At 39.1% G+C, this 136,521-nt stretch overlaps 2 protein-coding genes across 3 annotated transcripts; one reads left to right on the top strand and one right to left on the bottom strand.

Annotated features, from left to right (window-relative positions):
* Window positions 1-28,386: 28,386 nt before the first annotated feature.
* On the top strand, window positions 28,387-48,485 carry kpnb3 (karyopherin (importin) beta 3). The gene is made up of 26 exons (XM_072656765.1): window positions 28,387-28,533; window positions 31,738-31,818; window positions 35,489-35,681; window positions 35,913-36,015; window positions 36,126-36,222; window positions 37,981-38,085; window positions 38,278-38,400; window positions 38,560-38,680; window positions 39,561-39,648; window positions 39,829-39,935; window positions 40,049-40,173; window positions 41,523-41,612; window positions 41,727-41,900; window positions 41,986-42,204; window positions 42,302-42,385; window positions 44,665-44,797; window positions 44,936-45,057; window positions 45,274-45,370; window positions 45,869-46,041; window positions 46,154-46,265; window positions 46,335-46,390; window positions 46,474-46,596; window positions 46,730-46,949; window positions 47,241-47,469; window positions 47,571-47,712; window positions 47,816-48,485. The coding sequence occupies exons 1-26, from the start codon at window positions 28,456-28,458 to the stop codon at window positions 47,900-47,902; spliced, it is 3,282 nt and encodes a 1,093-aa protein (XP_072512866.1). The 5' UTR covers window positions 28,387-28,455; the 3' UTR covers window positions 47,903-48,485.
* A 9,172-nt stretch (window positions 48,486-57,657) lies between these two features.
* On the bottom strand, window positions 57,658-93,559 carry brat1 (BRCA1-associated ATM activator 1). 2 transcript variants are annotated; one of them, XM_072658021.1, is made up of 14 exons: window positions 93,383-93,559; window positions 87,982-88,145; window positions 76,935-77,089; window positions 73,973-74,120; window positions 71,048-71,456; window positions 70,005-70,124; window positions 69,646-69,734; window positions 64,095-64,195; window positions 63,733-63,919; window positions 60,627-60,700; window positions 60,096-60,180; window positions 59,466-59,564; window positions 59,227-59,378; window positions 57,658-58,560 (listed from the first exon to the last, which is right to left on the bottom strand). In XM_072658021.1, the coding sequence occupies exons 2-14, from the start codon at window positions 88,103-88,105 to the stop codon at window positions 57,868-57,870; spliced, it is 2,436 nt and encodes an 811-aa protein (XP_072514122.1). In that variant the 5' UTR covers window positions 88,106-88,145; window positions 93,383-93,559; the 3' UTR covers window positions 57,658-57,867. The 2 variants fall into 2 exon arrangements, with proteins under 2 accessions (XP_072514122.1, XP_072514124.1); XM_072658023.1 differs by lacking the exons at window positions 63,733-63,919; window positions 64,095-64,195.
* Window positions 93,560-136,521: the final 42,962 nt, after the last annotated feature.

The raw sequence follows: 136,521 nt of genomic DNA, 5'->3' as shown, positions 1-136,521 counted from the left end.
GCCTGAGGTCCTTCAATATCTGCCAGACTATGCTCAGGACCTGAGTCTGTGGTGGCAAGTGGTGCTATCCTCTATGCTGTTGAATGCTGGGCATAAGAAAAACAATACCGCTCCTTCACATACTTAGGGTGAAGCAATCCGTCACTAAAGGACCTGCCCAGTGCTGCCAGAGTCTCATGCATGGGGTGGGAGCTGTTCTCTCTTCTGTCCCCCACCACCTGCACTGGGTCTACAAAGCTTCCCAGGACAGAGCCAGCCCTCTTTATGAGTTTGTTCAGTCTCTTCTTGTCTGCTGTGGAGATGCTACTGCCCCAGCAGATCACTCCATAAAAGATGGCAGATGCCACCATTGTGTCAAAGAAGGTCCTTATGAGTGCTCCCTCTACTCCAAAGGACCTCAGTCTCCTCAGTGATAGAGTCTGCTCTGGCTTTTCTTGTAGAGTGCAGCAGTGTTAACTGATCAGCCCAGTTTGTTGTTTAGATGAACACCCAAGTATTTATAAGTCCACTCTCTTGATGTCCATACCCTGGATGTTCACTGATGGAGGGGGGTGTCTGCACCTGTGGAAATCCACCACCAGTTCTTTGGTCTCTATAACTCCTCTCTCAGTGTGTGACAGTAATAAAATAAATTGAGAAAAATATGAAATGTAAATATAAATTATATGAATTTAGTAAAGTGGCATAGTGGTAATAACTGTGATAATAACATTAAATTGAATTACAGTACTAGTATAACTTGAGTATTACACAGATGAAGATCCTCCCCTCTTTTACTACATTTGTGCAATACTCAAGTTATACTGTTCATATGTGCAATAATATTAGTACTGTAATTCAATTAAATGTGTGCAATAACATTGTGCAACCATTTTCCATATTTATTATCACAGTTATTACCACTATGAAACTTTACTAAATTCATATGTTATATATATTTACAAGTTTATCGTAAATTGTATTGTTTATTTATTTACAAATTTCAAGTTTTTCCTCAAATTTCTTCTCTCTTTGTTCTAAATTTATTTTATTTATTTTATAAATAAATAGTGTTTATTTATAGAGTGTTTATGATATTTCATAGTGTGTTTATTCTTACACAAACAGTTGCAGTTGTAACAACTGTTATTTCCCTCCTGGGATAAATAAAGTATTTCTAATTCTGATTCCAGGAACGGCTTAGGGATAATGTGAGAATTGAGACAGGGCCTGTGGTGAATCAGCATTTAGAGGATAAAACATACTTGAGAGTGCAAAGTTGAGTAAATGGTCTTATGAGTGTTTTCAAGTGTTTTCAGGCACATTTGATATCCAGGTTTGCTTGATTTTCCCTTTCAAATTAACTCAACTCACAATTACGGTGGGCTTGTTTTTCCCCCCACCTGTTGTAATGCCATCCTCATTTTGAGGTACAGTCAACATGTTTATAATGTACACAGGATTACTGTTATACCGCCCAACTCTACTTCACTGTATGCTCACACACATCACCATAGCCACATCGAGGATGCAGTTTTTAAGGATCTACCATCAATGGAAGACCCCACAGGGGTGCTCGAAGAGGACAAGAAACTAGTCAAGGCTGCCACATAAAGGGATTTTCCCACGTCCACCTACCGACTTACAAGGCTCAAGTAGACAGAGCATGTGCATTCAAAATTGTATACTGAACTGGTCAGTGGCACCTGGGAAAGTGAAATGTAGAACCCTTTGGTGCTCTAGGATAATGGGAACATGAAAGTAAGTGTCTGTCAGGGGAACCGTCCACTCGCCCTCGGAAATACTGTAAAGAACAGTCACCATGTGCAACATTTGGAATGGCAACACTTTTCACAAATACTTTTTCCAGACTGTGTAGGTCTAGATTAGTTCATAGGTCATAAAAAATGTTTATCCTCTAAATGAGTGTGATTTGAGCCTCAGCTGGTTAGACGTTCCTAGCTACACATCACTGCCCATTGATCATTGGTTCTTTAATAATTTGGATGGACTGCTGTCGAGTCCAACTGTCTTAAATTTGAGTGAATAATCGCTTCACTCCGTCTCAATTTCCATTTTGGGAATGCATGCTTGTTGGGCACAAACTGGTTGTGCACAGACAACAAATTGTTGCCTCTGCCTAATTGGCCAGCGTTGCATGGCTGTTGCATGTATTTGCATGAAGTTGAATCCAGATCAACTTTTCTTGCCTTGCCAGGAGTCATGTTTGCGCATCCCACAAACCTACACTCTCTTGTGCATTTTCCACTACTAGCAGTTGAAAATGAATAACATTTTGGATGATGAATTTGCGTGCAGATGACATGTACCATAATGATAGCAAGGCTCACATACACAATGCAGATGCACACACACAAAGTATATGCAATACAAGCACATCTGGCTAGTTTACAACTACAGTTCAGAGCTGTTCACATGTAGCCCAATATTTTAAAAAATAATAATAGTATGTTTTTCATCTACACAACACACAAACATGACTCTAGCTAGCATGAGCATGTCAACCTAGCAGGGGAAGCGTGATATTGTAAAGCATAAAAAAAAGTCCACAAAGATGCCAAATAGCTTCCAGGTGAAGCTAGAAGCATCTCCAAACATAAAGCACACTTTAACAACAAAGATCTTCTCCTTATGTTGTTCATACAGGCGGTATCCATAACTCATCACACAAAGACTCAGAACGCAAACTTATTAAGCTAGCTCATAAACACACAGTTGTGTGTATGTGTTAGTCAGTTTAACACTCCAAGAATGCACAATGAGGTGCTTATGAATATATCTAAGCTGATATATCTAAGCTAGGCGTCGTGGTCTCCAAATGAGACGTGTTTATGTACATTTCTGGCGTATCCTTATCTTGGCGACGGAAAACACTGGTGCATCACTGACTGAAAACAACCCCGCTTGTTACGCACACATGGACACACAACAGTGCACAAACCCAAAACTTGTGCTAACTTTTACATCAACAATAAACAAAATAGAAAAATAAAATAACATTATATATATATATATTTATATATTCAAGATGTTATTAAATATAATATGCCATTAAAATAGCAGTCGGCCAAAGTCAGACGACACCTGGCTCTTAAAGGAAAGGCACGCTGATTGGTTTATTGCCAGTTACGCCCAAAACACACCCATTAATAATTAAGAGACTTACTACATGCGCTTCGAGCCACGCATGGCGTACTTTTCCCGTCGTTACGATAGCAAGTCACACTGGCATGCCCTAAATCAAGCTGCGCTGTGTGCGGTTGATGCCTAAACATGGCTAAAGTTCACCCGGTGAACAAAATGGTGTCTCTTAATCTCTGGTTTATGGTTCGTATACTTGACTGTTTCCGATTGTAGTAGTCGTGAGGAGAATTGAGGGAAGACATGGATAGTGACATGAGTGTTTTTAAGATAAAGGAGAAACGATAAACATATCTACGTCAAGAGAAATGCACATCTCTACATGGTTGTGTGCCTCTGTGTGCTTCTGTGTTATTCTTCAAGATACAATTCGGCTTTCATAGGTTGCCAGTGGAGCCTGAGGTGCAGACTTAGTGGCTAACAAAGATTGTATTGGGGATACATTTATGAAAGTATCCAATCAGGCAATCATGTGACAAAATCTAACAGCTACAGTTAGGTCAAGAGCTTCAGTTCTCATGAACAAGGTGTTTCTGCCTGCTGCCCCTCCACACACAGGATTCTAAAACGTTTAAACCAGCCCCCCTGACATTTAAGTAACAAAAATCACATATTGCCCCCCATTCTGATGTAAACATGGTCAAAGCTTATGATCTGCATGACTTGGCAGTGCAACACAAGAGTCAGGCAGATGCAAGTCAAGAGATTAAGAGAAAAGAACAGAGTTAAAGGGGACAAACAATGCACAAATGTAGAAACAAGTTGTACCTATAAAGTGTCCACTGAGTATGTATGTTTCTTATTTATTTTTAAAGAAATGATGCAACTGTCTGCGGGCCTGCCTCTTTGGGGTCTTGCCAACTGTTTTGTTATTCACCACACCACAGCCAGTAGAATTATTACAAGATAGACACATGTTCTGTACCACCGACTTGGTTTCATATGCTTGTGGACACCCAAAGAAAAAGTAAAACCTTGAGTTTTCATCATTCCCTGACATACAAGTGGCGCTTGACTGTACAGAACTTTATTGCCAAACTCCCTCCTCTCTCGTATTGCAGAGTGAAGTATTTTCATCAAATAAATCAGACACCACATTCAAAGCCATGATTGGTATTACACCCTATGACCCCATTACCTTTGCATCTGCCTTGTATGCATGTTCTATGAGTGACTGAGAATTTTTAAAGATATCTGGTATTACCAAACTCCTCCATGCAGATATGGCTATAATGGTATACCCTGCAAAGTATACCAACCTGCCTTTCTTTCAAAGAGGAGCCAAATGTGTAGGGAGATGTTCTGCAGACACAGTCCATTGCCTAATTAAAAATCCATGACGAGAGATGTATGCGAAGGGTTAAAGCAAATACGCTCTTAGACAAAGTCAGTCAGTGTGTGGAAGCATTGGTCAGCTGTTGTGTGTGGCTTGTGTCCTGTTAAACTACCAAAATGGACCACTGATTGGTAAGGCAAACAATTGCTTGGGAAGGCAAACAATTCTAATTACATTATTGTATAGGACGTTACCACCTATACAGCAACAGAATAATTGCACTTTCAGACTATAGTGGTCCATAGTCATCGCTATATTTTCTTTGTTAAAAGTGGTGACACTGTTACTGTAACATTTCTGTTATGTTTCGTTTGTTATAAATTAAATTAATGTAAACAATTTTTACTTGGCACATTCAAATGAATCTTCAATAAACACAACTGAACTCCTAGATGAATGTAGCCTTCCACCTAACCCTGCCATTAGGTTTTAGGGTTTAGGGTTATGGAATGTGATGTAGTTTCAGGACATCACATTCCATAGACATCTATTTACATTCAACTTGGAGTTTAGTTGCATTTAAAGCATATTCAGTTGAATGCCAAGTCATCTACAGTGGACCACCCATGTAAAGTAAGGACTTAAGGAAAGAGGATAGACACTGAAACCTGTAAAACAACTCTATTATTCTGATTAGTCTAATTAAAATACTGCGTTTCATGTCTTTAATTACACTAGAAGGCGACAATGGGGCTGAATTACTTTGTTTTTATTCAATTTATTACCACTGGCCACATGAATAAATTAGCAGATTTACATGCTTAGAAAAATAATTAAATAACTAAGAAACAAATTAAAATAAAATAAATAATCTATACATTTTTCATTACCCATCTCTGTTCAAGCCTTCAAACAAACTGTCATGTTAAAAAAAAAAAAAAAAAAAACTTCACCCTTCTCCCTAACAACTGCAGCAACTTTTACATCTTTGTAGATCCTCTGGATTACCATGTTCTCTTCTGCAAACACGACAAAGTCACACCACACCATTCCAGTAATCAGTAGCTGACCTTGGACGTGCCAGTAGTAGCTGTGTTGCTGTTTCAATTTCATGGTGTCACTTGGCATCTTCAGGTATTTCCAGTCAACATAACTTTTGACATTTGGGCATTTGATCTTCAGCAGGCCAAATGGTGGCTTTTCCGTTGGGAGCATCTGGATGGATCACAAAGACACAAGGACAGTAATTGGTGTTCTTCACCCAGCAATATTCCTGAATATACTCATGCTCTGATGCCAGATGCCTCCTCATTATTTTCTCAGCAAGATGTTCTGCTGAACTCCAACTGCAGACATGGCAAAGACAGAGTTAAGTGGGAAGACGTGACTTGATGCCACTCTACAAAGATACTCTGCTCCCTTTAAGCAACCTCTATTGCTGCTGGAGACTGCACACGGGCAGCTCCCCCTGTACAGCTTTGTAAAGTGTGATCCTGGTTTATCAGGAACACCTGATAAAAAAAAAAGCTGTCACAGGGGGCTGAGAGCAGAATAAGTCTATATGCATAGCACCGCAGAAACATTGCAATGGGGGCAATTGCCTTCACTTTGGCACGCCCATCATATGTCTGTGTCACACGTTTATCCCTAAAATTGTAGCCCTGCTTGTTTTCATTTAATATTTCAAAAACAGACTGAGCATTATGCCCCTTTAAAACAAAAAGTGCTCCTGAATTTTACCTGCACTATCAACATAGCGAACAATGCTAGAAAGTTGGGCACGGCAAGCAATATTAGTTGTTTCATCCACCTGCCATCCAAGAATGAGAAATGAATCAGAAACAGTGGCTGTTTCATTATATTTTGCTACTTGAATGCGAGCGCCTTCTTTAATTGCATGTTCAACCCTGACCCTGCCCAAACAACCCCCAATGTGGGAGACGTGGCCAAAGCGAGTAATGAGGTTTCTTTGCAAGATTTGCACAATAATTCACACCAATTGTTATCCGGGGCCTGAATCCAGTAAGATACTTGATGTAGATTTGTTATAAATGAAATGAATAGTAAAACATAATAGTAAAACATAAGATTAGGTAGTGCCAAGCCCCTGTTTTGAGTCTTTGAAGAAAGTCCTTTCTAATCCTAGGTATATTTCCGTTCCAAATAAATCTTGAAAGTTATTTGTCAATCTGCTTAAAAAATTATTTTGATTAAAAAAAAAATAGGAAAATCTTGGAAGAACATTGATTTTAATGCTGTTTACCCTGCCAGCTAAGGTTAAATGTAGAATACCCCTAACTGCTAAGATCAGATTTAAATTTGTTTAAAAGTCCAAAATTCTTCGCATAGAGATCCTTGAAAGCATGAGTATATTGATACCTGGATATCTGAACCCGGATTTTGTAATATGAAATGGAGACACAACAGAGATAGAGAAACTTCATCTGACAGATTTTCAGATAACAAGAGGTTTTACAAAATGTTTTATCTAACAGCAGAATAGTTAAGGCGACACAGGGTTTGTTCAGGTGGGACAGAGATTGTAAGTAGCAAAGGAGCGTGGTCTGACGCAACAGTGGCAGAGTAATCTATACACTGCACCAAGTTTAAGAGGTTTTTGTCAATAAAAAAGTAATCAGTCATAGAATAACATTGATGGACATGTGAAAAGAAAACTTTACTACTGGGATTTTGAAAGATCCAAGGGTCAAGACATCATATTTGATCCATAAATGGTGACAGCTCTGTATTACAGCATAGTTTGTTCCAAACGTACCAGTGCAAGAAAGCAAAGAAAGTTATAAACCAAGATTGCTTTTCCGTCTGGCAATCCGTTGGATGAGGTACAATGTGTGTCCGACGGGGCAGTGGTGGCTCAGCGGTTAGAGCGCCGGGATATCGATAACAGGGTTGTGGGTTCGATTCCCGGGCTCGGCAAGCTGCCACTGTTGGGCCCTTGAGCAAGGCCCTTTACCCTCTCTGCTCCCCGGGCGCTGGAGTTGGCTGCCCACCGCTCTGGGTGTGTGTGTGTGTGTGTACTCACTGCCCCTAACACGTGAGTGTGTGTTCACTACCAGATGGGTTAAATGCGGAGGACACATTTCGCTGTACAGTCCACACTGTACAGTGACGAATACGTGCACCTTTATCCTTTTAAGTTCCTTGGCATCCACAAATTTGGAGGATCTCACCTGGTCACTGAACTCCTCCTCCTCCTCCTTTTTTTTTTCAAAAAAACGCAACAGAGTCTATACTATTACAGAGCCTCAAGAAAGCTCACCAGTTTCCCAGGATACTGGTGGACTGCAGTACCATTGAGAGCATACTCACAAACTGCAACTCAGTGTGGTATGGCAGCGGCTCTGTATCTGACGGTAAAGCAGCAGGTTGTGAAAAATACCCAATACATCACAGGTACGCAGTTACCCACCACTAAGACCATTTATCAGAAGCGCTGCCTGAGCAGGGCGAGAAGTACCCTTCTCACCCTAATGACCATATTTTATTTATATTTCCAATTCTGTTTATATTGCACTATTCAAATCTGTAGTTATATGAAAACATGCTGCTCTGTATTTTTTTTGTAAGCAGACCGTTAAAACTGACCTTTTTAACTACAATTCCAACAACATTAGTTGTTTGATTGAGCGAAATCTGTTCAGAATGATGTTAATGAACAGTGTAACACCAAAGAAACAGGGGCCTATTATTAAAACTGTTTATTAAGAACTCCAAATTATTAAAACACGAACAATGCGATCAATGATCCACAGTCCCAAACATGGGCAAAATAGACTACAAAAATGAGGTCTGAATGAATTTCCTCTATTTTAATGTTCTTTAACAAAGTTTAAATATAAAGACAGAGGACGAACTCACGTGTGTGCGCTGCGCAGGCCAGTGCTGCGTGATTATGACAATAACATTACTAACTTGTGCAACTTATTTATGTTCACAGTGTGATTTGTTATATTATGATTACCACACCAAAACTTTCTATAAAATGAAAGATATATATATATATATATATATAAAAAAGGTTGGCCTGCATCATAGACCATTTTCTTGAGCCAGAGGAATGTGGTGGGAAATACTCACTCTCTCTCTCTCTCTCTCATATTATATATGTGTGTGTACACATTACACACACACACACACACACACACCACACACACACCACACACACACACACACACATATATATATATATATATATATATATATATATATATATATATATATATATATATATATATATATGTATCTCCTATTGTAGCCACATCAAACCCCCAGAATATATATGGAAGAACATAAATAGAAGAGAATTGGCTTGAAACTGATGAACAACTAAACCATCTATGGTGGTGAGGTTTCTCATGCTTCGTCTTAGACCTATGGCAGGTAGCTCGGACGCTCGCTCTCCATGTTCCTGGATGTTTATTTGATACTGGGAACAATATTACATTATCATCAATACACTCAAAACTGGGTCACATTATACAACAGTTAGATAGCAAAGTTAGCTATTAGCAAACGAATACTCTTTAGATGTTTACCAAAGGGAGCTAGCTAGCTACTAAGCTAATGTTACCTTTGTAATTATCAATGTAAGTGGAGACTTACATCTTGAAGCTTTTCTTACGCTTACTCCTGTGCTGTCATCAACGTCTGAATGATGTGCTGAACACCACTGATTTCGAAGACATCTCGCGTGCAATGTCATTTTGCGTGCTGACCGGTGGAAATGCTTGTGCTTACCAAACTTACGTTTGACTGTTGACCTCTGGCCAGGTTCTTTTCAGTGGTGCACCTGTGTTTTCCATTGCCAAAATACCAATATGCCAGAAATGCTTTTCTTCTAAAAAAAAATTAGTTTTTAGGTGTGGACAATAAACTTTGACTGATAAAAATCACCTCAATTACCTTATGCTTGACTTTGATTATCAGATCACAAATTATGACAAATTCATGTAGAACACCATAAAATTCCAGTTCACATACTTTTTCTTGCCACTGTATGTTAGTGACCGCTTCTTTTTTACAAAGACGCATCAGTGTTTAGACTGCCGAACCAAACTGGGCTGTAAGTAGTTAAAATAAAAACAGTGCTTCTAATAGGTTGTCAGAGCGTTTCTAGTTCTGCCGTTTCTAATTCAGACCGCCAAACACCTCTGGCATCCTCTTTACAGATGCCAGAACACAACCCAATTCAAGCCTTTCTCAACCCAATTTATTTATCATTCTTGCTAAATTTAAAACCACAGTACACATTTCTGTGTAAACTGAAATGTATTCACAATGTATCTTTAAATCAATGAGCAAGGAAACAAAGGACGTAGTGAAGAAAAACTTTCTGGATGACTACAGATAGCAAAAAATGTAAAAAAAAAAAACAAACAAAACAAAACAACAAAAAAAAACTTAGCTAGACAGACAAGGTATCCCTCATCACTGGGTAGAGGTGTTTAGGTTAATAAAAATATAAAGGTTAGTGCAAATAAAGGTTAGTGCAAGATACTGTCTAAAAAGAATAGGGGGTACAAAGGGGGTATGTATATCAAGTATATTCTACAAGGTCAAGGGATGACACTGTTGTAGTAAGTCTAAAGGAATCTAAAGCAGGCATCGGAAATTTAAGAACAAGATTAGAAAGAGAATGATAGTTTAATGACTAAAGTCTCTATGCCACTATTTTCAGCTGGAAGTTCAGACTAATTGTTTTAGATCTACCTTCTTGCAGACAGATTTATCTAATTAATGGCTGCTCAAATGAATCGAATGAAAAGTGTTATAGATGCGAGTTCGACATGGAGCATCTAAGAAGGTAGGTCTCTGGGAGATTTGGAATCTATTCTACCTGATCACAATCTTCTGCTGCTTAGTCAATAAGTTGAACACAACTCTCCTGCACTGTTGAAAGGAAAATAAAACCATGTAAATGGTTTATGTACCAGTGTGTAACACTAAAAGTGTTAAACACTGATATAATGAATCCGGTTCTGGTCGGCAACGCATTAACACGCAGCGGCCACTCTTGGTCCGAGAAATGGTGCCACACTGCATAATTTGCACACTACCACCAATTATTTATTGATGTCTCTGTACTGTGTTGTGTTGTCTGTCCGCACTTGTATTGTGTTGCACTTGTGTTTTGTATGCACTGTCTATGTTGCACCATGGTCCTGGAGGAACGTTGTTTCGTTTCACTGTGTACTCTGTATGTAGTTGAAATGACAATAAAACCCACTTGACTTGACTTGACTATAAATTGTATCTGTAAACACGAGGGCACTCCTAGTCTGCTTTAAAGCATTGTGCCAACCACAGGTGTTTTAATGGCCAAAATATTGTTTACCATTGCCAACGAAGTGAAGAAATTGTATGTCATTACATTTCTTCCTTTGCCCAAAAGCATTACAAAATTGTCATATGACCAGGTGACCTTCTGTCATCTTTACTTCAACATGATGTCTATAAATAATGGTAATTATGAGACTCACTTCTGTGGCTGGATCAGCTGCCCGGTTGCAAGAGTCTTTACTAAACTGGAAAATGTTCTTGCAGTCACAAAGCACCAACAAGCTGGAATTAAACGCACACTTTGCCTAGCTATTTTATTTTATGTTTTCATTCATTTAGCTTTACTTTAGTTTCCTTTTTCTTCCTTTTTACTTTAATTACTTTTATATTTTCATTTTATAATTGTAAAGTCCTACTTTTATTTATTTACATTTTCATATAATTTTTCATTCTTTAAAATTTAACTTTTACTGGTTTTGTCATTTTTGTTTATTAATCTGTGATACTTTTTATCTCTTACTAATAAAATCTTAACTTGTTCATGAAAAAAAAGGTTGATTGGTTGAATTATTGTATTTTGTTTCAAGGGCCATCCAAAATGTAATAGCTGATTTGTCAAGTGGCCATGTACAGTATTCAAAGTGCAGATTGCACATTATTTCCCGGAATGTGTCAATTCATTGTCTTTACGAAAACAAATTTAATAAATCAATAATAAGGTTTAATGCTTTGACCGCTTATAAAACATTTAAAAAAACCCACAAATGCTTTTAGTTCCACTGGTGGTTTAAGTTTTGAGCATTGACCCAGTTCGATCTGTAAATGAGAGCTTGTGTTTTTATCTAAAATATTTTAAATCAACATAAACATTTGATAAATGAAAGGCACGCACTCTAATAGAAATGTATAAAGACGCACAAAAAACAACCTGCAGCCAAAAAGCCCATGGATCTTTTTGCAGTGGACCAGCCTGGTCTGTTTCTCTTATTCACAGATTGGCTGAAAAGAGGTTGGTTTTCAGAACCAGCTGGTGAAGCTCATTACCTTATTGCAAGTATACCGTCAAACTTAAACGTTTGTTTCAAGCATTTAATGCTCATTTAAACTCCTCTGTGGCAAGTAACAGGTATGGGCAAAATAGAAATCATACCTGAAACAAGATAAAAAGGAGAGAAGTTGACTCAATAATTGCATTGTGTGTCTGTGTGCCACTTGTGTGGCATGGAGAACAGAAAAAGAAGAGAACTATCTGAGGATTCAGGAACCAAAATTTCTGAAAATTATTAACAATCTCAAGATTACAACATTTGAATGAAATAAAACACTATGGCAGGAGACCCAGGAGGACCTCACTGCTGACACAGAAACATATAAAAGCTAGACTGCAGTTTGCCAAAATGTATGTGAGTAGGCTAAAATTCTTCTGGGAAAACGTCTTGTAGACAGATGAGACCAAGATAGAGCTTTTTGGTAAAACACACCATTCTACTGTCTATGGAGGCCTACAAAGATAAGAACACAGTACCTATAGTCAAATATGGTGGTGATTTGCCAGGTTTGTTGATATGAAACTAGTATGCTTAATGCACATGTTCAGAACATGCAAATTCACAGGCATGTTACCAACGTAGCTTTTACCTGTGGTATTGCCGATTTGTAAAAGAACCTTCCAAAAATGTTCAGCATTTAAAACTCCCACATATCAAATTCATTTACATTTAAGGCATTTAGCAGACGCTCTTATTCATTAGTCTTCTAACAGGTCAGAGCTGGATGAGCAGGTGGCCATTTGGAGGGCAGAGCATGTTGAGCAGTATCGGAGTGTCGGAACTCACAGAAACGTACTCACGGTTTAGCAAATTTAATCTAAAATCAGAGTGCTGATTCTTTCTATTAATGACGGTGTGTAAGGGCTGCACCTTTTTTTTTAATCAATTAATCTAACAATTCTTTTTTTTTTTAGATTATTCGATTAATTTAACAACAATGTATTTTTAGATTACTCTAATGTGAGTGTGTTAGGAATTAAAATAACTTCCTTCCTAAAAAACATCCTACTGTATTGTGGTGCTCACCTAAAGCGGGGTTTGAACCCAGGCCACTGCGTTGGCGGGCCAACGTGCTACTAAGTGAACAACCACGATCACGTGACCAATGGCTCTGAGTGCAGAGCACTTAATCTGAAAGCAGGCAAAATGGAAACGAAAAATAAAGCCACCCAGGACTCAAACCCAGGTTGCCGCATCGTCCAACGCTCTGCCACTTTCCCAAAGCTGCTGCTTTGGGGAAGTGGGTTTAATAACGGGTGGAAAACGCTGGGGAAAAAGGCAGGAAAACAAACAAAGGATGCCAGGGAAGACATTTACATTTACATTTACATTTATGGCATTTAGCAGACGCTCTTATCCAGAGCAACTTACAAAGTGCTTTGCTATTTACCCAAGAAAAAGCCTTAGCTAGTTAGAATAGACTAATAATTCAAAAGAAACCTCTAAGCTTTAGACATTACTAAACACAATACAATAAGGCGACCATAGTACTCTATTCGTCTACTCTCGGTCTTCCATGGATTTTGAGGGATGGCGGGTCGAGCCGAGCCGTACTTGAAGCTCGAAGGGCTCTTGGTGCAGACCGGCTTTTGACCATTGCCATCAAGTACGGAGGGGCTGGTCCGTTCTTGGCTTTGTAGGCCAGCGTCAGGGTTTTGAATCTGATGCGGGCAGCTACAGGAAGCCAGTGGAGAGAACGCAGCAGTGGAGTGACATGGCTGAATTTAGGGACATTGAAGACGACCCGTGCCGCTGCGTTCTGGATGAGTTGCAGGGGCCTGATGGTGCGCAGAGGGAGACCAGCCAGAAGAGAGTTGCATTAATAAAGTCTGGAAGTGACGAGAGACTGAACAAGCACCTGGGTGGCCTCTCTAGAGAGGAAGGGTCGAATTCTCCGGATGTTGTACAGGAGAAATCTGCAGGGCCGAGTTACATTTGCAACATGACTTGAGAACGATAACTGATCATCCATGACTACACCAAGGCTTCGAGCTTCTGTAGAAGGAGTGACCAGTGAGTTCTCAAAGGTGATGGCAAGATCGTTTTTTGGTCCAGCAGTTCCCGGGATGTACAGCAGCTCCGTCTTGCTGGGGTTGAGTTTGAGGTGGTGAGCCGCCATCCAAGAAGAGGCAGACTTGAAGGCAGATGGTACCTGACCTGACAACAAAGAGCTGTTTATGATAGAGGAGATGAAAGGAAGGAGGTTTGGAGTGATTGTTTGGAACAGAGGGGATGGAACAGGGTCTAGTGGACAGGTGGTAGGATTATTGGAGGTGAGAAGATGTAGGAAGAAAGCTGGCTACCTCAAAAAACCTTGAGGAAAAGGAAAACTAAAGGCAAAGGATCTCTCAAAAGAAACAAGAGAACTGAGGAGTTACAGGGAAGGCAGACACTCCTGCCTTCCTCTGTTCAACGAGTGTATGTGTGCTAACACGCACACACACACACTGCACAGACCCCGGGAACTTGAGGGGAAACTTGGGGTTCTGACAGACGGAAACAAACACAGGAGAAATACACGAAGGAGAGTGACACCCACTCAACCTTCTACTCGAGACTATGGCTGATACAAGCACTCCACCAGAGTCAAAGATCCAGCAGCGGGACAACTGGATCTGAGTGCTTATATAGCCTTCTGCCCAGGTGTAGTAAATCGGGCTAAATTACTGGCTGGCGGGACTCGGGCCTTTCCCTGGTGGCAGGAGGAGGCCTTGCCCTAGAGCTACCCCTTACAGGGGTTTCTGTGTGCTTTCTGCCAGGTTCTCCGACAGCGCCTGACCATTTGTTCAGCTGACCTGACCCTCTTTCCTGTCTCCTGTCCAGGAAACATGGGCGGAGCGTACCCGTACTGGCACTCAAACGGTGACATTCCCAGGGACGAGTGCTAGAGGGTGTTATGTGCATACTCCACCCAAATCAGTTGGTCAGAACAGGTAGACGGTGTGGGGAGTCCATGAACCCGGACCACCTGGTTAAGCACTAGATACGCTGTCTCCTTAGCTGATGGCAGCTTTAGGAGAGCCACAAAGCAGCCAGCCTTGGAGAACCTGTCCACAATGACTAGAATCACAGTGTTGCCACGTGACCGGGGCACTCCTGTGATAAAGTCAAGGGACAGGTGGGACCAAGGGACCAAGGTGTAGTCCCTGGGTGTGCTGCCTGGGAGGACGCATGGCACCACTGAAGCACCCGTTTCCTTACAGGCCTGGGTATGTAACGTCGGTCCGGGGGGCCACCACCCGAATCAGGTTCAGTGAGGTGAGCCCTCTAGCCCTCTGCGTCCTCTAGTCCCCATCGGATGGGCGCCACAATCCGCGTTTTGGGGACTATAGTTGTGGGTGTGTTTGATAGAGGAGGGGGTTCCCACTGGCAAGAGAGAGCATCAGGCTTGGTGTTTTTCGAGCCCGGTCGGAACGATAATACGGATAATGGTGGATTAAGACATTTGGCCTGCTGGATGTAGGCCAAATTCTTGTGGTCCGTCCAGACCAAAAGGAATGTTTTGCTCCCTCAAGCCAGTATCTCCACTCCTCTAGCGCAAGCTTGACTGCCAGTAATTCCCGGTCACCCACATCATAATTCCGCTCAGCAGGGATGAGGCGGTGGGAGAAGTAGGCACAGGGGTGCAGATTTTGGCCGGGGCCAGACCGCTGGCAGAGGCGTCCACCTCTACGATGAACGGAAGTTCCGGGTCAGGCAACTGGAGAACCGGTGCTGTGGTCAACAGGCGCCTTAGGGTGTCAAATGCTTCCTGGGTTCCATGGACCAGACGAACCTCTCTGACATCCTTGTCAAAGCGGTCAAAGGGGCTGCCACGGAGCCAAAATTGCTCACAAACCTCCGGAAGAACTTGGCAAAACCTGGGCCTGGGTCACGTTCGTGGACTTATTATAGATGAGAATGTCATCCAAATAGACGAACACGTACCTGTCCAAAGCCTCCCGGAGGACCTCGTTGATGTATCGTTGGAAGACGGCAGGCGCATTCATCAAACCGAACCGCATGACGATGTTCTCGTAGTGCCCAGACGGGGTGACAAATGCCGTCTTCCATTCATCACCCTCTTTTACCCTGACCAGATTGTAGGCACTGCGCAGGTCCAGCTTGGTGAAGATGGAGGCCTGCTGCAGTGCCTCAAAGGCTGAGGTCATGAGGGGTAACGGGTAGCGGTCCTTATATAGTTATAGTTATTTTATTGAGGAATTTATGCAACAGCCAGTTTTATATCCTTTACACAGTCCTCCATTTTCTTTAATCTAAAATTATTGCCATTATTGGTTGATATATAGAGCTGTGTGTCATCTGATACATCTATTGTATCAAAGGCTGCACTGAGCTCAAGTATGGTTAATAGAGATATGTAGCCTTGATCAGAGGCAAGAAGGAGATTGTTTGTAATATTCACTAGGGCTGTCTCCATGCTATGATGTGGTCTGAATCCAGATTGGAATTTCTTATACATGTCATTTTTACTCAGGTATAAGCAGAGTTGTTGGGCCATAGCTTTTTCAAATATCTTGAATATAAATGTTAAGTTCAAGATGGGTCTGTAATTAGACAACACACTAGGATCAAGATTTGGTTTCTTGATTAAAGGTTTTATGAACACTAATTTAAGGGTTTTGGATACTTGCCCTAAGCTAAGGGATAAATTTACTATTGTTAAAAGAGGTCAGATTATAATTGGAAGTATTTCTTTTAGTATTTTAGAGGGAATTGGGTCAAGTGTACAGGATGTACAATTTGCTAAGGAAATATTTTTTTCTAGTTCTGGCTCTGAAAATGGGTAGAAGGCTTCGATTCTGTTCTAGTTTCTAGTTCTGTTCTAGTCTGTTCAAGTTCTGTTCTAAAACAGCTACACCAGGTGACGGCCATGTTTGATTTAATAACGAGGGTTGGATTTGTTGTCAAATGGGGTTGAGTATCTGCCAGGCTTTTAGTAAGTTTAGAAATCTCAAAAAAAGTACTCTGGGATTGTTGTCATTTTACATTTAAGCGGTGCCACTTTAATGCCACTTTAGCGAGCTTTAATGAGTTCCTTTTTATATTGACTAAGAGATAAGAGATAAGAGATAAGATAATCCTTTATTAGTCCAGCAGTGGGGAAATTCTCAGTGTCATAGCAGAAAGGGATAGCAAGACACTCAGTTACAAAAATGTAGATAAATAATTTACACTATACACACAATATAAATAAAAATGTAAAAAGCAATAACAATATTATTTACAGCAAATGACTCTTAATTGCACGTCTGTGTGTGTGTGTGTGGGGGGGGGGTATTGCATTGAGGGATCTCTGTTCCCTAAGCATGTGTGTGTAGTTAAGTGTGTGTGTAGGTGGTCAGTGTGTGTGTAGGGAACAGTGCTGGTTGTGCAGTCTGACGGCAGCAGGAAGGAAGGACCTGCGATACTGCTCCTTCACACACTTGGGGTGAAGCAGCCTGTCACTAAAGGAGCTGCCCAGTGCTGCCAGAGTCTCATGCATGGGGTGGGAGCTGTTCTCCAGCATGGATGCCAGCTTCACTGTCATCCTCCTGTCTCCCACCATCTGCACTCGGTCTAAGAAGCACCCCAGGACAGAGCCAGCCCTCTTTATGAGTTTGTCCTGTCTCTTCTTCACTCCATAAAAGATGGCAGATGCCACCACTGTGTCGAAGAAAGTCCTCAGGAGTGTTCCCTGCACCCCAAAGGACCTCAGTCTCCTCAGTAGGTAGAGTCTGCTCTGGCCTTTCTTAAAGAGTGCAGCAGTGTTGACTGACCAGTCCAGTTTGTTGTTCAGATGAACACCCAGGTATTTATAAGAGTCCACACTCTCGATGTTCATACCCTGGATGTTCACTGATGGAGGGAGGTGTCTGCACCTGCGGAAATCCACCACCAGTTCTTTGGTCATTCCTGCGTTTATCTGGAGGTGGTTCTGCAGACACCAGTCCACAAAGTCCTGAATTAGTTCTCTGTACTTGCTGTCCTTCTCATTGGATATGAAGCCGATGATCGCTGAGTCATCAGAGAACTTCTGGAGGTGACGGGTCGATGAGCTGTACATGAAGTCAGCAGTGTACAGGGTGAAGAGGAACGGTGCCAAGACCGTTCCTTGAGGGGCTCCTGTGCTGCTGACCACCAAGTCAGAGACACAGTCCCGTGCCCTCACATACTGTGGTCGGTTGGTGAGGTAGTCCAGTATCCAGTTTGACAGGTGATTGTCCACTCCACAATGTCCCAGCTTGTCCTTTAGGAGGCCTGGCTGTATGGTGTTAAAAGCACTGGAGAAATCAAAGAAGGTGATCCTCACAGTGCTGCCGGGCTTCTCCAGGTGAGAAAGAGCTCTGTGTAGAAGACCGATGACAGCATCATCCACCCGACACCAGGCTGCTGGGCAAACTGAAGAGGGTCCATGGATGGGATCACCAGAGGGCAGATGTGGTTGAGGACCAGCCTCTCCAGTGACTTCATCAGATGAGAAGTCAGTGCCACCGGCCTGTAGCTATTTAGGTCCTTCAGGTGCTGTGTTTTGGGCACAGGTACCACACGAGATGTTTTCCACAGCTGTGGTACTCTTCCCAGTTTCAGGCTCATGTTGAATATATGCTCAACTACCCTGCACAGCTGATCAGCGCAGGACTTGAGGAGCCTAGCACTGATTCCATCAGGACCTGTAGCTTTCTTAGGTTTGATCTTCCTCAGCTCATTTCTACTACGGTACTGTTAAAATCCTGCTCCCCTCATCTGGAGTCTCTGTTCATAACCTGTAGGCCGTTCTACTCGCCCAGAGAGTTCAGCTCGTTCATCCTAGCCGGCACCTACATTGCGCCGAGCGCGTGCACGAGCGACGCGCTGAAACAGCTGGCGGAACAGATCACGAAGGTGGAGCGGGAGTTCCCGGACTCACTCCTCATCATTCTGGGGGATTTTAACAGTGTGAACCTCACGAAGGAGATGCCCAAATACAGACAACACATCGCGTGTCCAACACGAGAAGGCAACACACTGGACAAGTGCTACACCTGTATCAAGAATGCCTATCGCGCGGTCACGCGCGCAGCTGTCGGGCTCTCCGATCACAGCCTCGTTCACCTCATTCCAACCTACCGGCAGAAACTCAAAACCAACAAGCCGGTCATCACAACAGTGAAGAGGTGGACCAGTGGAGACATTGAGAAGCTGCAGGGCTGCTTCGAATCCACAGACTGGGCTGTGTTTGAGGAGGCGACAGACGGACTGGACGAATACACAGACACTGTGACGTCATACATCAGTTTCTGTGAAGACAGCTGTATCTCAACTAAATCACAGGTGAGATACAGTAACAACAAACCCTGGTTTACTGCTGAACTCAAACAGCTTCGGAGGGAAAAGGAGGAAGCATTCAGGAGTGGAGATAGAACTGTCTTTAAGGAGGCCAAATACAGACTGGAGAAAGGGATTAGAGCTGCGAAGAGCAAGTACTCAGAGCAGCTGAACAGACACATCACTGCTAACGACCCATCTTCAGCCTGGAAAGGCCTACAGCTTCTCACTGGTCACAAGGTGAGAAAGACCCCCCTCCTCCTGAACGACCGACACCTCACCAACGACCTGAATGAGTTCTACTGCAGATTTGAACTCACAAAAGACAATCGGACCGTCTACCACCCATCACCCCCCTCCACCTCCACCCCCACACTGGCCCTCTCACCTCTGCCTCCTGCTCATCTCTGCATCAACCGGCAGGATGTTCACAGGCTCTTCAGCAGACAGAAGGTGAGGAAAGCCCCCGGGCCCGACTCAGTCTCTCCATCCACCCTAAAACACTGCTGTGACCAACTAGCTCCAGTGTTTACAGACATTTTTAACAGATCACTGGAACTCTGCTCTGTTCCAGCCTGCTTCAAAACCTCCACCATCATTCCAGTTCCCAAGAAATCCACCATCACCGGACTGAATGATTACAGGCCTGTCGCCCTGACCTCTGTAGTCATGAAGGTCTTTGAACGCCTGATCCTAGCCCACCTGAAGTCCATCACAGATCCCCTGCTGGACCCCCTGCAGTTTGCGTACCGAGCAAACAGGTCTGTCGATGATGTGGTCAACCTGACCCTGCACTTTATCCTGCAACATCTCGACAGCCATGGAAACTATGCTAGGGTTTTGTTTGTGGACTTTAGCTCGGCCTTTAACACTGTTGTGCCGCAGCTTCTTCAGGCCAAGCTCTCCCAGCTGTCAGTGCCAGACTCCATGTGTCGGTGGATCGTGGATTTTCTGACAGACAGGAGACAGCAGGTGCGGCTGGGGAAGCACAATTCAGACCTCCGGACACTCAGTACTGGAGTCCCTCAGGGTTGTGTTCTTTCACCCCTTCTCTTCAGCCTCTACACTAATGATTGTGTCTCCAAAGATCCAGCTGTAAAGATCCTGAAATTTGCAGATGACTCCACTCTGGTGGGCCTCATAGCCAACGGTGATGAGTCTGCTTACAGAAAGGAAATTGAGCAGCTGGTGTCCTGGTGCAGCAACAACCACCTGCTGCTAAACACAGAAAAGACTGTAGAGATGGTGGTGGACTTCCGACGCAATCCACCCACCCTTCCCCCCCTCCACATCAACAACACTGCAGTATCAATGGTGGAGTCACTCAAGTTCCTGGGCACCACCATTTCCAGAGACTTGAAATGGGAGAAAAACACCATCTCCATCATCAAGAAAGCTCAACAAAGAATGTACTTCTTGAGACAGCTCAAGAAATTCAACCTGCCACAGACCCTGATGATCCAGTTCTACACAGCGATCATCGAGTCCATTATCACAGCCTCCATAACTATCTGGTTTGGTTCCTCCACCTCACAAGAAAGAACCAAACTCCAGCGCATCATCAGGACAGCAGAGAGGATCATAGGATGTAACCTGCCATCACTTCAGCAGATCTACTCCAGCAGGATGAGGAAGCGGGCTGGCAAGATTACATCTGACCCCTCACATCCTGGACACCTCCTCTTCCAGACACTCCCCTCGGGTAGAAGACTGCGGTCCATCAAAACCAGCACAACACGTCATGCTAACAGCTTCTTCCCCAGAGCTGTAGCGCTCCTCAATCACAGTGGTCACCTCCCACTGTAAACCTCTAAACTTACAACTGAACTGTACCAAACCGGACTGAACAGTTATTTGCACTCTGCCTATTTTGCACTATGACTATTTGCACACCTGTACAGATGTCCTTTTCTTTTCTGTAAATATATTTTTCAGCTCTTTATTACCTTTATTACCTTTAGTACTTTCTACTTTTTTTAATTTATCCCCTACCCTATTTATTGTTTAGTGTCATTTTCCTTTAGTTTAAGACTGTGTTCTGTGTTTCTTTGTTACTTGTCATGCGTGTTGCTCTCACCAAGACAAATTCCTTGTATGGGTAACATACTTGGTGAAATAAAGAGATTCTGATTCTGATTCTGATTCTGACCTGGGTTGTTGTGAAGGACAGGTTGGAGCAGGGGGGCTGGGTGCTGGAATGTGTGAATGGGTGGTTGATGCTGCCAGACGATGAGCCATTAGGGGATGATAATGATGATGACTGTGAGCCAAAAGCTGTGAGAGAAGAAGAAGGGGGAGGGCAGCATGATGGTAGTGCTGCTGAGTGGGGATACAGCAGGGGTGTCTGTGCAGGGCTAGGTGATTGATCAAATCTGTTGAAAAATAGATTGAGATCATTCACCCACTTTTGGTCCCCCGCCATCTGGGAGTTGGACTTTGTGTGGCCAGATATGGTTTTAAGGCCTTCCCAAACTCCCCTGACGTTGTTCTGCTGCAACTGTTCCTCCAGCTTCTTCCTGTAGCTGGCTTTCCCCTCCCTGATCTTCCTTCTCAGTTCCCTCTGCACAGCTTTCAGCTCATCCTTGTCACCAGATCTGAAGGCCCTCTTATTCGCTTTTAGGAGAAAAAGAGGCTCTCTTTCCAGGCAGAGTGAAACACCTCTAGTTTGGTCATCTGCCATTTACACTCTAGTTTCCACACTGTTTGTTTTAAGATACGAGTTTGATCACTGTACCACGGTGCGAGCCGTTTTTGCCTGGTCATTTTACATTTAAGCGGTGACACTTTGTCTAAGGTTGATCGATGGGTATTTTGTAGACAGTTTGTTTATATATCTAGCTCTGTTTGGTCTGGGAGGTTTTCAGTAAACTGTACAGCAGTCATGACTTTTAGTAAGTTTTGAAATCTCAATAAAAAGTACTCTGGAATTGTTTTTGTTATTCTCCATCAGCAAGGCCAAATACGCTGAGCGAGCTTTAATGAATTCCTTTCTATATTGACTAAGGCTGTCCTTCCAGGCAGAATGAAACAGTTTATTTATATATCTAGCTCTGTTTGGTCTGGGAGGTTTTCAGTAAACTGTACAGAATTCATTGGGATTATTGTTATTGTTATTATGCCTAGGATGTAGCTCATAGGAGATTAGATAATGGTCTGATATTACCGAGCTTTTAGGTAGAATATTTAGATTATCAATGCTAACACCCAGCGTCAAGACTAAATCTAGGGTATGAATACAGTAATGTGTGGGTATAGTTATGTTTTGTATGATGCAGACAAAATCTAACTTTGTTGCTGCACACTGCCAAGTCTGCAGCAAAATCACTAAATTATTTCAAAAATTCAGAGTAGGGCCCTGGAGGCCTATACATATTAATTAGTGTGAATGCATTCTTATTTGTGGCTGGATTTGATATATTAATGTAGATAATCTCTAAAGAAGTAAAGGTGAATTTATAACCTGCGGGGGTGGCTTCATTTAGTGCTAAATATTGATCAGGTCTAATCCAGGTTTCAGTGAGGCAGAAAACAAAAGCATTTCATTTACAATGACTGCTTTTGAGGTTAATGATCTAATAAGTAGGACGAACTTTAGGTCTGAGGTGGTGCTGTTATCATTTGAATGCGAGAATTCAACATTAATTAAATTATTAAAATGAGCTGATTTAGACATTGTATGTTTGGATTTAATTCAGGGCATAGACACAGTCTCAATAAGGTAAAACCTGGGTGACGCCTCAAAGCAGCTTGCAGACGGTCGGTTTAGCAACAGTGGGGCAGCACCCTTCCATGTGGGGTGGATGCCATCCCTACCTAAAAAAACAGGCTTGCCCTCAAACTTTAACCAATTATCTATGAAACCCACATGATTTTCTAAACACCACTTGGATATCCAGATGACACTCATCGGCTAATCCAGGAGGATGACAAGTCTATATATTGGCAGAAGGTTAAACGGCTAGTACTCTGGTGCAGAACACTGTACCAGAGATGAGAAAACTGTACTGAGATAAGAGAGGACTTTAGGAAAGCCCCAGCCCCCTTCAACAACTCTGTGTCAGCTGCAGATACCTTCAGGTTCCTGGGTACCACCATTTCTCATGACCTGAAGTAGGAGCCCAACATCTCCATCCTCAAAAAGGCCCAGTCGAGGATGTACTTTCTGTGTCAGCTGAGGAACTTGGGTTTGCCTCAGGAGCTGTTGAGCCAACACTGCACTCACTGAATCCATCCTGTGTACATCCATCACTGTCTGCTTTGCAGCAGCCACAAAGCAGACTGCAGCAAACAGTGAGGACAGCTGAGAGAATCATCGGTGCTTCTCTGCCCTCTATTCAGGACTTGTACTGCTCAAGAACCAGAAAACAAGCAGAGAAAAATCATTCTGTGAATAACAATGTAAAGCACACTGTATAGAAATGTCCTCGGAAGTCTATGCATACTGTGTATACTATTGTTCTATGTATGTTGTGTATTGTCTGTAAATTATATGTAGAGTAGCTGTATATTGTTAATACTAGAGAGAAAGCCGGAACAAATTCCGGGCTCAGAAACACGAGGAAAACACATAGTCATCCTACACATAATGTATTAAAAGGTACCTTAAACGCAAATCTGACATTTTATGGACTATATATGTTGGCAAAGAGCCATTTGAGAACCAGCTACGTGTGTTTTAAACCTCCCGCTGTATCGAGAAACGCCAGAGGTATCTACATTGGACAAATAAGAAACAGTTAGCAACGCAACTTTCTGTGTAAAATACTACACTTTAGAGGCACGCAGGCGATTTTTCAGTGAGCGCGACCATCTTCAGGGGGCATCAACGTAATATCGTAATCGATTACGTCGTTTACGTCGACGCGTCGCCCCAGCTTTACACTGTGTTCTCGTTCCTTAAAACAATGGGGCTGGGTGATTAGTCTTGAGGGTCATGTTATTTGCACGGGCATCCTGCCTACATTCCTGACTGGGCTTGCAATGCAATGCACTACGTGTTTAATTACCAGTACCAGGAAAAGGCCTCTCATTCAGAGTTTTTTTTTCTTGTGCTTGTTTTTTTTTCTTTTACAGTTTTTTCTCTTGTGCATGCCTCATTTACTAAATGACTCAGTAACCAGTAGATTGCTATTGTATATTTATTTTTATGTGTATTGAGGCACTTTATTGAGATAAACCCAAGGAGGGGTTCAAAGACTAGCTCTGGCATTATGCACTCACTGGTAGTGTAGCACATGCTGTATTTTGTACAAATTTGGGTTGTTCAAAAAGGTATAGTTGTTTTAGTTTAATTTTACTGGCCTCTCCAATAAAAAAAAGTCCTCCTATATTCCTACTTTTATACCCAAATTGAAAACCACCACTACTATGACTATACACCTGACTATAAGCATCTGTTTAAAAAACTCACTAAGTGCATCTACTCTGAGGTTGTGATTATGTTGCTGTTTTATTTAATAAATTATGTACTTTTTAATGTTTATTTAATTTAGCCTTATTTTAAAAAATCTGATTCGTATTTCAGTGAATTAATATTCAAGATGTCATACTTCCAGTGGGGAGCTGTGATGGCAAACAAAATATTATTTTAGTACAACAATAATAAACTTGCTTGGCAACTATCCTCCTCTGGTCAAAACCACTCATAATTTGTTAATTTGCTGAAGTCCATACCACCACACAAGACTGTTCTTATGCTTATAGTCAGGTGTATAGTCATAGTAGTGATGAAAAGAATAATGATTGATAATGATGGTAATGATAATAACAGCAATTCTAAGATTAGTTAGTGTCCATGTGGGGTGAGCACCTAGTCTGAAGCTGGTCTGTGGCTGCTAACAGGAGAGCCAGATGGTTGAACTTCCATCAGTGTCAGGCCAGATAGGTGGGCAGTCATGTCCTTGGAACTTAGTTCTGTTTGGATATAAGTACAAAGAATGTGAACATTTTTAGTGTGTGGCTAGCAATCCTGCCAGATCTGACTATATCAGCCTAACTAAAAGGAGAGAGCCAGAAGGTAACACAGGTGACACAAGAGCACCCTAAAACAATTGGCATCCATCCGCTCCACCTTCCACAAACTTAAGTGATTGCATGTAAGTGGCGGGATGACAGCAATATTTAATTTTAAATATTGTGTTCATTAACCCCTGGATCTGCAAACTATATCCAAAGAGAAACATCAGTTAACTGAACTAAACAAGTGTGTTTTTTGCCTAGACTTGAAGACAGAGACTGTGTCTGATTCTTGAACATTGAGAATGATTGAGACTGTGTCTGAGTCTCAAACATTATCTGGAAGGTTATTCCAGAGTTGGGGGGATTTATAAGAAAAGGCTCTTCCCTCTGCTAAGGCGAGTGGGTGGCAGCCGGTCTGAGGCAGAGGGGTCTTCTAACAGGCCAGACCAGATGAGCAGGCAGCTTTGAATCTCCAACCTTTATCTAAGGGAAACATTAATTACCTAAACTATCTGTAAACTATCTATGAACATTATCTGGAATGTTATTCCAGAATCGGGGGCTTTATAAGAAAAGGCAAGGCTTTCTGAATTTTGGGAATAAGAAGTCACCTAAGTGCAGGTGAATACCTATTAAGAAGGGAAGAAAAAAAGAATGGTTCAAAAGGTGCCATGCAGTGCAGGGAATGAAACCAAAATAAGTATTTGTATTAGTATTAAATAAGTACTGTATAGAAAAGTGAACAGGGAGCATAGAACAGCCCAAAGAAAACAGAATTGCAGTGGTGTATCCTCTAATCTGGGATACAGAGCAGATAATACAATCAAGAACAGACTGTGTAGGGTGTTCAGTTTTCATGGTGGCTGGAAATGCTATTATTGCTGCCTCAGATTTACCATTATTTCATTTTAAAACTTTGCCATCAAGATATTTGCATCATTGTATCATGTTCTAATTTGAGGAGGCTTATTCCTACAAGATACTGTGATTTGAATTGAATGGTTTGACAGATTTTGTATAATGTGATAGCTTGACTCATGACTGTGTTTACTCTAACTGTGACATTGGTTATAGTTTTGTGTTCAGATGTTTGTCACAGTGGTCTCCACTGTGACAAACATCTGAACACAAAACTATAACCAATGTCACAGTTAGAGTAAACACAGTCATGAGTCAAGCTATTACATTCTCTGTCTTTTTTTTGTTCGGGGGTCTTCACTGTAAGGGAAAAGGCAAAAGTCATTTGTTGTATAAGATTAGCCAATGTTGTCCCAGTTGAAAAACTTTAAGTTATCCAAAGAATTTTTTAAGCTTCAGCCAGATGGATTGATGGACTACATGTAGATGCCCGGTGTTAAAATTATTTAATGTAAGTGTTTAAAACGTATATATGTCACATGTTTTAAGACCAGCATTGATATGATTGGATGTTTTTCACCATGAACGGAATGAGATATTTACTCACTTTAGTGTTTTAAAATGTGATGGCATAATGTTTTTTTATATGTACAATTTTATATGATTCAAGAAATCTTCATTGCAGCTTACAAAACATTAACTAAAAAAGCCCTTTAAAATTGTTTAAACTTTAGACATCCCAGCTAATGAGCCGGATTTGATTCACTGTATCTTTCAGCAGACCTTTAAAATTTTTACATACACTAATGCCAGGCCTACAAATGGGTACATTATCAGATGTGATTTGATATTTTGATGTATCTGAAGTCCCCCCCCCCTTGAGGTGGAAATCTGTGCAAGCATTATTGTTTTTGCATCATTGAGCCAAATTAAAAACTATTTATGTTTTTTTGTCAGTTTTTATCAGTGATTTTTTACAGTTAAAGTCAAAAACTTAAGGTCAAACAGGTCATTTGTGTTTTAAGTATTTTGGTCTTTCAGCATTCATAAAAATATGATGTAACTAGGATCCTTATCTAATACATTTGAGCAGTGAAGCTATAATATAAGTTTAGATTAACTAACATGCTCCCCTGCTTATTTGCCACCTGGCTTATATTTTGGAACAGAGCTTAAATGTTCTTTATGCAGTTAAATTGACAGAATTGTCGTATTTGTGCTATGCATGCCGCCTGGTCCTCTTCTCGATTCCCCCAAGAGGAGGGGGAAAGGAGGAGTAGCAAAAGTTCCTGGTCTCGGTACGAAGCAAATTAACTATTTCCGCTTCCTTTTCAGTGTAAAAACACTTTTTTTTTTTAATGATTCGTACTTTCGGACAAGTTACAGGGAGTAGAGACAGGCTTTTGTCACCCATCAGGCAACTGAAGAAGAAACGGAGTTACCAAAACTAGTAGGACTGCTTGACGTCGTTTCCTCCTTATCTGTCGGCTACGATATACTGCAAGCGCGTTCATTTGGCATTTTGAGTACTGCGTCTGAAGTTGGTTTTGCTTTTATAAATACCATAATATTAGCTAAAAAAGTACTAACAGAATGATTTTTTAATTCATTTTATCTGGGAAAGGCTACCCGCCAAATTAACAACACGCCAACGTCAGGCGCACGTCCTTCTACAAACCAATTGGTGTTCAAGTATGGGAAGATTCAGTTCACGTAGGTGATGACGCCGGGGCGTAGGCGTATCATGCAAAGTTCTTCGCACTCGCAGAAATGCGATGTGAAACCAAAACTAACCGGGCCAAACGTGTATAATGTAACAAAAAGATGAACCTTGGTTTGGACTTTCATGTTTATGAGGTCAGCCAAACGTTTACTCGTTACTGTAGTAATCCATATATTTTACATGCCAACAGACTGAAACTGGACTGGACTAAAACAAAAACATACTAAGAACATACTAACATACTAAGAAAAACTAAAGTAATAAAACAGCTATGCCTGCGTTCTGAGATGTAGATTTGGTCTGAAAAGTTTGAGGGGGCAACGTTGGCAGTCAATGTACAGCTATTTTTACATGAAAATAGTACAATAATTATCATATTTTCATGAATTGTAGCTAATACTTTAGACTGATAAGTACGCAGTAATGGCATTATGTATTTTCTGATATACAATCAGTAAAGCAGTAGTATTGTTTTTATTTAGGGTACTACATCAATAACAAATAATGTGGTGATAATAAACCAACCCTCAACCTCCCAAAATAATCTAGCTAGCCTAAAATCAGAAAGTTCGAAGAACATGGTATTCCTCCCACGTCTCTCCCTAAAATGGCACCACTGTATACTTTGAAAAAAATATAGCTTAGCTATAGTTTGTCTTGCAACAAATAAGAACAATTGTTCCTAGTGCCTAGTTTTCAGCCACCGTACGTCGTCTTGCATTATAGCGTACTGGCGCGATATCTTTTTTTTTCCGGGGAGTGGTTTGGACGCGTACTCCCCCTCCATTATTGTAAGAGTCCTCTCCGGCCGGTTTATTTTTGCTCCTCCCGCGTTGGCTGGTTTCTTTCTGGATTCTACTGCAATGGCGGAGCAGCAGCAGTTCTACCTCTTATTGGGGAACCTGATGAGCCCTGATAACAATGTCAGGAAGCAATCGGAGGTATGAATTATATTTACTAAAATAACATGCCTCTGATCATAAAGTTTGTTTCCCAGGCGCCTACATGACGTACTTTAGTTCTTCATATCCCGGTGTGGTCAGGCCCACGTGTGAAAGCGCAAGTTTTCCAGTGCTAAACTGCAACAACATAGACAATTGAACGTTAGCTAGACAAACATGTACATAAATTACCCGCTTGCCAGTATTAATGGGCGCACGATTGGCAAATGTTTTTTTTGTAATCTGACATGTAGCTAGGTACTGTTCAATGGTATGCTGTGGACGGCAGTGTAACCATGAGATGGCTAGCTAGCTGAGATGGCTAGCTAGCTAGCGCTAGCCATCTCACTTTGCTCGTGTTGATCAGGTAGCGGGTTATGCTATGTTTCCCCCCTATGTAACGTTAGCTAGCTGCTCGTTTCAGGATTCAGCGGTTAGCTAGTGTGTATTGTCAAATCTAGCTATACATGCGTTATTTTGACGCTATGAAACACCCAAGACAAGTAAACGTAGTTTGGTAAAAGCTTCTCTATTATTTTAGACCGGCATTGTAAAGACTGCTTGCTGGTTAGCTAGTAAGCTGTTTTTTTAACCGCAGTTGACTACCAACACTTGGCTAATAACTTAGCTGGCTAGTGCTAAACGAAGTTTTTAGTAGTTAGTGCTACATTTGGAATTGTGATGAGTAGCTAGCGCTAACGTTAGGCACATATGTGTGCCAGTTGTCCTAGACTGTTAATTCGGAAACACAACCAACATGCATATAGAAAGCCGGTAGCTAGAGACCTAATAATCTAGGCGGTAGAAAGCTAGTGCTATCTACATTTCGAAACTCCAGTCAGTTATTTTGGCCAATGTGAGCTACTTTTATGCAGGCCTGATATTTCTTCATTAGCTAGTTAGCTAGAGCTACCTTTCGAAAACAGTCTGAAGCATGTTGTCTGTATAAACACGCAAGCTTGTGTGTGTGTGTGTGTATATATTATATATTTTATATATATATATATATATATATATATATATATATATATATATATATATATATATTGTGTGTGTGTCATGCATCATGTTGCGCATTACGAAATCTTATTATTGCTGATACTCACACTAAGCTAAACTTGGCCATTTGCCATGGCGATTTAGCCTGTATAACTCTTTTGTTCTCTCCGCGATGAAGCGCGTATCCCCGTTAAAGCTTGGCTGCGTGTCTTTTCTTTGTTGAAGTTAACATCTGCCTTATCTGACCCGGTCAGTGGATACTTTCTCGCCCTGCACTTTCAGTAGTCAGCACTTTTATTTATCGACAGACAATGCATGGCGGACGCTTTTATTGATCAAATGGAATCCGAGCTTGAACGACAAGATTAGTTACTCCTTTTTGCTTTTTTGCTGATTAAGTAGCGTGGAGTTTGTTTGCTTATCCAGAGTACATCTAGCTCTAAATTGTGGGCGATTCAACAAATTGTACTTAAGGTCGCAATACAGCGCTAAATAGCGCTAAAGCAATTCTTCCTGTACTGGAAATCATGTCTTTACGTAATACAGAGATATGATGGGACCTCAGTGGTAAAGCTAAAGGAGTGCAGATGATCCATGATCTCAAACAAAAGGCTCTGTACTCCTAGGCCAGTAATATAAAAGAACAATTGCAATAAAAACACTCCTTTTAAACTAAGTCGCTGTACCAACTTGTTTACGACAATGGCCTCCACTCGCTACTTGCCAAAATGTTCCCACACTGGAGCTGTGAAATGTGACTTTAAAAGAAAGTCCGCTTTGGCTGATGTCCCCAATCTTTCTGGCTAGACTTATGCATTCTTTTTTTGCTATTAACTTCAAGTAACTGTGGAATGGATCACAAAACTTGCTCAGAACTCATCACATTTTTTGATTTAGCAAAATAGAAATAAAAGGAAATGAAGCTTTTCATTCCACTGAAACACCATGTGTGACCATGCTCTGTATATTATCAAATGCATTTTTTGCTGTACAATGCTCTTTACCATGTTCTTGTACATGGGTGTTTGGCTAATCATAAAATGTTTGCATTACAGTGTTTGGTGTCATGCATTCATTTCATGAATTCCAGAGTAAGTACATGGAGACCATGGAAACAGGACTGTCTACATCAGTTAGAGCATGTAGTTCACGCCATGCAAGGTCTCTTGAGACTGTTGATTGTGTGCTGAGCTATCTAGAGCCACAGAGTAGTCCAATATGTCAATGTGTGTCTGATTGAAACACACAGACACAAGAATCAGGTATGTTTTAGTGGCAAAGTGAAATGTGAAGGGTTTGCTTAATGTTTACAAAAAAAAAGGTTTCCCTGTGTCTGTGAACCCCTGGTCATACAGTCTTTATCTAAGGGGAAACATTAATTATCACAAGCTAAACTAAACGATAAGTTTTCAGCCTAGATTTGAAGATTGAGACTGTCTGAGTCCTGAACATTATCTGTAAGGTTATTCCAGAGTTGGGGGGGGCTTTATAAGAAAATGCTCTTCCCACCTGCTGAATTCTTTTTAATTTTGGGAACTACTAAGAAGCCAGCCCCATGAGATCTAAGTAATCTTGATGGTTCATAATATGTAATAAGATCTTTTTGGGGCAGATACCGAACATATTTTAGGTCGATTGCAGATACTGAATTAAGGCTGTGTTAAATTGTGTTCAACTTGGTTGAGTGATTATACTTATGAAAAGGGTTAATGACATTAAATTTTTACTCTGTTTCTCCCCTGAGACATGGTAATTTTACACATTGTAGCAGATACCCTTTACCTAGCTGGTCAGTTTTTCCATCCATATTACTAAGTGCTCTCAAAGAGGTGGGTCTTCAGTTGATGTTTAAAGATAGCAAGTTTCTTCCACAAAGACCTGAATGATTATTGGTCTGGGTCAAATGTGTAGTGTTGCCAGTCTCCCGATCAAGACATACTTTTATGGTGTAGTAACTGCCTAATCTGACATGAACATTTGTGAAAGACAAATATTGCGTAGTCTGTGCTTGGCTGTATGTACATTGATTTCCAGCCTGAGAGAGTAAGACTGACAAGTAAGACACCCAGGATGGTCTGTAATGCATGTTCACAAATAAGTAAAGTTCTGCAACCAATTAATTTGCTTATCTTCTCAATGCCAAAATTGAGTGTGGTGTTGATCATTTAACTTTTTTCCTTCTTCTTCCTTTTCTTCTTCATGTAGGAAACATATGACACCATCCCTGGTTCAACAAAGATCACTTTCCTCCTCCAGGCCATCCGTGATGTGTCTGCTGCTGAAGAAGTAAGTATAAACTCAATTTTCCAAAATATAATTTGCTATGTAATGTGCTATATGCAAACATTATAATGGTAATGGCTTATCTGGCCTGTTGCAGTGTGCTCTGTGTGTATGGAGCCATTGCATGCCATTGTTGATGTATTGGTCATTCTGCACACTGCACCCTTTTCCTTCACTATAGACGTCGCTGTATGATCACAAATTTAAGTTTGCCTCCAACAGAGAGCAGAACAGAATAGCACGACTGACTAAAATACACCAAAAAAAAAAAAAACCCACAAAAGGCGAAAATTAATCATGTATGGTAAGTCTAGGGCTGGGCGATATTGGGGGTGTTGTGCTCCTGTACAGCTGAATGGAATGAACTGCTCCACAGATCTGTCGCGTAGCATAATGCTCAGCTTTCTCCAACTCTTCTGCAACTTTCACTTGTAGCCGTATATAGCCGGCACAACGCCATCTCCGGAAAATGTTTGTGGCTAGGCTGTTCATACCTGGGAACAAGTGTTCGTAGCAACCTAATGAACCCATCTTTCTGGACAGAGTAAATAAGAATTGTGTGTTTTGCGATATGAAAAGACTCCGCTAGTGCTTTCTAGAGGTCTCTAATTGTCATACAAGACTGCAACGGTTACTCGCATCTTGCAGTGAAAAAACATTAATAAGGTGAAGTAAACTTTAATCTCTGGGATTAAATCGACAGCTTTCCGTTACTTGGATTCCAGCTAGGTCATGTAGGAGCCAAATGGAGCCAAAGACATAGTAAAAAAAAAAAAAAAAAAAACAGCTGCTTGACAATAAGATAGACAGTAGAAAATGGCTAAACGGTTATCATTGAGCAACACATTTGCTGGGCAGATACAGAACAGATATTTTGGATTACAATGATCAACCTCCGTTCAACAAACCTTAATTTAAAAACTGCAGGGTCCTTTAGCAAAGCCATGGTTACAAGTTGTTTTTTTGTTTGTTTGTTTACACTTTCATTTTAATGTGGCTTGGATTTGTCCCGATATAATCCAGACACTTAAGACTGATGAAGTGACCAGGTGCCAGTATGGTCTCACGTTTTTCTTGTTAGGTAAACTAGTTTTATTAGCTATAGCTTTTTGTTTGTGTGTTTTTTCTTTTTTCTTCAGGGTTGTGTACAATACAGTGTAACACAGTTAGACTAAATCTGATGCAGAACAGGTTGGATATCATACAATAATGCAAGGACAATAGACAACACGAGAGTTTAGACAATACTTATAAAGACACTAAATACAAAAATAGAAATACATGTGTACATGAAGGCTGGGTGATTCAGGTCCGAACTAAATTACTGTACAATATTTAGGTGATAGAACAATACACAGCTTGTGTATAGAGGGGGAGTTGGTTGGTTCATTTGTTTTATTTATTTAATAATGCATTTAATAATACATTTCTTTAAGACTATTGCTCTTTGACTTAACATTTTAAGAGTTGCTTAAATTAGATTGCAACTCTTGGATTTCACATTCATTTAAACTGATTATTTTATTTTGTTTATATGAATTCCTCCTGTTCACTTTATGTATTTTATGTATCTGCTTGGCTACATTGTAAATAAAGCCACCCTCAATGTTCTAAATAAAAACTAATAAAACTAACTAATTAGAATGTACTTACAGTTTGCAATCATGGTTCGCAGCCCACTTGGTACATACTAGTACCTCATCTGTAATATGATAGTTGTTCTATATGGTAATTTATGTGCTGAGCATGCAGTCAGCACACATTCATGCAAAGTTGCAAAACTTTAAAGTTGCCTTTAAAAACCTAAGACAGTAAAAATAACATAAGGATACAAGCAAAGCACTCGACTTGGACTTTCGCTACAGTTGTGCTTATTTGTGTGAATCTATTTATATTTCTACATAAAATTGATCTGAAACGTTAACCTAAAATAATTAGGAGAACGAAATCTAACAAATTACTTTTTTTGTTATATAGGAGTGGCAAAAGTATGTGTACCTTTTATGATTTTAACAGATAACTTTAAAGATAAATTAGTCGGGTGTTTTCAGTCTGTAGGATGCATCAGGTGTAAATTGGTGCCCTGTTTTATTTAAAGAACTGGGATCTATCAGTTTGATCTTTGCCTGATCGTTTCGGTGGCTGTGTATCATGGCATGAACAAAGGACTTTTCAATAGTATAGTAATTCAACAGTAGGGGCTGTTGATGCTAATTAGTCTTGGAAAGGTTACAGAACTCCAGTCAGATTGTGTACAAATGGAGGAAATTCATGACGTTACCCTCCACAGGAATGGTCATACCAGGAGTGTAATAGTCTAAGAGGTCACAGTGGAACCCAAGGTAACTTCTGTGCACCTAAAGGCTTTTCTCACATTGCCTAATGTTCCATAATGATAGGGTTGCAAGGAAAAAGCCATTGCTCTCAAAAAAAGAGAAAAAAACACTACTGTCTGCATTTTGCTAATCATAACATGGACAAGCCAGAAGGCTATTGGGGCAATGTTTTATAAACAGACAGTGCTCATTCATGCAAAAAAGATCTAAAAAGATCTGACGAGGAGTTGAAACAAAATCAGAGGTGGGCAATATAACTAGGTATGCCGCAGCATTAATAAAGGTTGCTATTTCAAAATTGACATGTTTATAATTTGTGTTCTGTGTCTATATGGGGGGGGGGGGGTGCTGTGGGAAGTTGGATATGGTGGTGATGTATGTATGTAGCTGTGAAATTGGGCTAACAACTGAGAGTCAATTCCAAATATGTGAGTGCAAGCTAACTTAAATAAACCAGTTGTAGCCAGAGAAGGAAGCACAAACCAACACTTCAATCTAAAAAAACATCCTCCATATCTACATGGTTCCAATGAGCGTAGTAGACCAAGGAGAGATGAACCACCAACCTGCAAGAGGGTGTTGGGTGGTAAGGGCTAATCACTACGCGAGCTCAACAAAGGCCATATCATCAGGGCTAAACTAATGGAAGGGATGCTGTAGCAGAAATGTTTAATGATGGTTATGGGAGGAATGTTGCAACACAGTTCCTCAGCGCGCCCTTGCTAACCCCTGTCCGCTGGTAAAAGCGCTTACGCGAGTGCCAGGTCTTGAAGATGCACATGCAGAAGGCCACCAGCTTTTTGTGGGGAACCCATGGCTTTGAAAGTGCACAAGCATAATTATCAACTATGTATCATACCAGTGCTTAATGTGAGACTGAGAACACTTTGTCAGAGCTCATTGGCTCTTCTGAGATGAGTAATTTTTATATTCAGTATTCTAGAGGAATGTTCTATGTAAATCCCTTCTGTGCAACGCATGTGCTGGAAAAAAAGTTGTAGATGCAAAGCCCTTTTTGGACATGGTATACAAAGTTGTGCTGTTAAACTAATGAAAAGGACATGGATTAAGCACAAAACATTAAGAGCATTATCAAGTGTGACTGAGAATGAAGTGAATTCTGTTAGCCACTACTAAGGCATGCTTCTTGCTATGCTGCTACAGAATTGCAATCCCTCCAGAACGTTAGGAGCAATGTGGGCACAGGCCAGTGAGGGAGTGGGGAGGGGTGACTTGGGCATTGTACAAGATAACCAGGCCTAGTAAAAGTATATCCGTTAATGTTAAGTCAATTTTAATGTTCAATGTACTCCTTCCTTCCTGTTTTTTTTTCACAGGTTAGGCAGATGGCTGCTGTTCTGCTGCGGCGATTGCTGTCCTCAGCATTTGAAGAAATCTATCCAGGTCTGACTGTAGATGTTCAGATGGCCATCAAAACAGAGCTGCTTGCCAGCATCCAAATGGATGGGTCTTCTAGTATTCGTAAGAAGGTCTGCGATGTAGCTGCTGAGCTGTCCCGCAATCTTCTTGGTTAGTTCTGTCCTTTTAGCTGTGGGTAAAATTTACCAAAGCCTTTATGTGTGTATGTTAGTGGTTGGGGTGTTTTGTTGTTGGTAACCCGTCACTGATTGGAGCATGTGAAATGACACCTCTCTTGCCACAACAGTTTTGTTAACTGTGGTCAGTAATACTTTTCAGTTTGCGTTAAGCATAGGTGCCTTAATTAACAAAGTAATTTAAGTGTCTTCTCTTTGTGTCAAGACGATGATGGGAACAATCAGTGGCCAGAGATTCTCAAGTTCCTGTTTGACTCTGTTAATTCTCAGAATGTTGCTCTACGGGAGGCTGCGCTCCATATTTTCTGGTAAGGCGTTACTTTTCCCCAAAAGTTAAAATGCAAAATAAATTTGAATGAAACATTCAGTTTAACAGTTTGTTATTTTATGTTTGAACAGTATTTTTGTTTTGGTAAAGGAATTTTCCAGGTATCTTTGGCAACCAGCAGCAACATTATATGGAGGTTATCAAACGCATGTTGGTGCAGTGCATGCAAGACCAGGAGAATCCACAGGTCAGTTCAACACAATTTCACATCGGATAGCTACTGTAGAAACAACCAGGTATTTTATTTAACCAGAAGTTATATTTTTGCCTTGAAACGACACAGGCATCTCCCAGGAGATAACACGATGATGTACAAGAGGCATCATTGTGGGAAAAAGTATTTCTCAGCTTTTATACACATTTGAACAAAAAGTGGCATGTCCAAAATTATTCATACCCTTTGAAAACTGTCACAGTATATGGGAAAATCCAAAGTTCTATACCATTCCAAATAGTCCAAGCTGTTTTAAAGCATCCTAATTACCCTGATTCATTGGGAACAGCTGTTTTAATCAACTCAACAGGAGAAAAACAGCAGCTCTCTGCAGTTGGTTTGTGGACAGTCATGGCTAAGACAAAGGAGCTCACTAAGGACCTGCGGCTGTGCATTTTGGCCGCTCACAAGTCAGGAAAGGGCTATAAAGCCATATCAAAATGTTTTCAAGTTCCAGTGGCTACAGTGCAAAGTATTATTAAAAAATACAAGAAGTTCCGCACTGTGGAAAATCTCAGAAGATGTGGTCGGAAGCCAAAAGTGACACCTGTGCTGGCCAGGAGAATAGTGAGAGAGGTGAAGAAAAATCCAAGGATCACCACCAAGGCCATCCTGGTGAATCTGGACTCTGCTGGTGGCGACATCTCAAGGCAGACAGTTCAACGGACACTGCACACTGCTGGGTTCCACGGACGCAGGCCAAGGAGGACACCACTTCTCCAGAAAAGGCACACAAAAGCCCGCTTGACCTTTGCAAATGCTCATCTGGACAAAGAAGAAGACTTCTGCTGTTTTATGGTCAGATGAAACAAAAATTGAATTGTTTGGCCACAATGATGTGTGCACCATTTGGCGTAAAAAAGGAGAAGCCTTCAACCCTAAGAACACCATCCCCACTGTCAAACATGGTGGTGGGAACCTAATGTTTTGGGGGTGTTTTTCAGCCAATGGACCAGGGAACTTGATCGCAGTAAATGGCACCATGAAAAAAGAGCAATACATCAAGATTCTCAACAACAACATCAGGCAGTCTGCAGAGAAACTTGGCCTTGGGAACCGGTGGACATTTCAGCACGACAACGACCCAAAACACACAGCCAAAGTGGTGAAGAAATGGTTAGCAGACAAAAACATTAATGTTTTGCAGTGGCCCAGCCAGAGTCCTGACTTGAATCCAATTGAGAATCTGTGGAGGGAGCTAAAGATCAGGGTGATGGCAAGGAGACCCTCGAACCTCAAAGAGTTGGAGCTCATCACTAAAGATGAATGGGCAAAAATACCAGTGGAGACATGCAAAAAGCTGGTCAGCAATTACAGGAAGCGTTTGATTGCTGTAATAGCCAATAAAGGCTTTTCTATTAATTATTGAGAAGGGTATGAATAATTTTGGACATGCCACTTTTTGTTCAAATGTGTATAAAAGCTGAGAAATATTTTTTCCCACAATGATGCCTCTTGTACATCATCGTGTTATCTCCTGGGAGATGCCTGTGTCATTTCCAGGCAAAAATATAATTTCTGGTTAAATAAAAGTAAATTTAAGTCAAACTTTGCCAGGGGTATGAATACTTTCGGGCATGACTGTATATCAAACAAACAACTCATTAAACTGCAGTGTACATGTTGTGTAGGGTACATGGAGATATATATAAAATGTGTGTTACTTAAAAATTTGTGTAAAAAAATCTTCACTTCACTCATTGCACCTGTTTTACATCCCCTTCATTTCAGATTTGCACCTTAGCAGCACGCGCAACTGCCTCTTTTATTCTGTCGAACGAAAGCAACTCTTCACTGCTTAAACATTTTTCTGACCTGCTGCCTGGTATACTACAGGTGTGTGGAATAATGCACAATTATTGCTGTTATTGAATGAATTAAAAGCATCCTACATGACCTAATAGGCTGACATATTTTAACAGTACATTTTGGAATTATTTTGATGAGATAAGACAATACATTAAATAGAGATTGATCAGACACATTTTTGGGTCAACAAAATGCCTTGTGTTTATTGTTCTAAACCAGGCTGTGGATCAGTCCTGTTACCAAGGAGATGATGCTGTGTTGAAGTCTCTTGTAGAGATTGCAGACACTGCCCCTAAATATTTGAGGCCAAACCTGGAGGCTACGCTGCAACTCTGTCTAAAGGTATGCACATATTTAGTGGTCCATTTTAGCATTACATAAGGTTGGTTGGTAGCGCAGCCAGATAATATGTGGATTTGGATATCATGTATGTTGCTGAAATAAATCGCTATATTTTGTGAAAACGTCCAATTGTATAAATAATTATTTATATACTTTCAGCTGTGTGCGGATACCAACTTGTCAAATATGCAGAGGCAGCTGGCTCTGGAAGTTATCGTCACTCTGTCTGAAACTGCTGCTGCCATGCTGAGGAAGCATACTTCTATTGTGGCACAGAGTGGTAAGTATGGAGCAGTCCATGTTTCCGTATGACCAAGGTTTGCACTTCATGGATAAAACATGATATTTCATGCTGCATCTTGCTGCACATATCTTACTGTGTACATAAATGAATAGTTTGACAATGAAATTTACAATTTGTCATTTAATCTCAAGATGTGTTCGGTGTCAGCAGGTGTACAGATAAATCGGTGTGGTTTAGAACTGAAAATAACGGACTTCATTTTAAAAAGCTGAATGGTAGAGCAGCCATTTTAAGTTACTAAAATCCCTTTACCTCGTCACAGTATGTGATATTGCGCATATTGGAGAAACATTCATGATGGACATGAATTTTAATTTATTTATTTGTTTTTTGGATAATCAGAGGTGTACCTGTTGTAAACTAAAGAAGCACGTGTTCTATACCAAACATGTCTTGACTAACTGACTGCATTCTTCAATAACACTGTTAGTATAGATAAGATAGATAGATAAGCAGGTGATCTGCATGTATTAGGGTTTAACTCTGGTTTGGCCTGTTCTAGGACAAAGGCAAAACTCCCAGGGTACAGGTATTTGAGGTGTTCGCTTCACTGTTGAGAGTGTGTGTGAGTGTGTGTGTGAGACATAATTGCAAGGTAGAGCTACTGCAGATCAGACCCTGAACCATTATATTGTTGGTAGTTTCAATGATCATAAGTACAAACATAATTTGTTGTACAGATAATGAGCAGTTTAAATCAGGTGTGGACCAAACTAAACTCCAGAACCACATTTGGAAAAACCCTGCTTAACTTCTTTACCCATCTTTTTGTGTATGTTAACACTTGTCTGTTTGCTGAGAATATAGTTCTCTCTCTCGCTCTCATTAATTTTTATCCGGTTTCATTCCTATCCAGTTCCTCAAATGTTGTCCATGATGGTGGATTTGGAGGAAGATGAGGAGTGGGCAATGGCAGATGAATTGGAGGATGATGATTTTGACAGGTATAGGAATTTGTGTATGTTGCATAATATGTAATGCATTTACAGGAAATTTTGATTTGGTAAGATTATTGTATTTGCACCCAGTTTCTTAAGCAATTGAGTGTGTGTGTGTGTGTGTGTGGGGGGGGGGGGGGGTGTGTGGGTCCTTTTTTCTAATGAGCATCACCAATCTCTTCTCAGTAATGCAGTGGCAGGCGAAAGTGCTCTGGATAGAGTTGCTTGTGGCCTTGGAGGAAAAATTGTGCTCCCTATGATTAAACAGCACATTATGCAGATGCTGCAAAATTGTAAGTGTAACACCAGTGATTTGTTAGTGGAGTTCTGCAAAAAAGTAACTATACATAACTATTTAAAATACAATGTCTTGCACTGGTCTCAGACTTTTCTGTTGATTCCGCAGCGGATTGGCGATACAGGCATGCTGGGCTAATGGCATTGTCTGCCATTGGTGAGGGTTGCCATCAGCAAATGGAGACCATTTTGAATGAAATTGTTAATTTCGTTCTACTTTTCTGCCAGGATCCTGTGAGTATAGTTCATTAGCTATGACTCTAAACAATTCAACCATCTGCTTTGTGTGTTGCCTTGTGTACTCTTGTTGTGTGTAAACTTCTTCTCCAAAATGGCAACTTTAAAGGAGGAGGAAAAAACCTTTTTAAACATCAGTGGAAGTCAATGTGCAAAAAAAAAGTTGCGAAGCAAAAGTTGAAGCATCAGTCTAATCATGATGAGACTAGGGTTATAAGGTCCCACTACATGCCACATTCTAATTTCAGCAAACCAACCAAAATTTGGAATTTGGAACTTATCCCAGGAGTGGCCAGGCTAACTCCTCAAGGAGATCGCAAAAGAACCCAGACTAACATCTACAAAGAAAACGCAGTGCCTCACATATATGGTTCCAAGGTACAAATTACTGCTTGTGGGATAATAAGCTGTGGACTGCAGAGTCAAAGGTAGAACTGTTTTGTAATTGATGGGATTATGAACCCTGCTCTTGTTCAGAAAATGCTGAAAAATAATGTCTGCCCATCAGTTTGTGAACGAAAGCTTAAACACAGGACAAGCACACGAGCAAGTCCACCTCTGAAATGACTCAAAAGATACAAAATTATTACAGATTTTGGAGTGGCCAAGTCGAAGTCCTGATCGAAATTCCTTTGACTGCTTTTAATTGGCGGTTCATACTTGAAAACTCTCCAATGTAGCTAGATTAAATATATTCTTTAGTGTCTTCTGTAATGAAAACTAGGCCAACATTCATATACAGTGATGTAGAAGGGTCACAAGTTTTTGCAAACATTTGTTTGCAGCTTTTACTGTTCAGCTTGGGGGCATGAGTGCTATAGGTTTTTAATAAGGCTTAAAAAATGGAATGATTATTTAAAAGCTTTGTTAGTTTGTATTTTATGTTTTGGTGGTGTTCACAGATATACCATACTGTGGATTTTGCCACTCTGGCACAGCTTAAGGATGACTTGTTTTATCTGCAGGGAGAGCCCCTTTGACCACATGTTTTCTTCACAGCAAAATCTTCCAAATGCAAGCACCACACCTCAAATCAACTCCAGGCCCTCTATCTGCTTAATTGAGAATGACATAACGAAGGAATTGCCCACACCTGCCCATGAAATAGCCTTTGAGTCAAATGTCCAATTACTTTTGGTCCCTCTAAAAGCAGGGTGGCACATGTTAAGGAGCTGAGACTCCTAAACCCTTGAAATAAAAGCTAAAAGTTGGTTAATAACTATAACTTGAAATTTGTGTGTGTATATACAGTGATGTGTATATACAGTGAGAGATATATATATGAGAGAGAGAGAGATTTAACTGAAAGTAAAAGTGAAGAAAAGTATTGTTTTCCTTTTTCTCAGCACCCTAGAGTACGATATGCTGCATGCAATGCCATTGGTCAGATGGCCACAGATTTTGCCCCTACCTTCCAAAAGAAATTTCATGACAAGGTATGGCTTTTTGTGAGTGGTGGTATTTTACTGTATTTTGACTGCTACTATTATGTTGACTGCTGCTTTTTTTGTTTTGGTACTTTCTGTTAAATTCACTTATCCCTCCTGTAGGTTATCTCTGCACTGCTGCAGACCATGGAGGACCAGTCTAACCCTCGTGTTCAGGCCCATGCTGCAGCAGCTCTAATTAACTTCACAGAGGACTGCCCCAAAGCTCTCCTCATTCCCTACCTGGACAGTCTGGTTCAGCACCTCCATGTTATCATGGTTTCCAAACTTCAAGAGGTTGGTTTTAGGATCATTTGGAAAAATTTAAATTTTTTGTAATTAACATACATGCAAAATAACATTTTCTATTTTTTCTTCTTAGCTGATTCAGAAGGGCACCAAGCTGGTTCTGGAGCAGGTGGTGACCTCCATTGCATCTGTGGCCGATACAGCAGAGGAGAAGTTTGTTCCTTATTATGACCTTTTCATGCCCTCCCTTAAACACATTGTAGAGAATGCTGTACAGAAGGAGCTTCGCCTGCTCAGAGGCAAGACTATAGAGTGCATCAGTCTGATTGGTCTGGCAGTGGGAAAAGAGAAGGTACATGCTGTGCTCTCAACGTGGTTTGGTTTTAAGTACACTTAAATGTCCCAGTTACGAATCTAAATTGTCCAAACCTATTTCCGTTCTGTTGTAGTTCATGCCTGATGCCTCAGCAGTCATGCAGTTGCTCCTGAAGACACAGACTGACTTTAATGACCTGGAAGATGATGACCCACAAGTAAGTGTGTGTGTGTCCAGTAGCTGACTTTGCTTGAATCTGAATGTGATAAATGTACAAAAAATTACATAATGTTCAGTGACCTAAAAAGTGGGCTCTCTGTCTGTGAAAGCTGTGAGTACTGAGGTCTGTATTTCAAAATCTAAGTGGAAAATCTAGTTTGTTCTTCAATAAGTGTTAATTCGTCAGTCTGACAACAAGTGCACATGTTAATTTGCTTTGAATCAGAAGAAAAAAGCTGGTTTGCATTAGGTTTGTTTGCAGGATATTTGTCTGCAACAGAACATTCATGTCAGGCTGGCAGAAATCACACTTATAAACATTTAGATGAGTGACTCAGATCGAGCAACTGCTCTTAAAATGACTCCTCTCCATGGTTTTGGATCTGTAGCCAACTTGCTGATCTAGCTTAGCTACAGCTCCACTGAGTATTGGAGAGCTTAATTCAACTACCGGCACAAAAAAAAATCTGTCTTGAAAGAGCAAAGTGTTGGGTGTATCTGTAAGGCAAATTGAGACTGGTTCTGCAGTGTTTGGGCTAGGGCTGAAACGATTATTCGAGTAAGTCAAAACATTTAACAAAAAGGCTTCGTTTAATTCATGTCACCAAAGTCCATCTTTTTAAAATGTCTCTGCTATTATATCACTCCTGATTAGTAAAGTACTACACAGATGCAGTCTCATTGTTTTACACAGACGGTTCTAACTGACGCCCATTTCATAGATGTAAGGTGGCTTGATTGTATTTTGCTCTCTATGGCAGTGGCGAAAAAATGTAGATGCCGGTGTGAGAGTAGGGGACTTTTTTTTTTTTACGCTGCATAAGGTAGACAATGTAGTGAAGCGTTTACACTGTAAAAACTGACCTGGCCTACCATACTTCGTCAATGCTGCCACACCTAAAGCGAAAGCATCCTCACGTGAACTGCACTTCTCCAAACGGACTCTGAGCCTCTACATTGCATATTTTAAGATTGCTAACTGCTAACACTAGCGCTTGTTAGAATTTGTGCTCTTTTATGAGTCGATAGTGACTAGGTATGATGAGTAGCACGGACAGCTAATGCACCAAGATCTCACTTGGAATTTATCCCTTCTCCTCTCACCCTCTCTCCCTCCTGCATGTGTGCGCACACACTGATGGGTTAGATTTCAAAACACACCTTCCCTATACATGAGGTAGTAATAATAAATGCAACAGATGGACATTCATTTATGACTATATTAACAACCTTCATTTGATCTAGTAAAAGTATTGTTTGCATGAAAACCCTTTGTGAGGAATAACAGCCAATTGCTTGTTTTTTTAAGAGACCTTTCATGTTGCCTAACACACTATTGATCTAGTATATAAAACACAAGTGAGCTTTTATCCAATTAATCGATGAAACAATTGGCAGAATACTCGATTCCAGAACTATTTGATCGTTGCAGCCCTAGTTTGGACTTGCAGTTAGCTTGCATGTTAAACACCACAGCACAGTCCGTGTTCCAGCTAACTGAAGCTGAAATTGCACACATTTTGTGAATAAAATCAAAGAATGGTCTTCAAAGTGTGTTCAGGCACATTTTATGTCCAGGTTTGCAGATGAACTCTGCATATTGTTGATTCCACTACAGTGGGCTTTTTTTCCTCTAATATTACATAGACTAAAGATTGGGGGAACTGTACTGTGTTTAATTCATAGCAAACTGTTGTCAGTTGTGATGCTGTTAAGGGTGGTATGTCCTTGAAGACTGATTATTGGCTACAATGTTCATAACTAATTTTTTGCTGACTGACATTGGGATACGTTGACTCCGACAGAACTAACCTAGCTTGTGCCAGTAATTCTGTCTGAGTTATGTATAACGGCTGATCTGAAAGTGTTCTTACTTATTTTTATTAATTAATTAATTCACATCTGGAAGACAGGAGAACTTACAGACACTTTGGATTACATGACATGGATTACTTGACATGATCAACCTCTTCTATTCAAACCCATATGAGAGTTTTACTCTCAAAGCAGAAAAGGTGTAAAGCACTCAGTTTGTAGTGTTCTGGCACTGGGGGCTCACTTGAAACCAAACATTGTTTAATTTTATAATAAAATAGTCACAAAATTATTATTTGTATGACTAAAGTCATGCCTTACAAAAATAATTAGTTTTAGTTCATAGATTGCAAACCACTCAAAGCTGTTCAGAAGCATTGTCCCATTTTATGCAATTAGTCTGATCAGACCAGTTATGATCCACCAGACCAGTTATGATCATTTTTGTCTGTCCATCTATAGATCTCCTATATGATCTCTGCATGGGCCAGGATGTGTAAGATTTTGGGGAAAGAGTTTCAGCAGTACCTGCCTGTGGTCATGGGTCCACTTATGAAGACTGCGTCCATCAAGCCTGAAGTAGCTCTTTTGGACAGTAAGGCATCTACAGAATACTCAGCAAGTTTTCTGTTTTTCTTTCCAGGTCATGGAGAGGAGTTGATAATTGAGTTTTAATGTTTGTCACAAGACTATTCAATTCTAACTTATTCTAATGAATGTTTCCTGTTCTCAGCCCAGGACATGGAAAACATGTCTGAAGATGATGGTTGGGAATTTGTAAATTTGGGAGACCAACAGAGCTTTGGAATAAAGACTGCTGGATTAGAAGAAAAGGCTACAGCTTGTCAGATGCTGGTATGTGCTTTTTGTGTACACTGTCTGTATAAAGTTGATTGAAGGTTTAATTCAGACTTGTTAAAAAGGGTATTGGTTTCCTGTTTTGAGACTTCAAATGTTTGCTGTGTGGGTTTTTCTGAAATACACAAATAATGAGTTTTAAAATATTTTTTAAGCCTTTTATGAAATTCAATTGTCAAATGTGTATTTTTGATTCTCTGTTTTATTTTGCAGGTCTGCTATGCTAAGGAGCTAAAGGAGGGTTTTGTGGAGTACACTGAGCAGGTTGTCAAGCTGATGGTCCCTTTGCTTAAATTCTACTTTCATGATGATATCCTTTACACATACCTTCTCTCTAAATAACCCATTTAGTTGGGGAAGCTTTTGACCTTGTATTCATTTTGTTTCTATAGTTGTAATGATGTTTTTTTATAAATAGATTCAAAATCTAGTTTTGGAATGATCACTTTGGGCTGGGACTGTGATTGTAGATTGTAATTATTTTTTATTGATTTACTCTGTATGTGTGTTCCTCAATGTTTTCTGTCAAACTTATTTCCATAAAATGCTTTGCCAATTATGATATGATAACATTTTGCACTCGGACAGTACAGTCTTCGTATATGCTTCTGTAATCAGCCAGGAAGTCATACTACACTACATACTATACGATTTTGGGACTCTGCTCATTTATTGTGGCTCGAAAGGATGGCAAATCTAATTAAGTGTCTTGTTTTAGGAGTCATTTATGCAAAAAGCAAATATGTCCAAAAGGGTTCTCAAATATTGTCTGGCAACTGCTTTACACATGTTCCTTAATGTTTCTTACGGGTGCGTGTAGCTGCTGCAGAGTCTATGCCTTTGTTGTTGGAATGTGCTCGTGTTCGAGGCCCCGAGTACCTCACTCAGATGTGGCATTTCATGTGTGATGCTCTCATCAAGTCTATTGGCACCGAGCCTGACTCAGATGTGCTTTCAGAAATCATGCACTCTTTTGCTAAGGTATTTAATTGCATGACCAGCTCTGTCTGATTATTCAAAGATCAGCATTGGCAGGATTTGCCAGGGTGACAACTTGTTCTTTGTTCTTCCTCTCCATCTTTCTCATCCACAGTGCATTGAGTTAATGGGAGATGGCTGTCTAAACAATGAGCACTTTGAGGAGTTGGGTGGCATTCTGAAAGGAAAACTGGAGGAACACTTTAAAAATCAGGAGCTCAGACAAGGTGAGGCTTGTTTAAAAGATTCAGAACTTATTCTTCACTAGCTTAAATTTACATTATTGTTCTCTATAGCCAAAAGACAGGATGAAGATTATGATGAGCAAGTTGAAGAAACGTTACAAGATGAGGCAAGTTCAATAGACGTTTCATAGATCTTTCTTTTTAATGTGCATGTTAAACTCTCATTATAACAGTTCACTGTCTTTTTCAGGATGAAAATGATGTATACATCCTTACCAAGGTTTCAGACATCTTGCATGCCGTTTTCAGCAGTTATAAGGAGAAAGTGCTTCCCTGGTTTGAGCAGCTTCTTCAACTTATAGTAAATCTTGTTGTAAGTACGGTCTATACATTAAAGGTTTAGAATGAAGGATAAAATAGATTTAAGCAAAATTACAAAATGTGGGACAGTTGTCTCAACAGTTATGAATGTGTCTCAATTTTATCTCCACCCCCTTTCGTTGTAGTGCCCGCACAGACCTTGGGCTGACAGACAGTGGGGTTTGTGCATTTTTGATGATGTTATTGAGCACTGCAGTCCTTCATCATTTAAGTATGCTGAGTACTTCCTGAGACCCATGATTCAGTCTCTCTGTGACACCAGCCCTGAGGTACGGCAAGCAGCTGCTTATGGTATCGGGGTTATGGCCCAGTTTGGAGGCGAAAACTACAGGCCCTTCTGTACAGGTGAGGTTTGTTATCGAAGACCCGTTATGCCAGTTGTAAACAAGTCATGGCCAAAAACATCTATATGCCGTTTGATTAAATAATTCTCCCCACCAAAAAACGTCTTGAGAACTTTGAACTTTGCATCACCATTTCTGTCATTGGTCTTACTCTTTTGTCACGTAAATGTCAATCTAGTTAATCGAATCATTAACTACATTTCAGGGTTATCTGTAACACCTGATTCTTTTTGCAGCTCCAATATGTGAAGCATTCATATTTTAATTGTACGTTTGATTTTCTTCCTTTTAGAAGCAATTCCTCTCCTAATTGGTGTGATACAAGCTGCAGATTCCAGAGCCAAAGAAAATGTCAATGCAACAGAGAACTGCATCTCTGCGATTGGCAAGGTCATGAGATATCGACCAGAATGCATCAATGTGAATGAGGTTCTCCCTCACTGGGTTTCATGGTTGCCACTCAATGAAGACAAAGAAGAGGCTGTGCACACATTTAATTATTTGTGTGACCTCATTGAAAGGTATGTTCCGTCTTGAGATCCTGCATTTAGCCAAAGGTAATTCTAAGTCTATTCTAATCAAGTTGTTTTGTTTGGTTGTGTTTTTGATTCCCTTCCAAAAGCAACAATCCTGTTGTTCTTGGCCCTGACAATACAAACCTTCCCAAGATTTTCGTCATCATTGCTGAGGGAGTTGCTAATGAATCAATAAAAAGCGACGACAATTGCAGCAAGAGGCTGGCTAATGTCATTCGTCAAGTACAAGTATGTATCCTCAGTTAAGGTCCGGTTTTGGTTGGGATAAGACTAACTGATGGTTCAGTCTCTGGGTCTACCGCTGTTTGAAAGTTTTGTGCTTATTCCTCAGGTCTCTGGAGGACTTTGGACACAGTGTGTATCCACTCTTAATGAAATTCACCAAAAGGCTATTCAGGATCTCCTCAATGCAGCATGAGTGAAGCTGTCCTGTCTGCGTGGCCATCTTATGAGAACTTACCTTTGGAAGATCTCTTTGGAACCCTGCCCCTTCCCCACTTCATGAACTGTAGCATGACTTTGTAGGACTAAGTTCCTCCCCCTCCAATTAGTTCAACATCCCAAAGAAAGTCTTCAACAGTCCTTGGGGTCATCTGATTGAAAGTAGGAAGGTGAAGTCAACAGTCATTGTCATTAGGTGTAAAAGTATTTCCAATGTAGGAACTATACTTTCCTCACTATTTTGAGTTAGCGCAGCCATATCAACTTAATGTCTATTAAAATGTAACAGAATCTGAGACCCATTTGATCTCTCTGAAACAAACCTGCTTTTTGAGCTTGGATGACTCAGTGGTTAAGGACACTTGTTGGACAATTGTGGCGTGTGTGGTTTTTTGTTTTTTTTTTGTTCCCCCCAGTTTTTCTTTGTATTTTCTTTAATATGGTTCACAATGGGTGGGGGGTGCAGCATCTGTTTGCTCCACTATGCCGGTGTCCTAACAATATGTTCTGTATTTAGTCCACTCACTTAATGATTTAAAAATAAAAGACATTATAGATAAGGTGTTGTTTTCTACTTTTACACATCAACTTTCACTTACAAACTTAAAAAAAAACAAAAAAAAAAACATTTCAGACACTTAATTGGATCAATAACGGATCTGTGGAAAACTGATGGAAATAATTACAGTGTTGGATAAAATTTGAAGAATAAGGTGTTAGTAAGTCCTTAGTTGTATGGTTTTGTTGGGTGGTGTTTAAACATAACTTTAAAGACATCACGTTATTGGCTAAAAATGTGATGACTGTACCCAATAGGTTTACCAAAAATCATTTTGGCCATAACCCTCAGATCAGCATTTTTGCTTAACAGGAAACTAGGTACCAAAAGCTTGTCTAGACTAGTAAGTTTTCATCCTAGACTGAGAGATCTGCTTCATGAACACTGACTGGAAAATTTCAAGGGGTGGGATGATATCAGCAGTAATAAGCGTAAGTCAAGTCTGTTTTAAAAAGTAGTGTGGAGAAAGAACAATGGGAAAGCATGAGGTTCTGGGTCACTGTGCCAAGGGTCAAATAAGTATTTAGTAAAATAGTCCAGGTGTGGGGACTGTAGACAGGGTCATGGGTGCCCCCAAGGCAACCTTTTTGGAGTTCCCTGGATTTTAGTATTGATTTACTTATTTAAATGTAGGTTTCACAGGTTCTCTACCCATTCATCAAAAGCATGAATGGTCAATATGTAATGGAACAGGTGAGCGTCGTGCAGTTTATGCGTCATTATGAATCACCTTGCAGCCAAGGGCAGAAAAAAATAATATTTTAATAGCAACGCTTGGCCAGAGTAACGACTGAAATCCTGTCAAAATAATCTGACCTAAACCTGAATAAAAATATATTTTTTACTCTTAAAAACTGCAAATAAAATATTCACTTTTAATTCAAAGTGTTTACAACAATTTAACAGCTTAGTAACTCAAAGTAAAGAATAATTTCTCCTTTATATCAGTTATTAATTTGTGTTGCTGGGTAATACAGTTTTATACACTGTATGACACTCAAAATGAGATAAAACATGATGCCATGGTGCCAGTGTCAATCAGAAATATTTTATTGATCCCAGGAGGGAAATTGCAGTATAAGCTGAGTTACTTTTAATAAGCTGTTAAATTGTTGTAAACACTTTAAACACTGCAATGTCAACTATGTAGGTCTTGGAATCATGGGCACCACATTTTATATTAGGCCAACAATAAATGTTACTGAATAATTATTAGTAGTTATATAAATAATTAATTTGCAGATGCTATGTTGAATCTGCTCTTGCTAGTAAACAGTTGCAAAAAGTTTTGTACAGTGAAGAATTAGATATTAGTTGGGACATTACTACATTATTTCTCATTCTCATTTTTAAAAGTATGTATGTATTTTCCTTGAACAGGGCAGATGAAACCATGTAATTGTCCATGCATGTACTACTGAACTGGTTACTTTTAATAAAACTGTTTAGTCTCTAAACTGCAATTGATTATTTTGGGTTCTACTCTCATCACAGAAAAATACTGAAAAAATATTTAATTTTAGAAGGTTTCTCATTTACACTCCTGTGTTCATCATATAAAGATTGAGCAATTTAGTTCAAAGTCTTTTGATGGCCCCTCCAGCAGTGACAGTTTCCTAACTTTCTAACTTCTAATCTTTTATAGTTATGAGTTGGTGATGCCTTACTGCCTTGCAAGGTCTCCAAGCATTGTAAGCATCGTTTTACAGCTGATGTCTCATATAAATTCTTTAAAACACCACAACTTATGTGGTGACTGGATAGAAGTTTATATTATTGCATAATGTGTCTTATTTAGGATGCAGTCATCTTGGTTTTATGCAGATGTTTTACTGTAATCTTTGGTGTTAAGCTGTAAATCATTAGCTATTTTGTTTGTTATTTTCATCAAACAACACAGCTAAGTCATGGCCATGATGACGTGTCTTCCCTGTGCGACAAATTATTGATATTAATTTTTTTTTTTTTTTTTAAAGAATCTTTTCTTGGTACATACAAAATTCCAGATGTCTAATTTGAGTGTAGTCTACACTGTTGAGCTGTGCTCTTGCAATGCCAATCAGAACAATATCTGGAGTCGTGTGATTTTACTTGCTTGTTTTATGAAATGACTTCTGCATATATTATTTTTGTGTTTGTCTTGAGAAGTTCCTCTGACAATCATCCAGCATCTCTCTAAATAAGTATCATTAAATATCTTAATGGAAGCCTAAAGCAAAACAAGTGATCGGTCATTGTTCATTTAAATTGGCAAAGTATTATCATTAAAAACATTTTAGAACAGAAATTACTGCCAAAATGTCTGAAATCTACTGATTTTCTGTATTAGCCTAGTATAAAACATGGAGCCAGTGTCTGAAAGTTGTACCTTTTCCCTTTGTAATTCCACTTTTATTAAAAATGTATGTGTCCTGTGTCAGATAATACATTTCCAGCGCCTAGTATAAAACATGGTGAAGGTGTCTGAGAACTGTATATTTTCCTTCATAATGCCAATTTTATAAATATGTATGTGCCCTGATTAAGATTATATTAATAAAGTGCCAGCACAAAACTTTGTTCTCAGTTATACTACATGCTAGAAGCGAGTTGCAGTGGTCAAGCCTAGAAATGACCAGAGACTGAACTAGTACCTGTAAGGCCTCCTGCGTAAGAAATGGACGGATCCTCCAAATGTTGTGGGGGTTAAACTGGCAAAACAGAATTATGTTTAATATGAGTTGGGAACATTAACTGGTCATTCAGGATCACTCCAAGGCTGTTCTCAGGAAGTTCTCAAATGGGATGGCAAGGTCATGTTGAGGCCCACTTATTCCAGGGATCAACAGCAGCTTTTAGTTTTTTCTGGATTGAGCTTCAGGTTCAGTCAGGCATTTTGAGATGCGACTGGAGACCTGGATCAGGGAAGGAGAGGGAGAAAGATTAAAAAAAATAAAAATAAAAAAAATAAAAGTGGTCTGAGCAGTGAAAAGTGGTTACTGCGATGTCCAGGGCTGCTGAAGATCAGGTCAAGGGCATTGCCTGTTCTGTGTGTCAAAGGAGTCTGGTTGAGGGTGAGGTCAAATGATGATAGTAGTGGTAGAAGGCAAGACAATGAGTGGAGATCAATCGATGGGGAAGAGGTTCAGGAGAACGTTCATCTTATCTATGAAGTTACCTAGACCAGAAGGGCGATAGCTGACAACCTTATGATTATCAATTCAAGAGCCCACTTCCCCCTTCGATTTTCTAGATCTGTAGAACGAATAATTCAAGCTCATACAAACTGATTGTTGAAGCAAATCTAACCTAAATATATTAACGTGCCCCCTACAATTCACACCTTTAGGCCAACCCAAAACTACTCCTGAAACTAGAAAGTGTAATTACCATTAGACAAAACAAGAGAGTCCATGTGAATGTCTCTCAATGTCCTTATTCAGTAAATAATTAATGAACTTTCTTTAAAGAAATAAACTAAAATATTGTTTTACTTTCCAACACATGCAAGAAGAGGGAGAGACAAGAACGTATTTACGAATGTAGTTGTAAGCACCACGGACCCACTATAATATATCTCATTAGTTACATATCTAGGACACTATATGTCCACGGTTATGCACATCCGTTGCAATAAAGGCATTTAGCTACTTTAGGTTGCGCTCATTACTGACACAGATGTGCAGACTTGTCTAGTACCCGTAGAGAAGTATTGCCAGAACTCCTAGGATGAGCGCAGATAAACCTGTAAACCTATTAAGTTCCTGCCCAATGCCAAGTGTGTGCTAGGGGGGGTGTAATGCCTTCTAGCACCCAAGCTGTGCAGCAGTGAAACTGTGTTCTCTTGATCTTGTTGCTACATGCAATGAAATTCCCAGTTCTATAAAACAACCTCACCTTACTTGTTGAGATAATTACTCCAAGATAGAATGAAAGAATTAGAAACTTGTTTGGCTTCTAGATATATATGGAGAAGAATCCAGCATTCCTGAGTTTCTACAGTACTGTCCTAAGGCTCTGTTTGTGGCTCTAACCATATATGATTATCATCCATGTCAGCTGCTGTGCCTTCATTAAATTTCAGGTCATGTATTTCAAGCTAGAAAAAAGTCTGTCGCTCTCAATATGTTTGTTTTATTTATACCACAATATTTTAGGTAAACTATAGAGGTTGTTTTTGCATGAAATTCCAAAGGAGCTTTTAGAGTACATTGTTTTTTCTTTCCTGATGGCTGTTGTAAACATGACTAAAAGTTGCTGGTCCATATCTGCATTATTTTATGAAGGAACAAAAATATGTTTTTTGAGGATTTAGGATGGATTTAGGATTTGAAGGATTTTTATTTTTTTCCATCGTTCCAAGTTTTGGGATTCTGTTCTATAACTGGACTTGAACTATGGATCAGTTGTATATCTGGAGAAGTACTGAAGGTGCTTTTCCTTCAGTTGAATATTCTGAAACTACAGATTAATTACCATTAAAAGTGGCATTTTGTGTTGAATTTGGAGAAGCAAACTTGATTAGTTTGACTATATTAACTATTACTTTATTAGTCACTACATTGTGTTGCGCTATTAAAATAGTTCTTGTCTGGATGATTTGGAAAGCTGTTAGCAAGGTCACACATTGTGACAATCATTGAATCATGGTAGGGTGTTTATAGTTTAAATGCATATTGCAGTACATTCGTAGTTATGTGCAAAATGATAAGCAGTATGTTTGGAATAACTGAGAAAAAGCTCAATACTCATAATAGCATTTATTTCCATATACAAAGATACTGCACATTCAAATCCAAATGAAAACATAAACAAAATACACATTAAAAAAATTAATGAATTCTGAAAATGAAGGCAAAAAAAGACAAAATATTCAAAAATACAACTTTCATTTACTCAAATATTTACAGTATAAACTGAAATTTGTTTACAGATTTTTCTACACGTGTGTATATGTACATACAAATATTTAAAAAAATTATATATAATAAAATATAATATAAAAAATTGGGGATTGGGCTGACCAGTTCATAACATATATCTTGTTGGTCTGGAACCAGGTTGTTGCCTGCTTGATGGTGTGTTTGGAGCCATTGCCCTGCTGAAACACCCATTTCATTTCTTCTTCAGCATAAGGCAACATGACTTAGATCAGCTCGTTTTAATAATTTAATCAGTGTTAAAATCTCTCATTTCAACGATAACGGCAGCACCTCAGACCTAAAGCTCGGTCTACTTAACATTAGATCACTAACCTCAAAAGCAGTGATCGTGAATGAAATTATATGTGATCAGAAACTAGATGTTTTCTGCCTAACCGAAACCTGGATTAGACCTGATCAACATATAGCTCTAAATGAAGCCACCCCCGCAGGCTATAAATATGTACATAGCCCTAGATTATCAGGCAGAGGAGGTGGAGTATGTATAATCTATCAGAATACACTAGAGATTATTCAAAAACACTGTAACACCTTCACTTCTTTTGAGCTTATCTACATTAATATATCAAATCCGGCCACAAATAAAAATGTTTTCTCACTGATTAATATTTATAGGCCTCCAGGGCCCTACTCTGAATTTTTAAAAGAATTCAGTAATTTTTCTGCAGACTTGGCAGTGTGCAGTGACAAAGTTATAATAGTAGGAGATTTTAATATTCACTTTGAAAAAGCAGACGATCCATACAAAGGCGTTTGTATCAATTTTAGATTCTGTTGGCATTATACAAAACATAACTGGACCCACACATTACTGTAATCATACCCTAGATTTAGTCCTGACCCTGGGTGTTAGCATTGATCAGCTAAATATTCTACCTCAAAGCTCAGTAGTATCAGATCATTATCTAATCTCCTTTGAGCTACATCTTAGGCAAAATGTAAATTCTTCTCCCCAACACTGCCTAAAGCGCACAATAACACCAATGACAGCTGTACAGTTTACTAAAAATCTCCCACCCATATCGACCTTAGCTTACACTCCGTCAGACCAAACGGAGCTCGTTAAATTAACAAACGATCTAGAGAATACCCTCCGATCAACCTTAGACAAAGTAGCACCGTTCAAAAATAAAATTATGAGGCAAAAAAAGGCTCGCACCGTGGTACAGTGATCAAACTCGTACCTTAAAACAAACAGTGCGGAAACTAGAGTGTAAATGGCGGACGACCAAACCAGAGGTGTTCCACTCTGCGTGGAAGGACAGCCTTAGTCAATATAGAAAGGCACTCATTAAAGCTCGCTCAGTGTATCTGGCCTCGCTGATCGAGAAAAACAAAAACAATCCCAGAGTTCTTTTTAATGAGATCTCTAAACTTACTAAAAGCCAGGCAGATACTCAACCCCAGATCCCAACATCTTTAACTAGTCATGTTTTTATGGACTATTTTAATAATAAAATAGATACCCACTTCCACAGCCTGAACTAGAAAAAATTATATCCTCAGCTAATTGTACAACATGTACACTCGACCCGATTCCCTCTAAATTGCTAAAAGAAATTCTCCCAATTATAATCGGACCTCTTTTAACAATTGTAAATTCATCCCTTAGCCTTGGGCATGTACCCCAAACCCTTAAAATAGCAGTTATAAAACCTTTAATCAAAAAACCAAATCTTGATCCTAGCGTATTATCTAATTATAGACCCATCTCAAACTTAACATTCGTATCTAAGATATTAGAAAAAGCTGTGGCCCAACAACTCTGCTTATACCTGAGTAAAAATTACATGTATGAAAAATTCCAGTCTGGATTTAGACTCAATCACAGCACAGAGACAGCCTTAGTGAAGATTACGAATGATCTCCTTCTTGCCTCTGATCAAGGCTACGTATCTTTATTAGTCCTACTAGACCTTAGTGCAGCCTTTGATACAATAGATCATTCTATATTACTAGAAAGATTAGAGAAAATGGTTGGAATCACAGGGACAGCCCTATCATGGTTCCAATCATATCTAACGGGACGCTTCCAATTTGTAAAGATAAATGATTTATCCTCAAACTACGCAGAAGTAAGATATGGAGTTCCGCAAGGCTCAATTTTAGGACCACTATTATTTTATACTATACATGTTACCACTGGGCTCAGTTATAAGCAGACATGGCGTTAATTTCCATTTCTATGCAGATGACACACAGCTCTATATATCAGCCAAACCTGACGATAAATTTAGACTACAGAAAATGAAGGACTGTGTAAAGGATATAAAACTCTGGATGTCACATAACTTCCTTCTCCTTAACAGTGACAAAACCGAAGTTCTCCTTCTAGGTCCAAAAGACTCTAGAAATAAACTATCAGACTTAATGTTAGACTAGGCTGATTCTTCTATCATTCCTGGTTTAGCAGCTAAAAATCTTGGCGTCACATTCGACTCAGATTTATCATTTGAGCAACATATAGCTAATATTAGTAGAACAGCCTTTATGCAGCTTAGGAACATCTCCAAACTAAGAAACTCCTTATCACTACAAGACGCAGAAAAGCTAGTACATGCTTTTATTACCTCAAGGCTAGATTACTGTAATGCACTACTGTCAGGTTGTTCCAGCAGGAACCTCAATAAACTTCAGCTGGTGCAAAATGCTGCAGCCAGGGTCCTTACTAAAACTAGAAAATTTGACCATATCAGTCCAGTTCTATCAGCACTTCATTGGCTCCCAGTTAAATTCCGTATCGAATACAAAATTCTTTTATTAACATATAAAGCCCTACATGGCCTCGCTCCTGAGTACCTGCAGGATCTTATAGTATATTACGAACCATCAAGACTACTTAGATCTCAGGGTGCTGGCCTCTTACGCGTTCCCAAAATTCAGAAAACCTCAGCAGGGGGAAGAGCCTTTTCTTATAAAGCCCCCCAGCTCTGGAATAACCTTCCAGATAATGTTCGGGACTCAGACACAGTCTTAATCTTTAAATCTAAGCTGAAAACTTATATGTTTAGTTTAGCTTTTGGTAATTAATGTTTCTTAGATAAGGGCTGCAGGTCCAGGGGTTCGCGGACCCAGGGAATTGTAGTACACTGAGATGCTGGAGCTGTCGTTGCTTACACGCGATCACTCAGGTTTGTTGACGGTGGAGCAGATAGATGCTGGTGTTCTCAGGGTACGCCCGTGTCCATGTTACCTTCTGGCTCTCTCCTTTTATTATGCTGTGATAATCAGACCTGCCGGAGTCGTCAGACATACCCAGATGCTGATGATCAACATTCTCTGCACTCCATAAAATTCCTCTTAGAACTAACTTCTCTCTCTTTACCTTCCCCGAGTAAATGGCCACCCAGCCCGATCTGCAGGAAGATTGCCCGCTGAGGTCCCCTCTACCTGCATCTAACCAGCTGCCACCTACCATTCCGGCCAGCGGGTCCCCGCCCAACCCGCCACCACCCATGGCTCACCCGCCAGCTGCTGCTGCCTGTTTGGTGGCCGTGCTGAAACCTAGATGGACTCGTGCCTGTCTGACACTATTAATATCACCACTATTAACTTTCTGTTGTATCTGCTTTGGTAATTTTTATCATTAATGTTTAAAACAGTCTGGCCAGAGGAGGATGGGTCCCCCTTGTGAGCCTTGGTTCCTCCCAAGGTTTCTTCCTCCAGCTCTGAGGGAGTTTTTCCTTGCCACTGTCGCCGTTGGCTTGCTCACGGGGGTCTTTGACGCTTCATGTTATTCCTTCTTTCTTCTCTGTCTCTGTTCTTTATTAAGTACTAATTATGTAAAGCTGCTTTGTGGCGACAACAGTTGTAAAAAGCGCTATACAAATAAATTTGACTTGACTTGACTTGACTTGACCTTTTCCGGTATTGTTATGCACTTTATGTTTTCCCCTTTCCGATCAACTTCTTGTTGTTGTTCAAAGTTCTTTCTCCTCTGTTGTATTATTGTTTCTTCCATAATCAGTAATTAAACACATTAGTTATATTAGAAATTTGTGTTTCTTTTATGTCAGTCACCTAAATATGACAGACTTACAGTGAACAAATGAACCCTGTTTGTTTCTTACAATTCTAGTATTGTACATTTGAACAAATAAGACTTCTACTTTGATTTTAGTGTGTTAATGTTATGCAAATCTATATGCAAATCTATAATGTTCCAATTGTATGGTGTATAATATCCTGCACCACTGTTTTTCCCTCTTTGTATTTTTTGTGTGTGTAATTTAACAACAATATTACTGGTACTTAATCCCCAATACTCATTTTATTGGTAAATTTAAGTTTGCAAATACATTCACAGATCACAACAGCCTATAGACATAAAATACATAGAATAACCAAAGCATATCCCTAAATTACAGAAAGTCAAGAAACTCTCCAAAGTTTTAAGGACTAAAATATTAAGGCTGCATTATCAAGGCTTGGTGTAAATCATGACAGTACCTATAGACATTTTTAATAGCAGTCTACTACATTGTTTTCATTCTGCTGTGCCGCAAACAGAATATCTTCCATTACAGATTGAGGTGAATTTATCACATGATCACTACTAAGTGATAAAATACACTGCATGTCCTCAAGGTCCAGTAACTCTAAAATATTAAACAGGCTCATCTTTCTTGTAGAGTCAGGATCTTCTGTTTTCACAGAACTAGACAGTTCAGCACATTGTTTCTTGTCACATATTTGAAGCATTTCCTCACCCCAACTACACTTGCTTATTTCAAGAGTAAGATCATTGCGGTCAGCACAGCAAGTCTCCCTCATAACATTTTTTAGCTTAAGCAAGAGAGCACAGGCTTTCTGAGAGACTGGTCTGTCGCAGTCAAATAAGCACTTCAACAGCAAATCAAATAGTCCCAAATCCATTAGCTTGTATAGTGCATGCTTTATGCATTGCTTTTGAGAAGATTCATAGCACCCAAGTGAATTATCCATCAACATGTTTGCAATCTCCAATGTTTGAACTTTCACTTCCCAGTCAAAGTCGTTGCTACCCAGTGACAACACTGAGCTCAGATAGCCGTCCAAAGCAGGAAAAGAGAGTTGACTTTTCAGCCAAGACGTGAAGACCTTTACGACAGCACGGCGAGGAAAGCTTTCTGTGCCTTGTGTAAGAATAGTCAGCAGATGTGTAACAGCTTCCTCCTAAAAAAAAAAAAAAGGATAGACAAATAAAAACCAAAGGGTATGTCATATCATACCATGTTAACATTTTGTTTATGCAATTATTAACGCAAGGCTGGGTGATGAGATTGGTGATTGAGTGATGAGAATTAAATTAATATCATAGTACAAATAAAAATGTGATCATGCATAATGTGCATAATTTATACTGTGTTTAATGCCACAGAAAAAAACCCAATTCCAGTTCATTTTCCAATTTAAAAAATCTCCAAGAAGGAGGGAGAGGATTTTTTTTTTTCTTCAACCCAGCACCAAAACAAATTCACAAACGCCAAATAAGATGGAAAGAGTAAGCACAATGCTTAGGAAGTGCTTGTTGCCTTTGTTTTCTGGAAATCACTGTCAGCTGGCAGATTTGTTGTTGTGAAAAGTCTTCATTTTGTTTCAAAGAACAGACAGAAAAAATATGCACAAGGGATGTCTAATCCATTTGGAAATGTTAATGATTGAGGTGCTGTTTTTAAAGTGTAATGGATAAAGAATTCACTTACTCCCACAAAACAGTTTGTGATGCAACAAGCACTCTGTATTGGTGCTAGTAAGTAACACTAGTAAGTTTTGTTTTTCCAAAATGTCCATTTGTTTTGTCCTTCTCTGCCACATAAAATGGATTATACAAATGTTTACCTGCTGGGAAGGACAGAGCGACTTCTCAGTTAATGTCTCTCCAAGAGCAGCCACTGCACTTGCTTGGACATAGCCCTCTACATCTGACAGTGCAGTTAACAGCAATGAGGTCATCCCGCTGTTATTGAAAGCTTCATGATATTTACAATTGCCTCAGGGGTGAAAAAAAACAAACCACCATTCAATCTCAACAAGTACATACTTAAGTATGTTGTATGCAGAAATTATCATTATTGTACCTTTCAATGTAGCAGTAAGCTGCATGATAAACTCTAGTGTGGAATCCCTCACTTCCCATCGTCCATCACATACAAGCTTTGTCAGTAATGGAAAGAGGTCTGAAACACATGCACAGATACACACAAATGCAGTTCACCTGAAGGGTAGGGCAGAGTGACTTGTCAGTTAATGCCTCCCAAGGGCAGCCCCTGGTACTGGAGCAATTTATGATCAGTAACCTCTTTTGGCAAGTACGAGATCACAGCTTGTAACTCCTTATAGTCAAGGACATTTTCGTTCCTGTTTAGGGGTTTTCACACATTCTTTCTTGCGTCTAGTTTTGCAAGCTTCTTGGGCCATCTTGCATGCACTGATTAGATTTATCTACAGATTTTTGATTATGTCATAAAAATGTGAGGACCATGGCAGAACATTTAGCTTGCACCTCTTGAGCTCACTGTGGATCTTGGTGTTTAGAGTTGTTTAGAGATCAATGCCCTGCTGTAGAAGTCCTCTTTGTATCTTTAGCTTTTTTTGCTTACAGTGTGATGTTGAAGCAACTTTAAACATAAAACATTTCTGCATACTTCAGATTTTACCCTTTATATGCGTCAACAACTACTGTGAAACGAAAACCCAGGAGAACCCACCTTGGCTGATTGTGAACCATACAGCAGGTGAAGGTGAACATATGCCTAACCATTTGAGAATTGCCTGATAGGACTTCTTCAAGACCTTGAAAACAAAAAGAGAAATGAACTGTAAAAGCGTACAATCCGGAATTTTTTGAAAACATGGCCGTTTCTCTCCATCTCCAGCAGTGTTTCTGAAATTCTCTTTGTCAAACAGTGCAAACAGTCCTAAAATGCCTGCATGAGCATATCAACCCAGGAGAGGGCGCTGCTACCCACAAAGCTGAAACTGTCTCTATAACTTGAACTTTAATTTGAAAAACCAAAAAACATTTTTTAAATTCATTTATTTTCGGTAGAACATTCGGTTAGTGTACTAAAAGTAAACTTTGTTGTTTTACATTTCGGTGGCAATATGAGTGTAGCACGCAATTAGTCACCTAAAACACCATGTTTATGTGGATGAAAGTCCAAAATACAGAAAAAAAAGTTATGTTTTTAACAATATCTGGATATGCATGGACAGGTTCTAGCTGACCGTACACTTACTGTGGCATGTAAGTCAGGACTTTGCAGGTACAGCAGAAGAACAGTTAGAGCCTCTGGAATTAAGTCCACACTCTCTAGAGGATGACAAAAACGTTCAACACTTAATTATTACCTAATAATTATGTTAAATATAATACTTAATATCTTACACAAAATAAAAACCCATATTTCATTATGCAAGGCTTTTTCACTCAACATTGTTTTAATATCTCATCTACAATAACATTTAACCAAAAAGCTAACAATAAAAGAAATCTTATAAACAAAGCTTAGCATGACACATTGTCTCAACATAAGCATGCAGTCACACAAAGGCTACATTATTTGTATGTCCAGATATACAAATGCAGTCCTCATATAAAGGGTTAAAACATGCAAGAACACAAGATAAAATTTACTTGGGGTATTTCTCAGTATATACGCTAATCTTTATATTGGCTGACTGAAGTCTGAGCCCTACTACAAGACAATGTAGGCTGATTTGCCCTTCCCGACAATTGCGAACGCAAACTATGATGTGAGGTGTGAATGACTGTTAGTCCTCCAAACTTCTCAGTCCATTTGTGGAGGACCTGATCCTAAACTGTATATATTAAGGATGTTTTATTTTTTTATTACTTTGAATCTGCAGTCGCCCTAGTGTACAGGATATTCTCATTTAAAACACAACGTTGACATGGGTAAACTGAGGGTCAAGTAAGAACAAAAATGTCATTATGTTCAGGGTCTCATGTTCAAAATGTAAAAAATCCTGTAGTTTAACTTTATATTAAATTATTTTATTTTGTTGTTTTTTGTCTCCTCGCTGCTTACACGCGATCACTCAGGTTTGTGGACAGTGGAGCAGATGGACGCTAGCTTTTTTCAGGGTGCTCCCATGTCTGTGTTACCTATTTAATGTTTAAATAGTTATTTCTTTTTTTTTTGTCTCTGTCTCTTATTAATTACTAAATATGTAAAGCTGCTTTGTGACGACAACAGTTGTAAAAAGCGCTATACAAATAAATCTGACTCGACTTGTTGATAGGAAAAGTTTATATCGGTATTGAATAGTCACAGTTAAGGGTGTACAAATCAGTGTGCTGAACAGCTCAATTATGTCCTTTCTCCTTTAAAGCCACCGTACACAGTGTTGCAGACACACTGCACAATGTAATTTATCACCACGTATGCACAGCAAAACCTAGTATGGCTTTCTTTGGTCCTAATTTTATTTACTGTAGTAATGGCAAACTGCTGACTGGAGCACTGTGATGCACTAAAAAAAAATGTGCAGGAACTGGAGTCACTGAGTGCTGGAACCCATTAAGGATCTAACTGTTCCTCTTTTCCATGATAGTTTAACTGAATTTTTGAATGAGTTTTTGTTTGAGGGCAGATCTAAATGTAATGTTAACATTTAACAGTCGTGATTCTAAGAACCAGACTTTGTGTCCTAGTCAAGTCACCAGATGTAATGTAATTTCAATTACTATTTTGTTCTATTGTGAGGGAGTTGTTTCAGTGTGCTATGAGACAGATTAATTTCTATAAACAGGCCAACAAAGTACATTATATCATTGTTCCTCAACCCTGGCCCTGGAGGCCCCTTTTTTATTGTTTTCCCTTCTCCCTGATCCAACGAATCACCTCATTACCAGCCCATTACGGAGTTAAAATAGGTGTTGAAGCAGAAAAATCACTAAAATGTGCACAGCAGTGGGCCACAAAGGCCAAAAATGAGAGACACTGCACTATATGGAACTATTAGTACAGATTACACCTACAGGCATTACAGGCATAACATCTCATTCTAAACCCATAAGCATTAATATTAGTATCTCTGCATGTATTGATCAGCAGAGTGTTTGGCACTTTTCTACACTACTTGAACACTTCATGACCAAGATGCTGTGGCTCTTAAATGCTTTAATTTTTCAGTAAAATCACTCACAGTGGAATATCTAGAAGGGATGAACAGAGGGAGAGAGCTTAGTTCACATTTAGTTTATCATTATGTCGCCAAGTTTGCTAGCTTGTTAGCCAGATAGCTAGCTAACTGTTATATGTGAAATATACATAGCAGAGAATTACTGTTCTTTGTGCAGCGTCAAATATCCAACAAAGTTTGAAGTGGTTGCATCTCCATCTGTGATCTTGACTCCACATGTCTTGCATGTTGCAGCTCTTTTTTTTCTTTTTCTTTTTACTACAGCATAATCTTTGTAGTTGAAAAGGATTTTTTTTTTCGGGGGCATGTTGCTTGCCTTCTCCGTACAAATTCAACACTGCCCCCCCTCTACAAGCTTCCTGTGATTGCCTGCAGAACTTCGCATAACTTTTGCTAAGTTACGGATAAACTGAGCTGAGCAGCTCAGCTCCCTAGTGGTACAGCACCATTTAATACAAAAAAAATCCAGTTATGTGATTCAATTCTACTTATATATTATGTTAAAATCGGGTTGTCAAGCCTTTTCGAATCTTAAAGCTCAAGTCCGATTCCAAGTCCAATTCAGTAAAGGTAAGGTCTAAGTCAAGTCGCAAGTCTTTATACCACCAATCCATTTATTATACAGTTGAAACCATAAGTTCATACTATATAAAAAGACACATGCTCTCCAATTCCTGACAACTATTGTAAGAAGCTTGTGGAAGGATATCCAAAACGTTTGACCCAAGTCATACAGTTTAAGGGCAATCATACCAAATACTAATGAAATGTATTTAAACTTTAGATTTTTAAAGAAAGTAATTAAAAATGTCTTAAAATCCCTCTCTCATTATTCTGGTATTTAGCAAATCCTAATTTACCTAAAACAGGAAAAGTTTATTCTGATTTCATGTCAGACAGTGAGGGGGAAAAAATGCATATTTGTCTTTTTATATAGTGTATGTAAACGTCTGGTTTCAACTATATATGCTGGTGACACTTCTTTACAACAAAGATTTAAAAAGACTTATACTAAATACAATCTTTTTTTAATATGCTCCATATGCCAGAGAACAACTTTTGTGCAGTAATGTTGCTGCACAATGAGCATGGGAATAACCTGTAGCTGAAATGTTTGCTCTGGCTTGGCTGTTTTTTAAAAATGTCTAGGGAGCATTCAAAATTAACATTATTTACCTTTATAAATAGTGATACTCCGCAAAACGTCTAGACTGTACTTCTGAATCTTGCAGCAGATCTTGCCAATCAGATGAGAAAAGGTTGCAGTCTTTAGGAAAGTGGAGGGGTGTTGGCCAATGCACATCTTCAGAAGTAGTATTACAGAAGAAGTGATCAATCGAATAGGGATATGGTCCAATGAATTCTTGCCAAAGGAAAACAAATATTGCATGAATGAGCAATCCTGTAAAATAGTTATGGATAATAAAACAAAGAACTTCTAATAAGATTAATCACATGTCATGATTCATAGCCATTACAAAACATGTAGCTTGCTTTTTTCTCAAGACATTAGCAGCCAGACTCACTGGGCAACCTACCTTGCATATAAGATCTGTTGTGCTGGACAGACTTTGAGTAAGCAGAGGGACACAGGAAATTCTCTGGGACAGTTGATTTTCCAAGAATGAATCACAACTATCTGTATCAAAAAATATATTTTGTTGGCAAAACTGATGCAAAATACAACTGCAAATATTTGACCTGGCATGTAAAAAAAGGGAAGTAGTAAATTAGATTTTTGCTGATCACTGGTTTTGGTGCTCATCTCCATATTCTGAAGTCTATACAATTGTGTGCATTATTGAAGTCTTGAGAGTTTTAAAGCTAAATATTTAAAATGGGGCCAAAAAGTATTTAGCCAGCCACTGATTGTGCAAGTTCTCTTACTTAGAAAAATTAGAGGGGTGTAATTTATCATAGGTACACTTCAACTATGAGAAACAAAATGAGAAAAAAATCCAGGAAATCACATTGTAGGAATTTATTTGTGAATTATGGTGGAAAATAAGTATTTGTTCACCCACAAACAAACAGGATTACTGGTTCTCACAGACCTGTAACAACTTCTTTAAGAAGCTCTTCTGTCCACTACTCGTTATCTGTATTATATATATATATATATATATATATATATATATATATATATATATATTATGTAGTATAGCACCTGTTTGACCTAGTTATCTGTATAAAAGACACCTGTCCAGAGCCTCAAACAGTCAGACTCCAAACTTAACCATGGCCAAGACCAAAGAGCTGTCGAAGGACACCAGGAACAAAATTGTAGACCTGCACCAGGGTGGGAAGAGTGAATCTACAATAGGCAAACAAGTTGGTGTGAATAAATCAACTGTGGGAGCAATTGTAAGAAAATGGAAGACACACAAGATCTTTAATAATCTTGTTTTACCAAGAAAACAATGTTCAGGAATGTGCACTAAAAGTTCACCAAGCAACCTCCTTGACTATCTTCCATCTGATGGTAGCTACTACAATGTACTAGGGCTAGATACAGTTGAAAGCAGACGTGTCTTATACACAATGTCTTATACGCAAGTAAAAACAAGATGGGAATGTCCAGCCATTATACCACTCAGGAAGGAGAGCGGCTCTGTGTCCCAAAGATAAATGTGCTTTGGTCCGAGATGTGCATATCAACACATGACCTTGTGAAGATGCTGACTGAATCTGGGGAGTGTGTCATTATCCATAGTGAAACTAGTACTGTATCGACATGGGCCGAAAGGTCACTCTGCCAGGAAGAAGCAATTACTTCCAAAGGAACATAAAAAAAAGACAGATGAATGTTTGCAAATGCACACAGGGACAAAGAATCTAATTTTTGAAGACATGTCCTGTAGTCTGACGAAACTAAATTTAAATAGTTATAGCCATAATGATCATAGTTACATTTGGATGAAAAAGAGGGAAGCTGGCAAGCCTGAGAAGACCATTCCATATGTGAAACACGGGGGTGGCAGCATCATGTTGTAGGGTTGTTTTGCTGCAGAAGGGACTTGTGCACTTCACAAAATAGATGGTATCACGAGGAAAGAACATTATGTTGAAATACCAAAGCAACATCTCAAGCCATCAGCAGGAAGTTAAAGCTTTGCCGCAAATGGGTCTTCCAAATGAACAATATCCCAAAGCATACTGCCAAACGGGTTACAAAGTGGCTTAAGGATAACAAAGTCAATGTTTTGCAGTGGCCATCACAAAGCCCATAGAAAAAAAAAAAGTGTCTTTATATAGTGTATGTAAACCTCTGGTTTCAACTGTATGTTCAGAATTTTGAACCTTGGTATCTTGAAATCCAGGCCTGTAGGTAATCATGAGAAAAACAAAGGCTAAAGGGCTTGAAGTGGATTGAGGCAATTAGATGTGTGCCGATATTTTGAGTTCTTGTGGTCGGTCATAACTAAAATGGATGAGCAGCTCCCTGTAGCCAATAATGCCATTCCTCAAATTCAATTTACAAGTCAACAGTTTATGACCCTGAATGCCATAGTTATGGTGGTGTCAGTTTGTGTGAATAGAAACCTAAACCACCCACTGCAACCTGCACCAAATTCCAAGTCAGTGAAAATGGAGCACTGAAGCAAATTGCATTTTAGCAATTATTCACTTATCTGGCTTGCTAACTGAGAACAAAGTCTGAACAAAAACTGGGCTATGAGCTGCATCAATAGTAGGAAGCGAAAGAAAAAACAGATCGACTTTGCATTTGTAGTTGCATAGTTCCTTCATATTTGGAGCAATGCAAGTTGCTTTTTTTGCTCTGGTTGCTATGTGAGAGCCCCAGTAGACAAGTAGAGAAGGTAAGGTTTTGAACAACAAATGGTGTTGACCAAAGAACGGTCCTTTACTACTATGTAGCTCACCAAAATCCACCATCTGCATAGTGGAGTATTTTGTAACTTCTGTGACACCAACCAGACACTCCCGAATATGAAACAGTAAAGGTGGTTTATTTACAGCAAAGCAACTGAGATGAATATTCAGACAGTTGAGGGTCAAAACCAAACTCAAACTTAAGTGGCTAGACAAAGCCAATGTGAACTGGCTGAGCTGTTCCTAAAATGTTTGTATTTATACAAACAGACTTAATGAAACAGCTGACGAGATTTAGTACTCTGGTGACAAAGAACGAATGAACTGTCCATGACTGTTTGGTTGAAAACATGCTGGGGACGTGTCACGTTCATGTGTTCACAATCTGGTTCATCTTCTGCCTGTGTACAAACCCATTGTACATAGAGAACCAGCTGTCACCCGTACAGTGAAGAAATGGTCTGGAGTCTGAAGAGGCTCTGAAGGACTGCTTCGAAACAATGGTATGGGAAGAACTGTGTGATCCTAATAGGGAGGACATTGACAATCTCACTCACTGCATTACAGACTATGTCAACTTCTGTGTGGATAACACTGTCCCCACCAAGACTGTTCAGTGTTTTTCCAACAACAAGCCATGGATTAATCCAGATATAAAGGCTCTCCTAAAAGAAAAAAAGAGGGCCTTCAGATCTGGTGATAAGAATGAGCTGAAAGCTGTGCAGAGGGAACTGAGAAGGAAGATCAGGGAGGAGAAAGCCAGCTACAGGAAGAAGCTGGAGGAACAGTTATAGCAGAACAATGTCAGGGGAAGGGGTTTGGAAAGGCCTTAAAACCATATCTGGCCACACAAAGTCCAACTCCCAGGTGGTGGGGGACCAAAAGTGGGTGAATGATCTCAATCTATTTTTCAACAGATTTGATCAATCACCTAGCCCTGCCCCTACAAAGACACCCCTGCTGTATCCCCACTCAGCAGCACTACCATCATGCTGTCCTCCCCCCTCTCTCACAGTCATCATCATCATCCCCTAATGGCTCATCGTCTGGCAGCATCAACCACCCATTCCAGCACCCAGCCCCCCTGCTCCAACCTGTCCTTCACAACAACCCAGATGAGAAATGAGCTGAGGAAGATCAAGACAAAGAAAGCTACAGGTCCTGATGGAATCAGCGCCAGGCTCCTCAAGTCCTGCGCTGATCAGCTGTGCAGGGTAGTTGAGCATATGTTCAACATGAGCCTGAAATTGGGAAGAGTACCACAGCTGTGGAAAACATCTTGTGTGGTACCTGTGCCTAAAACACAGCACCCAAAAGACCTAAACAGCTACAGGCCGGTGACACTGACTTTTCATCTGATAAAGTCACTGGAGACTCTGGTCCTTAACCACATCCGCCCTCTGGTGAGCCCATCCATGGACCCTCTCCAGTTTGCCTACCATTCTGGTGTAGAGGTGGATGATGCTGGCATCTATCTTCTACACAGAGCTCTTTCTCACCTGGAGAAGCCTGGCAGCACTGCGAGGATCACCTTCTTTGATTTCTCCAGTGCTTTTAACAACATATAGCCAGGGCTCCTAAAGGACAAGCTGGGACATTGTGGAGTGGACAGTCACCTGTCGAAATGGATACTGAACTACCTCACCAACCGACCACAGTACGTGAGGGCACAGGACTGTGTCTCTGACTTGGTGGTCAGCAGCACAGGAGCCCCTCAAGGAACGGTCTTGGCACCGTTCCTCTTCACCCTGTACACTGCTGACTTCATGTACAGCTCACCGACCTGTCACCTCCAGAAGTTCTCTGATGACTCAGCAATCGTCGGCCTTATAACTAATGAGGAGGACAGTGAGTACAGAGAACTCATTCAGGACTGGATAACACAGGAAAGACCAAAGAACTGGTGGTGGATTTCCGCAGGTGCAGACACCTCCCTCCATCAGTGAACATCCAGGGTATGAACATTGAGAGTGTGGACTCTTATAAATACCTGGGTGTTCAACTGAACAACAAACTGGACTGGTCAGTCAACACTGCTGCACTCTACAAGAAAGGCCAGAGCAGACTCTATCTACTGAGGAGATTGAGGTCCTTTGGAGTGCAGGGAACACTCCTGAGGACGTTCTTCGACACAGTGGTGACATCTGCCATCTTTTATGGAGTGGTCTGCTGGGGCAGTAGCATCTCGACGGTAGATAAGAAGAGACTGAACAAACTCATAAAGAGGGCCGGCTCTGTCCTGGGGTGCTTCTTAGACCCAGTGCAGGTGGTGGGAGACAGAAGGATGACTGCCAAGCTGGCATCCATGCTGGAGAACAGCTCCCACCCCATGCATGAGACTCTGGCAGCACTGGGCAGCTCCTTTAGTGACAGGCTGCTTCACCCCAAATGTGTGAAGGAGCGGTATCGCAGGTCCTTCCTTCCAGCTGCCATCAGACTCCACAACCAGCACTGCTCCCAGCGGACCACATACACACACATTTAAGAGTCATTTGCAATAACCTGTAAATAATATTGTTATTGCTTTTTTAAATTATTATTTATATTGTGTATATAGTGTAAAATATTTATCTATGTTTCTTGTAACTGAGTGTCTTGCTATCCCTTTCTGCTGTGACACAGAATTTCCCCACTGTGGGACTAATAAAGGATTATCTTATCTTATCTTTACATGGCAAGGAAGATGTCCCTTATTCATGCCATAAGAGAACTGGGGTTACACTAGTAACCTGAACTTCTCATTCAAGCACTCTTTTGGCATCTCCCTATGGGATATATCCTTACTCCTGTATTGCCAGACAAGCCTGCCCCAACACACAGTCAACCAGCTAAGCCTTAAAAGACTGGGATGGTCATGCAGCAAGTAAAACAGAGGCCACTGTTGCCCAGCCATAATGCTTCCAAATCTGTTGGACAACTTTACAGAGTCTAAGGTACATACAGAAGGGGCATATTCTATAATAAAACAAACAAATTCTTGAATAAGAACTGCTTTTAGCTACAGTGCACCAGCAAATTGGAATTTACAACAGATAACCCCTAAAGCTGTCAGATGAAGTTTTGACAACTTGTCAGATTCAAATTATGTCAAAAGAGAAAAACTACAAAAATGTATAAAATATAATTAATATTTTTATATACTGGAGATATAATGTAAAGCAAACAAAGTTTCTTCAGGGTTTCTACACAAAATCCCACAAATGCATCAGATGATCACATAAAACTAGCAACTAAAATCCGTCTCTGTTTCAGCACCTGGTAAATGAGGCTGAAGAGGGGATGCAGTAACACACAGTAGAGGACGGAGAATGACATTTGTTGCCTTCCTTTTTAAATCCTCTGGGCTGAAAAAAAGAACAATAAAAAACAAAAAAACAACAACAAAAAAAACAATATACAATACCAACAACAGCAGAATCAAACACTACATCACCATGTATGTTACATAGTATGTTCAATTACAGTGTGAGCTAAAATAGAATGTGGATATGTCCACATGGCAGAATCTGATGAAATACGTAATTTGTCTCCATTTACATTATGTTAATAATATTAAGTACAAGACATAACTGGCAGGGTTTTCAAAGTAGAAAATGTTTTGCTTTTTTACTTACCAGTTGTCCACTTCTAGGATTAGTGCTGCACACTGCACAGATTCATTTGTGTTTCTTGAATACAACATGGCATCCATCAGTGCCACCACTTTACACTCTGGTTTAATGAAAAGAAGGGTCCTGTACAGAGAAAGCACATACTACAACTGCATGCAAGGATTTTAAAATGTGTTAAAACAGAGGGTGGAAAAGGGTGCATGGTGCAAGGGTGCCATTTCCACCACGTTGTTCTAAATTAACTTGAAACTGAAAAAAAGTGTATGCCAAGTGCTAGTACAATTGCTAGCATTTTGGTTGGAAGGCTGGGAAAAGTCTCGCTAGTTGATCGACCCAACTGAAAAATAACTGCTTAAAAAAAACAAACACAAACAAACAAACAAAAAATATACAATATGCTTATCTTTGCAGCAAGGGAGACAACTGAGACTGAAACTTGGAACCAAATAAGTTACAGTTTAAACAGTTGTATCAAAGAATGTTACTTGCATGTCTGTTATGATTTTTCAATGCCTGTGTTTAAATTAGAGCTGATATGATCTGCAAGTATCATGGTAGTGCCAAGTTAACAGGGTTTTGTACCCATCAGAGTAAATAAAATTAGTTTGCTGAAGTTCATCTGCTTTGTTTCAACTGGTAGCTTATGCAAGTTTTTTTGCTCCTAGGCTTCTCCTACAGTTGTATTTACTCTGCAGTAAATTTAAAACATGCTTTGAACTTCCTGTCATGGCACACATGCCTTTTACAAGCAAAACAAGTGCACTGATGCTGTGAAGTAACATTACAGGATTCCACACAAATATGACTTGGGTTATGCAGCATTACGCAGTTTCTTGTGCCTACTCCACAAAATGTTACTTGGTGCAGTGTAGAGGGTGTGGGGACGAAGGAGGCAATGACCGATGCCATTCTTTCCAAGTCAGTGCAGCGCCACAATGATTTTGAACCTGCTATATTAAGATAAAATACTACATAATGATGGTGTAAGTTTTTTTTTTTTTCAAATTCTGAAAATGCATGCGCTATAGTATTAAAGGAGGACTCACTTTGCAGAAGCTTGAAGTACTGCCATTATAGACAGATTTAATGACTCCTCTTGCAGGTTTACTAGTACTTCCAGAGGTTCCAGAGCATGTTTCCACAGCATTCGCTTGATAGGTTCTCTGCATTGGGCAACAGTTACAGCCAGTAGCCTTAAGCCTGAGATAACAACTGCTTGCTCCTCTGAGGCTAATGACTTGGTTATATGGTGCATCACCTCTGTTTTAATTGAGGCCCAGTCAGTTTTGACAGGAAACTCTCCTGACAGGGGACAACTCTGTACTCCACTCGCAATATGGCTGCTTAAAACCGGCAACATGATGGAATTTAAAATGTGTGCTAAAACTTGATTGGTCAAAGAAGCAAGGAAAAAGCTTTCATCATGTTGTAAACAAAGAACCAGCTTCATTAGCCCTGTAAGAAAAACAAAGGAGGTTAAAATGGAAGACATTCCATGTATCTGTACAAACAATGTAATGTAAATTATATAATGTGGATTGTGGATACAGACAACTGATATCAACAGGAATGACAACACTGCTGGAGCTAAAAAAAAATGTTTGCCTTGTTCAATGTTCAATTTCTGGAAAATAGTCTAATATGCCACTTTATTGAGATTAATGTGATATTAGAAATGCAGTTGTAGACATCTGTGCATGATAGCTCTTAAAGCATTGACTTCAGCCGCAGTCCAACTTTTTTTTTTTTTTGACAAGGCTGCAGTAATCATTGTAGCTCCTGAACCTTTTCCTACCACAATTTCCCTTCCAGACAACTTTCCATTAATGTGTTTTGATACAGTATTCTGTAAACAGCCAGCCTTTTCAGCAGTGACCTTCTGTGGCTTACGCATGTTTGAATAGAAAAGTACTCAAATTTGAGATTAAAAATTTCTGATTTTCAATTTTCTATTTCTATTTCAGTTTTACCAGTCCAAAGGACTTGTTTAACAAATGACTTGTTGACTATTTGGGGGGAAAAAATAGATTTTCAGAACACCAAACTATTTGCAGAGGTGTGGATCAATAATGCTTTGGGCTTATGTTGGAGCCAGGCACAGAGAACATTTTAATAGTATAGTAGTACAGAGAAAAATAGAATAGTAGTAGAGAGAACAATTTGTTCAATTAACTACTGGAAAATTCTGGAAGCAAACATGTCTTCATTTTCAGCTTTTTTGACTGTCAAAAGCTTCTGCAGCAGGATTATGATCCTAAACACACCTCCACAAGGGCCTACCTCAAATATGGTACAGGTGTATATGCCTCCTAGCAAAAATGCTGATGCTGCACTAACCAAACTTTGTGACCATCAGTGAGCTTCAAAACACAGGGGTGTGTACAAGAAGCTTAATCCATAATTATCAAAGGTGGTATAATGAGAGTAATTATATGTTTTATGGATTGTATAATGTTTTTGTTTTTTTGTGATGTTAATGTATTGTGTTCCAACAGAGTTACTGTTCTTGTGCAAGACAAGTTTCAGATCTTTGATCTGACAAAGTATTCTCTATCCATCAGACTGGTACAGAACCTACAGGTTGTCCCTTTTTGTAGACATTTACACCACACGCTAAACATGACTATAAAAGCCTTCTATTGACCTACAAAACCCTACATGGCCTCACTCCTGAGTACCTGCAGGTTATTAAAACTGATTAGGAACCATCCCAGTTACTTGAATTACAGAATGCTGGCTTCTTAGTAGTTCCCAAAATTCAGGAAGCCTCAGCAGGGGGAAGAGCCTTTTCTTATAAAGCCCCCCCCAACTCTGGAATAACCTTCCAGATAATGATTCAAGCACAGTCTCAATCTTCAGGTCTAGGCTGAAAATCTGTTTAGTTTCGCTTTCAGTAATTAAGGCTTCCCTTAGATAAAGGTTGTAGGTCCAGGGGTTTATTAACAGAGGAAAAAGTAGTATACAGAGATGCTGGAGCTGTTGTCTCGCTGCTTCCATTCAATTACTCAGGCTTGTGGATGGTGGAGCAGATTGACGCCTGGTGTTTTAGGGTGCTCCCGTGGCTCTGCTACCCTCTGGCTGTCTCCATTCAATTAGGCAGTTATAGTCAGACCTGCCAGACTGGTCAGCCACACTCTGATGAAGCTCGACATTTTCTACTCTCCATAAACCCATTCATAACTAACTCTGTCTCTTTACTTTCGCAGAGTAAATGGCTGTCTGCTCATCCGGCCCTCTACCTGATTCCCACCAGTTGCTACCCACCAGTCTGACCAACAGGTTCCCCCACCATTCATGCAAGACCAGCTGCACACCCTCCTGCCACTGTTACCTGTCTAATGACCTTGTTAAAATCTACATGGACTCTAAAATCTACATTAACTATCTGCCACTACTAATACTACCACCATTAATGATCATTACTCTCATTTTTATACTACATCATGTTTATAATAGACATAAGGATTATTCTGAACATCTGAGCAGTAGAACAGTCTTGGTGGTTCAGTGACTATCAATAATTTATAAATAGTTATGATCAGAGGATGAGGTGTCTTCCTCCAGCTCTGAGGGAGTTTTGCCTTTGGCTTTGTTTTTTCATGCCTTATGTTGTTGATTCCTTGCATTTTTACTGATTCTGTAAAGCTGCTTTGTAACAACACCAGTTGTAAAAAGCACTATACAAATAAATCAGATTTGATTAAATACCCCTATGTCACTAACTACTCCTCACTAGGATTAAAGCATACAAGATAGAAAGATCATTTCCATTTGCACACAGAGAGCAAGAGAGATGACAAAGTTATGTCAGCGGAACAACAAGAAATACTCTTGCATAACTAACTCTGACTAGAATTTTTTTTATTATGTTTCCATTTACTTGAGGTAAGTTTGGGACCAATAATTAAATAATTAACATTTTGTAACCAAAAAAGAAAAAAGGATGTGCTTATGAATGTGTACAAATTTACCTTTGCTACAGAAAAAGTCCAAGGCTTGTTGGTGTTGCAGCATGTTCCACATTCCTTGTAGCCATCCTCCACGCACTGAGACATTTTCCCAAAGGTCCATCTTATGCCAGCTATCCGGATCAAACATATATAGTAACACTTCTCTCTCCTAATCAAACCATCAGAAACAAACCAAAATATTACACAGTTCTGTAAAAAAAAAAGTATTTGCATATATTATTTGCCACATTTAAATGTTTTTACCCAACTAATTTTAATAAAAGACAAAGACAACATGAAAACACACAAAGCAGCTTTTAAAAGATCATTCTATTTATTGAAAATAAAATTATTCAAGATTAATTCAAAACTTGCATCACCTATGTAAAAAAAAAATAATAACTGCCCTCTTAGCTACTAAAGCTTAGCAAATTCAATTGAAAACTGGGTTCAGGTTCACTAGAGACACAACATAATTACTGCCAGTCCTGCTGAATGTAATGGTTTAGACACAATACACGACTTGTAGAGTTGTCAGGTTGCTGTATGGCTCAAACTACATAACTCTAGGTTTTGTAATAGTGAATGTTTAAGTTGTTGTGATCTGCACACTATACGACTGTTCAGCATCTGCAGGTCACACCTTACATGACCGTTCCATGAAAAGAAAAAAAAAATAAGAGAGAGGAGTTTTTTGTTTGTTTGTTTTTTCAAATTCCAAAAAACATGAATGAGGATGTGAGGATGTCTGCAAACAGAAAAAAACAAAAAAAAGAAAAAAAAAGTGGGTGAAAGAGTGGGTTGGGATGTGAGGTCAGCATGGACTGTCTGTTCTGCAGAGGGAGCTTGAAGTAAATAAAAAAAAGTAGGTATTATGGTTCACATTCTCTGGCGTGGGACACCGCACTCACTGCCAGTTATATGCTCTGAACTTGTTTTTTTTAACGATTAGTTGATTAATTAAACAACTAATATTTAGATTACTCTAATGTGAGTGTGTTGGGAATTTTTCAAAAATAATGAAAAACAAATCTTAATATTGCAATATCAATAATTTCTTAAACAATAGTTTATAGTATGCACAAAAATACTTAACAGCTTTACAGTCAAACATAAAACCACAACAGATTAAATTATTCAAGTAAAAGAATAACGCAACACTTAACAATCTAACAAAATAAAACAATGTAAAATTCAAGTCACTTCCCAGAGGAACACTAGAACAAGTTTTACAGTTTAAAATAAAAGTTTTTTTTGTAATGCTGTGTTCACTAAAACTAGTCCATTCTTAAAGAATATTCTCAATGAGTGCAGGTTCAGCAAAAGCTAACTTCTTCCTAACAAAGTGACTCAAAGTAGTACAGAAATCGAATTATTTAGCTCACAAACATGTATATTAAATGTATGCACGTGTGTAGGTTTGCCACCTTTCAGAAATGAAAATAAGTGACACCCATCACGGCCATGACCACTACGGGCCCGACATTTTTTTTTTACAGAAAATGTATATGTATGAAAGAATAAACATTTTCTCTCATTTATTATTTTTATTCTATTATTATTATTCTAACTATTATTCCTACTACTTCATACTATAATATAATTATATTATAGTATGATTTGTTCTTTAAATGGCCATATATAATATTTATATTGGCCAATACTTCTGAATTTTGAATAAATGATCATTCATTCATCTTTAAAAACAACATCCTAAACAAAATCAAACCACAAAAGCCTACCAAAATAAGCTATGCCCAATTTACAATTTGCCTCTTTCCAACTTACATCTATATTGGACTTTTATGGAAATACAGAACAAAAATGGTTCAATACGGGACGCAACATTTAAGTGCCAAATAAAGTAGATTTTGTATTTTACCCGGACGGGTGGCAACCCTATATGTGTGTGTAGTAATTTGTTGTCGAAAGAACACAAGCATGAAGAAAACGCATTGCCATCACAGACTTAATGTATTAAAGGTTACCTTAAATGCACATGATCTATAAACGGTTAAAAAGACTAATGCTGCTATAACTGGACTTTTAAAGGCATGTAGCCTACACACGTCACAGACAAGAAATCGGTCTTTGATATCTACACTGGACGATTAGGAAGCATTTAGAAACGCAATTTTTACAATTCCATGTTCTAAAGACATTTCTATTTGAAATCCACTAGTCTGGTACAAAGCTATTGCTATGGTTCTGGGACTCCAGTGAACCACTGTGAGAGCTTTCATCCACACAATAAGAATATCTGGAGCAGTTGAGAACCTTCTCAGGAGTGACTGACCTAAATTTCACCACAAGCACATTGAAGACTCATCCAGGAAATCACAAAATAACCCATCTGAACATCATAAGAACTGTTGGCCTCACTGATACATAATTCCACAAAAAAAACACTGGACAAAAAAAAAAGGCATCCATGGGAGAGTTGCAAGGCGTAAACCATTGCTGGCCACATGGCTCGTCGGGGAAAAAAACATCTAGATGACCCCCAGGACTTTTGGGCTAACAGGAGTTTTAGATTGAGGAGTTTTTTGAAAGACATGGGATCTGTAGTACAGCGAACACTGCCTCTCACCATAAGCCTTTTCTCATGTCTGCAGGATGTGGACTGATTGTCATTTAATAGAACCATGAATTCTGTTTGTGACCTATAGGTCAGGTCAGGAGCAGTTGAGAGACAGCAATACAATGATTTCACAGACACAAGCAAGTTCACCTGGAGAAAAATCATTCATGGGAGAGCAGCAAAGCAGAAACCATGATAACCAGAAGAAATTATGCTTATCTCACATTTGCAAAAAAGCAAATGGACAAACCCTACTCCTTTTGGAAGAAGTGTTCCATACATAGACCAATCTGGTATAAATCAACAGTAGGAACACTATTCCATCATTCAAATATAGCAGTGGGGTGTGTGGGATTTATGTAACAAAATAATGACAGCCATGTCAGCATTTTGGACTCTTACCTGGAGCAAGATGAAACTGTCCTCTTTAGAAGCCAAAAGCCCAGTGAGTTTAAGAGTGAAGGAAAAGACAGTGGGGTCTATTGCTTCAGATTTTGTCACAGTGTGTAAGAATTCCAAGAGACAAGGTTGACAGTGTGTAATATACTGCCCATCACCTGAAAAAGCAGTAACAGAAAAATGTATCGATTATAAATGCTTTAGAATGGAATGATTTAATATAATATATATTATAATATTATTATTATTAATTTAACAAAAAAAAACAAAAAAAACAACAACAACAAACAACAACAAAACCTCCAACACCAAAACTGGTGAGTACCAAAGACGACAGCGTAAAGACAAAACCTTTAGAACTGGACGAAGAAACAAAACTCACATGGGGGACCCATCCTTCTCTGGTCAGAACTAATTAGTCAGAACTAAAAATAAGTTAGTGATAAAAAGAAAAAAAAAGTAACTTTACCACCACACCACAAGACTTTCTTTTGCTCAGGTGTACTAATACAATCATAATAGAGTAAGAGAGATCATGAAAATTATAGTTAACGGTGGTAATAATAGTAGCAAATAGTTAAAGTACATAATTGCATTCAATAATTACACACACACACACACACACACACACACGTTAGAGTCAGGAGTCAGGCCGGATAAGTGGGCAGTCATTAACTCAGATAAGGTAACAGTATCAGCACCCAGAAACACTGGCATCCATACACTCCACACACCCAACAATTCCCCATGTCCACAAACGTCTGAATCAGTAACATTTATCTAAAGGGAAACTTTAGTACCAAAAACTTAACTAATCAAATGAGTTTTCAGCCTAGACTTGAGGATCTAGACAGTGTCTGAGTCCTGAACATTATCTGGAAGGTTATTCCAGAGTTGGGGTCTTGACCAGTGCTTAGACACACAAGTGAGGCACAGGAAATCTTGTAAAACATTCTGCATGCATTAGATATATTAACACCTTGACAACTAAACGTGATGGAAATGTCTGCTTTATACCAAAACTTTTGGGGGATTCAAGAAAATAATCCCTACACCATTAGCTCATCTTTACCAGCCTGGACTGTGGACGCAAAACAGGTTGGCATTCTATAATCTGTGTGCCTCTGCAGAAATCAAGATGATTTGAGGCACTTCAAAGTTTGATGCATTGTGTAACCACCAGAGTAGTTATCAGAGCTACCATATCCTTTCTTTTCTCTTCTCATACTTTTCCATACTTTACCATACACATTAGCAAGCCATTTTGATCTGCAGACGACTATCATAATGGGAAATATAAGGCCTTTTTAGAAATATGGTGAATGAGCTGAACAGGCTGGTCGGGATCTAGCAGGAGTATTGGGAGTGCAGTGTGCTGTGTTTTACATTAGGGGTCTAGAATATGGCTGCACGCTGATATTCCAGACTAATATTCCAATCCCTGGCTTTCATGTAGTAAGGGCTAACAGAAACACAACTGTGTGGTAAGAGAAAAAGTGGGGTCTGCAAATATTACTGTGAATGTGTCCTCGTTGCCGAAAAGCTTAATGGTTAACTACTGGTTTTACCTGCCAAGGAAAATCACATTGGCTAATATTGTTGTTCAAATTCCACAGCCACAACAGTAGCAGCATGTGATGTCATACTTTCAGAGACTTAATTAATTTCAGGGAACTTCAATTACCATTTTCACTCTCCATTACATTACCCAAGTTTCACCAGTCAGACAACTGTGCTAGGGAGAACAGAGTGAAGGATCTTCTGTATGTAAACACTAACAATTCACAGTTTATCTGCTCTTCCACCAATACGATCTGATCAAAACCTGGTTCGACCGATACCCACTTAGCGGCCTGTTGTCTTAACCTGATAAGACAAAAATCAGATAGTGGACAACAGAGAGAAGGTTCTGCAGGTCTAGTGACAGACTGGGGGCACTTCATCAGCTGATGAAGACAAACAAAATAACAGACTGCATGCAAGACATCTGCTCAGACTATTGTTCCTGTTGGGGGGTGAGATGCACTGTTTTCCTAATAAACCATCTATCATTAATTACTTGTATCAATTTTTTTTTTATCACAGAAAACGCATTCATTTACACTGACAAGATTAGTCTCTGACCACCTCAGAAAGTGGTTTGAGTGATACAAATGTAATCCAACCACAGTAGATCATGGCAGCGTTTACACCTGGCTTCTCATGTGGACAAGTGAAATCCGGACATGATCTGAGCACCAAAAACGATCAATTAACAAAATTGTAAATGCTGTGGCGATAAACAGGCGATGCACGTTTACCTGCAAACACTGGTGCCTAGTCATTTTAAAGAATATTGCTAAATTATGCACACAATTCATTCTTTGATCGGCCATGCTAATTCTGCTATAACAAGCACCTGCATTTCTCTCAGTGCAACAAAAAAAAGCAAACACACTGGATAAGAAAAGTTAGTGAATTAACTAAGTTGGCTTGTCAAATTGTATGCAGTATGAGCTTACATTTAAACTGTATGCTAAGAAGTGGCTAGATGGTTGCTATACTCTCAGCTTAGAGGTTGCCATGGTGTTTTATGGGGGTTTCTGGGTCATCCCAGGTGAGTGCTATGGTATTTGTGGTGTTTGCTAACGTTTTGCTAAAATATCTGGTGTTGTTGCTAAGCTGTTGTTAGACAGTGGTGTTATGCAGTTTTGGGCTTCAAAGTGGTTGTTGCAAAGTTGTTGCAGCTGGGCCTGTAGGCCTGTAAAAAAATATTTTAAGAACATTATATAAAAACAGATCAAAACGGGTCACCCTGTTATCATCCATGCCATGTCCTGTAAATAGGAGTTAAATATATTTTTAATAACTTTTTAATAACTATGTTAAATAGAACTTTGTTAAAAGGAAGCTAATTTAGGCCTAATGAAATAATTGAATGCCTAATTGATCAGAGTATCATGAGTAACCTATCAGAGTAACCTACAGACATATGATAACACCATAGGAAACAGCAAGACTTACTCTAACCACCATCGTGCCCTAAAATCCACACACATCACCTTCAGCGACCTGCTCTGTTAACTCAAAAACAGCACAAAGATGAGGGGTGAGTGGGGCATCTCTCGCACACAGGCACACATGGGCAAACGGGAGTAAAGGGTAATTGCATTACTGCCACAACTGCTCTTCCATATAAAGGGAACAAAGAAGTGACGAGCTGCTAGCTCCTTTTCGGTCTCTCGGACTTCAAATAAGGATTCAGGACAAAAAGTCCTGAGTCCAGACTACACTGTGTCAAGGTCCAGAACAATTATTTTAGTGACAAATAAATAATTCAGTACATTTATATCTGTGTTCATTTATTATAGTTTGAGTTATATGGTTTGTTAATTGAACAGTCAGATTAAACATTGGAAGATATGCAAGGTTCCAGTATCTCCTCCAGAATGGCTAGTTACAGTAGAGAGGCACTTCTGGAGTTTGGTAAAGTTTATCATGAACTTACCATGAAGTTTTCTGATTTCGACTTTCTTTTGCGCTCGGACACTGCCAACACCAGCCAGCAAGGCCCAGCAGCACTGGCCTCGGGAAGATGACGCAGCAGACGGAGGGAGCATCCAAGGCGGAAGCGGGGCAAGAGAGGTGGGCTACAAGGCTAAGGCTACGTGTCCACCGCTTTCTAGACTGTTGGTAACAAACGTTCGCTCCACTCGAAAACAAGCTGGATGAGCAGAGAACAAAAATAACAATCCTACGTGAGATCAGAGCTCTAATCCTCATTAACACCTGGCTCTCAGACAAAACACCTCAATCAACGATCCAGCTACAAAAGGCACTCAGTCCACCGTGGGGACCACGCCGCTACGTGTTCAACTGATCTAGAACCGCTGATGGTGAAGTGCAGACCCTTCTATTGGCAGAGAGTTCCACGCTGTGTTTATCCTGAATGAGGGAGAACAACATTCTCGACCAAGTCTACAGCAACGTGAGGGGTGGCTACAAGGCTGTACATTGGACAGTGCGACCATATCTCTGTTTCTCTCTAAAGTGTGGAATTAAGAAATTGATCTGGTGCTTCAGGACTGTGTTGACCGTATACAGTCCACGGAATGTGTTTAGAACTGCTGCTGTGAGAGAGGACTGTACTGTTGACTAAAAGGACTATGCCTCTGGAGCAACCAGCTACTTCAGCACCTACATAAAAAACATTGTTTCCACAAAGTGCTGCAGATATTATCCCAACCAGAAATCCTGGATAAACTGATGTTCGGCCCATGCTACGTGCCCGCTCCACTGCATTTCTCTCAGGCAACGCTGAAGACCACATCTTTCAGACAGACAAAGACAGTACCGGCTGAAGCTGGAGGGATGCAGGAGCAGAGAGGTCACAACCAGACACAGTACACTACCAGACGAGCTAAAGGAGTTCTATGCTTGATTTGAGGCCTTCAACCCCGACAGACAGAGAGGGGTTATGGCCAAGGGGAGTACACAACACTTGCTGTGACGTCAGTGGATGTGTGCAAGGCTCCCAAGAGAATAAACACACAAAAGGCAGCAGACCCTGACAACACCCCCGAGCGTGCACTCAAGGTTTGGTCATCGGCACTTGCTGGAGTGTTTGTGGACATATTTAACCTGTTTTTAACCATTTTGCTTCAAGATCACCACCATTGTCCCCGTCTCCTACAGAGCAGGGCAGAATGTTGGCAACATGTTTAAGCTGCACCTTTCTAGTTATGGTCGCGCCCTTGTTTTAGCAAGGCACAACTATATTGTAATCCGATTTGGTATTTTAGTAAGTGTATTAGAAAATATGTTTTTTTCTATCTATACCAGGTAGGTGTCTCATCGCTGCAATCATATTACTTGCACTAAACATCTGTTTAGGGTTTAGGGTGCTCACTTTACTTTTGATGTTCCACTGCTTTGCCACATCCATAAAATGTTCGGCACAGGTCGCAGCATGCTGCCTCTTCTCTGTTTTAAATGACCGTTAAAGCATGTAAATTACGTCACCACTGTTCATCTATATAATGACCTGTAACTCCGAGCTGTTGCCATTTTCTGTGGTGGTTTCTCCGATGTTGCTGTCTGATTGCAATAATAACTAATGCTAATAACAATTAATAATGAGAATAATTGTTACCCAGTAAGCACAACCATTCATGCTTCCTTCAAGAAATGCACTTTTTTTGCAGTTATTGTTACTATTAATATTATTATTTTTCTTCACATTCAGCATTTGTATGACACTACTACAAATGTGCTGTGTGCGCTGCTCACATTCTAAAACTAAAATTAGTAAATGTCTCATACTGTTCAGGTAATAAACATGACGTTGACATGATCGCACTCAGCATAGTGATTACAAACTTTTTCACGATAAATTGTAATTTAATATGAATGTACTATTATTTATATTACAATATATACATTTCAAGTTATTTACTGTAACTTTCAAATGTTAAGTTTCAAGGGACAATTTACTTGCACTAAACTATGCATTTTTAAACATCTTAAATTCAAAATCTGTTTTACTTAAACTGTAAATGACGTGAATGCACTGTTTCTTATAGAAGTATACAAGGGTCACGGTTTCTGAAAGTCACAATAATATTACTATTATTATTATTATCATTGTTATTCCAATGATAATGGCAGTCTCTGTAAGAATGTGCGACAGCACACATGTAGAAATCTCAAACTATCCACTGAGGTCACACTTTGACAGTCAGGCTGCCAGTCAAACAGGTCCTTGGCTGGTTTCGGCTTGTAGTGAGCAGCGGACTCCCAAAGTTTTCATATATTTAGCACAGAGGTTAGTACTCGGACACTGAAATAAGTTCATCGTCTTCCATTGCAACTGATTTTCGACATGGTTTGCAGAGGACAGTCATTTGAGAAACCTCTGTGTTATCAAAGCAAAACCACCGCCAAGCTAGTGGATATACTATTAGGCTACAGGGCAGGAATATGTGAACTCTTAAGGCGTGTTTTAGTGGTTTCCACAAAGTGAGTGACATGCTCAAATGCTACAAAAATGGTGAGAAAAGGTGATATTAAAGAAAGAGACAGACCATCATAACACAAAAAATTTAGGTCATACCTACAGAGAAATTGTCAAGAAAGTCAAAAGGCACATTTAGAAACCGTGGGGTGGGGGGGGGAGGGTGGCAAGACACTGACAAGAAGCACAACCCAAAGCCACAACTTAATCGGAGGACAAATTTCTGAGAGGAATTTCTACTATGTCTACTATGAGTATTCGTACTATGATTTCATTTCAGAGTACATTCAGAGAAGACATTAAACTGAATTAAGTTCCAATATATTTGGAATTTCTTCAAATGCATTTTTTTTACCGGGCTTTCACCATTTTACCATCAAATGTATGACATTTCCAGTACATCTACATCAGAAATGTGCACACAACCATACATTATAGTTTCTACAGTGCATACCAGCATTGCTAAGTGTCCCAGCATAGCTAGTTACAGAACCCCTCCCCCAACATTTCTGCAGCAGTGGAGACCACAAAACAGACAGACACACAGACAGACACAGACAGACTCAATGTTCACATCTACACACATGCGTGCAAGGACATTCATATTGTTCAGGGTTGCACCTTACAATATTTTTTGTTTTATTGATTAATCCAAAAATTCGTTTTTTAATTAATCCATTAATATGACAACAACTTTCTAGATTAGTCTAATGTGAGTGTGTTAGGAATGAAAATTATTTCTCCAAAACCATTTAATACTGCAATATTTTTTTATCATCTTTTCTTAAACACATATAATGCACTTAAGGGCACTTTTTTGTAACAAAAAAGTGTGTGTTCTTTCAACAACAAATTACCACACACACACACACACACACACACACAATATGTGTGTAGTAATTTATTGTTGAAAGAACACAAGGGGCTGTGGAATTGATGACCCTGCTGTGGGGGGCTCAAACATGAATTAATGTATTAAAGGCTACCTTAAAAGCACAATTTATAAGTACACACACACCCACACCCCTTAAGGCCAAGGTGCGTCAACCTCACTGTGTTGACGTCTAACCCAAACACTGTAATCATACCCTAGATTTAGTCTTGACCCTGGGTGCATTGATCATCTAAATACTCTACCTAAAAGCCCCCCTCCCCCGACACTGTCTAAAGCATGCAATAACCCCAATGATCGCTGTACAGTTTACTGAACACATCCCAGACCTATCGACCTTATCCTGCACAAACGGAGCTAGTTAAATTAACTAAAGATCCAGAAAATACCCATCAACCAACCTTAGACAAAGTAGCACAGTTTAAAAGTAAAATGACAAGGCAAAAAAGGCTCGCACCAATGTACAGTGATTAAACTCGTACCTTAAAACAAAAACAGAGCGGAAACTAGAGCGTAAATGGCGGACAACCAAACTATAGGTGTTTCACTCTGCCTGGAAGGACAGCCTTAGTCAATACAGAAAGGCGTTCATTAAAGCTCGCTCCGTGTATTTGGCCTCGCTGATCGAGAAAAACAAAAACAATCCCAGCATACTTTTTACTACTTTTTTTTTTTTTTTACCCACTTCTAGAAGTAGAAAAAAAATGTACAACCTGTACACTTGACCCAATTCCCTCTAAAATACTAAAAGAAATACTCCCAATTATAATCTGACCTCTTTTAACAATTGTAAACTCATCCCTTATCTTAGGGCATGTACCCAAAACCCTTACATTAGCAGTCATAAAACCTTTAATCAACAAGCCAAATCTTAATCCTAGTCTATTGTCTAATTACAGACCCATCTCCAACCTAACATTTACAGTGCCTCCAGGTAGCATTCAACCCCCTGCAGATTTTGCAGGTTTACACATTTGGAGTTAACTTGGCATTGTGACATTTGGACTGTAGATCAGCCTGGACATGTGAAATGCACTGCAGCAAAAAATAATGTTTCTTTGTTTATTGTTTTTTAAAATTGTGAAAAGTTTATTCAGAGGGTCAATTATTATTCAACCCATCAAACCACCAGAATTCAGTTTGGTTCCCTCAAGTATTAAGAAATAATTGAGGCATAAAGAACAATGAGCTTCACATGTTTGGATTAATTATCTGTTTTTCCCCACCTTTTCTGACTATTTAAGCCCCTCCCCAAACTTGTGAACAGCACTCATACATGGTCAACATGGGAAAGACTAAGGAGCATTCCAAGGCCATCAGAGACAAAATCGTGGGGGGTCACAAGGCTGGCAAGGGGTACAAAACCCTTTCCAAGGTGTCTCCACCATTGGGAGCATCATCCGGAAGTGGAAGGCTAATGGAACTACTATTAACCGTCCACGGCCTAGACAGCCTTTCAAAGTTTCCTCCCGTGCCGAGGCCAGGCTTGTCCGAACAGTCAAGGCTGACCCAAGGACAACAAGGAGGGAGCTCCGGGAAGATCTCATGGCGGTGGGGACATTGGTTTCAGTCAATACCATAAGTAACGTACTCCACCGCAATGGTCTCCTTTCCAGACGAGCCTGTAAGGTACCTTTACTTTCAAAGCGCCATGTCAAGGCTCGTCCACAGTTTGCTCATGATCACTTGGAGGACTCTGAGGCAGACTGGTTCAAGGTTCTCTGGTCTGATGAGACCAAGATTGAGGTCTTTGGTGCCAACCACACCTGTGACGTTTGGCGACAGGATGGCACTGCATACGACCCCAAGAATACCATCCCTACAGTCAAGCATCATGCTGTGGGGCTGCTTCTCAGCCAAGGGGCCTGGCCATCTGGTCCACATCCACGGGAAGATGAATAGCACAGCCTACCTGGAGATTTTTGCCAAGAACCTCCGCTCCGCCATCAAGGATGTTAAAATGGATCGTCATTTCATCTTCCAACAAGACAACGACCCCAAGCACACAGCCAAGAAAACCAAGGCTTGGTTCAAGAGGGAAAACATCACGGTGTTGCAGTTGCCTAGTCAGTCTCCTGACCTTAACCCAATTGAAAACTTGTGGAAGGAACTCAAGATTAAAGTCCACACGAGACACCCGAAGAACCTAGATAACTTGAATCAGATCTGCATGGAGGAGTGGGCCAAGATTACTCCAGAGACCTGTGCCGGCCTGATCAGGTCTTATAAAAAACGATTCATAGCTGTAATTGCAAACAAGAGTTTTTCCACAAAATATTAAACCTAGGGGTTGAATAATAATTGACCCACATTTTTATGTTTAAAATGTATTATAATTTAACTGAGCAACTTATATTTTTTGTTTGTAATATGTATGCATATGTTAATAAATGCTGCTCTTGTTCAAAGTTTGAAGGCTCTAACTTGTTAAATTTGCAAAATCTGCAGAGGGTTGAATACTACTTGGAGGCACTGTATATCCAAGATATTAGAAAAAGCTGTTGCCCAACAACTCTGGGTCTGAATCCTGATTGGAATTTCTCATACATGTCATTTTTACTCAGGTATAAGCAATCACAGCACAGAGACAGCCCTAGTGACGATTACAAATTATCTCCTTCTTGCCTCTGGTCAAGGCTATGTATCTTTATTAGCCCTACTAGACCTCAATGTAGCCTTTGATATCTAACTGAACGCTATCAGTTTGTAAAGATAAAAGATTTATCTTCAAATTGCACAAAAGTAAGATATGGAGTTCCGCAAGGCTCTATTTTAGGACAGCTATTATTTACATTATACATGTTACCACTGGGCTCAGTTATAAGCCGACATGACATTAATTTCCATTGTTATGCAGATGACACAGCTCTATATATCAGCCAAACCTGACGATAAATTTAGATTAAAAAAATGGAGGACTGAGTAAAGGATATAAAACTCTGGATGTCACATTACTTTCTTCTTAACAGTGACAAAATTAGGTTCTCCTTTTAGGTCCAAAAGACTATATAAGTCTATAACTATCAGACTTAATGTTAGACTTGGCTGATGCTTCCATTATTCCTGGTCTAGGAGCTAAAAATGGTGTCATATTTGATTCAGATCGATCATTTGAGCAACATCTACTAATATTAGTAGGACAGCCTTTATGCAGCTTAGGAACACTGCCAAACTAAGAAACTCCTTATCACTACAAGATGCAGAAAAGCTAGTACACGCTCTTATTACCTCAAGGCTACATTACTGTAAAGCACTTTTGTCAGATTGTTCCAGCAGGAAACTCAGGAACTTCAGCAAGTTCAAAATGCTGCAGCCAGGGTCCTTACTAAAACTAGAAAAGTTGACCATATCAGTCCAGTTCTATCAGCACTTCATTGGCTTCCAGTTCCAGGGTGCTGGCTTCTTAGTAGTAGCAGGGGGCTTTATACCACTCTAGCCCACGCCAGCCATTACGAATTGTGCCAATAGGTGTTTATCTGATACAGTGTGTCTGATTCTGGAGCAGAATCTGGACACCTTTTTTGTTATTTGACTAATTTGATCAGAAACTACATCTTTTTACACAAAGGTCAAAAGGTCAATCTAAGTAAAGCTCTGAATGTAATCAATAATCCTAGAAGGCACAAACTCCATATGGGGTCATCATGCTAGTTTGTGCTTGAACCCAGGAATTGACGCTTGCATCTAGATTTATTAATCTTATTACCACCATTAGGCATTACCATTGTTTCATTTTTTAGATCATCAGATCAACACCCCTGAACATAACATACTTACATAATGGTACAGTGACTTTTTAATCAATAATTCAGTGTTTTTGACCAGAGGAGGATGGTCCCCTTGTGAGTCTTGATTCCTCCCAGGGTTTTTTCCTCATTTGTGGTTTTTTTTTTACTGCCATGGCCACCTTTGTCTTGCTCACTGGTGGTTTATATTTTGTTGATCGTTTTATTACTGAATTTCTGTAAACATCATGTGTTTTCTTTGCAACATTAGCTGTAAAAAGCAATGCACAAATAATTTAGATTTTAAAAAAGTCAGGTAGTCCAATCTTGCATGCCCACAATGTGTGTGTGTGTGTGTGTGTGTGTGTGTGTGTGTGTATATAAAATCTGACCTCAACTGTACAACCTAATGGTGGCTCTTAGTCAGTGTAGGGTACTCACCTTGACTTAGCTCTTTTAACCAGTCCAGAAGCTTATCCAATGAGGTGTCATCAGGGAGCACAAGTTTAGGATTAGGTAGGACTTCACAGACAGCTGACAGCAAGGATAGGATGTCACACTCCATGGTACAGAGTACAAAAAAAGGTTGTTGAGCTTGCAGGTAACTGCAAAAAAGAAAAAGAAAAATCAAATAAATTTGTCAATGAGATCAAAATCAGAAACGCACTCAAGAAAACGAGGAGCATAGCTGTAACGTGATACATGGACATCCATTGCCACAGGTCACTGTAACTGCGCGTTGGATCACAGATGAGTGGCAATTAGCGACTCATGTTCCATACAAGAGCAGGCACATTTACCCCCTAGTAAGCAAGCGTCTTATGTTCCCACCCAAAGAGCATCACTTTAAGGACTGCCATGATTAGGTGACTTTGATGTTGAAAATAGTTATCAAAATTTTATAGACAATGCGTAAAAAAAAAAAAAAAAAACATACGCATTTATGAACACCTTTTTGATATCTAAAGCACTTAAATTGAAATAAATGCTCTTCATCAGTAACACTACATTATTCCTGCATGTATGAGGTTAGTTGTTTCATTGGCTCAGTAATCGCTTGGCACAATTCAAAACTAAAGTTAAAAAAAAAGAAAGAAAGAAAACCACAATGGCTGCTGCAGCAGAATCCAAATCGGTTGAGAAACAGGTCTTTAAAAAGCACAATCACCTAAAGAGAAAACACAACTGCTGTTCAGGACCATGGACAGACAGATAAGGCCAAACCACTGTATGCATCTATTTATGATTATTTAATTACTATACGTCGAAAGAGCTTTTCAAAATCTGTTGTCGAGGACTATTATGATTATCCGTTATGATAGTATTGGTAATCTTATGCTTTCTACCATGTGTATATTTGTCACTCACAAATCATTAAAATGACAACCGCCTGTGCAGTACCAAATTTGGGGATTTTATGCCCATCCTTGGGGAATTACAAGACATGCGGCTTATACCAGTATATTTAAATGAAATGTTATTAATAGTTCTCTTAATTGATTAGCATTGTGATTATGCTAACTTGTTTGCATGATTAAAGGAGGGAAATGTGAAATTAGAAAATAATTTACAAATATCTGATTGTCCTAATTAAGATAAATGCCACAGATAAATCTACATAATACTTAAATAAATAATTAGCCTACACAGTGGGGTAAAAGCACCAAAATCCCCCTTTATTAAACATACTGTACAGTAGAATAGAATTAATTCTCACAAATCTCCACACAAACTCACCTCACACCTCATCCCTATAGTCAGTACATCTAGTCAACAGTACCACTTAATATGTTTGAATGGCACACCACTGTGAATAAAATATAAATGAAATATAAGCGATGGCTTCGTTTTTAGATTTTAGTGGTTTGGTACTTATTGGCTCTTTACCTTCATATAAAACTTTTCATTAATGTAGACGAGGTATGTTATTAAATTAAACAACCAAATTAATCAAAAGGTATTGCTGTAAGCTTATTTGGAACAGGGACTCTGGCTGTCGCGATAATCACACTCTCACAATATTGCGCTATTAACAAGTGAACCGCAGGAAATGTCAAGCAACCGCCACATCGCAGTGTTCATGTTTTCTTCGTTTTGTAAGATGGAGACAACAGCAGGCGCTCTAGTCACAAAACCAAACAGCTTCACCAGTTTATACGAGGCACTATGCAAAAATTGTGAGACGAAACCTGCATGTTGGATATCAGCTATAGGGAGTCGTGTCAATGAGTAGACGAAACCATGCACAAATGCTGGTAGTGAAAGACAGAGCGAGCGAATGCGACAGACCCACCAAAAAAAACTAGACAGCCTAAGCAAATCACTCAGAGAAGATCACTCAGAGCACAATCAGAACATGTTTGGTGCGGTTAGGCATATTGTTAGCCCACTCAGGTCCTTTCTAAATCACACAAGGCAAACAAGCTTTCTTTGTGTGCAACATGGACGAAACTTGCTCACACTGTTTGTGATGACAGATAGGCGCAGTCACTTTTGCTAGATAAAACTAAGGCGATTGGCCGAAATGGTCACGTGAGCAAGTCTGGGAAATTGATTACACATACAACGCCGATAGAAAATTACAGACCTCTCATCTTCCTAAGTGCATCTTCCTAACCGTGACAGCCCTAGTAGTAATATATCAAAATACAAGGCAAGTGATTTTATTTCTGATGAAAATTGTATTTGGAAAGTTACTTACACATTCAAATTATGTTATTTGTTTTTTGCTTGTATAACCCTTTTTAACCCTTATACCTAATGAAAGGTAAATGAGTTGACGTTAGCCAATTTATTAGGAAATTTGTCTATTTTTCAGGGCGTGGGAATGCGACAAGTTGCATGAATTGAACCTAAATCCTGCCTTTCCGAAAATTATTACTGAAAACCAAAAGCCTGATTTACAAATGAGAGCCAGAATAGCACCCCCTAGTCCCCAAATGTTTCACAAACATTTGATCATTAAACATTCTGACCTCACTAAGGCAAAATGAAGCATAAAGCCATAAACAAAGGACGCTTTTTTTAATACCCTTGATTTCAGAAGAAACAATGAACGAGATGGTATTCCAATATATTTGTCCATATAGTAACTTTAACTGCTTGGTTAAAGGCTTGTGCCTGTAATGGATGACAGTCAAGAGCGAAAATGGAGGAGCTCCTTGTTCCTCTTTGGCCTCACAATTTAAGAATAAAAGTCCTAAGCCCAGACAACACTGTGGACAACTCACTGTCACTCATTCTCTTTCAATAGAACGGTCCGTCCATTAGGGTTGGGCAGTGCCCATTTTTTCCCCCCCATACCATCTTTATGGGTATTACCGGGGGTGGGGAGTCATCAAGTTTTAGTTTTAAATCATCAGTCAGACAACAACTGCAAATGTTAAACTACTCTGAATCAGGAGAGAAAAGCTGGTTAGCATTAGCTTTGTGAGCAAGATCAGTCTGCTCAATACAAAACAAATTTAAGGAAGGCTGGCTGAATGTGAGCTCCCTCTGTGCCCCCATCCTGTGGCTCGTTTAAATGCACATGGGGGACTAAACTTATTTTCTCATGAAGTAGATAGACACAGAACATAAATCTCACAACATACATGTTGTCATTTTTAAATAGCATTCTCATTTTGAGATACTGTCAGCATTTTAAATCCCTTGAATTCCATTCGGCATTAGTGTTATACTGCTCAAGCGTTTGTCCGTCCCTCTACGAATCCATCCGTCCGTCCATGCCTGTACAGTGCATCTATCCCTCTACAACTCATGCCCGGCTGTACCCTACATTTTAGACAAATGTTTATAGACATAGCTCTATTAGCCCACAATCACTGCCAGCCAGAAAAATGGGATTAGTGGATATAATGACCCAGCTTTAAACAATGTATGTGTCAGTGCAGAGAAGCAGTGTTTTAGCCTCACTGTCTGTGTTTTGCTTGTACCTTCCTTAAACATTTCTTTTTCCACCCCTAGTAATTACGGCGGTTGTATTTGTGCCAAATGCCAGCACGTTTAGTAGTTGGACCCTATAGATGTGCGCATCCTGGGTTTATTAAATGCTAGAGACCCAGATTCACTGATAGCGGCAGCACGGGCCTCATGGAGAGCTAGCACAGAATCCCCAAGGTTCCTGTTCGCGTGTCAAACTGGTTTGCTCCATTTAGTAAAGCACTCGCGGAGAAGCCGGTTGAAAGAACTCTGGTCACAGGAGACTATTGTTTGTCACATTAAAGTAGCTAGTCCAAATGTACATTATGGTTTATTTTGTTGGACAGCCACTCCTGGAAATAAACATTCATCACATTTGTAGATGGCCCTTACTGTGGTTTGTGGGGTCTCAGAGACATAGTAAATGCTAGGGCTTTAATTGATAAAGATTAAACAGGGTTGGTAGTAATCATTCCTAGGTGTGGCTAGTGAAATTAGACCAACTGTCAATTCTTTTTGATTAACTGCTTTTTTTCCATTTGATAAAGGGTTTAATTAATAATCAAAAACATTCAAATGTGCAAAAATAAAAGAAAGAAGGGGCAAATACACACAGCACTGTATATGTGCATTACATAGTATATAGCTAGTATAATATATATAATCTACATATATTAATAACATTACTCCACCTGCAGCACCCCTATAACGTTATAAGTGTGATCAGAGATTACATTATGTGGCTAGCAAACTTACCTTAACAAATATAATATAATATACACACACACACACACACACACACACACGTGTGTATATACATACATATATATGTGTGTGTGTTTAATTTAAATTTTTTTTTCTGGCATTATACATAAGCTATGAAACACAATGTGTTTAACAACAACAGGGTTTCTTCCAAAACGCTTTGGCGCCATACGCTTGAACCGTTTTACAAAAACATTTGATTAATAAATGAAACACTGCCACATGCTGGTCACTGTTCCGTGAAACACACAGTTGCTAAAAAGTTGCATGGCTGTTCCGCCAAAATAAAAGCCCATACGCAGAAACTGACAAATTACAAACCTAATCTAATCTAATCTGCATAAAAATAACATTTTCACCAGAGGTGACTGCGCGAAAAAAAATACCCATTTTGGAAAAGTAAGCTGGACAAATGTAATTAAATTGTAAACTCATGCTCGAAATTTGACTTATTACGCTTTTCGGGCAAAAGTCCAGTGTCTAACAGGCATACAGATAGCGTATTCGGTAGACATGCCATACACATGAATATTTGCGCCTCAAACTATGACCACTATTGAATGTCCACCGCCGCACAATAAAGGTTTAAAATCCAAATACCTGGAAAGATTCTCATTTGAACAGTCAGTGGATGTGCAAAATAAATTAATATTTGTACAACGACTGGTTGTTGAAAACAGTACCTGGGCGTTCCAACTTAACATACCACAGGGAACCATGGCAGCATTTTTGGTCATTATAATATAGCTATATTACTATAGAAGGGTACGGAAAGTTACACCTGTTTATTGCGATTGTTCCCAAACCGATGTACTGTTATACAGTAAACAATATGTTCCATTCGAGTGATACACTTCAAGCTCTCAAAAACTGTAGCTACGTAATATAGCTAGCACTAACATAAATAATTAATGGGTGAATGCTACCTTGCTTTCTAAACTGGCAGCAGTAACGTCAGCTAATGCTAACTACCTAATGCTACCCGGTCGTAAAACCGGTGGGGGTTATATCACGTCAGATATTTTATCACGCGTCTAGCAAACGTAGCTAGCTATCCTAACAAAGACAAATGGAATGTCGACAGTCCATTAGTAAATGATGTCGAACTCATGTGTTAGAAAAAATTAACGACAAAACATTTGTAAATACAACTTACTAGTCTTGTATAAGCCCTCCTCAGACGTGGGCGCGAAAAATATATCGTTCATATAATTTACTAGCTGTAAATGATAGAAAAGCTCTGAAACACGATGTGTTTAACCAATGGATTTCTTTTATCTAAACGCTTTGGTGCCGTACGCATGAATTGATACAAAAACATGTGATGAACAAATGAAGCGTCACTGTTCCGTGAAATGAGCAACAGTTGTTGAAAAGTTGTCTGGTTGTTTCGTCAAAATAAAAGCCCAGACGTAGAAACGTGCCAAAATATGAGCTAAAAAGTAATAACATATTTTCATGAAATCGTAAACTCGTGCATGAAATTTGACAAATTAAAAATTGTTGCTTTTCCTGCAAACGTCCAGTCTTTAAGATTCATATAGATGGCGTCTTCTGTATGTCTGTGAGACTTACCATACACATGCAATATCTACACGTCAAACTACGACAATTATTCAGTGTCCACAGGTTCCAAATCCAAATATCTGGACATGGTCTCATTTGTCAGTGGATGTGCAGTTTCAATATCTAGGCATTTCAACTTAACTCACATGAGAAAGGTTTTAGTATGAAGAAATAGAACCAATTTATAGATTAGAAACAAAACTGTGTAAAAAGAGTGTATTGTTGTTTTGATCATATTATAATGATATACCATTATAATTAATAAACTTTCATCATCATAAGGGTTTTTTTATCACAATTTCTGATGAAATCCTCCCTCTTCATTGTGGTTAATGCTTTATACTTGTGGAAATTACATTTTGGGGCCTGTTCCACATTAACATTAGTAGTACAATGCCCTGGTCCAAAATACTCCTTTATTGTTTTAAGTGGTAGACCCTCTAACCAATGGGCATAAAACCGCCTATAGAGAGGAAGTTAAATAGAAGAGATTATGGTGTAGACTTTCCCTATCACCCCAGACATCACCTCTTACGTTCTGTAAATAATAGTATATTTTATGTTACCTCAGATACTACGTATTTATATATTCACATATTCTGTTTTAGCTAATCAGGAAAATTTTCAATCATATTTTATTTTTTATGTTATATTTCTTATTATTGTTTTCTTGCCATCTAAATTTACATTACTGACTCAGGTCACCAAGTCAAGTCAAGTCAAGTCAGATTTATTTGTATAGCGCTTTTTACAACTGTTGTCATCACAAAGCAGCTTTACATAAATAGTGATTAATAAAAGACAGAGACAAAGAAGAAAGAAGAAAATAACGTAAGACATGATGGTTTTGATTTTGATGGTTTGGATGAACAGGTCCTGTGGTTATTTGCCGGCCACTCACTTGCACAGTGTAAGGAGATTGAGGTCCTTTGGAGTGCAGGGAGCGCTCCTGAGGACGTTCTTCGACACAGTGGTGGCATCTGCCATCTTTTATGGAGTGGTCTGCTGGGGCAGTAGCATCTCGACGGCAGATAAGAAGAGACTGGACAAACTTATAAAGAGGGCCGGCTCTGTCCTGGGGTGCTTCTTAGACCCAGTGCAGGTGGTGGGAGACAGGAGGATGACAACCAAGCTGGCATCCATGCTGGAGAACAGCTCCCACCCCATGCATGAGACTCTGGCAGCACTGGGCAGCTCCTTTAGCGACAGGCTGCTTCACCCCAAGTGTGTGAAGGAGCGGTATCGCAGGTCCTTCCTTCCTGCTGCCGTCAGACTACACAACCAGCACTGCTCCCAGCGGACCACATACACACACACTTAACCACATACACACACACTTAACTACACACACATGTTCATGTTCAGGGTATACTATGTGCAATATCCCACCCCCATGTGCAATTAAGAGTCTTTTACTGTAAATAATATTGTTTATTGCTTTTTTAATTCTTATCTATATTGTGTGTATATAGTGTAAATTATTTATTTATCTAAATTTTTGTAACTGAGTGTCCTGCTATCCCTTTCTGCTGTTACACTGTGAATTTCCCCACTGCGGGACTAATAAAGGACTATCTTATCTTATCTTATCTTATCTTATCACAAGACAAGACAAGTGTTAGGGGTGAAAAGGGAACTTCAGTATAACAACTTGTCTTTTATATTCAAATACCCACACACAAAAGGTCCCTGCTCCACCCTAAACCCTGGTATATATGTGCATGAAATAATTGTATGCTGTTAGAACAAGAGTAATAGGTTCTTTTTGTGCGTGACTGTGCTTTAGAATACACATACCATACATGTATTTGTCCCAGTGGTACATGTATTTGTCCCAAATTGTCATCGTACAGAGCCAGCAGTACATATACTGCTGGCTCTGTACGATGACAATTTGGGACAAATACATGTACCACTGGGACAAATACATGTACCATTACATCCCTACTTTACTTTTACCATTTCGTCTTCCCCATGGAACAAATATTTTTACAGAACTGCCAGAAACATATGATGCATCAATAAAAGGAATTGATAACCTCTGAAACATTCATACTGGATCGACCCGAAACTGTAGAAAAGACAGCACAATGTCTCTGAAAAAGGAAGTAGCCACAGTTCTAGGGTCTCTGCTAGCTGGTTGCAGTATAATGTGTAGCTCGGTCCAGTTCCAATGTGTTTTATAGACAAAATATCCAATTTTCCATCTCATTTTTCTCCTTATTGTTTTTGTCTATTCAAATATGTTAGTTTTCTCTGTGCTAATATTACTAATTACTAATTATTAATATGTAATTGGTTCCAAATTTCTATTTCCATTACTCAAAAGTAAACCTTGCAAAACAATTATTTGTGGAATCATATAAACTATTAGTCATTTACTTTTTGATAATGTGTCCTTTTGCTTACAGTTCTTTCTGCTTGTTTCTTACCAATCAGACTTTTTACGTCATCATTGTTCCTACGTTAAAATGTAAGTTATCTTTAACCTAACATTAGCTAGCTAACTTGATATGATGGCCAATAGCTAAGTAGTCCAACTTTTATATTGTAGCCATACAGAGCCTATTAACAAGAACAATAATCTTGTGGTTTAGATTCCACAGCATTCTACAGTCATGAAGCACCTTCACAATCTATGAAAAATTGTTTTTTTCACAATTGCTAACAAGTGTTTACGTGTTTAATTCATGAAATACTTTTTCTAAACTCTTAACTCAGCAACATACCTACATCACACAATTGATCTTATAATTTCCAGCTCAAAACCACATTTTGTTCATTAGAGGGTTTTTTTCTGTGGTAACCCTGCTTTTTGTGGTCTCCCTGTATCCTTTGTTTGTTATTTACCTAGTACCTTGTTTTCGATTTCCTGCCTCCCTTTATGTTAAAGTCAGTTTCTGGTTCCCTGTTTGGTGTTTACTCCCCTGCTGGTCTAGAGCTCGGCTTCGTGTTTTGTTTGTATTCTTCTCTGCCTGTCTGAAGTGTTGCTTCGTGCTTTTGTTCTCCCCTTAGTTATATTCTCGTTCTGCCCTGTACCGATATTTCACCAAAGCTCTGTTTGTGGTTTTAGTTTGCATTCTTGTCGTCCCTAAGCACAGCTCAATTGCCTTAGTTTTCCCCTGCCCTGCCTGTTTCATGTTTTCCCCAGTACCAAGCTCCCAGTCCCAGGTTTGTTATTTGCCTTGTCCATTTTCCTTTGCCACATTTTGGTTTTGTTTCCAACTTTTGTCCCTTTGCTGCAGTGCTGTGTTACCCTGTTGTGTTTTACCTTTGTATTATATATAAAACTGGGCATCGTTCAACTACACACAATTCACACAGCCACATACACAAGTAGCAGAACACAGCTGATCTTTTGGAAAACAAAACACTTCATTCCAAACGATATAATTATTTATTAAAAAAAAAAACATATGGCACGCACAGGGTTCATACAATCTGACTCTGTTTGAACCAGTCACGCACTGCTGTGCCCAATCTTACTTTCACAGTGTTTTGAGGTTGCTTAGACCTAATGTTTTACACTTCTAGACAAAGCAAACACTTCATCCAAAGCTCTGTCAACTCTTGTCAGAATGGCATTTTTGAAATCCAAACGCTACACCCACATAGCCAATTTTGGTGTGCCTAAGGGAGGAAGAAAAAAAAAAGAAAGAATAGAGATGAGAAATAATGGATCAGATGCTAACTCAACGGGTAGTACTCAATGAATTGTGAACCCAGTCAAAAAGGATGAATGTAGCTGATCTTCTGAATTAACTTTGAACTCTAAGAGAGTCAGAGAGGAGGAGAGGTTCAGGCTTGTAATAACTCTTTTATAACATATTTTATAATATATTTATTTAATATATTTAATGATAATCAATTTAAGAAGTTCCTTTTACCTTATTAACTTACACAGTTTTCTCTTCTTGTCCTTCAGCTCTATCTTCCACTGCTCTGGTCTGCTCTGTAATCCTTAAGATGGGGTGCTTTCCGTCTGTTCCACTTTCCTGCTAAACATTTTTGCTCTGATTGGAGATTATCCACTGTTGCACTAGTGTTGATTTTCATCAGACATCTACTCAAGACTTAGAGACTGAGAGCATTGTTGGGAAGAGTAGTGGTCCGGATCTGTTCAAAGCTCCTGGGGTCCAGCCATGTCAAATTGGCGAAAAGAGCAATGTCAAGTCAAGTCAAGTCAGATTTATTTGTATAGTGCTTTTTACAACTGTTGTCGTCACAAAGCAGCTTAAAAAAAATGACCAAACCAGACACAACAGACAGTTAATAGTGGTGATATTAACAGTGGCAGACAGCCACGAGTCCATCTAGGTTTCAACACGGCCACCAAACAGGCAGCAGCGGCAGGCGGATGAGCCTCTGGTCCGCCATGGGTGGTGGCGGGTGGGGGGGCCTGCTGGCCGGACTGGTAGGTGGCAGCTGGTTTGACGCAGGTAGAGGGGACCTCAGCGGGCAATCTTCCAGCAGGTCGGGCTGGGTGGCCATTTACTCGAAGAAGGTAAAGAGAGAAAAGTTAGTTCTAAGAGGAATTTTATGGAGTGCAGAGAATGTTGAGAATCAGCATCTGGGTATGTCTGACGACTCCGGCAGGTCTGATTATCACAGCATAATTAAAAGGAGAGAGCCAGAAGGTAACACGGACACTGACCCTAACCCTGAGAACACCAGCATCTATCTGCTCCACCGTCAACAAACCTGAGAGATCGCGTGTAAGCAGCGAGACGACAGCTCCAGCATCTCAGTGCACTACAATTCCCTGGGTCCGCAAACCCCTGGACCTGCAGCCCTTATCTAAGAAACATTAATTACCAAAAGCTAAACTAAACATATAAGTTTTCAGCTTAGCTTTAAAGATTGAGACTGTGTCTGAGTCCCGAACATTATCTGGAAGGTTATTCCAGAGCTGGGGGGCTTTATAAGAAAAGGCTCTTCCCCCTGCTGAGGTTTTCTGAATTTTGGGAACGAGTAAGAGGCCAGCACCCTGAGATCTAAGTAGTCTTGATGGTTCGTAATATACTATAAGATCCTGCAGGTACTCAGGAGCGAGGCCATGTAGGGCCTTATATGTTAATAGAAGAATTTTGTATTCGATACGGAATTTAACTGGGAGCCAATGAAGTGCTGATAGAACTGGACTGATATGGTCAAATTTTCTAGTTTTAGTAAGGACCCTGGCTGCAGCATTTTGCACCAGCTGAAGTTTATTGAGGTTCCTGCTGGAACAAACTGACAGTAGTGCGTTACAATAATCTAGCCTTGAGGTAATAAAAGCATGTACTAGCTTTTCTGCATCTTGTAGTGATAAGAAGTTTCTTAGTTTGGAGATGTTCCTAAGCTGCATAAAGGCTGTTCTACTAATATTAGCTATATGTTGCTCAAATGATAAATCTGAGTCGAATGTGACGCCAAGATTTTTAGCTGCTAAACCAGGAATGATGGAAGAATCAGCCAAGTCCAACATTAAGTCTGATAGTTTATTTCTAGAGTCTTTTGGACCTAAAAGGAGAACTTCGGTTTTGTCACTGTTGAGGAGAAGGAAGTTATGTGACATCCAGAGTTTTATATCCTTTACACAGTCCTCCATTTTCTGTAATCCCAATTTATCGTCAGGTTTGGCTGATATATAGAGCTGTGTGTCATCTGCATAGAAATGGAAATTAACGCCATGTCTGCTTATAACTGAGCCCAGTGGTAACATGTATAATGTAAATAATAGCGGTCCTAAAATTGAGCCTTGCGGAACTCCATATCTTACTTCTGCGTAGTTTGAAGATAAATCTTTTATCTTTACAGATTGAAAGCATCCCCTTAGATATGATTGGAACCATGATAGGGCTGTCCCTGTGATTCCAACCATTTTCTCTAATCTTTCTAGTAATATAGTATGATCTATTGTATCAAAGGCTGCACTAAGGTCTAGTAGGACTAATAAAGATACGTAGCCTTGATCAGAGGCAAGAAGGAGATCATTCGTAATCTTCACTAGGGCTGTCTCTGTGCTGTGATTGAGTCTAAATCCAGACTGGAATTTCTCATACATGTAATTTTTACTCAGGTATAAGCAGAGTTGTTGGGCCACAGCTTTTTCTAATATCTTAGATACGAGTGTTAAGTTTGAGATGGGTCTATAATTAGATAATATGCTAGGATCAAGATTTGGTTTCTTGATTAAAGGTTTTATAACTGCTATTTTAAGGGTTTGGGGTACATGCCCAAGGCTAAGGGATGAATTTACAATTGTTAAAAGAGGTCCGATTATAATTGGGAGAATTTCTTTTAGCAATTTAGAGGGAATCGGGTCGAGTGTACATGTTGTACAATTAGCTGAGGATATAATTTTTTCTAGTTCAGGCTGTGGAAGTGGGTAGAAGGCTTCCAGCCTTTGTTATACAACTAAGTTATGTTCTAAAGCAACTACATCAGGTGACAGCCATGTTTGATTTAATAAGCAGGGTTGGATTTGTTGTCTAATATTTTCTATTTTATTATTAAAATAGTCCATAAAAACATGACTAGTTAAAGATGTTGGGATCTGGGGTTGAGTATCTGCCTGGCTTTTAGTAAGTTTAGAGATCTCATTAAAAAGAATTCTGGGATTGTTTTTATTTTTCTCGATCAGCGAGGCCAGATACACTGAGCGAGCTTTAATGAGTGCCTTTCTATATTGACTAAGGCTGTCCTTCCACGCAGAGTGGAACACCTCTGGTTTGGTCGTCCGCCATTTACACTCTAGTTTCCGCACTGTTTGTTTTAAGGTACGAGTTTCATCACTGTACCACGGTGCGAGCCTTTTTTGCCTCATCATTTTATTTTTTAAATGGTGCTACTTTGTCTAAGGTTGATCGAAGGGTATTCTCTAGATCGTTTGTTAATTTAACGAGCTCCGTTTGGTCTGACGGAGTGTAAGCTAAGGTCGATAGGGGTGGGAGATTTTTAGTAAACTGTACAGCTGTCATTGGTGTTATTGTGCGCTTTAGACAGTGTTGGGGAGAAGAATTAACATTTTGCCTTAGATGTAGCTCAAAGGAGATTAGATAATGGTCTGATATAACTGAGCTTTGAGGTAGAATATTTAGCTGATCAATGCTAACACCCAGGGTCAGGACTAAATCTAGGGTATGATTACAGTAATGTGTGGGTCCAGATACGTTTTGTATAATGCCAACAGAATCTAAAATTGATACAAGCGCCTTTGTTAATGGATCGTCTGCTTTTTCAAAGTGAATATTAAAATCTCCTACTATTATAACTTTGTTGCTGCACACTGCCAAGTCTGCAGCAAAATTACTAAATTCTTTAAAAAATTCAGAGTAGGGCCCTGGAGGCCTATAAATATTAATCAGTGAGAAAACATTTTTATTTGTGGCCGGATTTGATATATTAATGTAGATAAGCTCAAAATAACTGAAGGTGTTAGTGTTTTTGAATAATCTCTAGTGTATTCTGATAGATTATACATACTCCACCTCCTCTGCCTGATAATCTAGGGCTATGTACATATTTATAGCCTGTGGGGGTGGCTTCATTTAGAGCTATATATTGATCAGGTCTAATCCAGGTTTCGGTTAGGCAGAAAACATCTAGTTTCTGATCACATATCATTTCATTTACGATCACTGCTTTTGAGGATAGTGATCTAATGTTAAGTAGACCAAGCTTTAGGTCTGAGGTGCTGCTGTTATCGTTAAAATGAGAGATTTTAACACTGATTAAATTATTAAAACGAGCTGATCTAGATGTTCTATGTTTGGGTTTAATTCGGGGCACAGACACAGTCTCAATACGGTGAAACCTGGGTGACGCCTCAAAGCAGCTCGCAGACAGTCGGTTTAGCCGGTCTGTCTGCGGCCTGGTCTCGGCTCTGGATTGTCAGCAGCCTTTTACACTCCTCTGCCGACTAACTAGCAGACTATGCGCTAATCTAAAAGCAGTTACGAGTAAAAGCGCTAGAAAGTGATAGAAAGCAAAAAGAACAAGCTAAACACGGAGACGGTGATTCCTCCAAGGACCGGGTCTGGAGTAAGGATTTCCCACAAGCGTTAGCGGTCTTTCCCACCTAGCGGTCTTTCCCACCAAAAATGCACTACATCACAAAGAGTAGCGCTAGTCAGGCGCATTGAACTTACTAGACTTGAGAGCATGGAGTCGTCAGCCACCAAACCTAGACGACTGTTCCGGTCCAACGGTGAGGAGAGCTAACTGCTAAAACAAGCTGGAGAGTCGCTCACTCCAGGAGCTCCAGGACCCCAGCTTGCTGAACCGAAGAAGCCTGGCGAAAGATCACCACAGACCTACATTAGCTCCCAAATGGACCTTGAGGCAAGAGTAGCCTAGCTAGTTAGCTTCCCCTGCTAAGCTAGCTAGGTAGAGAGAGAGAGTCCTCTTGTACGAGGATGCACTCTACAGACCAGTCCGGTGAATACTGAGTCTCTACCGTTAACTGAATAACCTGGGTGCATGTGGTGCACTAAGGGTAATCCTCGGCAACCAGCAGCTGGCCCTAGGCCTACTTAAATACACCAGCCCACAGGTGTAACACATTAACCAGACAATGAACAGTCGCGTGACAAACAAAACCAGAAACCAAAATGGCGACGAGGGGTGTCAACCCAAAAGTCCATTTCAACATAAAAGTCCTTCCTTTGAATAAACCTGACATGGTTCAGTAACAAATAGTTCATCTTCTCCTGTGAGCCGCGGCCCGGGACCGCCTTTGGGGCAGCGCGGGCGTGACAGTACCCCCCCCCAGAGGCGGCCGGGTGGGTTCCCCGACGGGGACGCCCCGGGCGCCGAACCGAAACCAGTGTCTCCGAACTTCCCACGGAGGGTCCCATCTGGTCCGACGAGGCTGACGGACCCCTCTCCCGACGCGAGGGTCTCACACGGATGGGGGCTTGCGACTTCCTGGGACGCCCGCGAGGCCTGGGAGCCGGCTTATTTGGGAACCTTTCGTGGAATTCCCGGACCAACGCAGGGTCTAGGACGTGATCGGCCGGTTTGCAGGAGCGTTCCTCTGGACCGAACCCCTCCCAGTCGAGCAGGTACTGCAAACGACCCCCACGCCTTCGAGAGTCCAGCACTCGTCGAACCGTGTAGGTGGGGGTCCCCTCAATCTCCACTGGTTCCGGTGGCGTGTCCGCCAGGGTGGCCTCGTCCAGGGGTCCAGGAACCACGGGCTTGAGCTGAGACACATGAAAAACCAGGTGAGCACGTGACTGTGGGGGTAGTCGGATACGATAAGTGACATTGTTGACTCTTTTTTTCTATGACATAAGGACCAGAGTACTTAACTTTCAGCTTGTGAGAGGGGGAGACTAGTCCGGAGGTCCTTCGTGGCCAACCAGACCCGGTCACCTGGTTGGTATGTCGCTAATAACGTAGCCCAGAAAAGGGATCTCATGGACGTGAAACACGCACTTCTCTAATTTAGCGAAAAGCAGGTGGGCCCTGAGCCTCGCCAGGACCAGACGAACTTGACGGATGTGCGTATACAGGTCGGGGGAGTACACTAGAATGTCGTCCAGAAAGACCACCACAAAGCATCCGAGGTAGTCTTCATTTATGAAAGCCTGGAAGACGGAGGGGGCATTAGCTAACCCATACGGCATAACCCGGTACTGGAAATGCCCCCTGGTGGTCATGAATGCCGTCTTCCATTCGTCCCCCTCCCTGATATGCACCAGGTTGTACGCACTGCGGAGATCCAATTTTGTGAATATCCGGGCTCCCTGCAGCTGCTCAAGAGCGGAAGGCACCAACGGCATAGGAAACGGGTACCTATTGGTGATTGCGTTGAGTGCCCGATAATCTATACATGGCCTTAGCCCACCCCCCTTCTTCCTGATAAAAAGTGTAGTGGCAGTGTAGAGTGTAGCGGCACTGGACTTACTGAACACATCTCGCATATCATTATACTCCGGTGGAAGGACTACCGTGTCTTCGGGCTCGGGGCTCTCTATGGAGGTAGACATGACCCTAAGGGGGGCTAGGGTAAGGCACTTGTCACGGCAATAAGGGGACCAGGATACAATCTCCCATTCAGGCCAGGAGATATGAGGGTTGTGCTGGCTCAACCAGGGCAGACCTAGTATCATCTCATGCTCGGGGACAGGTAGAACCAGCAGGGACGCCACTTCCTGGTGGAGGAAGCTCACGGCGAGACGAAATCCCTCAGTACGGTGAGTGATGGGCCGAAGACCCATGGGCTGTCCGTCCAGGGCGGTGAAGCGGAGGGGCTTCGGGAGCGGCGCGGTCGGGATCCGCAGACGCTGCGCGATGTCAGCTCGCAGGAAGCTGCCCTCCGCTCCACAGTCGATCAGTGCTGAAATTACAAGAGACTGGCTCTGGTAGGAAACCCTGACTGGCAACGTGATCGGCCGGGAAACGAGTCCCTGGACGGGCAGACTCACCGCACTGGCGCAAGGGGTCCCTTCCTCGCGCTTCTCGGTGACTAGGCAGGATTTCAATGGGAGTCGTCGAGGACAGGCCTTCCTTCCGTGCCCCGCAGCCCCACAGTAGTAGCAGAGTCCCTCTCGGCTCCATCTACTGCGTTCTTCCTGTGTAAGGCCCCGGGAACCCACTTCCATGGGCTCACAGGTCGTTCCTGCCGACGACGTCGGGGCAGTTTGCCCCTCTGAACCAGCAAGTAGGTCTCTACTCTGGACAGCCGGACCGGTCTGCCTTCCCGGCCTGGCCGCTGAACCCCCAGCTTTCGAGAACCTGGGGTTAGTAGGACGACCAAGAAGCTGGTCTAACCTAATAGCGAGCGTGATAAGCTCGTCAAGCTCAAGTGACTCACCCCAGCATGCCATCTCCCGCTGCAGACGCGGATTAAGTCTGTTGCGGAACAGTGCCACCAAGGCCGGCTGGTTCCATCCGCTACCAGCGGCTAGCGTTCGGAACTTCAGTGCATACTGGGCTGCCGGCTTGGAGCCCTGCTCCATCCGCAGCAGGAGATCGCTCTTAGTGAGCCCCTCTCGGGGGTGTTGGAACACCGCCTTGAACTGCTTCAAATAGTCCGAGAAGGGCTTCTCACTGAGGTCCTCCCAGGTGGCTGTGGCCCAGTCCAGAGCTTTTTCAGCGAGTCGGGATACGAGAAAGGCGATCTTCGCCTGGTCAGTGCCGGTTGGGTGATTATTAAAGAAAACTGCACACTGTAGCAAGAACCCCTCGCAAAGCTCTGGATCGCCATGGTACGTATCCGGTCTTCCAACCGGATACAGGCTAGGGGAAGTCGTGACAGGGCTGGGAGGACTAGGGGGCTCCAACGAAGTCTGAACCAGATTCGTGAGCCCCTGGACGACCAACCAGGCGACCAACCGTCTCTGACACACTCTGTAACGTGTGTTGCTGCTGCCCCAGGAATCGACCCTGGGCGCAAACAGCCTGACCCAAGGCCTATATCCCCGCTGTTCGGAGGCGGTCGGCCGAGGATTCTGTCATGATCCACTCGGTCTGACAATGACGGGAGAACACTCGCAGGGGATGGGCCGAAGCGAGGAGTTTATTGAGAACAATAAACCATAAACAAAACAGAAATGCAACACCAATCACAAGGGATAAGGAACTAAACAAAACCATGGCAAACAATACTGGGCAAACTAAAGGAACACACCTGGGGCCGGTGAGGCACTAGGGCCATGCTAGCTGCCGGGGCTGAGCCAATACCGTTACTCAGAAACATAAACTTCCAAGCCGAGCCTGGGAAAACTATGAACTAGGACCTAAATAGTAGCACTAGTCAGGCGCATTGAACTTACTAGACTTGAGAGCATGAGGAGTCAGCCACCAAACCTAGACGACTGTTCCGGTCCAACGGTGAGGAGAGCTAACTGCTAAAACAAGCTGGAGAGTCACTCACTCCAGGAGCTCCAGGACCCCAGCTTGCTGAACCGAAGAAGCCTGGCGAAAGATCACCACAGACCTACATTAGCTCCCAAATTGACCTTGAGGCAAGAGTAGCCTAGCTAGTTAGCTTCCCCTGCTAAGCTAGCTAGAGAGAGAGTCCTCTTGTACGAGGATGCACTCTACAGACCAGACCGGTGAATACTGAGTCTCTACCGTTAACTGAATAACCTGGGTGCATGTGGTGCACTAAGGGTAATCCTCGGCAACCAGCAGCTGGCCCTAGGCCTACTTAAATACACCAGCCCACAGGTGTAACACATTAACCAGACAATGAACAGTCATGTGACAAACAAAACCAGAAACCAAAATGGCGACGAGGGGTGTCAACCCAAAAGTCCATTTCAACATAAAAGTCCTTCCTTTGAATAAACCTGACATGGTTCAGTAACAAATAGTTCATCTTCTCCTGTGAGCCGCGGCCCGGGACCGCCTTTGGGGCGGGCGCGGCGGCGCGGGCGTGACAACCACTTGACATAGAAGTTTTTATTGTGTAGGTCTTGAAAATGGTTTTTCTGTTTTCTAATGCGTCCATTCATTATACAAATGTACTAATTTGTCAGATCAGTAAAACACATTTAGTGACTTTCTAACTTAGCAATACTTCTCTATTCAGTTGAACACGTGTGAGCCACTTTATCCTATGCAGAAACAAAATTCTATCTTTCTCTTTTTACCTTCTCTGAGTAAATGGCCACCCAGCCCGACCTGCTGGAAGATTGCCCGCTGAGGTCCCCTCTACCTGCATCAAACCAGCTGCCACCTTTACCCTCTCTGCTCCCCGGGCGCTGGAGTTGGCTGCCCACCGCTGTGTGTGTGTGTGTGTGTGTGTGTGTGTGTGTGTGTTCACTACCAGATGGGTTAAATGCGGAGGACACATTTCACTGTACAGTCCACACTGTACAGTGACAAATATAAATTACTTTATATTTTATATAAATTACTAATTTATAAATTACTAATTATGTAAAGCTGCTTTGTGACGACAACAGTTGTAAAAAGCGCTATACAAATAAATCTGACTTGACTTGACTATGTGTGTGTGTGTGTAAACATTGAATGTAATGGGAAGCCTAGTAGGTGTCAAAAGGTCCTAACCTAGACCCCACACCCACAATCAGACCCTGATCCAGCAAAATATTTTTACAGGTCCCTTCAGACATCTGTTACCCATTCTTACACCCCACCCCTGTGCCACGTGAGAGAGAGAGAGAGAGAGAGAGAGAGAGAGAGACTTGATCAGAGATTTTTTAGACTTTTACGTATGATTCAATCACATATTACACGCAAGGATTTGGTAACATCTTTTAAAAAAGGCGACCAATCAGGTGACCGAGATACATACGATCGAGCAAATCAGAGTATGCAGCGTCATAAGTCTCCACCAATTCATTCAACAGACCCTGTAGGCCGATGGATTTAAAGGGTTAGTGTTTGTGCGGTGGTTAGGGTTAGAAGATAGCCGTAATAACTATGGCTTCTGTCACAGATGCACCCAAAAAAATACGTCCAACTCTAGCTAGAACAAAAATGTGCTTGAAAGACACAGACACGATTAATTTGTGGCGATTGTCTAACAGCGGTTATTTTGAGTTCTGTTATCATGAAGAAAATGACAGAGTCGTCTTGTACAGTGGGCCGTCGTCGAGTTTTTCGGATGCCTCTTTACCTTGCAACGCGATGAATGACATACTTTCAAAAGACATTTTGGTTGTATGTATACTTAAATTTAGATATTCGGATTGCAAAGTGATATTGTGGATCCTTTCTGTCACAGGTCATCAATAGCATTTTGTCATCATTATGGCCTGCTACATCTTGTTGCCTGTGGATATTGTACATTCATTATTCAAATATTGCACAGGGCTTACCTGGAGTGAAGTCCCTCTTTTCCAGAGAAGTAACACATAACAGCACTTCCAGCTATAACCAGAGATGACCCTCCCCAGCCTATGGACACTGCTGCACCTATTTCAAATCTGAAGAATGAACAAAATCTTCAGGCCTCACCACTCCATGTGCAGTGCTTTTAAGAAAAGAGAGGAGATTTAAACAATTAAATGGAGGATCCAGTGTTTACAGAGTTTAAAGTTTTGGCAACAGTTTCCGCTTTTTGGTTCTTAAAACATTGTATTGACATCATAGTCAAAACGCCAAAGCCCTTCTTGAAGTTAAATTAATAACAGCTGCTTCTGAGCTCTTCTGAAATGTTGAATTGTGGATGTAGCTGTAGTATGCCTATGACTAACACTTGAGAAGTTGCATGCTGCCTGGAAAAAAGTGACCAATCTAGAAGATGTGTCATGGAAACATAATAAGATGTTTTTACATGAAAGTTTAATTTTATCAAGCTAATATCAGCATAAAAATGTATACAATTATAAACTTTACCCTTCAGAAATTTTATTTTGCTATTCTGAGAATAAACTCTTGGAAATATGGAGTAGCATGTAAATGTATGGACACCCCTGGTCAAAATATTGTTGTTTACTGTGAATTGTTCACAGTAACAACTGATCTTCAAAAAGCATAATTTACAGATAAAAGACTTTTCAACATTTTAAGGAATGTTATTGTACATTTTTTGTTTTCTACAAATATAAAGTGAATAAAAGCACCATGAAAAAGTTGTACAAATTTTACAATGGAATCTTTGGAGGTGTTACTAAGTATAGACCATGCAAGGTGTCCAAACTTTTGTATCAGGCCCTTTTACCTTTTCGAAATGGTAAAATTAAAACTAATCTAAAATTAAAACTAATCTAAAGTTTAAATTAAAGAAATTACAATTTGTTTAACTTTCATCACTGTGCACAGCTATAAGCAGGTGAACTCAAACATGTACATGCCACTGTATAGGAAATAAAAAACATTATAAGCTTATAATGTTTTATAAAGGCCTGAACTTATAGCTAATAGTTCACCCACAGACAAACTACATGCTTAAAACATCAACATTTACCTCAAATCTTCAGTTCTTATGCAATTCTAAATTGCTTATGTGTTTTCTAAACAAGTAGATCACATAAAAAAATAATAAACAGCAAAACTAAAAAGAAAATTCTTTGCTTATTGACTGAATTAGATTTTTGGTCAAACAATCACAATCAGGCCCAGATTAGATTTAATAGATTACCTAACAACTATCAATAACTGATAAGCAGTTTCAGGTTCAAGGCTGTTTATTAATGATAAGCCTGCTAAAGCGTAAGTGTAGGTGTTTATATAGAATAGCTTACTTCTGTGGCTTGTAGTTTGGATCCACATATTGCACCTGTGTTTTATGCTCCACCAGGACATACAGGTACAGTATCATACCACTGAACCCTGTGGCACAAAAAGCATTGCATCATTTCTTGAACTATTTTACTATGAATTGAACAAGAATGAAATTTGGAGGCATGTTACCTGATGTCATATAGGTCAGGGCAGCTGCAAAAGTTACCCTGGCATTGGCAAGTTCAGAACCTCCAAGCTTAGTATATTTCATTCCAATTAAAGCAAGCACAGCTCCTCAGAATCCCAGGATTACAGAGACAATAGCCAGGGCATGGCACACATGCAAGAAAACTTAAGAGACAGTGCTGAACTAGTTGCTCAACTTCACTACACTGTCTAATTCAATTTAAAAACATCTGACATTGGAGGTCAAACTGTATACTGGTTTTTACCTACCAGTGCCATCATGGATGGGTAATATTTGCAGTTGGACACAGCAGTGGTGTCAGAAACACAGTCCATCCACAGATTGGAAAAATATTTGACTGTGGTAACAACAGCTTCTCCCACCAGTACTCAGTGGGCAGAGTAGAACAGTTCAGTATTCAGCCACAAAGACAACAAATAAAGCAACCAATCTCCATATACATAATTTCTGTGTGATTCATTTTTCAAGTCTTGTAGTACAATTAAAACAGCAGATATAGGTAATAGTTAGTAAAGTTAATAGTAATAAAAATAAAATTGTGCACAAACTGCTATCAAGGCTAAGATTTAAAAAAGACACAAATAACCAAAACTAAACTCCTCATTCACAGTTTTACACAGTAAGCAGTTCTTATTGTTGGGGGGGGGGGGGCTCTAAGTTACTATACCTGAGCTCATAATTCTAATGAGGGCAGTTTCTCTAATTACCATTTCACTCAGAGACTCATTAACTATGTGAAAAGACATTACTCCTATAGCACAGCCTGTCATAAGGGCTGAAGCTGTGGCCAAAAACAGCCTAAAGATTCTGTATCTTGTCCTTACTGCATAGGAGTGCATAAAATACAAAACAGTAAAATACCTGCATGATAACCAGCTTATATTGTAGTTGTTTCTCAGCTCTCATCAGACTGAAAGCAGTACATGAAATGTGCCATGATATCTTTCCTTTGTTTAAAGCCATACATTAAAAAATTTGAATGTAATACAAACTCATGTCTAGCAAATTGCCTAAATATTGCATGATTCTCGCAAACAGTCATGACAGCTGGCATGTAATGTGAATGCTAGCTAGTCAGTAAAATTCTGGTGAAAAAATAAATGTTTTAAAATAAAGATCTTAGCCAATAATATTCTCAGGGGCCTTTTTTCTCACCATTTTCAAGATATAGAAGGAAGATACTTTTATATTTCACTTTTTGTGCTAAACCCCCTTTTTTCTTTTTTAATAATAATGAGATGGAATAATGAAAAAACAAACTACTTAATACTTTTAATACACAGTCATTGCCTGTATAATACATGCCATAACACATGAAGGTGTACATTAGGTCTGGCTCTCTATTAATATACATGATTAACATAAATTTCAATCTTTCTGAGTAATTTTGTTCATTCTATATTAGGTATTGTCCACCATAAAGAATGTTAATATCTATTTGAACAAACTGAATCTAAAGACACTCAGCACTTAGGTTTGATCTGTCAACATCATATTAAAATAGATTTGGTCACAGAATGAGCATAATATAGTATAGAAAGGTCATCCTCTTGGGCTTAAATTCAAGTTTTTTGAATGTAGGATGTTGTATAAATTTGTAGAGTGACATTTAAAATGTAGGTGTTGGTGATCATCCAACATCCTGAATTAGCAACTCTTCTGTAACTGGATGCAGTCAAATCCTGGCAGCAGTGCTCCAAAGTCTAGCAACAGGGTTGGTGTAAAATTTAGTTAAACATACTATTATAACTATTTTAGAATTAACAAACATGCTGTAATTTTTGGTTGTTAGATATTTTTCTATAATGTGTCAGCTTGACAGTGTTTACTCTAACTGCGTTGTCCTGTTAAAAGGTCCAACATCTCCCAAGCTTCAGCTTTGTTACTGACGGCGTGACATTTCCACTCAAGATCTCCTGGTAGTTAACTGAATTCATGGTAGCTTCCACACTGTGAAGATTCCCTTGACCTGAAACAATAAAACAGCCAGGAGATCTTGACAGACACACATGCAAGATCAGGAGTACACACACAGGCAGAGTAGGTGATCTTACAATAGGATGCACACTCACCGTATACTAAAAAGAATATAATATAAGAATGTAAGAATGTAAGAATATAAGGATATAAGAATAAAAGAATATTAACATGTTTGCCATTAAAAGTCATCCAATTAGTTTCTATTTAAAAGTGTACACATGGTCCAGGTGCTTAAACTCACCATGTTGGCATCTAATACACACATGCATGCAAGGACATAATCATATTGATTATTGCAGGAATATAATCTAATATCTAACAACCTAATAAGGAAAATATATAACAACCAAAAATTACAGCATGTTTGTTATTTCTACATTTAAAAAACTTGGATTTAAGCCCAAGAGGATGACCTTTCTATACTATATTATGCTCATTCTGTGACCAAATCTATTTTAATATGATGTTGACAGATCAAACCTAAGTGCTGAGTGTCTTTAGATTCAGTTTGTTCAAATAGTTATTAGCATTCTTTATGGTGGACAATAACTAATATCGAATGAACAAAATTATTTAGAAAGATTGAAATTTACGTTAATCATGTATATTAATAGAGAGCCAGACCTAATGTACACCTTCATGTGTTATGGCATGTATTATACAGGCAATGAATGTGTATTAAAAGTATTAAGTAGTTTGTTTTTTCATTATTCCATCTCATTATTGATGAAAAGTGCCCCCTATATCTCTCTCTAACACATCCTTCATTAACAAGACAAATAGTGATTCCTTAATAAAAAAAATATATATTAGAGCAGTTCCCTTTTTCAAAACATATTTTTAAAGTCAAAGAATCTTCTGAGAGTTTCTGAGAGTAAATTACAACCAAAACGTCATTCCTTAATAAAAAGAAATGATATTAGTGCAGTTCCCTGGTTCAAAACACAGTATTCAAGTGAAAAAGTCGTTTCTTTGAGTAAATCAGGGTTTCATCTCACAATACTGCTCCTTTCAGTTTAAGGTTACTGTAAAGTGTAAAAACGTCTCTGCCGTGATGACAAAGGATTACTCAGTGAAGTAGACACACCAGAACACCACCTTGTCAAAAACACATTTTTAAAGTCAAAAACTCGTTTTTGAGAGTTATTCAGGGTTTCATCTCTCAATGCTGCATCTTTCAGTTTAAGGCTACGGTACAGCGTAAAACGGACCCTGCCGTGATGAAAAGTATAGTAGAAATACCAAAACAACACATCGTCATTCCTAAATGAAAGAAATTATATTAGTGCAGTTCCCTGGTGAAAAAGTCGATTCTTTGAGTAATCAGGGTTTAATCTTACAATACTGCCCCTTTCAGTTTAAGGCTACTGTACATCTCTGCGGTGATGAAAAACGCTGATTGAGTAAAGGAGAAACAGCAAAACAACATGTCCTCTGTTAAATACACAACTGGAAATGCATGGATGAAAAAAATGTTATTAGTGCAGTTCCCTGGTACAAAACATACTATTCCAGTGAAAAAATGTTTTTTTTTTTTGTGAATCAGGGTATAATCTCACAATACTGCTCTTTTCAACTAAAGGCTCTTTTTAAAGTCTAAAAACCTATTTTCGGTGTAGAGAAACATCTATTTCGTGTATTAGAAAAGCAAAAAACAAAAAGTCCTCTCTTAAATACACAAATGGAAATGCATCGATGAAAAAATGGTATTAGTGCAGTTCCCTGGTAAAAAAAAACACTATTCCAGTGATTTTTTTTGAGTAAATCAGGGTTTAATCACACACATCGCTGGTTTCAGTTAAAGGCTAGTGTGTAGTGTAAAAACGTCCCTGCCCTGATGAAAAGTATAGTAGAAACAACAAAACAATACGTCCCTCATTAACTAGACAAATCGTCTTTTCCTTAATAAAAAAAAATGTTATTAGAGCAGTTCCCTTATCCAAAACATATTTTTAAAGTCAAAAACTCATTTCTGAGAGTAAGGCAGGGTTTATTCTCAAATACTGCTCCTTTAAGTTTAAGGCTACTTTTAAAGTCTAAAAACCTACTTGTGGTGTAGAGAAATGTCGATTTAGTGTATTAGAGAAAGGAAAACAACACGTCCTCTGTTAAATACACAACAGGAAATGCAAAAGTGGTATAATTGCAGTTCCCTTGTCCAAAACATATTTTTAAAGTCAAAAACTCGTTTTTGAGAGTTAATTTAGGGTTTCATCTCTCAATACTGTTTACTCAGTTTAGGCTACTTTCAAAGTCTTAAAACCTACTTGCAGTGTAGAGAAACATTTATTTAGTGTATTCGAAAAAGTAAAACAACACGTCAACTGTTATGGCAGCGATGAAAAAGTGGTATGAGTGCAGTTCCCTGGTACAAAACACACTATTAAAGTGAAAAAGTTGGGGGGTTTTTTTAGTAAATCAGGATTCAATCTAACAATTCGCTCGTTTCAGTTAAAGGATAGTGTGCAGTGTAAAAACGTCCGTGCCATGACGAAAAGTGTAGTAGAAACACCAAAACAACAGGTCCCTCGTTTACTAGACAAAGCGTCTTTTCTTTAATAAAAAAAATGTCATTAGAGCAGTTACCTTGTCAAAAACATATTTTTAAAGTCAAAAACTCGTTTCTGTGAATAAGTCAGGGTTTCATCACACAATACTGCTCCTTTAAGTTTAAGGCTACTTTTAAAGTCTAAAAACCTACTTGTGGTGTAGAGAAACGTCTATTTAGTGTATTAGAGAAAGGAAAACAACACATCCTCTGTTAAATACACAACTGGAAATGCAGCGATGAAAAAGTGGTAATAGTGCAGTTCCCTGGTACAAAACACACTATTAAAGTGAAAAAGTCGTTTCTTTAAGTAAATCAGGGTTTCATCTCAAAATACTGCTCCTTTCAGTTTAAGTCTGCTTTCAGTTTAAGTCTAAAAACCTACTTGTGGTGTAGAGAAACGTCTATTTAGTGTATTAGAGAAAGGAAAACAACACATCCTCTGTTAAATACACAACTGGAAATGCAGCGATGAAAACGTGGTATTAGTGCAGTTCCCTGGTACAAAACACAGTGTAAAAGTGAAAAAGTCGTTTCTTTAAGTAAATCAGGATTTAATCTCACAATACTGCTTCTTTCAATTTAAGGCTACTGTGCAGCGTATAAACGTCTCTGCGATGATGAAAAACGCTGATTGAGTAAAGGAGAAACATCAAAACAACATGTCCTCTGTTAAATACAGAACTGGAAATTCAGCGATGAAAAAGTGGTATTAGTGCAGTTCCCTGGTACAAAACACACTGTTAAAGTGAAAAAGTCGTTTCTTTAAGTAAATCAGGGTTTCATCTCACAATACTGCTCCTTTCAGTTTAACGCTACTTTCAGTTTAAGTCTAAAAACCTTCTTGTGGTGTAGAGAAACGTCTATTTAGTGTATTAGAGAAAGGAAAACAACACGTCCTCTGTTAAATACACAACTGGAAATGCAGCGATGAAAACGTGATATTAGTGCAGTACCCTGGTAATAAACACAGTATAAAAGTGAAAAAATCATTTTTTAAGTAAATCAGGGTTTCATCACACAATACTGCTCCTTTAAGTTTAAGGCTACTTTTAAATTCTAAAAATCTACTTGTGGTGTAGAGAAAAGTCTGTTTAGTGTATTAGAGAAAGGAAAACAACACGTCCTCTGTTAAATAAACAACTGGAAATGCAGCGATGAAAAAGTGGTATTAGTGCAGTTCCCTGGCCCAAAACATACTATTAAAGTGAAAAAGTCGTTTCTTTAAGTAAATCAGGGTTTAATCTCACAATACTGCTCCTATCAGTTTAAGGCTACTTTTAAAGTCTAAAAATCTACTTGTAGTGTAGAGAAACGTCTATTTAGTGTGTTAGAGAAAGGAAAACAACACGTCCTCTGTAAAATACACAACTGGAAATGCAGCGATGAAAAAGTGGTATTATAACAGTTCCCTGGTACAAAACACACTATTAAAATGAAAAGGTCGTTTCTTTAAGTAAATCAGGGTTTCATCTCACAATACTGCTCCAATCAGTTTAAGGCTACTTTTAAATTATAAAAACCTACTTGTGGTGAAGAGAAACGTGTATTTAGTGTATTAGAGAAAACACACTATTAAAGTGAAAAAGTCGTTTCTTTAATTAAATCAGGGTTTCATCTCAAAATACTGCTCCTTTCAGTTTAAGGCTACTTTTAAATTCTAAACACCTACTTATGGTGAAGAGAAACGTCTATTTAGTGTATTAGAGAAAGGAAAACAACACGTCCTCTTTTAAATACACAACTGGAAAAGTAGAGATGAAAAAGTGGTATTAGTGCAGTTCCCTGGTACAAAACACAGTATTAAAGTGAAAATGTTGTTTTTTAAAATTAAATACGAGTTTCATCTCACAATACTGCTCCTTTCAGTTTAAGGCTACTGAGCAGCGTATAAACGTCTCTGCGGTGATGAAAAACGCTGATTCAGTAAAGGAGAAATACCAAAACAACACATACTCTGTTAAATACACAACTGGAAATGCAGCGATGAAAAAGTGGTATTAGTGCAGTTCCCTGGTACAAAACACAGTATTAAAGTGAAAAAGTCGTTTCTTTAAGTAAATCAGGGTTTAATCTCACAATACTGCTCCTTTCAGTTTAAGGCTACTTTTAAATTCTAAAAACCTACTTGTGGTGAAGAGAAACGTCTATTTAGTGTATTAGAGAAAGCACACTATTAAAGTGAAAAAGTCGTTTCTTTAATTAAATCAGGGTTTCATCTCAAAATACTGCTCCTTTCAGTTTAAGGCTACTTTTAAATTCTAAACACCTACTTATGGTGAAGAGAAACGTCTATTTAGTGTATTAGAGAAAGGAAAACAACACGTCCTCTTTTAAATACACAACTGGAAAAGTAGAGATGAAAAAGTGGTATTAGTGCAGTTCCCTGGTACAAAACACAGTATTAAAGTGAAAATGTCGTTTTTTAAAATTAAATACGAGTTTCATCTCACAATACTGCTCCTTTCAGTTTAAGGCTACTGAGCAGCATATAAACGTCTCTGCGGTGATGAAAAACGCTGATTCAGTAAAGGAGAAATACCAAAACAACACATACTCTGTTAAATACACAACTGGAAATGCAGCGATGAAAAAGTGGTATTAGTGCAGTTCCCTGGTACAAAACACAGTATTAAAGTGAAAATGTCGTTTTTTTAAAGTAAATACGGGTTTTATCTCACAATACTGCACCTTTCAGTTTGAGGTTACAGTAAAGTGTAAAAACTTCTCCACTGTGATGACAAACGAGTACACAGTGTAGTAGACACAAGAGAACACCATGTCCTTTATTTGTTAGACAAATAGTCTTTTCATAATAAAAAAAATATGACATTAGTGCAGTTCCCTTACATATTTTTTAAGTCAAAAAGTCGTTTCTGACAGTTAATCAAGGTTTAATCTCACAATACTGCTCCATTCAGTTTAAGGCTACTTTCAGTTTAAGTCTAAAAACCTACTTGTGGTGTAGAGAAACGTCTATTTGGTGTATTAGAGAAAGAAAAACAACACGTCCTCTGTTAAATACACAACTGGAAATGCAGCGATGAAAAAGTGGTATTAGTGCAGTTCCCTGGTACAAAACACACTATTAAAGTGAAAAAGTCGTTTCTTTAAGTAAATCAGGGTTTCATCTCACAATACTGCTCCTTTCAGTTTAAGGCTACTTTTAAAGTCTAAAAATCTGCTTGTGGTGTAGAGAAACGTTTATTTAGTGTATTAGAGAAAGGAAAACAACACGTCCTCTTTTAAATACACTACTGGAAATGCAGAGATGAAAAAGTGGTATTAGTGCAGTTCCCTGGTACAAAACACAGTATTAAAGTGAAAATGTCGTTTTTTTTTATTAAATACGGGTTTCATCTCACAATACTGCTCCTTTCAGTTTAAGACTACTGTGCAGCGTATTAACGTCTCAGCCATAATGACATACGCTGATTGAGAAAAGGAGAAACACCAAAACAACACGTCCTCTGTTAAATACACAACTGGAAATGCAGCGATGAAAAAGTGGTATTAGTGCAGTTCCCTGTTCCAAAACACACTATTAAAGTGAAAAAGTCGTTTCTTTAACTAAATCAGGGTTTCATCTCACAATACTGCTCCTTTCAGTTTAAAGCTACTTTGAAAGTCTAAAAACCTACTTGTGGTGTAGAGAAACGTCTATTTAGTATATTAGAGAAAGGAAAACAACACGTCCTCTGTTAAATACACAACTGGAAATGCAGCGATGAAAAAGTGATATTAGTGCAGTTCCCTGGTACAAAACACAGTTTTAAAGTGAAAATGTCGTTTTTTTTTATTAAATAAGGGTTTCATCTCACTATACTGCTCCTTTCAGTTTAAGGCTACTGTGCAGCATATAAACGTCTCTGCCGTAATGAAAAACGCTTATTGAGAAAAGGAGAAACACCAAAACAACACGTCCTCTTTTAAATACACAACTGGAAATGCAGCGATGAAAAAGTGGTATTAGTGCAGTTCCCTGGTACAAAACACACTATTAAAGTGAAAAAGTCGTTTCTTTAAGTAAATCAAGGTTTCATCTCAAAATACTGCTCCTTTCAATTTAAGGCTTCTTTTAAATTCTAAAAACCTACTTGTGGTGTAGAGAAACGTCTATTTAGTGTATTAGAGAAAGGAAAACAACACGTCCTCTTTTAAATACACAACTGGAAATGCAGAGATGAAAAAGTGGTATTAGTGCAGTTCCCTGGTACAAAACACAGTATTAAAATGAAAATGTTCTTTAAATTAAATACGCGTTTCATCTCACAATACTGCTCCTTTCAGTTTAAGGTTACAGTAAAGTGTAAAAACTTCTCTACTGTGATGACAAACGATTACTCAGTGTAGTAGACACACGAGAACACCATGTCCTTTATTTGTTAGACAAATAGTCTTTCCATAATAAAAAAATATGACATTAGTGCAGTTCCCTTGCCCTAAACATATTTTTTAAATCAAAAACTTGTTTCTAAGAGTAAATCAGGGTTTAATTTCACTATACTGCTCCGTTCAGTTTAAGGATACTTTCATTTTAAGTCTAAAAACCTACTTGTGGTGTAGAGAAGCGTCTATTTAGTGTATTAGAGAAAGGAAAACAACACATCCTATGTTATATACACAACTGGAAATGCAGCGATGAAAACGTGGTATTAGTGCAGTTCCCTGGTACAAAACACAGTATAAAAGTGAAAAAGTCGTTTTTTGAAGTAAATCAGGGTTTCATCTCACAATACTGCTCCTTTCAGTTTAAAGCTACTTTTAAAGTCTAAAAACCTACTTGTGGTGTAGAGAAACGTCTATTTGGTGTATTAGAGAAAGGAAAACAACACGTCCTCTTTTAATTACACAACTGGAAATGCAGAGATGAAAAAGGGGTATTAGTGCAGTTTCCTGGTACAAAACACAGTATTAAAGTGAAAATGTCGTTTTTTTTTATTAAATACGGGTTTCATCTCACAATACTGCTCCTTTCAGTTTAAGGCTACTGTGCAGCGTATAAACGTCTCTGCCATAATGAAATACGCTGATTGAGAAAAGGAGAAACACCAAAACAACACGTCCTCTGTTAAATACACTACTGGAAATGCAGCGATGAAAAAGTGGTATTAGTGCAGTTCCCTGGTACAAAACACAGTATTAAGGTGAAAATTTCTTTTTTTTTTATTAAATACGGGTTTCATCTCACAATACTGCTCCAATCAGTTTAAGGCTACTTTTAAATTCTAAAAACCTACTTGTGGTGAAGAGAAACGTCTATTTAGTGTATTAGAGAAAGAAAAACAACACGTCCTCTTTTGAATACACAACTGGAAATGCAGAGATGAAAAAGTGGTATTAGTGCAGGTCCCTGTTACAAAACACAGTAAAAAAGTGAAAAAGTCGTTTCTTTAAGGAAATCAGGGTTTAATCTCACGATACTGCTCCTTTCAGTTTAAGGCTACTTTTAAAGTCTAAAAATCTGCTTGTGGTGTAGAGAAACGTCTATTAAGTGTATTAGAGAAAGGAAAACAACACGTCCTCTGTTAAATACACAACTGGAAATGCAGCGATGAAAAAGTGGTATTAGTGCAGTTCCCTGGTCCAAAACACACTATTAAAGTGAAAAAGTCGTTTCTTTAAGTAAATCAGGGTTTAATCTCACAATACTGCTCCTTTCAGTTTAAAGCTACTTTTAAAGTCTAAAAACCTACTTGTGGTGTAGAGAAACGTCTATTTAGTGTATTAGAGAAAGGAAAACAATACGTCCTCTGTTAAATACACAACTGGAAATGCAGCAATGAAAAAGTGTTATTAGTGCAGTTCCCTGGTACAAAACACACTATTAAAGTGAAAAAGTCGTTTCTTTAAGTAAATCAGGGTTTCATCTCAAAATACTGCTCCTTTCAGTTTAAGGCTTCTTTTACATTCTAAAAACCTACTTGTGGTGTAGAGAAAGTTCTATTTAGTGTATTAGAGAAAGGAAAACAACACGTCCTCTTTTAATTACACAACTGGAAATGCAGAGATGAAAAAGTGGTATTAGTGCAGTTCCCTGGTACAAAACACAGTATTAAAGTGAAAATGTCGTTTTTTTAAGTAAATCAGGGTTTCATCTCACAGTACTGCTCCTCTCAGTTTAAGGCTACTGTGCAGCGTATAAACGTCTCTGCCGTAATGAAAAACGCTGATTGAGAAAAGGAGAAACACCAAAACAACACGTCCTCTGTTAAATACACAACTGGAAATGCAGCGATGAAAAAGTGGTATTAGTGCAGTTCCCTGGTACAAAACACACTATTAAAGTGAAAAAGTTTTTTCTTTAAGTAAATCAGGTTTTCATCTCAAAATAATGCTCCTTTCAGTTTAACGCTAATTTTAAATTCTAAAAACCTACTTGTGGTGAAGAGAAACGTCTATTTAGTGTATTAGAGAAAGAAAAACAACACGTCCTCTTTTGAATACACAACTGGAAATGCAGAGATGAAAAAGTGGTATTAGTGCAGGTCCCTGTTACAAAACACAGTAAAAAAGTGAAAAAGTCGTTTCTTTAAGGAAATCAGGGTTTAATCTCACGATACTGCTCCTTTCAGTTTAAGGCTACTTTTAAAGTCTAAAAATCTGCTTGTGGTGTAGAGAAACGTCTATTAAGTGTATTAGAGAAAGGAAAACAACACGTCCTCTGTTAAATACACAACTGGAAATGCAGCGATGAAAAAGTGGTATTAGTGCAGTTCCCTGGTCCAAAACACACTATTAAAGTGAAAAAGTCGTTTCTTTAAGTAAATCAGGGTTTAATCTCACAATACTGCTCCTTTCAGTTTAAAGCTACTTTTAAAGTCTAAAAACCTACTTGTGGTGTAGAGAAACGTCTATTTAGTGTATTAGAGAAAGGAAAACAATACGTCCTCTTTTAAATACACAACTGGAAATGCAGAGATGAAAAAGTGGTATTAGTGCAGTTCCCTGGTCCAAAACACACTATTCAAGTGAAAAAGTCGTTTCTTTAAGTAAATCAGGATTTCATCTCAAAATATTGCTCCTTTCAGTTTAACGCTACTTTTAAATTCAAAAAACCTACTTGTGGTGAAGGGAAACGTCTATTTGGTGTATTAGAGAAAGGAAAACAACAGGTCATCTTTTAAATACATAACTGGAAATGCAGAGATGAAAAAGTGGTATTAGTGCAGTTCCCTGGTACAAAACACACTATTAAAGTGAAAAAGTCGTTTCTTTAAGTAAATCAGGGTTTCATCTCACAATACTGCTCCTTTCAGTTTAAAGCTACTTTTAAAGTCTAAAAACCTACTTGTGGTGTAGAGAAACGTGTGTTTAGTGTATTAGAGAAAGTAAAACAACACGTCCTCTTTTCAATACACAACTGGAAATGCAGAGATGAAAAAGTGGTATTAGTGCAGTTCCCTGGTCCAAAACACACTATTCAAGTGAAAAAGTCGTTTCTTTAAGTAAATCAGGGTTTCATCTCAAAATACTGCTCCTTTCAGTTTAACGCTACTTTTAAATTCTAAAAACCTATCTGTGGTGAAGGGAAACGTCTATTTAGTGTATTAGAGAAAGTAAAACAACACGTCCTCTTTTCAATACACAACTGGAAATGCAGAGATGAAAAAGTGGTATTAGTGCAGTTCCCTGGTACAAAACACAGTATAAAAGTGAAAAAGTCGTTTTTTTAAGTAAATCAGGGTTTCATCTCAAAATACTGCTCCTTTCAGTTTAAGGCTCTTTTTAAATTCTAAAAACCTTCTTGTGGTGAAGGGAAACGTCTATTTAGTGTATTAGAGAAAGGAAAACAACAGGTCCTCTTTTAAATACATAACTGGAAATGCAGAGATGAAAAAGTGGTATTAGTGCAGTTCCCTGGTACAAAACACAGTATTAAAGTGAAAAAGTCGTTTTTTTAAGTAAATCAGGGTTTCATCTCACAGTACTGCTCCTCTCAGTTTAAGACTACTGTGCAGCGTATAAACGTCTCTGCCGTAATGAAAAACACTGATTGAGAAAAGGAGAAATACCAAAACAACACGTCCTCTGTTAAATACACAACTGGAATGCAGCGATGAAAAAGTGGTATTAGTGCAGTTCCCTGGTCCAAAACACACTATTAAAGTGAAAAAGTCGTTTCTTTAAGTAAATCAGGGTTTCATCTCAAAATACTGCTCCTTTCAGTTTAAGGCTCTTTTTAAATTCTAAAAACCTTCTTGTGGTGAAGAGAAACGTCTATTTAGTGTATTAGAGAAAGGAAAACAACACGTCCTCTTTGAAGTACATAACTGGAAATGCAGCGATGAAAAAGTGGTATTAGTGCAGTTACCTGGTACAAAACACAGTATTAAACTGAAAATGTCGTTTTTTTTTATTAAATACGGGTTTCATCTCACAATACTGCTCCTTTCAGTTTAAGGCCAATGTGCAGCGTATAAACGTCTCTGTGGTGATGAAAAACGCTGATTGAGTAAAGGAGAAATACCAAAACAACACATACTCTGTTAAATACACAACTGGAAATGCAGCGATGAAAAAGTGGTATTAGTGCAGTTCCCTGGTCCAAAACACACTATTAAGGTGAAAAAGTCGTTTCGTTAAGTAAATCAGGGTTTAATCTCACAATACTGCTCCTTTCAGTTTAAGGCTACTTTTAAATTCTAAAAACCTACTTGTGGTGAAGAGAAACGTCTATTTTGTGTATTAGAGAAAGAAAAACAACACGTCCTCTTTTAAATACATAACTGGAAATGCAGAGATGAAAAAGTGGTATTAGTGCAGTTCCCTGGTACAAAACACAGTATTAAAGTGAAAAAGTCGTTTTTTAAAGTAAATCAGGGTTTCATCTCACAGTACTGCTCCTCTCAGTTTAAGACTACTGTGCAGCGTATAAACGTCTCTGCCGTTATGAAAAACATTGATTGAGAAAAGGAGAAATACCAAAACAACACGTCCTCTGTTAAATACACAACTGGAATGCAGCGATGAAAAATTGGTATTAGTGCAGTTTCCTGGTCCAAAACACACTATTAAAGTGAAAAAGTCGTTTCTTTAAGTAAATCAGGGTTTCATCTCACGATACTGCTCCTTTCAGTTTAAGGCTACTTTTAAAGTCTAAAAATCTGCTTGTGGTGTAGAGAAACGTCTATTTAGTGTTTTAGAGAAAGGAAAACAACACGTCCTCTTTTAAATACAAAACTGGAAATGCAGAGATGAAAAAGTGGTATTAGTGCAGTTCCCTGGTTCAAAACACACTATTAAAGTGAAAAAGTCGTTTCTTTAAGTAAATCAGGATTTCATCTCAAAATACTGCTCCTTTCAGTTTAAGGCTCTTTTTAAATTGTAAAAACCTTCTTGTGGTGAAGAGAAACGTCTATTTAGTGTATTAGAGAAAGGAAAACAACAGGTCCTCTTTTAAATACATAACTGGAAATGCAGAGATGAAAAAGTGGTATTAGTGCAGTTCCCTGGTACAAAACACACTATTAAAGTGAAAAAGTCGTTTTTTTAAGTAAATCAGGGTTTCATCTCACAATACTGCTCCTTTCAGTTTAAAGCTACTTTTAAAGTCTAAAAACCTACTTGTGGTGTAGAGAAACGTCTATTTGGTGTATTAGAGAAAGGAAAACAACACGTCCTCTTTTAATTACACAACTGGAAATGCAGAGATGAAAAAGGGGTATTAGTGCAGTTTCCTGGTACAAAACACAGTATTAAAGTGAAAATGTCGTTTTTTTTTATTAAATACGGGTTTCATCTCACAATACTGCTCCTTTCAGTTTAAGGCTACTGTGCAGCGTATAAACGTCTCTGCCATAATGAAATACGCTGATTGAGAAAAGGAGAAACACCAAAACAACACGTCCTCTGTTAAATACACTACTGGAAATGCAGCGATGAAAAAGTGGTATTAGTGCAGTTCCCTGGTACAAAACACAGTATTAAGGTGAAAATTTCTTTTTTTTTATTAAATACGGGTTTCATCTCACAATACTGCTCCAATCAGTTTAAGGCTACTTTTAAATTCTAAAAACCTACTTGTGGTGAAGAGAAACGTCTATTTAGTGTATTAGAGAAAGAAAAACAACACGTCCTCTTTTAAATACACAACTGGAAATGCAGAGATGAAAAAGTGGTATTAGTGCAGGTCCCTGTTACAAAACACAGTAAAAAAGTGAAAAAGTCGTTTCTTTAAGGAAATCAGGGTTTAATCTCACGATACTGCTCCTTTCAGTTTAAGGCTACTTTTAAAGTCTAAAAATCTGCTTGTGGTGTAGAGAAACGTCTATTAAGTGTATTAGAGAAAGGAAAACAACACGTCCTCTGTTAAATACACAACTGGAAATGCAGCGATGAAAAAGTGGTATTAGTGCAGTTCCCTGGTCCAAAACACACTATTAAAGTGAAAAAGTCGTTTCTTTAAGTAAATCAGGGTTTAATCTCACAATACTGCTCCTTTCAGTTTAAAGCTACTTTTAAAGTCTAAAAACCTACTTGTGGTGTAGAGAAACGTCTATTTAGTGTATTAGAGAAAGGAAAACAATACGTCCTCTGTTAAATACACAACTGGAAATGCAGCAATGAAAAAGTGTTATTAGTGCAGTTCCCTGGTACAAAACACACTATTAAAGTGAAAAAGTCGTTTCTTTAAGTAAATCAGGGTTTCATCTCAAAATACTGCTCCTTTCAGTTTAAGGCTTCTTTTACATTCTAAAAACCTACTTGTGGTGTAGAGAAAGTTCTATTTAGTGTATTAGAGAAAGGAAAACAACACGTCCTCTTTTAATTACACAACTGGAAATGCAGAGATGAAAAAGTGGTATTAGTGCAGTTCCCTGGTACAAAACACAGTATTAAAGTGAAAATGTCGTTTTTTTAAGTAAATCAGGGTTTCATCTCACAGTACTGCTCCTCTCAGTTTAAGGCTACTGTGCAGCGTATAAACGTCTCTGCCGTAATGAAAAACGCTGATTGAGAAAAGGAGAAACACCAAAACAACACGTCCTCTGTTAAATACACAACTGGAAATGCAGCGATGAAAAAGTGGTATTAGTGCAGTTCCCTGGTCCAAAACACACTATTAAAGTGAAAAAGTTTTTTCTTTAAGTAAATCAGGTTTTCATCTCAAAATAATGCTCCTTTCAGTTTAACGCTACTTTTAAATTCTAAAAACCTACTTGTGGTGAAGGGAAACGTCTATTTAGTGTATTAGAGAAAGGAAAACAACATGTCCCCATTTAAATACACAACTGGAAATGCAGAGATGAAAAAGTGGTATTAGTGCAGTTCCCTGGTCCAAAACACACTATTAAAGTGAAAAAGTCGTTTCTTTAAGTAAATCAGGATTTCATCTCAAAATACTGCTCCTTTAAGTTTAAGGCTCTTTTTAAATTCTAAAAACCTTCTTGTGGTGAAGAGAAACGTCTATTTAGTATATTAGAGAAAGGAAAAGAACACGTCCTCTGTTAAATACACAACTGGAAATGCAGAGATGAAAAAGTGGTATTAGTGCAGTTCCCTGGTCCAAAACACACTATTCAAGTGAAAAAGTCGTTTCTTTAAGTAAATCAGGGTTTCATCTCAAAATATTGCTCCTTTCAGTTTAACGCTACTTTTAAATTCAAAAAACCTACTTGTGGTGAAGGGAAACGTCTATTTGGTGTATTAGAGAAAGAAAAACAACAGGTCATCTTTTAAATACATAACTGGAAATGCAGAGATGAAAAAGTGGTATTAGTGCAGTTCCCTGGTACAAAACACACTATTAAAGTGAAAAAGTCGTTTCTTTAAGTAAATCAGGGTTTCATCTCACAATACTGCTCCTTTCAGTTTAAAGCTACTTTTAAAGTCTAAAAACCTACTTGTGGTGTAGAGAAACGTGTGTTTAGTGTATTAGAGAAAGTAAAACAACACGTCCTCTTTTCAATACACAACTGGAAATGCAGAGATGAAAAAGTGGTATTAGTGCAGTTCCCTGGTCCAAAACACACTATTCAAGTGAAAAAGTCGTTTCTTTAAGTAAATCAGGGTTTCATCTCAAAATACTGCTCCTTTCAGTTTAACGCTACTTTTAAATTCTAAAAACCTATCTGTGGTGAAGGGAAACGTCTATTTAGTGTATTAGAGAAAGTAAAACAACACGTCCTCTTTTCAATACACAACTGGAAATGCAGAGATGAAAAAGTGGTATTAGTGCAGTTCCCTGGTACAAAACACAGTATAAAAGTGAAAAAGTCGTTTTTTTAAGTAAATCAGGGTTTCATCTCAAAATACTGCTCTTTTCAGTTTAAGGCTCTTTTTAAATTCTAAAAACCTTCTTGTGGTGAAGAGAAACGTCTATTTAGTGTATTAGAGAAAGGAAAACAACAGGTCCTCTTTTAAATACATAACTGGAAATGCAGAGATGAAAAAGTGGTATTAGTGCAGTTCCCTGGTACAAAACACAGTATTAAAGTGAAAAAGTCGTTTTTTTAAGTAAATCAGGGTTTCATCTCACAGTACTGCTCCTCTCAGTTTAAGACTACTGTGCAGCGTATAAACGTCTCTGCCGTAATGAAAAACACTGATTGAGAAAAGGAGAAATACCAAAACAACACGTCCTCTGTTAAATACACAACTGGAATGCAGCGATGAAAAAGTGGTATTAGTGCAGTTCCCTGGTCCAAAACACACTATTAAAGTGAAAAAGTCGTTTCTTTAAGTAAATCAGGGTTTCATCTCACGATACTGCTCCTTTCAGTTTAAGGCTACTTTTAAAGTCTAAAAATCTGCTTGTGGTGTAGAGAAACGTCTATTTAGTGTTTTAGAGAAAGGACAACAACACATCCTCTTTTAAATACACAACTGGAAATGCAGAGATGAAAAAGTGGTATTAGTGCAGTTCCCTGGTTCAAAACACACTATTAAAGTGAAAAAGTCGTTTCTTTAAGTAAATCAGGATTTCATCTCAAAATACTGCTCCTTTCAGTTTAAGGCTCTTTTTAAATTCTAAAAACCTTCTTGTGGTGAAGAGAAACGTCTATTTAGTGTATTAGAGAAAGGAAAACAACACGTCCTCTTTGAAGTACATAACTGGAAATGCAGCGATGAAAAAGTGGTATTAGTGCAGTTACCTGGTACAAAACACAGTATTAAACTGAAAATGTCGTTTTTTTTTATTAAATACGGGTTTCATCTCACAATACTGCTCCTTTCAGTTTAAGGCCAATGTGCAGCGTATAAACGTCTCTGTGGTGATGAAAAACGCTGATTGAGTAAAGGAGAAATACCAAAACAACACATACTCTGTTAAATACACAACTGGAAATGCAGCGATGAAAAAGTGGTATTAGTGCAGTTCCCTGGTCCAAAACACACTATTAAGGTGAAAAAGTCGTTTCGTTAAGTAAATCAGGGTTTAATCTCACAATACTGCTCCTTTCTGTTTAAGGCTACTTTTAAATTCTAAAAACCTACTTGTGGTGAAGAGAAACGTCTATTTTGTGTATTAGAGAAAGAAAAACAACACGTCCTCTTTTAAATACATAACTGGAAATGCAGAGATGAAAAAGTGGTATTAGTGCAGTTCCCTGGTACAAAACACAGTATTAAAGTGAAAAAGTCGTTTTTTTAAATAAATCAGGGTTTCATCTCACAGTACTGCTCCTCTCAGTTTAAGACTACTGTGCAGCGTATAAACGTCTCTGCCGTTATGAAAAACATTGATTGAGAAAAGGAGAAATACCAAAACAACACGTCCTCTGTTAAATACACAACTGGAATGCAGCGATGAAAAAGTGGTATTAGTGCAGTTCCATGGTCCAAAACACACTATTAAAGTGAAAAAGTCGTTTCTTTAAGTAAATCAGGGTTTCATCTCACGATACTGCTCCTTTCAGTTTAAGGCTACTTTTAAAGTCTAAAAATCTGCTTGTGGTGTAGAGAAACGTCTATTTAGTGTTTTAGAGAAAGGAAAACAACACGTCCTCTTTTAAATACAAAACTGGAAATGCAGAGATGAAAAAGTGGTATTAGTGCAGTTCCCTGGTTCAAAACACACTATTAAAGTGAAAAAGTCGTTTCTTTAAGTAAATCAGGATTTCATCTCAAATTACTGCTCCTTTGAGTTTAAGGCTCTTTTTAAATTCTAAAAACCTTCTTGTGGTGAAGAGAAACGTCTATTTAGTGTATTAGAGAAAGGAAAACAACAGGTCCTCTTTTAAATACATAACTGGAAATGCAGAGATGAAAAAGTGGTATTAGTGCAGTTTCCTGGTACAAAACACACTATTAAAGTGAAAAAGTCGTTTTTTTAAGTAAATCAGGGTTTCATCTCACAGTACTGCTCCTTTCAGTTTAAGGTTACTGTGCAGCGTATAAACGTCTCTGCCGTAATTAAAAACGCTGATTGAGAAAAGGAGAAACACCAAAACAACACGTCCTCTGTTAATTACACAACTGGAAATTCAGCGATGAAAAAGTTGTATTAGTGCAGTTCCCTGGTATAAAACACACTATTAAAGTGAAAAAGTAGTTTTTTTTAAGTAAATCAGGGTTTCATCTCACAATACTGCTCATTTCAGTTCAAGGCTACTTTTAAATTCTAAAAACCTACTTGTGGTGAAGAGAAACGTCTAATTAGTGTGTTAGAGAAAGGAAAACAACACGTCCTCTTTTAAATACACAACTGGAAATGCAGCGATGAAACAGAAGTATTAGTGCAGTTCCCTGGTACAAAACACACTCTTAAAGTGAAAAAGTCGTTTCTTTAATTAAATCAGATTTTCATCTCACAATAATGTTCGTCACAACTTAAAGCTACTTTTAAATTCTAAAAACCTACTTGTGGTGAAGAGAAACGTCTATTTAGTGAGTTAGAGAAAGGAAAACAACACGTCCTCTGTTAAATACACAACTGGAAATGCAGCGATGAAAAAGTGGTATTAGTGCAGTTCCCTCGTACAAAACACAGTTTTAAAGTGAAAATGTCGTTTTTTTTTATTAAATAGGGGTTTCATCTCACAATACTGCTCCTTTCAGTTTAAGGCTAATGTGCAGCATATAAACGTCTCTGCCGTAATGAAAAACGCTGATTGAGAAAATGAGAAACACCAAAACAACACGTCCTCTGTTAAATACACAACTGGAAATGCAGCGATGAAAAAGTGGTATTAGTGCAGTTCCCTGGTACAAAACACAGTTTTAAAGTGAAAAAGTCGTTTCTTTAAGTAAATCAGGGTTTCATCTCACAATACTGCTCTTCACAACTTAAAGCTACTTTTAAAGTCTAAAAACCTACTTGTGGTGAAGAGAAACGTCTATTTAGTGTATTAGAGAAAGGAAAACAACACGTCCTCTGTTAAATACACAAATGGAAATGCTGCGATGAAAAAGTGGTATTAGTGCAGTTCCCTCGTACAAAACACAGTTTTAAAGTGAAAATGTCGTTTCTTTAAGTAAATCAGGGTTTCATCTCACAATACTGCTCCTTTGAGTTTAAGGCTACTTTTAAATTCTAAAAACCTACTTGTGGTGAAGAGAAACGTCTATTTAGTGTGTTAGAGAAAGGAAAACAACACGTCCTCTTTTAAATACACAACTGGAAATGCAGCGATGAAAAAGTGGTATTACTGCAGTTCCCTGGTACAAAACACAGTTTTAAAGTGATAATGTCGTTTTTCTTACTTAAATAGGGGTTTCATCTCACAATACTGCTCCTTTCAGTTTAAGGCTACTGTGCAGCGTATAAACGTCTCTGCCGTAATGAAAAACGCTGATTGAGAAAAGAAGAAACACCAAAACAACACGTCCTCTGTTAAATACACAACTGGAAATGCAGCGATGAAAAAGTGGTACTAGTGCAGTTCCCTGGTACAAAACACACTATTAAAGTGAAAAAGTCGTTTCTTTAAGTAAATCAGGGTTTCATCTCACAATACTGCTCCTTTCAGTTTAAAGCTACTTTTAAATTCTAAAAACCTACTTGTGGTGAAGAGAAACGTCTATTTAGTGTGTTAGAGAATGGAAAACAACACGTCCTCTTTTAAATACACAACTGGAAATGCAGCGATGAAAAAGTGGTACTAGTGCAGTTCCCTGGTACAAAACACACTATTAAAGTGAAAAAGTCGTTTCGTTAAGTAAATCAGGGTTTCATCTCACAATACTGCTCCTTTCAGTTTAAAGCTACTTTTAAATTCTAAAAACCTACTTGTGGTGAAGAGAAACGTCTATTTAGTGTGTTAGAGAAAGGAAAACAACACAACTTAAAGCTTAACAACTTAAAGCTACTTTTAAATTCTAAAAACCTACTTGTGGTGAAGAGAAACGTCTATTTAGTGTGTTAGAGAAAGGAAAACAACACGTCCTCTTTTAAATACACAACTGGAAATGCAGCGATGAAAAAGTGGTATTACTGCAGTTCCCTGGTACAAAACACAGTTTTAAAGTGATAATGTCGTTTTTCTTAATTAAATAGGGGTTTCATCTCACAATACTGCTCCTTTCAGTTTAAGGCTACTGTGCAGGGTATAAACGTCTCTGCCGTAATGAAAAACGCTGATTGAGAAAAGAAGAAACACCAAAACAACACGTCCTCTGTTAAATACACAACTGGAAATGCAGCGATGACAAAGGGGTATTAGTGCAGTTCTCTGGTACAAAACACACTATTAAAGTGAAAAAGTCGTTTCTTTAAGTAAATCAGGGTTTCATCAAACAATACTGCTCCTTTCAGTTTAAGGCTACTTTTAAATTCTAAAAACCTACTTGTGGTGAAGAGAAACGTCTATTTAGTGTGTTAGAGAATGGAAAACAACACGTCCTCTTTTAAATACACAACTGGAAATGCAGCGATGAAAAAGTGGTACTAGTGCAGTTCCCTGGTACAAAACACACTATTAAAGTGAAAAAGTCGTTTCTTTAAGTAAATCAGGGTTTCATCTCACAATACTGCTCCTTTCAGTTTAAAGCTACTTTTAAATTCTAAAAACCTACTTGTGGTGAAGAGAAACGTCTATTTAGTGTGTTAGAGAATGGAAAACAACACGTCCTCTTTTACATACACAACTGGAAATGCAGCGATGAAAAAGTGGTACTAGTGCAGTTCCCTGGTAAAAAACACACTATTAAAGTGAAAAAGTCGTTTCTTTAAGTAAATCAGGGTTTCATCTCACAATACTGCTCCTTTCAGTTTAAAGCTACTTTTAAATTCTAAAAACCTACTTGTGGTGAAGAGCAACGTCTATTTAGTGAGTTAGAGAAAGGAAAACAACACGTCCTCTGTTAAATACACAACTGGAAATGCAGCGATGAAAAAGTGGTATTAGTGCAGTTCCCTCGTACAAAACACAGTTTTAAAGTGAAAATGTCGTTTTTTTTTATTAAATAGGGGTTTCATCTCACAATACTGCTCCTTTCAGTTTAAGGCTAATGTGCAGCATATAAACGTCTCTGCCGTAATGAAAAACGCTGATTGAGAAAATGAGAAACACCAAAACAACACGTCCTCTGTTAAATACACAACTGGAAATGCAGCGATGAAAAAGTGGTATTAGTGCAGTTCCCTGGTACAAAACACAGTTTTAAAGTGAAAAAGTCGTTTCTTTAAGTAAATCAGGGTTTCATCTCACAATACTGCTCTTCACAACTTAAAGCTACTTTTAAAGTCTAAAAACCTACTTGTGGTGAAGAGAAACGTCTATTTAGTGTATTAGAGAAAGGAAAACAACACGTCCTCTGTTAAATACACAAATGGAAATGCTGCGATGAAAAAGTGATATTAGTGCAGTTCCCTCGTACAAAACACAGTTTTAAAGTGAAAATGTCGTTTCTTTAAGTAAATCAGGGATTCATCTCACAATACTGCTCCTTTGAGTTTAAGGCTACTTTTAAATTCTAAAAACCTACTTGTGGTGAAGAGAAACGTCTATTTAGTGTGTTAGAGAAAGGAAAACAACACGTCCTCTTTTAAATACACAACTGGAAATGCAGCGATGAAAAAGTGGTATTACTGCAGTTCCCTGGTACAAAACACAGTTTTAAAGTGATAATGTCGTTTTTCTTAATTAAATAGGGGTTTCATCTCACAATACTGCTCCTTTCAGTTTAAGGCTACTGTGCAGCGTATAAACGTCTCTGCCGTAATGAAAAACGCTGATTGAGAAAAGAAGAAACACCAAAACAACACGTCCTCTGTTAAATACACAACTGGAAATGCAGCGATGAAAAAGTGGTACTAGTGCAGTTCCCTGGTACAAAACACACTATTAAAGTGAAAAAGTCGTTTCTTTAAGTAAATCAGGGTTTCATCTCACAATACTGCTCCTTTCAGTTTAAAGCTACTTTTAAATTCTAAAAACCTACTTGTGGTGAAGAGAAACGTCTATTTAGTGTGTTAGAGAATGGAAAACAACACGTCCTCTGTTAAATACACAACTGGAAATGCAGCGATGAAAAAGTGGTACTAGTGCAGTTCCCTGGTACAAAACACACTATTAAAGTGAAAAAGTCGTTTCTTTAAGTAAATCAGGGTTTCATCTCACAATACTGCTCCTTTCAGTTTAAAGCTACTTTTAAATTCTAAAAACCTACTTGTGGTGAAGAGAAACGTCTATTTAGTGTGTTAGAGAATGGAAAACAACACGTCCTCTTTTAAATACACAACTGGAAATGCAGCGATGAAAAAGTGGTACTAGTGCAGTTCCCTGGTACAAAACACACTATTAAAGTGAAAAAGTCGTTTCGTTAAGTAAATCAGGGTTTCATCTCACAATACTGCTCCTTTCAGTTTAAAGCTACTTTTAAATTCTAAAAACCTACTTGTGGTGAAGAGAAACGTCTATTTAGTGTGTTAGAGAAAGGAAAACAACACAACTTAAAGCTTAACAACTTAAAGCTACTTTTAAATTCTAAAAACCTACTTGTGGTGAAGAGAAACGTCTATTTAGTGTGTTAGAGAAAGGAAAACAACACGTCCTCTTTTAAATACACAACTGGAAATGCAGCGATGAAAAAGTGGTATTACTGCAGTTCCCTGGTACAAAACACAGTTTTAAAATGATAATGTCGTTTTTCTTAATTAAATAGGGGTTTCATCTCACAATACTGCTCCTTTCAGTTTAAGGCTACTGTGCAGGGTATAAACGTCTCTGCCGTAATGAAAAACGCTGATTGAGAAAAGAAGAAACACCAAAACAACACGTCCTCTGTTAAATACACAACTGGAAATGCAGCGATGACAAAGGGGTATTAGTGCAGTTCTCTGGTACAAAACACACTATTAAAGTGAAAAAGTCGTTTCTTTAAGTAAATCAGGGTTTCATCAAACAATACTGCTCCTTTCAGTTTAAGGCTACTTTTAAATTCTAAAAACCTACTTGTGGTGAAGAGAAACGTCTATTTAGTGTGTTAGAGAATGGAAAACAACACGTCCTCTTTTAAATACACAACTGGAAATGCAGCGATGAAAAAGTGGTACTAGTGCAGTTCCCTGGTACAAAACACACTATTAAAGTGAAAAAGTCGTTTCTTTAAGTAAATCAGGGTTTCATCTCACAATACTGCTCCTTTCAGTTTAAAGCTACTTTTAAATTCTAAAAACCTACTTGTGGTGAAGAGAAACGTCTATTTAGTGTGTTAGAGAATGGAAAACAACACGTCCTCTTTTACATACACAACTGGAAATGCAGCGATGAAAAAGTGGTACTAGTGCAGTTCCCTGGTAAAAAACACACTATTAAAGTGAAAAAGTCGTTTCTTTAAGTAAATCAGGGTTTCATCTCACAATACTGCTCCTTTCAGTTTAAAGCTACTTTTAAATTCTAAAAACCTACTTGTGGTGAAGAGCAACGTCTATTTAGTGTGTTAGAGAAAGGAAAACAACACAACTTAAAGCTTAACAACTTAAAGCTACTTTTAAATTCTAAAAACCTACTTGTGGTGAAGAGAAACGTCTATTTAGTGTGTTAGAGAAAGGAAAACAACACGTCCTCTTTTAAATACACAACTGGAAATGCAGCGATGAAAAAGTGGTATTACTGCAGTTCCCTGGTACAAAACACAGTTTTAAAGTGATAATGTCGTTTTTCTTAATTAAATAGGGGTTTCATCTCACAATTCTGCTCCTTTCAGTTTAAGGCTACTGTGCAGCGTATAAACGTCTCTGCCGTAATGAAAAACGCTGATTGAGAAAAGAAGAAACACCAAAACAACACGTCCTCTGTTAAATACACAACTGGAAATGCAGAGATGAAAAAGTGGTATTAGTGCAGTTCTCTGGTACAAAACACACTATTAAAGTGAAAAAGTCGTTTCTTCAAGTAAATAAGGGTTTCATCTCACAATACTGCTCCTTTCAGTTTAAGGCTACTGTGCAGCGTCTAAACGTCTCTGCAGTGATGAAAAACGCTGATTGAGTAAAGGAGAAACACCAAAACAACACGTCCTCTGTTAAATACACAACTGGAAATGGAGCGATGAAAAAGTGGTATTAGTGCAGTTCCCTGGTACAAAACACAGTATTAAAGTGAAAATGTCGTTTTTTTAAGTAAATCAGGGTTTCATCTCACAGTACTGCTCCTTTCAGTTTAAGGTTACTGTGCAGCGTATAAACGTCTCTGCAGTGATGAAAAACGCTGATTGAGTAAAGGAGAAACACCAAAAAAACACGTCCTCTTTTAAATACACAACTGTAAATGCAGCGATGAAAGAGTGGTATTAGTGCAGTTCCCTGCTACAAAACACAGTATTAAAGTGAAAATGTTGTTTTTTTAAATTAAATACGGGTTTCATCTCACAATACTCCTCCTTTCAGTTTAAGGCTACTGTGCAGCGTCTAAACGTCTCTGCAGTGGTGAAAAACGCTGATTGAGTAAAGGAGAAACACCAAAACAACACGTCCTCTGTTAAATACACAACTGGAAATGCAGCGATGAAAAAGTGGTATTAGTGCAGTTCCCTGGTAAAAAACACAGTATTAAAGTGAAAATGTCGTTTTTTCAAGTAAATCAGGGTTTCATCTTACAATACTGCTCCTTTCAGTTTAAGGCTACATTTAAATTCTAAAAACCTACTTGTGGTGAAGAGAAACGTCTATTTAGTGTGTTAGAGAAAGGAAAACAACACGTCCTATTTTAAATACACTACTGGAAATGCAGCGAAGAAAAAGTGGTATTAGTGCAGTTCCCTGGTACAAAACACACTATTAAAGTGAAAAAGTCGTTTCTTTAAGTAAATCAGGGTTTCATCTCACAATACTGCTCCTTCCAGTTTAAAGCTACTTTTACAGTGTAAAAACCTACTTGTGGTGAAGAGAAACGTCTATTTAGTGTATTAGAGAAAGGAAAACAACACGTCCTCTGTTAAATACACAAACGGAAATGCAGCGAAGAAAAAGTGGTATTAGTGCAGTTCCCTCGTACAAAACACAGTTTTAAAGTGAAAATGTCGTTTTTTTTAATTAAATAGGGGTTTCATCTCACAATACTGCTCCTTTCAGTTTAAGGCTAATGTGCAGCGTATAAACGTCTCTGCCGTAATGAAAAACGCTGATTGAGAATATGAGAAACACCAAAACAACATGTCCTCTGTTAAATACACAACTGGAAATGCAGCGATGAAAAAGTGGTATTAGTGCAGTTCCCTGGTACAAAACACAGTTTTAAAGTGAAAAAGTCGTTTCTTTAAGTAAATCAGGGTTTCATCTCACAATACTGCTCTTCACAACTTAAAGCTACTTTTAAAGTCTAAAAACCTACTTGTGGTGAAGAGAAACGTCTATTTAGTGTGTTAGAGAAAGGAAAACAACACGTCCTCTTTTAAATACACAACTGGAAATGCAGCGATGAAAAAGTGGTATTACTGCAGTTCCCTGGTACAAAACACAGTTTTAAAGTGATAATGTCGTTTTTCTTAATTAAATAGAGGTTTCATCTGACAATACTGCTCCTTTCAGTTTAAGGCTACTGTGCAGCGTATAAACGTCTCTGCCGTAATGAAAAACGCTGATTGAGAAAAGAAGAAACACCAAAACAACACGTCCTCTGTTAAATACACAACTGGAAATGCAGCGATGACAAAGGGGTATTAGTGCAGTTCTCTGGTACAAAACACACTATTAAAGTGAAAAAGTCGTTTCTTTAAGTAAATCAGGGTTTCATCAAACAATACTGCTCCTTTCAGTTTAAGGCTACTGTGCAGCGTCTAAACGTCTCTGCAGTGGTGAAAAACGCTGATTGAGTAAAGGAGAAACACCAAAACAACACGTCCTCTGTTAAATACACAATTGGAAATGCAGCGATGAAAAAGTGGTATTAGTGCAGTTCCCTGGTACAAAACACAGTATTAAAGTGAAAAAGTCCTTTCTTTAAGTAAATCAGAGTTTCATCTCACAATACTGCTCCTTTCAGTTTAAAGCTACTTTTACAGTTAAAAAACCTACTTGTGGTGTAGAGAAACGTCAATTAATTGTATTAGAGAAAGGAAAACAACACGTCCTCTGTTAAATACACAACTGGAAATGCAGCGAATAAAAAGTAGTATTAGTGCAGTTCCCTGGTACAAAACACAGTATTAAAGTGAAAATGTCGTTTTTTTAAATTAAATACGGGTTTCATCTCACAATACTGCTCCTTTCAGTTTAAGGCTACTGTGCAGCGTCTAAACGTCTCTGCAGTGATGAAAAACGCTGATTGAGTAAAGGAGAAACACCAAAACAACACGTCCTCTGTTAAATACACAACTGGAAATGGAGCGATGAAAAAGTGGTATTAGTGCAGTTCCCTGGTACAAAACACAGTATTAAAGTGAAAATGTCGTTTTTTTAAGTAAATCAGGGTTTCATCTCACAGTACTGCTCCTTTCAGTTTAAGGTTACTGTGCAGCGTATAAACGTCTCTGCAGT

This window comes from Salminus brasiliensis, chromosome 15 (genome assembly GCF_030463535.1).
Source record: "Salminus brasiliensis chromosome 15, fSalBra1.hap2, whole genome shotgun sequence".
NCBI classification, from domain to species: Eukaryota; Metazoa; Chordata; class Actinopteri; order Characiformes; family Bryconidae; genus Salminus; species Salminus brasiliensis.
Note: the sequence above shows the minus strand (reverse complement) of the source record. Positions and strands in the feature narration are given on the sequence as shown.

Coding starts and splice junctions, on each gene's coding strand:
- kpnb3 (XM_072656765.1), top strand. CDS start 28,456: ATGGCGGAGCAGCAGCAGTTCTACCTCTTATTGGGGAACCTGATGAGC. Junction 42,386..44,664: donor TGGAAGATGATGACCCACAA/GTAAGTGTGTGT, acceptor GTCCATCTATAG/ATCTCCTATATGATCTCTGC. Junction 47,470..47,570: donor TTGTGTGACCTCATTGAAAG/GTATGTTCCGTC, acceptor CCCTTCCAAAAG/CAACAATCCTGTTGTTCTTG.
- brat1 (XM_072658021.1), bottom strand. CDS start 88,105: ATGGAGTGTGACATCCTATCCTTGCTGTCAGCTGTCTGTGAAGTCCTA. Junction 77,090..87,981: donor GTTAAAAGAGCTAAGTCAAG/GTGAGTACCCTA, acceptor CTGCTTTTTCAG/GTGATGGGCAGTATATTACA. Junction 64,196..69,645: donor TCTTCAGCCTCATTTACCAG/GTGCTGAAACAG, acceptor TTTTTGATACAG/ATAGTTGTGATTCATTCTTG.